General features: G+C 39.6%; 2 protein-coding genes across 2 annotated transcripts; one reads left to right on the forward strand and one right to left on the reverse strand.

The window, feature by feature from the left end:
• Window positions 1-8,080: 8,080 nt before the first annotated feature.
• gabra6b (gamma-aminobutyric acid type A receptor subunit alpha6b) lies at window positions 8,081-38,448 on the reverse strand. Its single transcript, XM_029448480.1, has 10 exons — window positions 38,112-38,448; window positions 37,836-37,960; window positions 37,375-37,442; window positions 36,069-36,289; window positions 35,360-35,442; window positions 34,672-34,815; window positions 34,238-34,390; window positions 27,208-27,485; window positions 19,340-19,596; window positions 8,081-11,875 (listed from the first exon to the last, which is right to left on the reverse strand). Exons 1-10 carry the CDS (start codon window positions 38,198-38,200, stop codon window positions 11,863-11,865), a joined length of 1,431 nt encoding a protein of 476 aa, XP_029304340.1. The 5' UTR covers window positions 38,201-38,448; the 3' UTR covers window positions 8,081-11,862.
• A 14,168-nt stretch (window positions 38,449-52,616) lies between these two features.
• On the forward strand, window positions 52,617-112,180 carry gabrb2b (gamma-aminobutyric acid type A receptor subunit beta2b). The gene is given in 11 exon segments (XM_029448251.1): window positions 52,617-52,869; window positions 53,019-53,110; window positions 53,778-53,845; window positions 78,564-78,784; window positions 89,425-89,507; window positions 101,929-102,066; window positions 104,321-104,473; window positions 106,501-106,745; window positions 107,439-107,579; window positions 108,086-108,265; window positions 108,267-112,180. Coding segments are annotated over 11 exon segments (1,572 nt in total). The 5' UTR covers window positions 52,617-52,786; the 3' UTR covers window positions 108,435-112,180.
• Window positions 112,181-144,179: the final 31,999 nt, after the last annotated feature.

Here is a 144,179-nt window from a genome sequence, read left to right on the forward strand (position 1 = left end):
ATGCAAACTTGGAGGGAAAAAAAGAAGAGAAAAAAATCAGACGAGGGAGGCATGTAGGTGAATTTCACATCATATTACATTGTATTGCTAAGTTTAATGTGTACTTTATGCTTCATATAGCCCACATAGTTACTGCATGTAAAGAAAGGGATGAGCGGTTTGCAATGGAAAAGTGGTTACCATGTCATCTCTGGTTAAAATGCTTGTGCTTCATAAAGTCACAAAGAAGTCAATAAGTACTACTCTTTATGCACATTCATTATTTATGTGTCCACGACAGCCTGTGATTCAAATTACCAGAGTGTATTTCAATAAACTGCACTACCGCTAGTGTTGTTGTACAAGAAACCTTCAGCCATCTTAAATCTGAGCTGAATCTTAAATATTAAATCTCCTCCTTTATTGGTTAATGAACTTGCTCCTCACAGTCTCAATCTGCATTTTTTATGGACTATATCAAAATGCCAAAAAAAAAATTAAATGCTAAATGCATTGATCTCAATGAAGAGTTCTAACTGCTAAGAAGGCAGGTTTCCCTGCCAATAAAACTATTTCCCCTCCTCAGTGCATGGAGCCAGGAAGCCCAGTTGATGTATTGAGATGCTTTAATGCAAAACTCATGGTACCTAATATACTGTTGGATGCTATAAATTGCTTATATAGCTGTTTATATACTGTAAGTGCTCGTCAGGTTAGAGGAAGTGACTCTATCGACTTGTTTTTCTCTTTTCTTTCGTGCAGTGCATGTTAATATGCACGTACCAATGCAAGACATCATATAACAAATGCATGCAAACCATGTTAATAGTTGACATTCTGATATATTACACACAGTTCAGCTTGTTTTTTATTTTATTCATGTTATGTGGATTAATGGCATCCACAGTACTGTATGCAGCACAGTATAATCTAGATGTTGAGGTCACACCAAGCTGCTTAATAGCACTGGTTCCTCAGTAAGTACAGATCGGCTCAACCCATCACCCCCCCCCCCCCCCCTCTCTCTCTCTCTCTCTCTCTCTCTCTCTCTCTCTCTCTCTCTCTCTCTCTCTTTCTCTCTCTCTCTCTCAACTGCTGTAATCCTCACAATGAATATGTTTTCCCTAAACTGCAGTGTCAGGAGTAACTACACTTCCCACTGAATGAGTGTGAGATATAGGTGTACCAGGTTGTGAACAGGGACAGAGTAAAACACGTCAGTGGACAGCTGAGCAACCAGCAGCACAGTTTAGTTGTGGAGTGGCTTTCTCAATAATATTTGATGCCTATCCTAAAGTAGCCATTAGCACTGTTTTGGGTGGCATTTGTAACGTCCCGTCATGTGTGTTAATGTATTTATGTTATATGTTTCATGTTTAGTTTATAGTCCATGTTTAGTCTTGTCTCATTGTTCAGTTATGTTACAGTCACTCATGTCTAGTCTTGTCATACACTGTGTGTCCTTGCACTTCCTGTTTTATTTTCTAATTACCTGTTCCTCTCGTTTCAGAGCCCTTCCTGTTTGTGAGTTTTCCCGCCTGTTTGATTGTTGCCACCTGTTCCCCATTACCTCGTGTGTGTATTAATAGTCCTCGTCGCCCTTTGTCCTGTGCCAGTTCGTCTTGTGTTTTTGCCACCAAGAGAGCCAGTGCTTTTGAATCAAGTAGCCATCATAGAATTTTGCCTTTAGTCAAGTTTAGTTTAGTTCATGTTTTTTTTGCATTTCCTTTGTTCTACGTTTTTTCCTCATATGAGTGATTTTTTGTTGTACTTGCATGTTCTTGAGTAAAGACCTTTTTACTTTTGAAACATTGTCTTGAGTCGATGCTTTTGAGTCCAACCCTTTGTGTTCATAACAGCATTAGACACATCATCAATATGATCCATCAAACTCCTTAAACCCCCCCCCTTGTCTGTTCAACCTGGCCCTCACACAGATGTTCTCAAAATGACAGGCTCTCACATGTAACGTAAAGAAGGAATGTACTTCCGTTTCCTGAGGGAGTGAAAGGAAGTTGAACCTTGGTCAACCTCACTAAGTCGTGCCGCATGGGAGACCTTTGAGTCTTGAGTTGTGGTGGGTGTCTCCACGATGTCATTTCAAGGTTCAAGTCATAACATACAGCATCCTGAGAATTCTTCAGTGTGAGTCTGTGTCTGTAAACAAGGTGTACGACACTGTTAGGATCACAGATCATCATAAATACCAAATTTGTCATTTTCTATAACCTTCAAATTGTGATATTTTGATTGTTCATTTTGACAGTGTTACAGGCACCTCTGAATTCCCAGGCATCACGAGAGGATAGTGGACTAAAAAAAGAGAAGAGATGTTTCACAGTTTTGTTATTTTGTCTCTTATGTAGTCTAAAAGAAACACGGCATCTGTAATGCCTTGATTAAATAAGGTGATTCTGATTACACTTCCGTTGGCTCGTCACCCAGGCCACAGAATTGCATCTATTAATTTCTGCTCACTGGTCATACAAACTGCAGCAACTTCATTATTAAAGTGTAGCTTTCACCACAGATACATTTGCTTCACTCTGTAACTAAATGTTATTTTGTTACCCTGATTTATGGGTTAGTTAATTGACACAGGAACTTGCCAATTTGATATATGTGAGAGAGATATGTGTGTCTCAGAGTGAGATGTATGAAACATGAAACTGCAGCGAGCACATAAAGGAAGACTTTCCTCATCTTCTCTGCGACAATGGAGTACAGTCAGTATTACAGTCTCGTGAAATAAGTGTCATAATGGGGAGAAACGCTAGAACAAGTCGGAATGTGGCATACAGTTACATCTATTCAGCGTCTGGGAAATATGGCCAGGACGAGAGTCACACGAACAAAGAAATGTGTACTCATGATGAGTAAATTGTTAGAGGAGAGCACAAGACTGAAGCAGCAGCCGAGATGTGACCTTTCACCTGCCAGCGTGGAAAACCCAGCCGTTGGTTTCCTGCCATCTTCTCTACAAGCTCAAAGTGACCTCTTGCAATAAGAAAAACTTAGTTGCTATGGTATCAAGAGGAATTTTAATGATATGCTGTTGCTATACGTAGAGACTTTTTAAAGACCAGTTTGAAGCTGTGCACTGTGTATCCATGCCTAACGGCAATAGGTTTTAACTAATGCTTTGTTTCAGATGGTGCCCAGGTGGTGGTGCATTGTGCTTTCTATGTTGTATTCATATTGCACAGAAAATCATTTAGCTATGGATACACAATGGTTAAGCCAAATGCATTTAGAACAATGTATATTCCAACACAGGTTTTATTGCTAAGTGTTTCATAAAAAACTGGAATTTTAAGGATTTTGCACTTGGATCAAATGCAAACAGCGTCTACATTTGTTCAGTGATTGTTTTGTTCCTTTGATACCTGATTGACAGATGTAAACACACTTTTTTTTGCTCTCAGAGTCGTAAATCAGCACACACACAGACGATACCAACAGTGGAACACAGTCTCTGAAGCATCTCTGAAGTCCAGTGAGGGTAAATGTCCATAACATCTGTTTGGGAATCATATAGTCAGAGGTGTTCTGTATACTATAACTTCAGATCTTGTAGTAAGGGTCATGCTTAAAAGTGAATAGCTTTTTAAAAAAAATCACACTGAAAAAATTGCAATTAAGCCGTTCTTACTTTCAACTGTTGTATCAGACTAGACTAGTTCAAAGAGAACAACGGAAACATGATCTCAGTGTAATCCTTTCAGAGATAGTTTTTTTGATCTTACATTAAAATGCTCATTGAAGCTCCTCATCTGCCCAGTATGATGTTTCCGTTCCGAGAGCGCGAGGAGCGCTGGAGTATATATCGAAGGAGGTCGTTCGTCACTGATTCTGTGGTTATTTTTAACCGTCCCTCGTGTGCGGGTCTAATCAGAACAGGATGTTCCTCATCAAATTAACCAGGAATATATGTTCATGAAATGAGACTGGGTCTGCATATATACCCTACCATGATGTAGCTGACTAAGGTCAATTAGACAGGAGGGTTACTGGGGCTAAATACAGAGCGGAGTTGAGTTTCGCAATTTCACTACTAATGGCTCAGAATCAGAGGTTAAGCTCATTAGTTACTTCGTAATGGGACAATAACCCACAGACAAAGTCATTTGATATAATGAAAAACATATGCACTTTTTTATTGAAAACAAAGAAAATGGTAAACATTTGTAATCTCCACCCTTCACAATCTTCCAAGTAAATGATCTAAATCAAAAGTTTAACCGTCAACACTAGAGTTCAAACATTTTGTCATAGATTTGAAGTAATTCATGTGATCATAGTATACAATATCTATTCTTTAACCAAAGAAACTGTTCAGGGAAAGCATGAATTCTTGCTAAGTGTGACTTTTAAACTCAGATCTGCAAACATTAAATTAGAAAATATTGTCTAAATGTTGATATTACGATATACATGTTAAACAATATATAACCGTTCTTAAAATACAAAATAAGATGATACAATATGACTCTTAATGTGCTTATTCTTGTGTCGATGAATGCCCCTCTGCACTGCCTGAGTGTACTGCACATTTTATTTGTGTCACAGGGGTGAACTGTTGTGCCATTATATCATGAAAAATTCATGAAAAAGATTAGATTATTCTATTACAACAATCTTTGCATTTTAGATCTATAGTATGCATGACAGTTACAGTAATGAATTTTGCCAAACCACGCTCAAAGTATTAAGTATGGTTACATTTATGTCATGTTGTTTCTGTTGTACTTCCTAACAGATGTCCCCTCCGCTGATGTATAAGCAGAGTTTTCTTTCTGTAGTACCCTAAGATCAGTAAAGTTGCCATGTTTGGGACGTAAACAGGTAAAACAGAGTGTTGTTGAGAACAAACTCTCCCTGTTTAACATTATTTTGTAAGTTGACAGTCAGAAAGTAGCTCCAGCTGTGATGAGGCATCTTCAGATCTCATTTCCATTTTAAACAGTGACACATTGCATAAGGATTCTTCTCCTCGCGTCGATTAAAGACAGACTGAATAAGGACCCTAACTGGATCATCGCTCTGCCGTGCATCCTATTGTTCCATATATTCAACAGCTGAAATATAAAATGCCTGGTGGTAGTTCCATTCAAGATGCTCCATATCAAATGAAGCCTCCTGAGCATTGTTTCATGTACCTCTAAGCAGTAAATAGAATTGGAGATCTGTGTGCATGACGCCACATTACATTCTTCACAGGAAAAGGAGATGGAACGAAATGAAATGAGATTCAGCCGGCACCTCCGCACAAACCACCACCGCTAGTGTTTCCGTGGCTCTTTGACACAGGGAGAGACAGAAAGAGAGAGACAGAGTATGTTTCCCATCTGTGGGGCACTCGGCGTTCCGGGTTATTGGCTGGTTTGCGTCGTCGTGTTTCTCCTCCAGCGCCAGCTTGGCATGTCAGGCACGAGAGAGCGGGAGTTCTGCTTGTGTGCCCCTTTTTATTTATTCATCTTTTATCCGTATCTCCTATCGCCATCACTCTTTCTACCTATTACATATCACTCCCTCTGGTTCCATCCGCTATTCACTTCTCAGTTTATTTCTGACTATCATCTCTATTCTCCATCTTTGCATCTTTCCTCTCTGCCCCCCTCCCTCTCTCTCTCTCTCTCCCTCCTTCTGTCTCTCTATCTTCTTCTCTCCTGGGTTGACAGTGTGGAAAGTTGATGAATCAGACTGCATGTGACAGTCTGGCATTTGAGTGAATGTGATGTGGTTAATATGGTGCCTGCTGACAGCGCTGTGGAAATCGTTCACAGCGGAGGAGCACTGAGACACAGCTAGACTTTGGCCCAGCTGCCCTCACTCACTCTGCTGCTAGTATGTCAGCGTAGGTGGGGTATGTGTTTACTTATGCGTGTGTGCGTATTTGTGTGTGTGTATGAACAGTTTTTCCTACGGGTCAAAGGTCAAGAGAATAAACTGCCTTACTTTTTTTCTGCCCACACGTATCATCCATCCTCTATCAGTTATTCCTACAAGAGTTCACTTCCCATGAGAGTGAATAAGCCAATAAGCTTCACTGGATGAATTCTAGTGATACTCACATTCACCTCTAGTCATGGGATGCGGCTTACAGGAAACAGCAGTAGGTGCTCCCAAAACTCATGTTACATAATGAATGGCTTACTGTGAATGAGATCATTTCTAAACTTTGTTACTTTGATTGGGTTTCTTTCTTAAAGCTTAAACTGTGTTTACCGCAGAAAATAATTTGCAAAAACACTCATGGTCTTCATCTCTCTTCCTCAAGCTCTAACTAAAACTGATATCTGGTTTAGTGTGACACACACCTTAAATTGATATTTGTTTTGCCTTTCTTGCTTCGGGTACACTAGAATTTGTCATAAAAAAAAAGGAAAAAGGTTTTGATTCTCTACAATATTCTCATTTATTTCAATCATTTGAGGAACAAATGTCTATTTAAAAATAGTGATTTTTTATTTTTGTAATATATTTTTCATGCCATTTTATGCCTTTATTATAGATTTGACAGTGGATCAATGACAGGAAAGGATGGGGAATAAATGTAACCCGACCCAAGCTGAACCCGAACCAGGGATATCGTGTTTCATGTTTTGCACTTTAAACCTCTTTAGGCTACCAGGGTGCCCCTTTGAGCCAATCTACTTCAAAATCTTAGAAAACAGCTTCTTGATACATTATTCAGCTGTGTGACCTTTGTATTATTGTTGAGATGTGAATGTTTGTCAGTTTTTGCATTATAAATAAATCTGTGGGACGTGAATCTGTACATATTTGTGCATGCATGAGCATCTGTGTTGCATCCTAACATATGCACACACACCAAGATATTTCTACATGTCAGTCTTTGTGTGTGCGTGTGTGTGTGTGTGTGTGTAGTTACTGTGTGCACTCAAACTGTGATATTCTCTGTGCGCGTGTAAAAACATATGGTGAGTCAGTGTGTAGGAGTCGTGCGCCAGTGTGTCTGTGGGAGGAGGGAGAGTGGATAGGTAGTGATGGAGAGGAGAGAGGATTCAGGTTATGCACCAATAGGTGGCACTCTACCCTTTTTTGATTGGCTACGGTGACTTAGACTAAAACAGGTCTAAAAGCTCATGCGGCTGCATCTGAAATAAACCGGAAGTTGGATGATAAAAACGTCCATTTTTATCCCAGGCCTCTGGTTATTCCTGACTGCCGGCTGCTCTTAGTGTGTAGAGGAATGAAAGCGGAGTGAGAGGAGCGTGTGACTCGGGGGTGGGGGTGTATTTACACCACTCTAGGTGGATGAATGGAGATTTAACACTGCCGGGGTTTTGAGCACTTTGCTTTAGGGCTAAATGCATGCCTTTATGTCTGTCATTAAGGGTTTTAAGTAAAGAACTAAGAAGAAAACAAAGAAATATCGACTGACTGGTTAGAGAATTGGAAATGCACTCCACGTTTGTGTGTACGTGGTTATAAATAGCTGCATAAACATGATTGTTTGTGTGTATGTGTTTGCAATACAAAGTGTCACTGAATGCCAACCAGCACTCAGTATCATGCACTGTAGTAGCATGTCCAGACTGAATTATATAAATGTGTGAGTCACTGACCAAAACCACATCCCTACAGTTCTCTCACGTCATCTCATATAACGTCATTATGCTACAATCATTGGGAGCGGTAAAGGAATCCAATTTAGTGAACAGTAGCAATCATGTGTGAAATGAAAATCATTGGATTTATACTGTGTGATAAAAAAGTAACAAATGGAGCCGGTTAGATTAACCATTGATGAAAACTGTTTCTCACAATACATGTCATATAATGACATTTTAGGCACTAATGTTAAGAAAATGCCAAAGAAGAGATATAGATGTTGCATCGTCACAAAGTCTCACAACAAAGATTACATTTCCAAAATCACACAATGAGCAGAGCATTAATACTTTAAAATACTGTATCGTCACTGCACAGTAGCAGTTTATAAAGAAGTGGAAGAGAGAAATAAATATATATATATATATATATATATATATATATATATATATATATATATATATTTATATATATATATACATAATCTGGCTTTATTGAACATAGTAATATACAATCCTGTGGGAAAAGTGAGTAGGAGTTAATTTATTAACAGGGGGACAAGAGACCTGAATATGCAAATATCATTTAGTTGCAATATAAACTGGCCTTCCTGATGACAATAAAAACAAAAGGAGAGCGATGTGTACAAGGAGCACATGTGGATGAACTAAACTGCTAAAAATACAAAAGTTTGTGGTCCGTCATTCAAAAGAGTACAAATAGTTAATGTAGTGCAGCTGATCATCAAGCAGGGTCATACAGTTGGAATACAAATAGCAACCTACGGAAAAACTGAATCATATTCACAAAATATACACATAAAATAAGAATGTAGAGCATTCATTGTCTTCTAAATTGTGTCCACAATTTCTAGGCAAATGACAGTGTAAAAAAAAAGAAAAGAAAAAGAAGAGATTAATGCTGGCCTGAAAGAAAGAATCAATAAAGCCCATGCCTGTGGAATTAAAAATACTGACTGCAGGGCAGTGCATGGCCACCATCACAATAGCGATGTAATTCTATATTCTATGCAGTCACAACCTTCTACATTCAACAACCCTAACAAGCACATTAAGGGTCGGAGGTCATGCATGTGCGTTTCTCATGTGGTGCGATAGAGCTGAGTAGCTAGGCCGGGGTCAGAGGGCAGATCGATCGGGTCACTGATAAAAGCAAACGAGCTCAATCATAAATATAAAAAAAAAAGCTGCTCACACATCCATACACACCCTCTCTCTGCAGCTTGTTTCTGTTTGACCATTCGACTGAAGTTAATTCTGCAGAAACACACTCAGTCCTCGCTGGAGGTGAGAGGTCGTTGGTGTTCTGAGGCTCCATCGGGGGTTGAGCCAGCAGTTCTGTAGCAGTCCAAGTTCACTGGCAGTCACGTTTCCCCACAATAGAGCCTGACACGCAGGGCAATGGGGACTGAAATGCCCCGTCTCATCAGCCTCTGCCTCAAAGACAGAGGAGCGGAGGGTGATGAATGACGTAGAGAAAGAGGGAGGATACAAAGACAGTTCATACAGTCTGACAACACGGTTCTTCTAGTCCTCTGGTGTACGTGGGGAAAGAAAGAAAAACATGCGACAACAGGCCTTAAAATAAACAAATCATTTGCACCCCACAGTTCCACGTCATTTCAATGTCAACTGAGCAAAGATTTAAAGTACACACATGAGTCCAAACCGAGCACATCAAATGTTCATGCCCGAGTTTGCATCCTGTCACAAGTTAACCTTTTTATGTTTTAGCAGCCTGACCCTAACCCTGCCTCACTCATACCATAGTTGCCATGCAGAGATATTATATAACTTAAAAACCCTTGGCACTGGATGTATCCCAGGTTTTGCAGAATTGTCCAATTTTGCTGTTCTTGTCTGGATATATTTGCTTGTTTGTAACCAGTTAATGAAAGGATATTTCAGAATATGGTATTAAGCAATGGATCCCTTGGGGGGGAGAGGGGGGGTTCCAACCAGAGTCTATATTGCATTGCATATTTGTATTCTATAAAAACTATGTTTATGATGCAAAGTTTTAATCATGCATTATTTATTTATTATATCAGTATTGTTGAACTGAGCTTCTACCATGCGGGTCTGTTCACAAATGAAAGGGCTTAGAAGAAATACACATGGTTACAGCAAATTAAAAACTGGAATAAACTGAATATTAAAGGACCAGTAAATGTTGTTGCTTCTTGTTCAATAACTTCTATAGTTAGGGAGCTCAGTATGTGCAAGACTGAATAAAGAACACACGGGCAATTTACACCAATTGTACATCTTTTTTAACATTACGTCTGTGTGTGAAAATCTACGAAACAACCAAAAGGAAGTGTACAGTGTTCAAGACTTAGTTTAATCTTTTGCCACCGTGTGCTGGTTTTTCTATTTCAAAAGGTGCCTGTGTTAATAAGAGACACCTTTTAATAAGAACATCCTCAAGGATGATGGATGTCATGAGGAAGCAAACACACATCAGCTTATATTTAGAAACCACATGGCTTTTACATGTCACAATCTCTACTTAATTGGAAACTGTGCTTAATCATATGCAAATCCACACAAGTGGATTATTAATGAATATGTTTTGGCATTTCGTATAATTGATGATGATAGGTTTAGGTTTCTATTTATGTTGCTTTTTTATGAAATGAAAACCGGATGAAGAAGGACACAAATAATTGACAACCAGTGTAGGAAAACCTTTTTACCTTCAATTAAAACCACTACAATAAATAGAAACAATAAAAAAGAAAATGATTACAATGTTACACATAAATGCTTAAATCCTCTCTGGGAAAAGATTGGTTGTTGCCAGGATACAGGTTACTGTATGATATGCTCGGGAGTATATATGCAGAGGTGGGTTGACTGTATGTAATATTTCTTCCCACACTTTACATTCATTGTTTCACTAAAGTGTCTTGCATGTAACAAACTTTAACTTGAACATTTGTTTTACTAACACTTTTGCAGTGTCCTCCTCACTTGTTCCTGTAGGCATGTCCTGTGTGTTTCTGTAAAATAAATGATCCCAGATGGATCACAGCTTTGAGCTGAAACAAGTTATTTCATGATAGTTATTCAATCATGCACTGATGTTTCAAATTATAATTTTCTATAGATAACCAGGTTGTAGCGTACGCACATCCAAAAAGCTTTTACAGGCTCTGGATCAAAAAATCAAACGAAGGTAAGAATCAGACAAAAGATCTGCACATTGTATTAAAAGCTCCCGGCAATCACGTTTGACAATGCCTGAAGAAGATCTCTGATGGATCGAAACGTTGCACAATTAAAATGTAGGAGCTTTTAATACACTCTGCAGATCTATTGTTCTGTCTATAGGAAATCCAGGACATCCTGTCATTGTGGAAATCATGGAAAGTAAGTGTAAGTGAGTGGCATGTGTGCATGTTTTTAGTGTCTGTATTTTTTTAATGCATGCACGTTTCTCCGTCTGTATGTGCATGTGACAGTGTATATTCAACCAGGCCAATGCATCCGTGGAACACACCATAAAGACCCTTTGAAGATTTTTGCCTCACAGTCTTTGTACTCCATCAGCAGAGGGAAATTAAGCCAATGAATCAAAAACATAGCGAGTGTTGTCAGGAATGGAAAGAAGAGCTGCGAGTTCAGTCAGTCACGCTGGATCCAGTCAGGACAACGAGTACGCTCGTTCCCGCAAGTGTGTTCAAAATATCACGGTAGGGAATGTGTCATTTCAAAACACAGAATGCAAATTACTATCATGTGTGGAACTGCATGCGCGTTGCACGCATGCAGGAAGAGAAACATACAACAAAGTAGTGGTTCTGTCTCTGGTTCTGCAGCCTAGCTAGCTTAGCCGATCTACTCAGGCAGGGTGAACAGGATGGACACTGGAAAAGTGTCATAACTTTTTTAAATGTTATATCAGGGATGAGAAATTAATAAATAAAAGATACAGAGAGAGAGAGGTGTAGTACCTGCTTGAAATGTGTCCAGAGCCTCGGGCCCACAGGCTCTGAGCTCCCGGGTCATGTTGGCAACAGGAGCTGGTACATCTGCTCTCAAAACACTCAGTTTCCAAGGGAGTACTTAAACTAAATACAATGCACTGAGGTGGCATAAACGAGTGCTTGGCAAGTGTCTGTCATCTACTTATTGTGTGTGTGTGTGTGTGTGTGTGTGTGTGTGTGTGTGTGTGTGTGTGTGCGTGTGTGTGTGTGTGTGTGTGTGTGTGTGTGTTTTCCCGTGCAAGTGTATGAAAGTAAGTGTACGTTTGTGATTTCCAGGAAGACGAACTTGTGGCTTAAACGGTGTCCCTGCAAGACAGAGAGAAGATACAGAAAGGTAGAATTAGTGTAAGAAATGTATGTGTATGTGTTAAAGAGAGACAGGGAGAGAAAGAGTGGCAACCTGGTATGCTGCCTGGAGTAAATAAAGGTTTATATCATATTCAAACATACAGATATATGCATACACCTCCACACACACCTACTCCATTTCACATGCGTCCACATCTGCTCGCACAACACACATTGGTATGATGTAACAGCATGCTCCAGTTCAGTCTCGCTATGAAGGTTGGCATCCATTCCAGGTTGAATTTAAAATTTGAATTTATTCAGTCCCTCGCTGCCAATGTTGTTCACAAAGACCTTGTGAAACTCGTCTAGGAACCTCTGCCAGGTAGTTCACACCTCCACCTCCTCCGCCTGATGTGTTAAAGCAGGAGACACTTTTGACAGCACTGAGAGCCATTTTCAGCCAGAGAACGTATAAGGGAGCTGGCAAAACATTCCAACTTTCTGTGTCGGGTTGGTAAGTATGTAGGTGAGGAAGCATTTTGGGGAAATAATATGTACGGTCCATGTGCTTTAAAAAGGCAAGCATGGGGATATAATTCCGTTTAATTGAATTGAATTTGCAAACTAGAAAACAATTTTCGAGGATGTGTTGTGTTGATATGTTTAGCTCTGAGTGGTGTGAATGTTTCAGCTGAATAATAGATAGCTTGGCCATATGCTAAATAGAATCCATATTGTATATATTATTTATGTAGCCATACATCAAGTGAAATATTTTAGCACTAGCACATTTGATTGGTACAAATTAGTTTGCTGGATTAAAAGTCACCGTCTTAAAAAAGCTTTAATTCACATGTGTGTGTGTCAATGTCAATATATTAATGTATAGAATGTTAGAGATGCTTATAAAAGTCTCAAAAATCATGCAGTGCAAATCAACAAGTGAGGGAAGAGGTTTAGTCTTAGTTGACCAAAACAAATGTAATTTTATACCTTTTTAATATTTGGATTAAAACTCATTTGAAATCGATGTAATTGAGCATTTTATTACCACATTGGAACAGCCATCTTTCAGTTTGATGCTGCTACACATAAGCAATAATGCAACAAGGTCTCCGGCATGTATATGAAAATATTACACGACAGTAAGGAGAGGAATAACCTGACAGAAAGTGCTTACATATATTTATTAAAAGGTGTTCAAATCATTAACCTTTTGTCTGTAGTCAAGCGTGGTTACATTGTGTCACCATTGAGAGCTAAAGATATGATATGTAACAATTCCACATTAAAATATCTAAAAACTAGACGTTTATGATATATTTAGTTGAGTTGTGTACTTACATGTTTCAACAGTTTTCAAACCTAGAGATATTTGTAATTTTATTTGATCAAGGTAAGCGTTTGTTTCATTTCCTCTTTAGTTTTTTATCCAGATTTAGGCTACATGTTTACAAAACGCATTTTAGATTAGTTTAAAAACCTCTCTAACAATGAACAAGGAATCCTAACTGGGAGAAATTGACTGCAATGACGGCATTAGTGATAAATAAAACAACTCCCATGGTCTCCCGACATCGCCTCAACCATCAACTCTGTTAATATATTCATTGAGAGAGCCTTGACATAAGCCTTGAGAGGCTTCATTTAATTGATCTCACTATACAGCATGTACTGACTTTAACCACTGTTTTCTGCCACATTATAATATCTTTAAAACCCACTCAGGAACACGTCATTTCTGTGGCCATTGTGTAAATGTTTAAAAGTGTGTATTGTATGCACTAGACACTCTTTACCGTTGACAGGCTTTCCAATATCAGTAGCTTTTACTTTTATGTAAGAAAACACCACACTAGAGAGTAATAACTCCTAAATGTATCCAGTGAAATGAGCAAGCAGTGTTTAGCGTCTGGCCCTAGGGTGCACTGACAGGTCATACTACTGCTGACAGGCTCATATTGGTTCTTGCAGTAACTGAACTTGTGACCTTTTGGTGATGGGACCATTTCTCTATCGATGAGGCTACCCTGCTGCATTGACTGCATTTGCCAAAGTAACCAGATGGCCAATATGCATTTACAGTCGGTAAAGAAGACACATCCGAACAGTCCTACAGAGAAGAGATCGCTCTTTGCTCTGAATTGAGTGGATGATTAACGCTAGAGTAGATGAGGTAGAGGGACACCACTCTGCACAGCCTGTTGGGCTGTCCTGCTTTATCAAAGAGAAAGCAGAGTACAGGCGGATCACCATGGGGGGAGAGAGAGAGAGAGAGAGAGAGAGAGAGAGAGAGCTCAGGGGAGTGGGACAGGGAGGGGGCAGTAGAGAGAGGGAGATAATTATCTCATGAGGAATTGTACATTTTCACATTTCTATGCTTGAGCGGGCACTCAGACGTCCATATGAATACAGGTAGGTGTGTGAGAAATGCGTGCCTGCAGACACACGCAAACTAGGTGACAAAGGCGGATGTAGCAATTCCCACAAGGCCGCGGAGAGAAATATGATAGATAGGGGATCGCTGTTTATATCGGTCTTCTTCGCTCCCTGTCTGAGTGGCCTGTAATTGAATGATCATTACACCAAAGTTATGGCTACGGTCCCACAGTCGAAAATAGGAATTGAGTTGGAAACAGCATTTAGTGGTTTTGATTTATGAGCAACAATGGGGAAGTTGTTTTTCAAGCCTGGCACTCTGACGGGCAATAAAGAGGGGCAAGGCTTATCGCCTGCTGTAACCACTCTGACATACATATACCAGTCAGCCAGCCAGCCTGCAACCAGTCAGCCAACCAGCTGGGGCCCTTCATGGAAGGAAGTGTTTTCAGCAAATTTGTTTCCTTCATGTCCCGCCCTGAATGGTGCTATTCATTAAAATAGCCTCCAGTCGGTATGCACTGCTGCCATGGCACATTTATACACTTGTTCGCTTGTGTCCTCACAGAAGCAGCCACGCACACAAATCCACCTGCACACACACACACACACACACACACACACACACACACACACACTTGCACAAACAGATACTCTTTTCTTCTGGTCCATCTCATCTTTGCAGGAGGGCCTTCTCTAATAAAAGCAGAGCTACACAAAGAGAGAAAGAGGTCTGTGGCGTGCACTGCTCTGTGCTTTCAGTTGGGGCCACTGGAGCTGGATATTTATTTCTCTGGAGTGAAAAGGACTGCCCTCTTTCAATTTAATGGACGTGATGCTTGGATTAAGGTGGATCTAACTCAGAATTACGGGGTCGCTAGTGTGGGTGGTGCAGAATAAAAATAGCTATGAAATGTAAAGTGTTAATTATGAACGTGTGTAGCATTGTGCTGTGTACTCTAGCTGTGGCCCAGATCTCTGAGCAGGAATGATTTTATTTTCCCCAGAGCTGGTGTCTACAAAAGCTCTGTAGAGATTCACAGTTCAGATCAATTATTGAAATATTAACTCTAGTTTACACCTAGTCACTGAAATGCATCTCCATTAGCCAGATCTAATTTTCCTGGGCCTTATGCAACTCCCTCACCAATGCAGATCACTGTTACAATATGTTACGCTTTCTGTAATTTATGTTATGTTTCGATTGTGACTGGAAGATCTCTGGCTAGTTTCAGTGTTATGTGGTCAATGAAGGTTAACATTTCTGTATTTGTTTTGTGGTGGACCTGTTAAAATAAAGTAACAACAGGAGTTATAGTTGTCGGGATCATATTACTCCTGTATTAGCTGCACTGCACTGGCTCCCAGTAAAATACAGAATATAATTCAAAATCCTTCTCCTGACTTACAAACTAATTAATGGTCAGGCTCCAGCATATCTTAAAGATCTCATAGTATCTTATAAACCAACTAGAGCATTACGCTCCCAGACTGCAGGGTTACTTGTGGTTCCTAGAGTCTCTAAGAGTACAATGGGAGCCAGAGCCTTCAGCTATCAAGCTCCTCTCCAGTGGAACCAGCTTCCAGTTTGTGTTCGGGAGGCAGACACCCTCTCCACATTTAAGAGCAGGCTAAAGACTTTCCTTTTTGATAAAGCTTATAGTTAGGGCTGGCTCAGGTTTGCCCTGGATCAGCCCCTAGTTATGCTGCTATAGGCTTAGACTGCCGGGGGACACCTCCCTGCTCTCCTCCTTCTCTTCCTCTCTCTTCCCCTCCCTCTCCCCTCTTCTCCCTCTCTATCTGTATGCATTTATGTAAATGTATGTTACTAACACAGCCTCCGGGGCATCATCCCCAAAGTTTCTGTGTCTCTCATGTGACAGGTTGCCACTGATAAAGTTCACGTCAGGATCAGGAATCGTGGCTGCGCCTGCTGCCCTGGTCCTGCTGGACAAATGTTGTATTTGTACTATGTTGTTTATCCTGTACTCACGACATCTATTGCACGTCTGTCCGTCCTGGGAGAGGGATCCCTCCTCAGTTGCTCTCCCTGAGGTTTCTTCCATTTTTCCCCCTTTAATTGTGGGGCTTCTTTTAGGAAGTTTTTCCTTGTGCGATGTGAGGGTCTAAGGACAGAGGGTGTCGTAACCTGTACAGTCTGTAAAGCACACTGAGACAAATGTATAATTTGTGATATTGGGCTATATAAATAAATGTGATTTGATTTGATTTGATTTGTTGGATTTCCTGGCTTGTTGGAATGCAGTCATTTTGTGAGTTAAAATGAACTCAAGTGTAAATTCTACCACACCATCTGCAGCAACTGTGTGTGATACATTGTATCCATGTTAGACATCCTGATTTTCTATAGTTAGAATGATGCAACCACAATCAATCCCAGTGACAACCTGTGGTTGTACTTGTTCTTTGCCCTGGCTGGTCAGCTATAGGTTCAAACACCACTGGGATTTACAGTTTTCAGCCCCGGGGCTCAGTGTTGTATCACCTTCTCGTTCCTTTCATCACTCACTTGCTCAGTCATACACTTGAATACATGGAGACATTCATATGTTAGCTATACTATACAGAAACACACATGCACTATGCACTAACTATATTGAATGTTATTTCCTTATTTATAATTCCTGTTTATTCCCAGGCCCTGCAGGCCAGCGCTCTGCTGCTTGCATGAAGTTTGTCAGGATCGGCTTCTCGCTTACACTCCCTATCAATTAATAGAAACGACAGTGCCACTAAGAGGGTTAGTCACACAGAGCTATCCCGATGCCTGCCAACACTGTCATGTCATCTGACTTGTCTCCGCTCAGGCCTCAGGGCTATTCCCTTTTTAGAGAAAGAGCACGGCAGGGAATAAAAGGAGCTGAACCCAAACAGTTCAAAAGCCCCTGAGTTGGGAGTGGTGAAGCGCTTCGATAGCGTGCACAACCATGCATCTGTTTAAAGCATGTGGTTGAGACAAATCAAACGCACAAACTTGCATACACACACGTGCATCATAAACAGAGCTTTCTCCTTCAACTAGCATAATCCTCCACTCATCACTCTGTCAAAGTGTCAAACCATAAAGGATCCATAGATGTGATGTATGAGAGCAACATACATCTCTTGATGTCATCAAAACTCAGCAGCATGCTTTAATCCGTTGACAGACATATTGCTTTGGCTATAACAAAGGCATGAAGACTTCTGTGCGTAGCTACAACTGTGAGTCATATATGTCTCAGTTTATCACGTGCATTTAATAGACACCACTTGCAAAAATGACATTAATGTGCCTTTGAGCCATCACAATTCAGCCTGTCAATGGCATGGTGTTTTGATTTAAACACCAGACATCACAGATGTAATGTACCAAAATGGTTGCACACATACTGTACAATAATGGGCAGTATGGTATGGGTTTGATAGCATTTTATTTTCACTATCTTTAAATATTATCTACTTGTATACTAGTAGGCTACATTTTTACAATATACTCCTCCTTGAGGACACACATTTCTTTTTATAATTCTGGCGTTTAGTGTATGTTTTCTTGCCATCATTTGGGCTGTAGTTCACTGTGTATGGAAAACACAGACACCTACAGGCTATGAGTACTGCAGCCCGTTGGCATTGTACAGTGCTAGTAATGACAAATGCACAACCTGCCAGTGATTGCCTGGTGGTCTTGTATTGCAATTAAACTAAACTACTGTATTAAGCCTGTGACCAACTCTTCAACTCTGCCATATGGTGATTAATTAGAGCTGAAAGTGTAAAAGCTTTGTGTGGCTGCTGAATCTGAATATGCATTATCAGGCTGGCAAAGAAAAAACATATATTGCAAACAGATACATACTGTAAATTCCCATACTTATACCCATCACACATACACACACACACACACACACATAAACACACAAAAGAAAACACTATAGATAACTGCATCATACAACCTGTGAGATTCACATATTATGTGACTTGTTTTGTGGGTATATTGGAAGTTCTGTGCACTGAACCATGTGGTGTGCTGTAAAATATGGCTTTAAATATGTATTATTGAATCTACACATACATTATAATCAATTATACACAGTGTGGGCTGTGGCTTTTTTTGCTCAAAAGTACAAACTACAATATCATTCATACACTGATTACCTACTGTATTGCTACCTCTCTGTAGAAATGAATATATTCAGTAATAGGAAACATTATAAGATCCAACAACTTTGATATGTTTAAAGAGGTGAAAGGTCCGGCTGGCTGTCTTGAACTTGTTCACATGTCATTTAGAAATAATGCGTTATAACCAGTGTGCGAAATACAAGGAGTCTCGGGGGGTCGGAGCCTCAACAAGAGGTTTCTGTAAAAATATTTCAAAAAATGTATGTGTCACTAAAATGTGTTTTGTAAATGAACAATATCCTGCATTATTCATTATTCAAATTACAAAACATGGATTCATAAAAATAAATGCAGACTTGTTTTTGTGGTATTTCCTTTTACTGTATATTGTCATTAGATACCCCGTTGTTTCTGGTAAGGTCTTCTTCCATGGGGGGCGCTGTTGCAAATGGTTATTAATGTAACTTTTGTGCAGTTTAGAAAATCTTGTGCAGTGGATTTCTTTTCTGCTTCCACAATATGGGTTTATGTGACACAACATTGTGGGTCTCCGTCTTACGTTTAGACAAAGAAGCAAGTGTGCTGTGTGGATTCTGTTGCAGGGCATTGTAGTGGCGTGGTTGTTTAGTTGTGTGAGTGACCTCATTGTTAAAGATATTAGCAGTGATGTGTGTGCAAAGCATATATAGAATAGTTAATCGCCTTTGCATGCATGAACTATTGTATATTTTGCATATTGAGTATGTGTAAGACTTCAGCATAACACTGCAGCACTATGTACGGGAGACCTCCAGATTGTCACTTGGTATTTCGCACAGTGGTTATAACCAACCTATTTAATATACACACAAGTACACAACGTGCGGGTATGTTTCGCAGTAGCCTGGTTGAAGGTTGATCAAGATTTATCCGAAACAGGTAATTTTCAGTGAGGAGGTGCTGGAATTATTCGTAAAAACCATGCCATCCGTTCACCTTGACATCTCCATCGTGTCCTTAGTGAGATAGACGATCCAGTAGACCAGGTTGAAGGCGCCAAATGAAAGTGGAAAGAGGATGCGAGAGTATTTGTCGATGATGCTGGTGCCTGTCAGAATGTTGTTGTCTGGTACAGCTGAACCCTGCTGCAGGAAGGCTTGGGCATTGACAGGTGGGTTGGGATATGTTTTGGCAGGGCGGTCAAACAGCGGGGCAGAGTTCATCCTCTTCTTCAGCACATTGCTGGCATCCAACTTCAAGAGGCAACAAGGAAATATATAGAATTTGTTAGAGGATATTGACATAAAAGAGAATATTGCATAATGTAATATGTGGGTATTAATAATGAAACTGGTGCTGTGCTTTTCCCATCAGGTTAAAAAGTCATCGTATGTGCAAAGCATGCTAATACTAATTATACATGTAAAAAGGATAACTTGTTATAATGGAATTTATATCAACATATTACACAGAGAATAAAAAACGAAATCGTGAAATATTCATCCTGATGTTAGTGCCATATTTGCACAGCTGTGAGTTGAGTACCAATGAGTACCACATGTAATTAAGCTTAACAAAAGGAAATCAATGATGTTTTGTCTTTTGATTTGATGTGATTTTAATCAACCCGTTCCATGAAGATTGATACAGTTGTGGGAGGCAAACTAAACATATTAAACAAAAGAGGCTCGCAATATATTGACACATGGTTATCGCTACGCCTCATCAACTTTCAGCAAACCAGTGTGAACTCAGCACATGCTCACTGCTCCAATAGTTGTAAATCAGTGGCAGTGTGTTTACAGAGAGAAAGGGAGAATGCATCTGGGCAACGGGTCAAAGTACACTGTGTTGCCTGTAGAGTCAGAGAGACCGAAATAGCACAAACAGTCCTTGATGGATCAAGATAGAACCCAACAGTGGCTCCATTCATTTATTATGGAAATAAGCATAAGCAAAAGAAATAACAAGCATAAGAAAGAAACATCATAATGAAATATTTAGCATCTTTTCCCATGGAGACCTTATGATTGCAAGACTGTATGTTTATAGTGACATACGATGCTTACATGTTTTCTCCTTTTTCACACAGATTTCATACTCAACCACATTGTTTTTTATGCAAGTTCAGTACCATATCCAACATCCAAGAGTGTTTGTGTTTGAATAACTGTTTTAGGAAGGCTTATTCAGTTCTCAGTGGAGGTTTTTTCCAGACCTCACTCTTGGAGCAAAAACTGAACTTGCGAGATTTAGGTTGGATTTGTGAGGCTACAGGATTACATGCTCCTCTACAGGTTGAGAAACTATCAAACTGTTACAATCCTCTGGCTGAGGGGAACACTTTCAAAACTGTATTCTGGCAAAACTCAAAACAAAAACTACATTTAGAGTTATGCCTTTCAAATGCACTTGTTTCACCCACTAGTATATGTACAATTAACAACTGTTGTCGTACTATGACTTTGTCCGGATGCTCGTCTCCAAAACAACCTTATCATTCATTGTTTGGCAGCTATACTCAGATGTACAATTCATGACTATTCACACAGCTGATTAGATTAAATTGAGCCAACTCGTCATTCCAATTCTGTATGAAGGTCTGATGTCATGAGCATACCCATTAAAACATGAACCAGAGAAGAAGAAACAAGTTAAAGTTCTAAGAATAGAGGGTGTTGTATGTTGTAAATTACATGATGTTGCTTAGGGTTGACTACATATTATAGTGAGAAATTGAGCTGCAATGATTAGTAGATGGACAGAAAAATAATCACCAACTATTTTGATAGACAATTAATCGTTGAAGCAATTTATCCTGGAAAAATGGCAGAAAATTCTGTTTTCAGCCACTCAAATATGGTATTTTCTTGCCCTTCTAAGCTTTTTATCATATTATTTTGGACTGAAGAAACAAGACATTTAAAGACATCACCTCGGACTGGGACGGACATTTTTCACTATTTTCTGGCATTTTATAGACCAAGTAATGAATCGAGAAAATACTGAGAAACTAATTATCTTTGGTCTGAAACAAATACAGAATAACTTTCCTCCACCTTGATAAATCATAAAACTGTAATCATGTTATCACTAAAACACAAGATCATCTTTCACTGTGGTTTAATACTAAATGTTGCCAAGTACTAAGTGCGACAGAGAGAGAGAGAGAGAGAGAGAGAGAGAGAGAGAGAGAGAGAGAGAGAGAGAGAGAGAGAGAGAGAGAGAGAGAGAGAGAGAGAGAGAGAGCGAGAGAGAGATTCTTCAGGCTTCATTAGTGTGAGACCTTTCTTAGAGGGACTGAAATCTAGTTCAACCAGTAAAAACAATACTATCAGCATTTCACTCTTGACAGAGGCAAGACTTAAAATGTAATACGGTACTACGGCAGGTAGAAGAAGTAATAAATACCAACAGATTGTGATTTGTAAAAGTCTACAGCGAGATTTAGCGGGGAGGGGCTTTGAGAAGGAGTGGAACCTGACGCTCTAACAGCTGTTCATCCCGACGTTAAGCTTAATCATCACTCGATTGCAAAGTGTGCCACTAACTGTGAGTTTGGTACGCCTCCTCCTGTTGAATAACTGCTCATTTTTTACGGTCAATGGATTTATACTGAGACAGGAATTTGATCTTGAAGGTCAATTTGTTTTCTGTTGTAACTGGTTGATGTCAAAAACTCCAATAACACCAGGCTGCAGCTTCAAATGTCAGCTCCCTATCACGGCGATGCTTCCTTTTGAGGTAAAAGATCATGCAGTGAGTACATGTTGCGGGCTTGGCCTGTGTGTGTGTGTGTGTGTGTGTGTGTGTGTGTGTGTGTGTGTGTGTATGTGTGTGTGTGTGTGTGTGTGTGTGGGGGGCGTACTGTAGGTTTGCGCAGCTGATCCGATACACAAGCTATTTTTGATAATGACAACAGGCTGGCTGGGCGTCTTTCTGGTCAAATCCCAGAGAGATCAGCCCTTCTTCTCTTTATCCACTGTTCTAGATTTCAACAGACCCACCAAGGCAGGGGTGGGGAACTGCGAGACCTTTTGATCCGGCCTTCGAGGTAATTTGTAAAACGCACGCAAAAAAAATCCACTTGCAAAAAAAACTAGACGCCAATATTTTAAATGGGCGACTGATTGTTTTTCCTGGCCAAGGTTAGGGTCTTTGAACACAACACGAGCGGAACGTGTCATCACGTTGTCACGTCATCTCAAAAAACTTACATTTTAAACGAGACTGTCGTTGACATCAGTGAATGCAGCGTGGCGAGTGTAAAACAGAGAAAGGTGGATGCAGAATGTCGCACTTTCCAGGAGAAATGGACGGACGATGATTTCTTTGTGGAAGTAAAAGGCCAGTGTGTCTAGTTTGTGTTGACGTACTTGCGGTGATGAAAAATAATCATGAGCGTCATTACTGCACGAAACATGCCGAACTGCACGAGCTGAAAGGACGAGTGCGTTTGGATAAAGTTAACGCTCTTCGGTGGAGTTTGGCCCAACAAGCAGCTCTCTCCAGAGCGTAACATACAAACATGGACAGATAGAGAGGTAGACCACCACACCAAGAACCGACTGTTCCACCACTGCTGTGCAATTATCACTGCCATTTACAATACTCACTTTATTTTCTATCAACCACTTGGTACTTATATTATTTTTTAAATTATATTTAATTATTGTGTACTGCCTTTTTACTTCATATGTTCTTTTGCCTGACAAGATACATTTTGCACAGCATAAAAGAAAGGTGAAATGAATGGGCCTGCGTCTTAAAAAGGTTTTGCAGAGGCTATGAGTTCAATAATTAGTGTGGCCCTCGAAAGGATGTTATAAAAAAGAAAAATGGCCCTTGATAGGAAAAAGGTTCCCCACCCCTGCACTAAGGGATGTATGGATGTTGTTTGGGTGTGGGTATTAATGTGCATGGGTGGGTAGGAGCTAAGTGTGTTTCATAGTGTATGTGTAGGTGTGCGTGTGAAATAAGGTTACTCTAACTGTGCACTACCGATACGGCATGGGAGTAAGTGCATGGAGGTTCATCTATGCGGGTGTTGTGTGGGTGTGTGGATTATTATTATTATTACTCAGTGGTGGAGATGTATATATGTATATAAATGTATTAATGTTTATGAAGCATTCAGTATCCTGAATACAGCTATAGTGCTCTTTTTTCATTGTTTAGGTTCAGAAAGTAAGAAAATAAAATGTGGTTAACTCAAATCATCAGCTACAAATACGGATGGAATGGAAAAGTGACATGCAAGAAAAGAAACTTCAAAATACTTTTTTGACTTCCAAAGTCGTCCATCTATAGTGTATCTCTATAGTGTATCACTAATCACCTAGACACTCCTTGTTCTCTACTAGCACACAAAAGGGCACACATGTATAAGTACATGAGCAAGTGGTTGACATATTACCCTTTCCTGCTGATTGCAGAGGTTAATAATGCAAATGTGTACTGCATGCAAGCTATAACACACAAAGAAGAAGATGACGATGAAGTCAAATGCCGGCATTTATCTCGGTGATTTCCGATTTCTATTATGAAAGGAGTCTATACTGTGTGATGTCTCACACATTTCCACTAATCTACTGTACAGCTGTACAGTGTACAATACACACAATGTATTGCAGGAAACCCTGAATGTAAACAACACAACTCCACAGGTAACTTCAGGTACAGTATGTGCAATCTCCGGTTGTCAAAAATGCTTTCCTGAGCTAGGAAAAATTATAACACTCAGGACTAATTATCAGGACACCGGGACGCCAGGACAAATGCTTGAAAATCAAACCTGTCCCGATTTAATCAGGACCTCTCGTCATCCCAGCAGTGATCACCAATTCTGTGATTGCCAGCACATGTGGCTCGGCCTATAAATAAAGGTCCCTTCTGTCTCTCTCTCTCGCTCTCCTCTTCTTCCTCCCACCAATATTTTATTTTCTGTTTATTTCCTTCACCACATACTTCACCACCTACTCACACATGCCACTGACAATGCATGCAGCACAAGACTGAAAACACCCCCTTTCCCTTTGTATTTACAGTTATATATCTGACTCATTAAATGTAAAACATTTAACCTATGTCACAATGAGGTGTCCATTCCTGTTATGCCTTTACCTGCCAGTCATAACAGGTCATAGTTTGTAAAATCGTGACTGCAGGATGGTTATTTCGATTCCCAATGATACACCATTGTGTTTTTTCCCTTTTCTCTGTTTAATGAAGAGTCTTTCCTCCTACATATTTGCTGAAAGCAGTCATTTTCCATGATGCATCTCTCCCACTCTCTCTTTCTCTCAGTGTAACTCTCTCTCACACATGCACAAACAACACAAATACAAACTACACAGGCCCCCCACATCCATCTCTCCATCTTGCTCCACAAAAATGGCTTTCTCAGCCCCCACTCCGCTTCATTGTGGTGGCTGCCCTCCTTCTTGTGAGCCTGCAGTGATCTGCTGGATATTCCCTTAATCTATGGCTCTTACATAATCTGCAGCAACATCGTTCACAGAGCCACTGGCTGTCTCCTCGTGTCACTCTGTGGTTATCACACAGTTACAGGGCAGAATAGAGGACTGGATAAGAGAGGGATGGACGGATGATAGATACTGTAGATGGATGGATGGATGGATAAGACATGATTGTATAGAGTGATGAGTGAATTGTATGGATGTGGGGGGAATAATGTGCTGCAGATTACATGTGCGCATATTTACGCGCCTGTATATGGGTTTGAGTGTGTGCTGCAGATTATGTGTGGACGTGTGCCCTTGTGTGGGACTGTGAGGACAAGCGTGGATAAAGTAGAGATTGTGGACATGAAATTCAAGCAAAAATAAAGGGAAAGAGGCAAAAGAGAGATGGTCGATAAATCTGTGTGCGCTTAAGAGAGTGTGTGTAGAGGGTTCACATGAAGAGCACAGTAGGGGGCTGGAGGAGAGGCAGGAAAAGAGGGAAAATATTACATGTTGGTGCAGTTTTGTGTGCGTGTTTGAGGGGGGAGAAAGGACAGAGGGATGGATGAGATGTATGTGAGAGTATGACTTTCTCTGTGAGGATGAAGCAGAGATTGTGTGCATTGTTTACTTTGCACATGCTGCATGTGTGACTGCAAATAAGCCCAAATAAGCCAAACGGTGAACAGGAGAACAAATATATTGTGTACACTTGAAGTGTGAAAGTTGAAATTATACATGAGCGATATAAAAAGAATATAAACCATCTAAAACAGGCAGAACCAAACACAATTTCATACAACACTCTCCTGAGGCATCAGTGCTGTGCGGAAGCGTAGAACCACGGAAACAGCCGGTTATAACCTGCACCACACTTACCAGTAAAACCAATCGGCCTCAGAGCCACAGACCAGTCTCATCCATCCAAAAATTTGACAAACACCTTAAAGAAGAGTGCAGTTCACAATGGAGAGAAGAAAACTAATCACCCAGCAGCAATCCCTCAACAAAGACATGTCTAAAAATAAGAAATAAATGTGAACGGAAGCAAAATCTTAACAAAATGGAGAGTTAACAACAATGAACCTGAGATCGAAAGAAGTTGCTATGTGAAATGATGAAAGAAATCAGAGGAATTTAACGCTTACCACTGCCACCCTAACACTGAAAATGATTTCCCCTGCGTGTGTCCAAAATATAAAAAAAGAGATAAATATCATAAACGTTTGGCAAAAAGCTATTCCACGCTTTATGATAAAAGACTTTTCCAGTGCGGCTCAATTTGTTCCCTCCTGCCACAAGGCAAGACAGACTGATAATAAGTAACCTGTCAACATATCTGCCTTAAACAACCTCCACAGTAAGTACATGCATGATGTCTACAATTATACACGTATGATGAAAGATTAAATGTATACATATTCTTATTTGGGTTAACACCTTTGCACCCCATCTTCCTCGAGTCATAGCTCAGTCTAATTAGATTGAATAACAAGTCCTATCCGTGGTGACAGTGCAAATAGGAACTAATTTTAGCGAGTGCAACATGACCTTTCATGGTGCAAATTAAATGGAAATGGAAACAAACATGATTTAGCTTGGTAAACCGATCCACATAAAAAAACAATCTGTTCTCTGTTCATTTGCTGGGAATTAACTCATTTTGATGTGCAAAGCTACAGCTGATACTAAATCATTACTTTCTGCATGTGCTTCACTGAATCGTAATGTACAGTCAGTGGTACGTCATTGACTAAAAGTGTTGTAGGTCAGCTAATGTTACAAGAACTGGACTCGATATGCCTTTTCTAATTATGCCATTTTATGTCGGGATGTTTTTTCCGAAACAATAATAGACTAAATGCATGTTTGACAAAGTCCAATAAAGGAGAACGGCTCTGAAAATGAGGACTGACCTTCCAATGACAAACTTTCAGCAAATGGAGTTATAAGCCCTGCGGAGAGTTATGTTATTTAGCAGCTCAGTTTAGATTTGTGAGAAAAAAGACAGAAGTGTGGTGGAGCCAGTGGAGTGGTTTGATGAAGAGATGTAGAGGCATGTAATGAGGCCAAGTGAAGCCCTCTTCCTTTCCTGTGACTGCAGCATCAGCTCTGATCATCATTTATCACAGCGACTTGTAAGTTCTGTATCTGTACACAGCATCAGTAATCCTACCGCCACAGTATTCCTACTTTATATCCTACTGCTGTGTGTAACCTACATGTATAGGTCGACAGTGACACTGAAGAATAGTCTTAATCATTGTTCTCGGATCAGTACAGCCCAAATTTTCATATGTGTCAATCCCACCTGCCATCCCTGTGGAGGATGGACACTAGTAACATTTACATTCAACATGCACGCAACAGAATATACTGAACACTTCTGAGTAGACTTACTGAGGAAAGATCTCCGTCAATCCCCGTAGCTGCAGTCGGAGTGGCAGCTGCAACTGCCGCCTCATGAGCCGCCACTTTCATGGCTGCTGCCTTCCTCAGCTCCCGGTTTGCCTGCAGGGTGGAGAAGTAGTTGACGGCCGCAAACTCAATCAGAGCGGAGAAGACAAAGGCAAAGCAAACGGCAATGAACCAGTCCATGGCTGTGGCGTAAGAAACTTTGGGGAGGGAGTGGCGGGCGCTGATACTGAGTGTAGTCATGGTCAGGACCGTGGTGATACCTGTATGCAGGGAGGAGACAGATGTTAGGAATTTCACATTTTATCTTGATAGTCTTTATACTCTTTTTTACTATGTTGGTATACCGTGGCAGAATGTTCGATTAAACTTTTTCTGTCTGATACTTTAAAGAATTGTCGGTCATTTAAAAAAAAATAAAACACTTTCATTCGCTTCATTGCAGAGAGTTAGATGATAAGATCAATATCACCTCATGTCTGTGAGTCTAGCCAGGAGGCAGTTAGCCTAGCTTTGGATAAAAACTGGTAGCACTGGGAAAAAAGCTTTTTTTTCAAGTTTCAAAAATATGCCTACGAACATCTGCAAAGTTTGCTAATAAATGATTATGTCTGGTTTGTTAAATCCGCACACAAACAGACAAGACTATGAGAACTCACTTTGCTCTTCCGTTGTTAGCCAAAAAAATAGTAATGTGAGCTTCATTGGTGCTAGTATTCATACTTTAAATTTTGATTTTGGACGGAGGCTAGGTGTTTTTCCTTGCTTACAATCTTAATGCTAAGCTAAAGCTAACCGTCATCTGGCTGTAGCTTCGTACTTAACTCTAGCTCTGATGCAGGTACCTTTTGTTTTTGCCACTGTTATTATCATACTTCCTATGAGGAAATATGCCTTCCCATGCATGGAGATAAACAAAACTTTGCACATAGGTTCAGTCCTATGCCAAACTTCCTCAACTGGTATTGTGGGCTAATAGGCCTGTGAATGGCGTTACATATGCCTAAAGATAGCAGGAAATAGGAAGTCCATCACTCATTAACATCAAACTAATTAAACATATCTCCTCCCACATTTGTTGACACCAAACGTTCTACACTGCATCAGACTGTCCTCCACAAACTATCCATCCAGATATTTAAGATATCAAAAATGTAAGCCACATTGCGTGAAACTGTTTTACAGCTACTGCAAATTATCGCTTAAAAATCTCCACAAATTTCAGAATTTCTCTCAAAAACTACATTTCTGACAGTATTTTTTAATTCTATCCTTATGTGAGCTATTGCAGTCAATGGAAATAATACATCATTAAACTTTAATCTTTGTAAAAACATCTATGTTGTATGAAGTACACAAATTCTTAGAATTGTGTCTTGATAACTGAATTCTTGAATCTTTTTTAAATCTGCCTCTTCATTCACCACCGGTGATTGCCTGAGTCATAGTGTGAAGCCACCTATTGTTTCTCACTTGGCAGGTAGCTCAACAAGATCATTGATTGGTGTTGAAGGTTGTGAGTTAAAGATCCTGGTGATACAGAACAAACAGGATAATGTCTACTCAGGCTTTGTGCTGTGTGAATAAGAGACACATGCCATCAAAGATATGTTTTTTTTCTTCTTCCTCCTCCTCCTAGCCTGTTTTTCAGCAACTATAATTGTGTCTATAATCTTCTAGTCCAATTGTTGTTGTTTTTCCATTTGGTGACCCCTCTCTAACGGGGAGAAAAATGTCAAATCGACAGGATCTTTAATAATTCAGGAGATAATTATTATAAACAGTCTAGTGAAATATGGCACAAACCTGCACAAAATAAGCAGGTGTACATAATACATGGATGCACAGTGGTTATTTAGCATGTACTTTACTCTCGATGCTCCCAGACTGCAGGGTTACTTGTGGTTCCTAGAGTCTCTAAGAGCACAATGGGAGCCAAACCCTTCAGCTATCAAGCTCCTCTCCAGTGGAACCAGGTTCCAGTTTGTGTTCGGGAGGCAGACACACTCTCCACATTTAAGAGCCTGCTTAAGACTTTCCTTTTTGATAAAGCTTATAGTTAGGGCTGGCTCAGGCTTGCCTTGGATCATCCCCTAGTTATGCTGCTATAGGCTTAGACTCCCGGGGGACACCTCCCTGCTCCCCTCCTTCTCTTCCTCTCTCCTCCCTTCCCTCTTCCCTCTCCTCCCTCTATCTGTATGCATTTATGTAAATGTATGTTACTTACTCATCATCCGGGGTATCACCCCTGGAGTTTCTGTATCTCTCATGTGGCAGGTTGCCACCATTAAAGTTCACATATGGATCATGAATCGTGGCTGCCCCTGCTGCCCCTGCTGCCCCTGCTGCCCTGGTCCTGCCTGACACCGGGAAGCCTTTTTGACATTATCATGGATTCATCGATACTTTCTCTTTTTTAATCACAACATAATTTCTGTCGAATGGATGTTGTATTTGTACTATGTTGTTTATGCTGTACACACAACATCTATTGCACCTCTGTCCGTCCTGGGAGAGGGATCCCTCCTCAGTTGCTCTCCCTGAGGTTTCTTCCATTTTTCCCCCTGTGTGTGTGTACTGTATGTAGCTTTTTATTTTCTTGTTTCTTAGAAACCATTATAGGACTCAATGTCAATCAAGACTTTTGTGAGACTGACCAGTCAACAGATGGCGAGGAAGAGGCCCCTGAGGAAGAGGTCCCTGGGGAAGAGGTAAGGGTGGTAACTTGCTCTGGTATTCATCCTCCCAGGACAGAGGAGTCAGAGTGAGAGTGGAAAACATTGTAAGGATGACGCCATGGCCAACACAGTTTGCAACATCTCGTGTGGATGACATCAAGTCCAGCTACCAACTCTTTTTACCAAAGTGTTTGGGACACATGGAGAGCATTGGATCAGGTAGACCTCCAAGCCTACATAGATCTGTTAATTCTAGCAGGAGTTTATCGATCAAACAAGCGAATGACAGTGGTTGGTGTTCCACAACATCCTGGATGTGTCTGCATGCAATGCAAATGTGGTGTGGACAGCAATCAACCCAACCTGGAAGCTGGGGAAATGTTTCAAGAGGAGACTCTTCCTGGCAGAGCTTGGGCAAGCTTTGGTGACTCTTCCCTGCACACCAGCCTCTACCAGTCTGGTTAGGAGTCTGCAAGCCCCAGCCACGGCCCTGGCCGTTCTCCCCCAACAACGACAGGGGCAGAAAAGGAAGAGATGCAAGCTCTGTGCCTCTAGATACAATAAAACAAGCCTTACATGCTACAAATGTGATGCTTACGTTTGCAAGGCACACTCCGACATGATGGTAAACTGCCACTGTGTGTGTGTGAACACACACACACACACACACACACACACACACACACACACACACACACACACACACTAGTTGATACATTGTTTAAAGTTTAAAAGGGTGTTAAATAAAATTTGGTGATGATTAATGATTTTTGTGTTGATGTAAGAGCTGTTAAAACAGACTGGTCAAATTTGACTGGGAACTATTCAACTATGTTAGCAAAATATAACATCTGGCAAATAACTTCTGTGATTGGTTCAGCATCGCAGAGATGATAGCAGTTGAAGCACTCGTGGCTTCAGAATTTATCAGACCCAAATGCTTCAGAAATGATTCAATGCTACTTCCTAGCGTAGTTTGAGCATGTACCATGTTGCATCATTGACACGCAGGTCTTACATCGATCAACACTATGATAAAGAGATTTTCTGAAGACTCAATTTGGTGCGCTAAAGATGCGCTTTACATGACACTGCATTCTTTCTCACAGTGCCAATTATAACCTCTTCTTAAATGGGTTAAATTTGAGTTTTCATGTCTACTCTTTCATTGAAATACCGTGGCCTGCACGACCTAATATCATAAAAAAAACTGAAGCCTTGCATTAAGTGTTCTGTGTTGATAAAGCTAATAATATGATGGTACAGATAATGGAGAGAAGCGAAAAGCTACATTTTACAAGATGAATGTGTTAAAATTGATAATTTCTCAAACTTTAAACAAGCATTTACACAACAAAAAATGAAATTGATATTGAAATGTATCACGTATTATTCCCTTGAACAGGAGGGTGTCAAAATAAAAATGTTGTTTCTTGTATAGAAAATAGAAAAATTCAATTTAACACAATAATGAAAAAATAATTGTACTGTGTACACAATTGATTTTCCCGAGGATTATCTTTGACACATGGCAGCAGCTCTGTCTGATGGCATATTACTGGAATGTCAGGCCATGTGGCATTTCAGTCCAGTAAGCTTTACTAAAAAGTCACTTCAGCGGATGCTAATCTGGTCATAAGCAGACTAACACGTGCCCCCTCTCTGGCACACCAATTGGAGACACCAGATATCTGTAAACATTCTCGAGAAAGCCATCCAGTAAGATGACCCAGACAGAAACCACAAAGCATTTGCTAATATTTGTTTATCTGTTAATAATGATCTCACATTACAAGCTACGGGTGAGATGACCGATGTGTGTGAAAGAAGAAAAAGAAAAGTATGTATCAATGGTTAGGTAGGAGAGTGAAAGCTACGGGGTTTTTGATATATTTCTTAGAAGTACAATAGGCTTTTCAAAGCCTGTCAAATGTTATTTTTAACTTCTGGCCATGGCGCCAGATTGATGCACAGAAGGCAAAGATTACTTTGAGCACAGCCTCAAAGTATATACAACTAAGAAAAAACACGGTATAGCCATTCATAAATACTCGGGGATTCATGATAGTTTGAAATGAACACAGCATGTCCATGGCAGGTGCATTTTAGAGTCTCTTTTGAAGTGTCAAACTATCAAAACACAACAACAAAAGTAGATGTCAAGTGCAATGTTGCCTCCAAAAAAAGGCTCTTAATCACTAGAAAGGGATTTTCCAAAGTCTTGCCCAGATTCCAACCTTATTAAGTCAGATAAAGATGCTGACAATGAAAATCTCTTTCATGGCCCATTAACAAAGTACATATCTAATTCACTTTCATCAAGCTAAAGCAAGCAGGGAAAAGGGGCCATTGAACACTGCCGTCCATGCTTTTAGCAAATGCGTGATGTAGTTGTGCACATTTCATTAGCAACATGGGAACTTATGGGGGAATTAATGCATATAATAATGTCTCAATAGCATTTTCTACAAACCACTTGAGCAGTGAAAGCTAACAGCTCTCAAACAGCGAGCCAACATTGACTGTCTAAGGCTCAAGCACAAGTTAAATGATTGCAAAGGGGAGGAGGAACATGGGAAGAAAGCCTGTCAGGGTAGGAGGGAGAGGAAACAGAAAGAAAGAAAGAAAGAAAAAGTGTAGGAGGGAGGGGGATGACGTATAAAGACAGGATAGAAATGAAATGCTTGGGGCATTTATGTGTTTTTTCTGAAAAAAAAAGTAAGGTACAAATTAGGCCACACTCAATTAAGTCTGTGAGACTTGTGCTCAAGGGACTTTCAGCTCTTAGAGAGGTTGTTGACAATCCAGCACACGGCATACTATGACTTAATGCACTGACGGGGTGGAGCGTATCCATGTAGCAGTTTGTATTCTCTGCTCTACTCCCTCACTTTTAAACTTCTATCTCACATGCACCATCGACAGCATTAATGAAACACACTCAGATGATGGCTTTTTGTGAAAAAATCGTCCTTTATACCCACGAAAAATATGCAACTACATCCTGTAACTTCAGGAGCACCAAGAGCTCATAAGCAGGGCACTTTCATTAGGAAACATAAGTTTTTCCTTTTGTCATATCAAAATCCCAAAACATATATATGTTCAACCTCTTCAAAAAATAAAAGCTCCTTTTTAACAACAGCCAATCCAGAGAATGAGCTGCTTTTCTTTTTATCCTATACCCAATACTGAGTGAAATAGAAACAGCAGGACGATTGAGGTTAATGAGTTGCCACAGATGTGCTTTCCGCATGGGGCTTCAACTTCCACACTAACAGTAATGATTGGGATCTATTCTCTGTGCGCAGGCTCGTTTGAGTGCTGGCTCGCTTCCAAAGACAAGCCAGACTACAGAACCATAATCTACAAGGGCCAGCAGTGTTACTCTGTTCAGTGGCAGCTTGTTGAAAATTAATTTAAGGGGGAATTGAATTAAAAAGAAGAGGAATTTCTACACACTTTCCCCATGTTTTTCCTCTTTGCTTTGTCTCTGTCTCTTTGTCCCTCTCATTCCTCTCTGTCTCACTTTCTCTGTCTCTCTTCAGTGTCTCTTACCCTCTCTGTTCCCGAGGCTAGAGCTTGGTGGCAACTGTAGCGTAATGTAATGTGACCAAGCGGAACCTGTGAGTGCTCGGAGAAGGGCCAAGTAAACATCCTCCCTCTCTCGTCCCTTTGCATGAGCAATTTTGAAAAGGATTAATGCCAATTAATTGAGCTCCACCACAGTGAAGGAGGAATAGAGATAATGAAGAAAGGTTCAAACATATTTTGATGACTGTGTCTGTCTTTGTTCTCTTGCGGAAGGTTATAAGGACCACTCTGTGCAGTTCTAACCAATCAGATCGCATTAAAAAAGAGAAAAGTATACTTGCTTAAAGTTTGCAGAGCAAGACTCACACTGGGGTCGAGCAGTGGGTGGTAAGTCGATATATTTTCACTTGATTTTTAGATACTTGAAGAAAATAAGTTTTGACTTTAGAGATATGAAAACTTGATATAAACGCTATATAAATAATATACAATATATAAAAGACTCATCAGAACACAAGAAGTACGCCATACTGGAGGATGGATAAGAGGTACAGATTTAGAAATTCCTTACTGACTTGTTCTCTGTGAATTGACGTTATTTACATTTTTCACCAAATTATAGTCCTCTTTAAGTGATCGCAATCATGCAATATAACAACTGCCTTTTCTAAGAAAAATGCTGCATTATTCGCAAGCCATTATATTGCAATTGTTGGCAGCTAAAATGAGAATGGTGTTGAGTTTATCCAAAGGGATTGGAATGGGATTTATACAGCATATGAATAAACTTAAAGAAATCTTACCAAACACAGTCCGAGCAGGAACAGATTCCTTGTTAATCCAGAAAGAGACTTGGGCCAGGATGACAGTCATAATACAGGGAATGTAAGTCTGAATCAGGAAGAAGCCCATTTTCCTTTGCAGGTGGAAGTGGACTGTCATGATGACATATTCACCTGAGAAAGTAAACACCAAAGACAGCTGGGTTTCTATTGGTGACGCATCAGTAATTCAAAGACACACACGTAGTAGTTTTAAAGTGTTTCTTGCATACATGTCATTTGTCATCATAATTGTATCTTTTGAAGATGCATTGGTTTAAAATAAAAAGCTCTACTGTATGAGATATGACGTAACCTCAGCGAAACCTCTGCAAAAAAAAAAAAAATGTGACACTTTACATCAAAAGTCAACACCCAACACGATTCTGAGCACATTTCTAAGAATCTCTTCTCACCTGTGTTGGACTTTAGCCTCTCGCTCGACACTGTCTGACCGATGAGGTCGTACTGCAGCAAACTGGATGATTCCTGTGGCACCTCCACGGAGGACAGAGGACCTTTCTTCCAAGTGTACACAATCTCACTGATGGGGTAAGCATCTAGACGGGGTGGATGAAGAACTTTGTTAAAACTTAGACTTTCACAATGTCATTAGGGATTCATTTAGGAGACAAAGTGCAAATAAACGTTCTCACTTTGAGACGATGACAGACGCAAGAGACAAACATGTTTACTGCTGCAGGGTTTCTGGCTTTCAAAACTGACCTGATTGTCTGCATTCTCAAAAATATTAAATCAAACAAATTGGCATATGAAACAGCTGAACAATGAACTGAATCATTGTCCTTGAGCCAAAAAAAGAAAAAAAGCAGCAATCTCTGGTGTAGCTGCTGATACAAAATGATGGGAGTTACACATAGCTTTTAGAGTTTCATTTCATAAACATTTATTTCTAGGCCTGGTCTTCTAAACACTTTATTTTACAGAGGTATAGATTTGTTTGTGTTCCCCAAATGTACTTGCATGAGACATTTCAAATTGAAATCTTTTGAATATATGCTGTCAGTTACTCAGTGACAGAGTGATCATTTCAGAGTGACACCATCTGTCATACCAGTGAGGCTTAACAAAAAACAAACTCACAACTCCCAAACTTGAGCGGGCAGGCATGGCCGTCCATCGGGAAGTTCATCAGACGCATGGGACACTCTGCATTTATAGTTAATCTGTCAGAATAGAGAAGAGTTGAAAGGACTTTTTGATTTATATTTGAAACACTCTTACTTGCAGTAATGACTACTGTTTTTAAGATGGATTCAGTTATTGCGGTGCCATGCTGTGCAAAAAAAAGACAAAGCAATATTTGATGTGCAGTGGATGCATGAAATCTGGAGACATTCGTCGGTAATGATTTTGAATTACGACAATATATCATATCCCGGAGAGAAACATTTAGCTGTACCTCTCCCAAAGGTAAGTAACGACACAAGCTAACAATACAGATTAAATAAAGCGCTTGAATTTAACCATTCAGGGTTTTTAAAGTAAAGTTGATCCACTTAAACAATCTTATAATGTTTAAAGAAATCTGTTTTTGTGCCATTAGTAACTCAATGGGGATTTTTTTTTTCATGCTACATTGGAACAAAGCCGGAGTCATGTTTGTTTGAATTTCTTTCCAGGCCTGTTTTCAGTATCAGATGGCACGTATCTTGTTTTTTTGGAATGGCACTCTTAAATTCTTTTCATGTCTGTGCATATTCTTGGATGCTTGTTTATTTGATTTGCTTTCCAGGTCTGTGCTCTATTCCGGTCTTGGCTTGGTTTGGAGCTCACTGTCCAGCACTGTTACCTCATGGTGTAGAGGATAGTTCCGTTCTGCATGATGCGGAACAGCTTGTTGGGGGTGGTCATGTTGTGAGAGATGGACCTCTTGCCATTCCGGAAAAAGGTGTCGGGCGTCCAGATCTTGCTGACCATCAGGTTGTTGAGCCGCAGGATCTCAATGGGGCCCTCGAATTTCAGCCGTTCGTCGATCCATGTTTGACGGAAGAACACGTCCATGGTGTATTCCTGGGTGGAGTTTAAAGTGTGGGTTAAGGATTTATTTACTACTATGGCTACTACTACCAATCCTACTGCTGGTGCTGTTCCTGCTCCTGCCACTAATATCTCCACTACCCCCGGAGAGAATGGCAGATGGGTTTGTGAGCCATGGTTTTTGTTGGACCTGCTGGATAGAGTACTGGCAATGTAGTCAGTTGTTGTTGGTTTGTTTTCATTTCTGGACTACTCTACATTTGCTGCCAGTACTAATGAAATTAATAACATAGATTTGCACCTATTTATAAATTTTACAATCAAGTCATTATATTGTTGTTTCTTTAAAGCGAGTTGAAATAGGATTTTTAGATGTTTCTTTATCATGTATATTCAATTCCTTCAAATTATCACGCAACTCAAAACAGATACCAAGACATAAAACAACATTTGTCCACACATAATGTTAAATGGTCATCTTAACGTTTATGGTATTTCCTATGTACTGCCAGGTATGGAAATAAAGTGAATTCATTGATATCACCTGTATACAGTTTATTTTATCCAGAGAGTCAACATTAAGTCTAGGATGCTCTTAGATCAAATGGATGCTCTTGTTGACCTGAATAGCCTTTTACATGCATCTCTATAGAACTGCCAACAGTATATCACATGGCAATTCAAGTGGGCTTTAGATGCAGTGAAAGCCTAAAGCCTCAACAGTGTAGAGCACAGCAGACACACAGCGCTCAGCCTATCCCATGACAGGAGTAGCAAACCTATTCCGTCCCAACATCAGCCACATCTCTCTCTCACTCCCTCTCTCAGATGGGGTGGGGGGGGGGGGGGGGGGGGGGATTGTCAACCAGATTAAAATTCTAAGCTCCACTAATGACATCCTGCCCAAATGCTGGAATAATGAAGGCTAGGCTAGGAGAGCCATGACTAGATGCTATATTCACAGAATTACCGTGGAAACTGTACATATTCTCTTGTGTGTTCATACATTGACATGGACTTTGTTAACAGGTGATGAAACATATGGATGTGATTGACAGTCAGTGAAGTAGCCTGTGCACCCTGTATCTGTGTTTCAGCAATCAGCATGATTTACATACCATCTCAACATCTGAAACAGGTCCAAAGCTGGTGACAAAGATGTCAGTTTTGACCTCTGTAACTGGACCTACAGCAGAAGGATAAGTAGTTGCTTTGACACAGACAAAAACAACAACTTTGTATCATACGTTTGAATGTTTTTACAACATGTAATGCAGTGAAATGTAAAGTTATATTTAATGTATAGTCTATGCATAGAGCAAAATGGCCAGTGAAAATAAGAACATAACATAGAATTGATTCTAAATTGATTCTCAGTTTCAGGTTGTTAAGTGGTAATTCTGTCATGATTATATAAAATAAAACAAATTGTATTTTTTAACTATTACAGGACAAAAGCTCATTCAAAATGAGGCACACACAACTACTGGAGTATAACTTTATCGATAAAGGAACATTGATCCAATAATATATGAGCCAATATCGTATAAAATACAATATGAAACGGTCATTAGCATACCTCCAAATCCGGGTCGTAGCCTGTTGTCATAGCCATCCAGTAATCTATCCAATATGCGCGTGATGTTATCCAAATAGATACTGGTATCAGCGGGCTGATTTCCCCAAACACTGCTTACACTGTAACTAAAGTACATATGCACTAATGAAATATTATTCCAACAGATAATAAAACAGTTGAAAATAAAGAGTTTCTCAAATGCACATCCATCCACAGTATCTGGTTCCCGTGCGTAAAAGTCGGAGAACATGCAGAGAAAAGAGTTGCCATACTCACCAAGACAGAAATAAGCAAGTTAAAATGAAAGCCATGCCTCGCAAACACCCCACAACTAGAAATCCCTGGTCAACTTTTAAAATCAGCATATTCCATCATTTAAAATCATGATTAAACGCGGGTCAGGTCTTCTTTTAGTTGTGAACCGTGCGAGGATATCGCGCCAGTCCAGCACGACTTCCCCTCTAGTGCGGTTGCGCCCGCCTCAGAATCGCTCAGTTAGAAAAACCTGAAGAGTTTTTAAGAGAGTGAAGAGGAGGGACGAGGGGGGCATTAACATTAACCGAACAAGGCATTTTATAAGACATATACTCTGGTATAAAATGCAACTTGGATATTTAGAAAATGTTTCTGTTTGATGGAGATAATGACGGATACTGTGGCTATGAGTAAGGAGGTTGAGGAGAAAAGAGCGATGGAGAGAAACACAGAGAGAGAGGGAGGGAGGGAGAAGTAGAGGAAGAGAGCCTTCACAAATACAGTACTATCATATCAATGGACAGTATACACAGTGACCTTTCCAATGCAGTAAAAAAATGCAATATAATTTTTTATTAAATATAATTCAGCTTTTGTTACCCCTGTGTGTGTCTCTCTGTGTGTGTGTGTGTGTGTGTGTGTGTGTGTGTGTGTGTATGTGTGTGTGTGTGTGTGTGTGTGTGTGTGTGTGTGTGTGTGTGTGTTTCAAACCACAAGCTTGGCCATGCAAAGAAAGGAAATTGCCACCAGAGAGAAAGCAGATGAACTGTGATTCATATAGTAGTTGGGTGATTGAGTAGAGTAGGTGGTAGATACATTTAGTGCAACTACAAACTCACACTATCCATAGATCGAGAGCTATTGGAAAACACCACACAGTGTCAGCTATTCTTTCAGCTCTGAAACATGAGTTTATTCCTGTTGCAAAAAACAAAATTACATCATATTTACTGGTGCTCAGCAGAGTTGAGCTTTCGGTGGCAGATCTAGTAGTGTGCACAACCATCAACTGATGAGATATGGCACAATATTATGAACAAGTAAGCGTTAAGTATAACCATTGCAATAAACTTTACTTAATTTAACCTGACCCTTAGAATAAAATAAACCCAATTCCTCTAATAGAGAAAAAGATAATCAAAGATTCAATGTTTTCTAATGATGTCTTTACTACATTGTTTTACAACTGATCAATGAGTTTAGAATAAATCATTTGAGCCCATTACTTTTTTATTATGAGTGGTATCATTGTCACTTATCAATAATTCACGTGAGGTAGAAAAATATAGTATATTATTCTGACGGCATTAACATGTGGAGACTGATTACGCAACATAATCCTTCAACTCTGGTCTCTTTGTACTCAAAACACAAGTTATATAATGATCTCAAAATATGATTTAAATCATATGCAGACAACAGTGGATCACTTTCAGATCAAGGGCATCCAGAGTAAGTCCTTTCAAAGATTAAACATTACCGATGGAACGATTTCCTCTAAGTTTGAACTGAGCACCTCTGGAGAGCACCGGTAGATATAGCTGAAAGGTTCAGTAGGATTTCAAGTTTACATAACATAACTGGAATTATCATTTCCATTGATTCCAAACAGAGAGTGTATATATATATATATATATATATATATATATATATATATATATATATATATATATATATATATAAACAGCTTATTGTGGTGCAAGAAGTTGTTTGGTATGGTGTGTTGTTCAGGGACACGTGTAACCTCGCCGGGTGTACTGGGGGAACCGTAGAGGTTTTCTTTCTCAGTGTCCACTGCAAACCACCATCTTGAGAGTTGTAGCGATCGAAGAAAAAGCAGTAGGAGTAGAATTAGCAGAATAGCAGTATAAATAGCAGACATACTAGCACTAGTAAGCTAGTAAAAGCAGCAGCAGTAGTCATATACTTATACATACTGGAGTAGTAACAGTTCTGTTTCTCTGTTAGCTTGCTGGTAGACAAAGTAATCTGACCCTAATGCTGTGATCAACTTGATCTTATCCGTGAGGTCAGCTCATCTGACCAACCACAGCGCAGCGACCATGAAAGGCTCCTGACCTGATTCCTTTTGCAGGCAGTAGATGAGGCTGTGGGTGAGCCCGGACAAAGAGCGAACTTATTCTCTTCGTCATTTGGTGTGAATGCGCTTAGCATGCTGTGCAATGGCATCTAACATCACAAGCGAGCAGAGACCTACGTGTTTAGTGTACACACATACACATGCTCACAGCCTCTGCCCTTTAATCCCCCCCTCTATAGCTGTTATCTCTCATATCATGCACTGGACACACCCACGCAGTCATTAATAATCTCTGCTTTTTAGGCATGTCTCCTCTTACAATTACACAGGGTATTTGCAAATACATAGAACGGTACTATACTGAATTCATGCATTCAATGCATACTGAGAGGGGTAGGCAGCCACCCAGTATTCTTTAGATTAGAGATGGTCTAAATCAGTATACTATATGTGTGTTGATGGAATATAGCACTGAATAGCTAGATGCATCTTGTGAATGGCTGGAAGACTGACGGACTTAGAGACAGCTATTAAAATGTCTTCCTGACTGGATCACTGTCTTCCTGGACTTGAAGCAAGTGTGCTCCGTCAGGCACCGAGCCAAACATAAGTGCTTCAGAGTAGAGAAGCAGATGGTAATACAGGATAAATTGGGAGCTGTATAAATGCAGATCATTATATAAAACAGATATTAATCCTACTAACTGAAAGTCAATATAGATGATAGTCAGCTCAGGTGAATCATTTGACCAGTCTTATTGATTATCGTGCCAACATCTTCTGACAGCTCATTCTCTATTCCATCTGGCCCCATTCATACCTCTCTGAAATTGGTCATTAGGTTTTTAAAGCCCATGTCAAGCGAACAATGTTAAATAATAGGAGGTCATTATATCTAATAGAAAATATTTCCACAAAATATAATCACTGAACCATTCATTAGACTTAAGTGTGAATTAAGATGAAAAAACCTCAGTGATTATGATGGATTGCAATTAGGTATGCTTCATTCCTTGAGAACAATACACCTCATTTGCCAGGGTGGGTAGCAATTCAATTATGTCAGTTTAGGGAAATACAATTACTTCGGGAAGATAAGGAGACATACTTCCAAATCCAACGTGTTTTGAAGAAGAGAAAAGCCTTCAGTAGGAGTTTGTTAATTAGTTCATTATTCAACAAAATAGGATTTAATTAAACATGCCATGATATGTACTCTGTAGTTGAGTCCCCACAACACGTGAGCTTCGTGCAGAGCGAGCACATTATTGAGAGAAACTTTCAAAAGATCGCTGACCTTTTGAAGGAAGAGGAGCTCTCAGATGGCAGAATTAGAAAGCTTTTTCTTTTTTTTTGTTAAGCTGTTTGTTCAGCGCCAGTCATTTGAGGTTTTTCTGTGCACAGACTGACGCTGACATACACAAAGGCATGCCGTGAGGAAAAGGGAAAAAGCTGGAGAAAAAGATGAAAAGAAAGTAGAGAAAGAGAAGAAAGAAAAAAAACTCTTTCTGCTGAAGATCTGAATATTCTGAATGCCTCCATGTACTTTCAGCAACATGGACGGTTCCACTTATTATTATTACACTGAAGTACCACGCACAATAAAAAAACTCAAAGTCACTACTGACATACTAGAACACCGTGGCTCACAGTAGCTCTTACACGCTACGGCACTTCATTGCTTGTTATCACCCCCCCAAAAATAAAGTGTATTGTCTAAACTCATTTCTGGACACACCACACACTGTGCTTCTATAAATAAGCAATGGCTCCCACGTGAGATGGACCCACTGTACTTCATGAGCCTCACCATGTGGTATCTATGGTAACCACTTACAATAGGAGAAGCTCAGCATGTGTCGTGGAATGTGTGTGTGTGCGTGTGTGTGTGTGTGTGTGGAGGGGGTATTTCTGGACTATTAAGAAGTACATTTGTTCACAAGAACAGAATGGTGATTCTCATTGTAAGTGTAGGGTAAATGTTAGAAGTACTGTTGAGGTTAGTGTACGAGTTGAGATTCAGTCTGTGTGAGGGTTTAGAGAAGAATTACATTTGGGATATTGTTTTAGAGAAGAGGGTTAGGTTAGTGGGAGAGCGTTTGGAGGTAGGGGTTAAAGAATGTTGATGATGATACTCACTTACGTGTTTATTGGTTATGTATCGTGCACGCTACGTGCATGGGTTAGTGGTTTCATGAACATTTCTTTAATCGCTTCTTCGTCAGTGAAGACCTACGTTTAATTCAGTGGTTTGAAAACTTTCGGACTCACTTTGGGAATCGCCTTTTAACCCTCGCCCATAGCCACACACATCCACAACAGCTCACATAGACCTCAGACATGATGAGCTGCACCACCTCCACTAGATTCAACGCTGGGAATTTTTTTTTCCACTGCAGTTTCCATGGAGACCAAACCATATCATAGAAAGATAGAATAAATGTTGATTTTAAGAAAACAGTTGTCCTCACTGCCTCGGTTGACCTGGCAGCCAAAAGCTTTACAATGAACTGCTGCCAATAGCCCGCAGTACAGAGAGAGGGAAGAAAGGCTGTAATAAACACAGCAAGTCAATTCAATAAACTTTATTGCCTCAAGGTTTGTATTCGCTATTGAAATGTAAATGTTATGCATATAATAATTGATCTTTTCTCCAAATGAATTCAGCACAACACTCGGGAGGCATCTTTCTGTAAATGCACAACATGTGCCAGCGCAGACACAAACGCTACAAATGTATATATTAAAGTATATATATATGTATATACGTATAAATATGTCAGTATTTATAGTTTGAACATGTACACTACATATGAACACATGCACGGATGATATGTTACCATTTGTATGGTAAGCAATTCATTGTAACAGCAAGAAGATTTGTGAAGAAAACTTTATTTTCTTACTGCCTCAGCTGACCTGTAAACTGCAGAGGAAAAAAAGAACGACAAAGAAAAGGCAGAGAAACTTTAGTAGCATAAAACTTAGCCAACAGCCCCCAGTGAAATACACAAAACCCAAGTTAAAATGAACAATGACAATGTACTTTTTACAGCTTATATTATATATATATCCATCCATCCATCGTCTACCGCTTATCCGGGATCGGGTCGCGGGGGAACCCCAATCTTCCCTTCTCCGGGCCACATCCTCCAGCTCCGACTGGGGGATCCTGAGGCGTTCCCAGGCCAGTAAAGAGATATAATCTCTCCACCGAGTCCTGGGTCTTCCCCGGGGTCTCCTCCCAGCTGGACGTGCCTGGAACACCTCCCTAGGGAGGCTCCCAGGTGGCATCCTTACTAGATGCCTAGAACCACCTCAACTGGCTCCTTTCAACGTAAAGGAGCAGCGGCTCTACTCTGAGTCTCTCACGGATGGCTGAGCTTCTCACCCTATCTCTAAGGGAGACGCCAGCCACCCGTCTGAGAAAACCCATTTCGGCCGCTTGTACCCGTGATCTCGTTCTTTCGGTCATGACCCAGCCTTCATGGCCATATGTGAGGGTAGGAACGAAGATCGACCGGTATATTGAGAGCTTTGCCTTCTGGCTCAGCTTTCTTTTCGTCACAACGGTGCGGTAAAGTGACTGTAATACCGCCCCCGCTGCTCCGATTCTCCGGCCAATCTCTCGCTCCATCGTCCCTTCACTCACGAACAAGACCCCGAGGTACTTGAACTCCTTAAGCTTGGATTGCCTTAGTAGGCAATCCACCGGTTTCCTGCTGAGAGCCATGGCCTCAAATTTAGAGGTGCTGATCCTCATCCCAACCGCTGCACACTCGGCTGCGAACCAATCCAGTGACTGTTGAAGGTCACAGACCGATGTTGCCATAAGGACCACATCATCTGCAAAGAGCAGTGATGAGATCCTCAGGTCACTGAACTGCAACCCCTCCACGACTACGCCTCGATATCCTATCCATGAAAATCACAAACAGGATTGGTGATAAAGCGCAGCCCTGGCGGAGGCCAACATTCACTGGAAACGAGTCCGACTTACTGCCGAGTATCCGGACACAACTCTCGCTTTGGGCGTACAGGGATTGGATGGCCCTCAAAAGTGACCCCCTCACCTCAGACTCCCGCAGCACCTCCCACAGTATCACCCGGGGGACCCGGTCATATGCCTTCTCCAGATCCACAAAATACATGTATGATGGGCGTACTCCCAGGCCCCCTCCAGGATCCTTGCAAGAGTAAAGAGTTGGTCTGTTGTTCCACGATCAGGACGGAATCCGCATTGTTCCTCTTCAATCAGAGGTTCGACTACCGGCCGAACCCTCCTTTCCAGTACCTTGGAGTAGACTTTACCAGGGAGGCTGAGAAGTGTGATACCCCTGTAGTTGGCATACACTCTCTGGTCCCCCTTTTTAAATAGGGGAACCACCACCCCGGTCTGCCAACCCCTAGGCACTGTCCCAGAATTCCACGCAATGTTGACGAGGCGTGTCAACCAAGACACCCAAAGCCTTCAGCATTTCTGGACGGATCTCATCAATCCCTGCGGCTTTGCCACTGTGGAGTTGTTTGACTACCTCAGTGACTTCCATCAGGGAAATTGACGATGATCCCCCATCAGCTTCCAGCTCTGCCTCTACCATAGAGGGCGTGTTAGTCGGATTCAGGAGTTCCTCAAAGTGCTCCTTCCACCGGCCGATAACCTTCTCAGTTGAAGTCAGCAAGGTCCCACCCTTTCTGTACACAGCTTTGATGGTTCCTCGCTTCCCCCTCCTGAGGATGGTTTTCCAGAAGCACCAGAAGCTCCAGAAGTCCTTCTCCATAGCTTCTCCGAACTTCTCCCACACCTGCCGCCCTTCTAGTCCTTCGATACCCTGCAACTGTTTCCGGTGTTCTCCCGGATAACATAACCCGGAAGGACTCCTTCTTCAGTCGGACGGCTTCCCTGACCACCGGGGTCCACCACGGTGTTCGAGGTTTTGAACATCGCCCACTCAGGTTCAATGCCCCCAACCTCCACAGGGATGTCTGAAAAGCTCCGCCGGAGGTGTGAGTTAAAGATCCCCAGGACAGGGCTTCCTCCAGACGTTCCCAGTTCACCCGCACTACCCGTTTGGGTTTACCAGGTCTGTCCAGAGTCTTCCCCCACCCCTTGATCCAACTCACCACCAGATGGTGATCAGTCGAAAGCTCCGCCCCACTTCACCCGAGTGTCCAAAACATGCGGCCTCAGATCAGATGATACGATTACAAAATCGATCATTGACCTTTGGCCTAGGGTGCTCTGGTACCACGTGCACTTATGAACATCCTTATGTTCGAACATGGTGTTTGTTATGGCCATTCCATGACTAGCACAGAAGTCCAACAACAAACGACCGTTCGGGTTTAGATCAGGGAGGCCCTTCCTCCCAATCACACCTCTCCAGGTGTCTCCATCGTTTCCCACGTGTGCGTTGAAGTCTCCCAGCAAGACTACGAAGTCCCCTACTGGAGCCCCCTGCAAGGCTCCATTCAGGGTCTCCAAGAAGGCCGAATACTCAGAACTGCGGTTTGGGGCATAGGCACAAACAACAGTCAGAGTTTTCCCCCCCATAACCCGAAGGCGTAGGGAGGCAACCCTCTCGTCCACTGGGGTAAACTCTAACGTAGCGGCGCTCAGCTGGGGGCTAGTGAGTATCCCCACCCCGGCCCGACGCCTCACACCTTGGGAAACTCCAGAGAAGAATATATGTATATATATATATATATACATATATAAGTAGTTAATTTATTTTCCATATATAAACTTTTAATATAGGTTTGTACTGGTTGTAAAAGCATTGGTGTGTATGTGTACACATTTGTGTTTGAAATAGAAACATATTGTTGTGTGTAGCCAGTACATTTCTATTTCATTTTTGGGGTAAAAAGCTTATTTAAACTTTTTTCTCATTTTCTGAAACACTTTTGCCTTGCTCGGAAATATTAAGTACAATTACCTCATGAATATAAAATGTGTAGTATTAAACTGTATTTGTGCTGAAAAATGTCGTCGCTCACAAAAAAAACAATTTGAGTATTTATCTGTCAAAAATAAAGAAACTCATAACGACTGAATCCCTGCCACCAAAATAATAGTTAATGACATTTACTAAACAAAGCCTTCTGGAATAATCACTTCACAAAAACTTCCTTTCTCTGAAGTCTGAAACCTAAACTAAAAGCTAATGAGGCTAACACAAGGTGCACTCACACACACACACACACACACACACACACACACACACACACACACACACACACACATACATGCTAAATGTGTTGTTTTACAAGTACAAATCATTCAGCTGAGGCTAAATGTGTAACATGCATATGATATTCCTCCTTCAGCAGATGTAAGAATAGAGAGTTAGTATTCAGTCTCTATGGTTACCACTTGTAGTTATGGAGAAATAATCAATGTCACGTTAAAGTCAGCGAGCCTGCAGAGGTGGTACTTGGCCAACTTTTCAGAACTGCGCTTTCTGACGGATTTGATCCGATTAAGCTTGACCTGGTCAAAACAGCTGGTAGTCTGTCGAGGTTTCAATTTATTCGCCTAAATAAATGCAGGGAGTTGTTAACTTTAAGAAAAATAAATCACAAAGAAAACCTTTTATTCAATAATTATAATTACTTGATAGTGCACCATTGGACTGCTTGTTGGGTTTATACTTGAAGAGAGAGAATTGAACTAAATTTCCAGTAAATGGTTTAAGAATAAGTCTCAGTGTTGTCCTATCTAGATTGTATGCATTCTCCTTTATTTGAATAGCTGATATGTTAATTGTTGGCCTCACTGTGTCACAGAAGCTCTTGATCTTTGTAATCTGCAGGTGGCATGGTGAAACGGCAACACTAGAGACCAACCGCTGTGTTATCATCCTGTGTCATCATCGAAATCATCACTTCTGACGCCAAGACACCAAAAGAGGGGCTTTTGGCAGAGGCCCTCAAATAATCCTATCCATCCCTCCTTCCATCACTCTCTCCATCTTTCCACTCGTTCCAACTGTGGCTAAAGCTGACACTCACCCTGGACTCCTGTCAGCAGTTCTGGCAGTGATAGCCAACGTCTGTCAGGGGGCAAAGTGAAAGGCTGAGAGAGAAATGAAGAGACAGAGTGGGCGAAGGTAGGCAAGGACTCAGCCAACTATCTGCTGTTTTGGTGGTAACTAAGACGGGGAAGGACACCGCAACCTTGAGAAGGTAGCAGGTGGCGCCTCCTCTGGTGGAGGGAGGGTAATGAGGCATAAAGGTTGGCTGATGGACTCCGTTTGTCCTGCTTATCTACAGGTCGAAACCACTATGCCAGGGACAGGTGGAGATCCAACAGTGGTGCCAGGGCTTGCATGGAAACCCTGCAGTCCAGAACACATCCAGGCGCATTCGGAGGCTATATTATTGTTGGGCTGTTTTGCCTACAGTTACCACGAGTAGTGATGGACGGAGCGTAACCATTATAGGTAGCATGGTGGTGGTCTTTGGTTCTATGAGGTTTGGAAAGTTATGAACATAATTGCCAGTGAAATTGTCAGATCCTCACAGCCTGGATGCAGAATAGTTCTGTTTTTCTTTTTTATATGTTTAATTTGTACACAAAAATAACAACAACAGCAATTTATTTTTTAATATTGTACAAAAATATGTAGGATTTGAAAACAAGTTTTCAGGAGCTATACTTGGTTTGGGAGTTAATGTCAACCGTTGAGAGTTTTCTCCACGATAGACACGTCATTAACACGACATTTGAATTGTGAGACGCTCATACTCTACTTGAGCACCGTACTTGCATTTTATGCTACTTCATACTTGTAGTCACAAGTGTAGTTTATTCACAAATTAGGAATTGACATCTAAGTTTATAGAACACACTGCATTGTTAGTCCCAGAGTTACATAGACAGAGGATCTATATATTTCTTGCACGACTTCATGACTGTCAGTATGTGGTTAAGTGTATTTCTGTCCAGGCAAAAATGCCTTGAGAAAAAAGTAAATGAATGAATAAAATCAATCATTTTGAAGTCAGCTATAATTACACTACACCATGCTGGTCGTCAGATTTTAGTTTCTGAATTATTTTTGTGTCTCACAGACTTAAATCCCCATCCTGCAAATAATTAGAAGGCCATCATTTAAATATGGCTTCCATAAGCCTCTAATAGAGCTCTCCTGCTGAGTTAAGGAGCGCTAATCAGCAATGTCAATGCTGTAATTGCACTACACCTAAAAGAGAAATACAGAAAGGTATTTTAATTACAGAGAAAGGCAAAGTGCAATTTTCATCACTGGCTGGCAAATTGTGTTTGATTATACTATGAATGTAAGTTAACCATCATTTTTTGAATCCTACATCCGACCTTAAATGCCCATTCAGGATTTATTTTTAAGCAAAATAGATACATACACACACAAACACATGCCTCTACATGCAGGACTTGTTTTTATATGTGTATTGTATCTCCACACTGGTGATAGACACAGCTATGACAGTAAGTGGGTGAAATGATGCTTCCTTATTTTGGCCATGTGCTTTGGCATATTGCCGCTCCATCTCTGTGGGGCTGGATGGATATCAGACAGCCGATCTAAGGGAGGTGTTACCTGCTGAGAGCAGACCAGGTGCAAACTCCACAGTAAGACCACAAGCTGTAGAGGTTGATTAAGCTCTGCATACCTGCATGCCTTACCCACCCGCCCTCTGCATATGGCTGAAATGTGTAAATAAATGAAAGCTGATTGCATTGGCTTTATTAGTTTGCAAATATTTGGCAAGGTTTTACAACAGCTTTAGCAAGGTTTAATTGAGGAAACATTCATAAATGAGACATGTGGTGGGTAGAGATAGAATTATAGCCTCACAACTTGGATGGATGAACTTATAAATATATATATAATATGAATCGGTTCATTTAATGAAATTACTTTTTACTTTTCTTTTTATAAAGATATAAAAACACAGAAGAAGAACAACGTTTCCCAAATCTTAAAGCACTATACAACTAATAGGTGGCACAATCCTTATTAAAGCATTCAATTAACTTTAAATGTTACACAAGTATGTAGTATGTGTGTCTGTTTACTTCTATTACTCACAATCTGGGGACAAAAGTGTTTCCAAAATCACAATGTTGGGACTACGGAATGTGTGTGTATGTGTGTGTGTGGTTATATATGTGTGAAGAGCTTTTGACATGAAATGTTATGCCCAACTAAACACTGTGTGACACCGTGAGCCAATATTTGAGGGTTTTCTTCATGTTGGTTATTTATTGCAAAATAAAAAGTCAATGTCATGGCCGACAATGGACTGAGATATGTTATCTGTGCACTCAGGCAAAGAGTCTCTCTCACACACACACGCACACACACACACACATAGGTAGAGCGAGAGAGACAGAGAGTTTACAAGCTTCTTACCTTCACATGCACATTTTCCATCATCATCAAACAGACTATTTTACTGACATAAAACTAACACAAAAGCCTTTTTTCAGACACTGTGGAAATACTTTTTTATTCATCAGCACACAACAACCTGAACGTTGCACTGGCTGAAATGCATGGTATTTTACTAAGGGGCTCAGAAAAGCAGTCATTATATTTCCTCTTAGTGCAAAGATGCAGAAAGACGTAGATAGAGAGAAAAGAGCAGAGCGAGAGCCCTTTTGGAAATGTTAAACAATTCAGTAAATCAGGCATTAAAAACCACGTAGCAGGTCAACATATTTCTTTGCTTGCCACAGTGCCAGTTTCAAAGGGATGTGAACATCCACCCACTGACATTGAAGGGTTACAATACCATTTTTTTTTACACTCACAATATTGTGATTGGTGAAGCGCTCTATGGTTCCACCATCTGTTCGCCCTCTGATGCATATTAGTGAGCTATGAGATGCAGGCTAAAAGAGGTCACGATATGTAAAGCCTTAATGGATAGTAATCATGTCCTTCAAGTGCCACAAAACCAAACTTTGTACATAAAACAGATTGAATTGCTTGTCATGAGAGTCACTAAAATGTGTGCATTCATGAACAACAAGAACTTGGAGTTTGATTCATTTTTAGTTGATTATATAATCTGTAAACATGGGGGAAGACCATTAGGAAAAGATGTACCGAATGTCAAAAAAGCTATCTATGGTGCTGATTTTTCCTGCATGCCCTGGAGCAGACACGGCCACTTTCTCAGGAACACACAAGACTTCTCGCTGTTCCTGCCAGTGGCCAGACAACCAGGTAGCGTCACAGCCAGTCACCACACAAACTGTGGTTAACAGTATCATCCTGTGTGCACACTGTATTAAATATCTGCTGTCTCTACGCAGCGCTGTATTACAAAACCATGGCGGTGTATACAAGAGATATCTTATTGTTCAGTTTAGAGGGATGGCAAACTTAAAAGATTGATTAACTAATTACCACTAACTAAAATAAATACATGGGCATCGATCTCTAGTTATCGGGACAAATGGCAACACAATGGATAAAACTTATCTGCAGTGGTTTGTAATTAGCAAAATAGGAGGAAAAAGAAGAGAAAAAGTAATCACTATATAAAAGGTACTTAAGCGCTCAAATCATTTAATCACAATCACAATAACTAGCCCTTCTACATAGATGGGACAAATTAGGTTCAATGCCAATTGTTAGCTACAAAAAGAGGTCTAACATTAAGTACTTTGATATGTGAGTACTCTGTACCAGAGACAAACTGCGTTGCCCAGAGAGTAACACATTTGCATGTCCGTCCTTAGATTAATAAATCAGTGCATTTGAATGAATGAAGCTATTGGAAAAAACTTATTATGACCTATTTTAATCCCTAACCAATGCACTGCTGCATATTGTGTTGCTACCTCTCTGACAATGCAACACAATGCTAGGTAATAACATTTAATATACTATAAATACATTTCACATATATTTTATTGGATTGTTGACACATGGGAGCTTATAAAGTGAATTCAAAGTAAAAAATGCTGCTGCCAAACTAATTATTGTCCCTCAACCCTTTCATATAAACCCCTGTAGATAGATTACCAACTTCTTATATGGAGCTGGAAATAAAATATTGATTATTACCCAATTCAAGCTTCGTTTTATTTGACATTTGAATTACTCACATTTTACAACGCCCCCTTCAGGTCAAATAGGGTGGAGAATTGTGTTAGTTTTTTTGTCTTACACATCAATACAATCTCAACATGATTATGGACAGTTGTTTTTTCTTGTGCTTTTACAGTTCAGTACACATGGCATCTTCCTGGTAGGATCACTACTGTTCCCCTCCTCTCTCAGGCAGTATAGAGCTCCTGTAGGACTCCTACTCAGGGCTCACTGCTCCAGCATCCGCCTCTGGATTCCCACCATATCCATGACGATTCATGTCAGAGTTTACGCAGTGGCGCACATCCTGCTTACCATTGCGTAGAGCCACACGCGTGCATGGCTGCGGGATGTGCTGAGTATAGGCTTCAGTGCATAGTGCTCTGCGCCATGCATTCCGCATCCAACCCCGAGGCACTGCATTGCCACCGCGCCGTTTAGAGTATTAAGCCACGCTTCTCGTTTTCGTCAGAGGCCCGAGTGCTTGGAGATCGATGCGTGAGCAACTGTTGGTGCAGGGAAGCATTTATAGCACGGAACTCCCCTTTTGTGTGGAGAGAAAGCGATAGTGAGAAGGGAGCACATTTAGCACAATGGACAGAGTTAGAGAGAGGGGGTGACTGAATTCACACATTTCAGCACCATAGACAGAGTCACCAACTGATAGTGAGGGTTTTTTTGTGTTTCTTTTTTTTTATGGCAGGAGTGAGCAAACTGTGAATATGTTCGGTTCCCTCCACTTCCCCACGGGACCTGCCTGACAGTGGCCTACTCATAAAAAACTAGAGGGTACAACAACAGTTTATCTCCCTTGTTCGGCATCATGCCTAACAAGGAAGATCACACCCACGCACGGGGGGGTGATGTCACAGAGTAATATCAGTATTTGTGCAACAACACAAAACGGATGCAGAAGTATAGTCTATTAATAGACAATACGAAATGTATCAGCCTCAGTACAGTCTCACATTTGCATTCCACTTAATGAAGAGTAAGTTTAGGTTGGTCTTTAGCTTGAAAACGCATTGATTCATAAAACGAAAGTGAAGTTGATTGCTCTCTGTGGAACTGCTCTGCTTCACACTCAAGAAGTCACATACATTTAGACTAACATCTATCCAGTCCAGACTTCAGCAGGGAGCCCCCAGGCAGCTCTGGTGGGGCAGCGGGGTTAAGTGCCTTGCTCAGGGACAGCTAGATGAGTTAGCAGACGTCTAAATAACGAACGGAGAGAGACAACCCCACCCACATTTTCCACATCGCCCCCGTGGTTTCGAACCGCCAACTTTCCCGTCGCGTTCACCGCTTCTAACACAGCCACACTTGGGTGTAAAGAAACCAGGGAGACCCTCATGTGCCCCTGAGTAACTTGTATTCTTGGTTCTCCTTTAAATTTCCTCCGTGGCTAGGGTACTACATCTGCCACTACCATCAGCAGCAGCAGCGCTGCTTCTTGATGTTGTGGTCGGAAATACGCATGCGCCCGGCATTGGAATTACTGCACTGGCAAGAATAAGTTGGACCTCGTCTGTCTTCACCAAAAGAAAAATAGACATAACATAAGTATGGCAGTGTTCAGAATAAGAAGAATGAGGTGTTTTTGCGTCTGGCTGTTCCCTCTCGTAGTGACCGTGATGTGCGCCCAAAGGTAAGTGAGAGGGTCGGAGGATGCTCCACTCGTTTTTTCTAAGTGTGCCTGTGTTACAGACGGCATGGAAAATACTTGGACACTTTAAGGTCCAAGAATGTCTCGTATTTAAACCTGCTGTGCACCTTTTCTCTCTTTTTCTTCCATAGTGCCGGTGCCAATAGTAATATGTCGTTGGTTAAAGAAACGGTGGATAGACTGTTGAAAGGTTATGATATACGATTGAGGCCAGATTTCGGAGGTAAATGAACTCGTATTATCACCAACTCTGTTCGAGTTTGCGCCTTGTCAGTCCGTATAATAGAACAGTGTTTTAATGGCCACTGTAATCACCGATCAATCAATTATATTTGCAATTCCGGAAAGTGAAATAGACATTTCTTATCTGCTTTTTCACAGTCTATGATATATGATATGATACAGTCGAGGCAAAATGTGTCAAAACAACCCACAGTAGCGACATGATATGAAAACACATGAGTGTTGGGAAGAAGGATGAATGTGGACGATAAAATACACCACCCTATTTAATTGAATGAAAAATCACTACAGTAAAAAGGGTGTCTGTCAACTCCCAGTGCACGTATGTTGGAATTTTAAACAAATAGATGCCCTTTATTGTTTATATCCATGTTTCAACACAGGTGTTCACTGCGACGGAAAAATGTTTAGGGCTAGGTAATTTAATGTCAACAACTTTTAGGGGAATTACCAGCACTTTAACCGCAGCTCAGCGAGTCTGATCCCACCCGAAATGAACACTGTAAACTATTATCCGGCTGACAACAGCTAAATTCACAAAAGTGTTATATATGTTTTCATCACGTAAACATTGTGTCAGTGAATCATACAGGCTGCACCTGATGTACAATGTCTCTGTTGCCCACCGTTGTTTTGATCTGTCCTAGGTCCTCCGGTTGGAGTGGGAATGAACATAGACATAGCCAGCATAGACATGGTATCAGAAGTCAATATGGTAAGTAGGCCTTTATCACCTCTACTTTGACAATGGATGACTATTATGGACTAATGATCCCTGCTAAGCATAAGCATAGAAGGGGGAATACCCTTACAAACCAACGGGGAAACCCCCTCTTAATGCAGGTCTGTGTAAATGTGTCTTTCCCCCCCATCACTCCCATCGACTTGTGATTTTTGAGAACTCAAAGGCAATGGTCGTTTTGTTTGGGTTTGATGACATGAATTCAACCTCATTTGTTTGTGTCGTTTTTAATTTCTTGACATATATGGTGGCTTTGTTGTTGGTTTTATAAGCTGTTTGCTGATTCATTTGATAAGCAGGCACACAGCCATGGATCACTACCTTCACAAAATCAATGATTTTGTGAAATTAAAGTTCAATCCAATCCCCACTTGTCTTATAAGGAACAGTTATAGTATAACCAAGTCTCAACCCTGGTCATTTTTAAAATTCATGTATGTGTTGCTTTATGATAAATGTTTAAAATGTGTCTGTTATGGCTGGTTTATAATGCTTAACTAGAATAGTGACAGTGAAAGAACTTGAGAGCTGTGGATATGAGAAGTGGAGATTAAGTTTTGCTTCATACAAGTGCACCTCCTAGTGATGAGATGTTAGAACTGCACCTCAGTTTACACAGAAACTCAAGGCTGCATTTTATCATCATGGAAGGTCACTTTTGACACTTATGATACAGTTGACGAGGTGAGCAAAAATGGATATTTATGGTATAATATGCATGGGGTCCATTTTTTTTCTTTTCTTTTCTAACATTGTTTTTTTTTTTCTGTGGTTGACCTCTACTGTTTTCATTTACAACTTCTTTACATTTTGCACAGTTACGTCTTGCTGTTGCAGTTGTTTTGGTGTTGCTCGCTGCGAAATGAGTCATGTTGTGATCTCAGGGAATGGTTACATGCCGGAATATTTTTGGCAGCAGCACCCAAAGGCTGTTGCCCATGTGATTATCTTTGAGCTCTTGTAGACTATGCAGATGTGTAGAGATGAGATGAGAGAACAGATGATGCCATGTCTATTTGCATGTACTTACCAAATGCAGGTCTACAGAGCCCTCCACAGGGACCTTGAATCCTTAATTAAAGGCATGTTTCCACTGTGTTACCAATGCAAGAGGTTGAAAGCTGCCTTACGTTGTGTTTGTGCACGTGTGTGCATGTGAAAGAGTGCCTGCAAGCACAGTATGTATATTGTGAGTGTGGAAAAGAGATGCATTTCGAGGAATCAAAATACCAAAGTATTATGTAATATGTTATTTGTATCTGCATCCGGTATAAAATGCATTTCATCATAAGTATTTATAGCTTTTATTTCTCTTGTTGTGTTAAATGCCCTCAAAGTTGTGTATAGGCAACAAAGAAATGTTTATATTATGGGAATTTCCTTTTTAGATAGCATGGAGCAGAGAATAGGAATCCAATAGACAGTGAGGAAAGAGGGTATAAGCAAGGTGTGTAGCCATGGTGTTCCCAGTATATGATATAAATTATATATATATATATATATATATATATATATATATATATATATATATATATATATATATATATATATATATATATCCTACAGCTGCACCAACAGTGTGTTGTGATTTGTTTACTACATTCTCTACTGCTATCATCTTCTCTGGGCTGCAACTTTTAGGAAAAAAAACCTAGTATAAAGTAAAGTATATCCCAGCTTCATTACTCCTACCCAGAAGTGCGTCAGGGCCGGGGTTTATATTCACACACACCCACACATATGGCCAAACAAAAAAAGAATCCCACTCTCCATCCAAACACACAAAGCCAGTGCCGCACAGCTTCTTTGATCATCCCATTCCTTTTTCAGTTTTGGCCCACTAAACAACCTCTAATGTGAAAGGAGAGTCATTACCACCTGACCCATTGGAGTTCCATGAATAGTAGAGGCCACATGTGATGTGTAATGGTTTCGGCATCTTTGATCTGCTCCCCTTCCTATAAATGTAACCACTTTTCAGGATACCAGCTGGTGTAGAAGCACTTTCTTTTCTTCCATTTCCTCTCCCCCATCTGGCTCTCTGTCTGCCACTTATTTTGGTGCGGGGATAGAACCACCCTCTGTACTTTCTTTACAGAGCAGACGAGAAACGGGGTTGAGGATAATGGAGAGATGTATGTCACCGAGGGATGTTTCTAACAGTGTCCTATTAGCCATTATGTCACAGCAGGACGCTTTGGTGTGTATTAACAATATATTCTTCTATGACCCACCACTGCTCTCTGTTGAAGGCCTCACATTAGAAGCAGAGACACAAATGGGTGATAACATAGTGCATGTATTTGATTTTTCCAGAGGGGCCATTAAAATAAGGAATTGCAAAGAGGTTTGTCTTAAACCATCTGTTTTAGCACTTTGTTTCCAACGTCACAGAGCAGAAACCCATTTAGAAACAACACAAGCCTCTAGCTCACTTTAGATGAGTCACCAAACTAAGTATGCAAGCTTTAGAGCGTGAGTGGCCCAGAGGACATGAAGTCCTCTCCATTATTTGTCACGTAAGCAATTCTGATGTCCAAATGTACAACCTGGACTTCAAAGCATGCACCTTACAACAAAACCCCATCTAAGTGAAAGACAAGCCTGTGGAACAAGGTAACAACCAATGACTGTTTAGATGTTCTTGGGCCAAAACTTTGCACCAACAGCTAGCTTTATTGAGTCATATATATACATATACATAAAGTACATTCAACTACATTACATGTCACTTACGCCCAGAGCCAGAGATGTTCTGAAGAGGCTGTGGCTGGTGTTCATTACACACCCATGAAAGGTCACTTCCTGGGTGTCAGGGCCAAAGTCGAAAGCCTTCGAGGGAGAAGAGGGAAATGATATGATTGTCTAAGAGTCAAAATTGTCACCTCTGTATGTGCGTGGCAGAGGGAGAGACAGAGATAGATAGGAGAGAGACAGAGCTCTGGCATTAACAAGTTAACATGTGGAGAGCCAGAAGCAGTGCTGGTGTTGGGGAGAAGGTCATGTACCTAGTGCTGCTGATGGTTCATTCTGCATGACTCAGAAGTGGACATACAGAGACGGACACACACTGAATACCAATGTCATGTTAGACATTCAACCCAAGGCAAGTGGCTTGGCGAGCATTAGTTCATGCACCAGCCATAGAAAGAATAGGATACACGTTCAGCAGGCGTGTAGAGGAGCTGCTTGATTTCTTTCTTTTCCCTTCTTCCCTGCAATTCTCTTTTGTGCACTGCCATTTAATTCTCAATATTTGCTTTTGGTTGAGCTCCAGAGCACTTGAATCCTAAGCCAACAGTTTTCACAGGGGAAGAAATACTCCTGTCTGAGGATGGACTAAAGTTCTTATCCTCCTCCAAAAGGGAGAAATACCATTATTGATGCACATAAAGGTCAAGAGGGGCTTATTGATTGTTGGAGAAAGACTCTGAAACTCAGAGCCCCCCGTGTTTGTACCCAGTTATTTCCAGATCTCAGCAGAAGATGTCTCTTATGAGATGTTTGCCTTAAATGCATCAAATCACACTGACAACTACGCCTATACTATATATATCATGCACATCATTATACAGTTACATTATAATGCATATTGTCTGGAAGGCAAGAGAGCATTGCTTGCTATGTGATAATAAAAGGAAAGGAAGATGGGGAAGCACTTATGTGGCATTGCATATTATTATTATTATTATTTAATATTATTATTATTTAGTATTTATGATTATTAATTGTACTAGTACTGTTGTTAAACATTATTATTATTATTATTATTTAATATTATTATTATTATTATTATTATTATTATTTAGTATTTATTATTATTAATTGTACTATTACTGTTGTTAAATATTATTATTATTATTATTATTATTATTATTATTATTATTATTATTATTATTATTATTATTATTATTATTATTATTATTATTATTATAGTAGTGTTTAGATCTATTTCACAGTGGCCTTCAAAAGTCTATTGCTGATGTGGGAATAATTGTAAATTGATGACCCTGACAATGCTGACTTGAATCCGACCCTAATCAGCTCACTGTAATGTTAATGATGCTAATAAATAAATAGATGATATAGTTCATCTTTGAAGATAATGAACGCAACGTTTTCTTATCGTCTCTTTTGTCACGGCACACACACTTTTGTCTGTCCGGGTTTCACCAAAATTCTTCACAAGGGTTGATCACTGCAGTCCTTGTCAGTACTCAAATGATCTCCAACTCCTGCTCTATGATGGTTGCATAGTAACTGATGGGAGTGTACAAGCAATGTGTGAAGATTCACACACTGAGACGCATTCTAATTGTGGAGAGAAATAAATACGCTCAAACTTTTTTTCCTCTTGCGCAATGATCTGTCAAACTATTAAAACTATCTCCACATTCAAACAATATAATGAAATGGGATTGACCTCAGTACCCAGATATAATCCTGGGTGATGAAGCATGTAGACAAGCACAGTTTGAGATATTATTGGTATCCATAAAGCTGTAGATGGTTGGTTTGGGTATTGTGAATCACAAATACTTTGGAAATGTGCAATGGTTAATCATACCACTCCAATTCATGAGTTGGCTGTAAAAGGTAATTACAGAACTCAAAACTGCTACATTAAACATTTTAGTTACTGAAGACATTTGGAGTGACCCGTGCAGTGTCTCCTTTCTTACCCACAGTCTATATTAAGCCTGCTACCATACAGGGCACACATGAACATACTTGTACACTTAGAACGTCTCTAGTGAGGATGTACGCTCACTCTCTTTCTCTCATGTACATACACACATTCTCAAATCCTAATCCCTCGCCGTTCTCCACTCAGGCTTCCTCATAAACTGGTATGTTAACTTAGCCTCCAGGAAAGTAGCTGCTCGAATTACGTAAGAGACAGAGCAGAGACAAACTTGACCAGAGTTCAGCAAGGATTTGGCGTGGTGTTGTAATGGAGAGAGCTGGAGCGAACATAATGCATGAAGAAAGCCAGGCTCTAATGATAACTGTATTGATTTATTTTTACTGCTTAGGATAGATGATACATTGGTTTGACTCAAAAGACAGCCCCGACTCATCCTCGAGCTCCTCTTCCAAGACAATTTCATTTAAAGTAAAGGGGGCTTGAATAGGATTTTAAATAATATTAACAGTTCATTTACGGTGCAGTTGACTAAAGAAGGGATCTCATTGCATATTAAATAATGTGGAAAGTTAAAGTTAGGAGGGAAGAAAACAATCAACAATGTATACATTAAAAACACATTTTTAAGATTTGGATAAGGATATCTTTCCTGTCAGCAGTGTAAACATATCACTGAGATCACTATGCTGACTCAGGGTTGTAAAACAGCAGGAATCACTCAATTAGGACAAACACAAGAACAATCTCACAATCTCAGAGGTGGAGAGTGGATGCAAGCATGAATACGGATAACTTTTACCAAATGTTGACAACACTTTTAAACTTAAAGCAGTTTCCGATTTGGACAGCAGAGCGACCTGAAAACACAATTTATTATCACCTACCGAAGATGAAATATGCGTTAGCAAACAGTTGCCTAATTACACATTCAGTTGACACAAAGCAACATTAGCATTCACTGTGTGTCCTGTTTCTGGACACCCAATTAATGTAAATCCAATATTTACTCCTGTTTTTGAATTCATCAAGTCCTGAGGGAAATGTCTGCGTCTTTAGCTGTTAAATGCTCCACTATGTTCACCAGTGAATCACCAACTGTGTCTGGGTAGATGGTGTCCGGTGGGTTTACCAGAGCTGTTTAGCTCAACCCAGTTGTGTGCTGCTGCTGGAAACAGGGTAGTTGACTAGCATTGAAACTGAACCAGAACAATACAAGTGGGCGATAAAAACAAAATAATGAGCTTGTTTGGCTGAGGGAAAGTGAAGTGAAGAGTTTGGTGATAATTCTCTGGAGTGTGATTCTCGCCTAGGATGCGAGAGGTCCAGGGTTCAAATCCCGGACGAGCCCCAAGAGGAACTGAGCCATTAGTGGCTGTTTAGCTTGTGTTGGATGGAGCGGTCTTGTGATCTCACAGTTAGGCTTCTAAACAGAACCTGACCTAACCCCGAGTTGCTCCAGGGGGGGGGGATTGTCTCTGTAGTTAGTTCACTGTAAGTCCCTCTGGATGATTGAGGCTGCTAAGTAACATGTAATGTAAAAAGTCACAATATGCAGACATGTCATACATGTAATGAGTCCAGTTTGAATGCATTGAAGATATCATTGCTAACAAGTGTATACTGTATAGATCGTGAGAATGGAAGCTCCCTTTCAGACAATTAGGAACCATCCCTCATTATATGGTGATTCATAAATGTCATACAGTAGTAGTAGAGTTGTTTGCAGAGATTTGACCAAACAAGTATCTCTAACTCCAGCTGCACAGCAGAACAAATATCAAGTCTGATACACCACTTGTTCACTCATGCCACTAGTATTTGTAGGGAACATTTCTTTTTTTGACCGTCTATTTTAGTCCTTTATTTATTAGGCATTGATGCACAACGGCCCTTAGGTGTTACAACTATTTTCAGCCCCACTTACTGTGTGGTTACTGTAATTTTCTGTTTCATTTTTTAAACCCCTTTCATTAAGCCACGTTCTTCCCTCCCGAATAGATTGGCAACAACCAAAAAAAAACAAACATGAAACATACACAGAAGCTGTATAAATTACATAGGAATGTAATAAAAAAGATACAGCAAGCTTGTGCAGAGAAAAGTCACAAGGGATGTTGGATGGAGTGAATGGATGAGTTCTGTGAGTGGAGAGCTGAAACAACCCAGGCCCCAACTTGCATTATTCATGCTGGTCGGTTTAGATACATGTGCCTCCCAAAAGAGTTTTAGTAATCCATTTAGATTACACTGTGTGCCACTTGAATGCAGTAAAATGGAAGACATTAAGTGGATTGTTTGTATACTGGAAAAAGGATGTGTATGTCACCAGTGACAATACATAACATATGCACAGGTGTTTACTCATTAGCAGAAACAATTACCTCATTGTAAGTGATGATGACGGAAGTGGTGGCTGTGTTGCAGTGATGGTGGTGATCATGATGATAAAATAAGGAAATAAAGGAAATGTTTCATATGGAGGATGAGGAATAAGCAAAATCAAAATAGGATACATACTGTATATGTAAAAGCAGCAACAAAACTGCATTTTTTAAGCCCTCCATCGTATGAGAGGAGCTGGATGTTAGGTCAATGTTAGCTCCTGTCTCTGCCAGATGCTAATAAGTTCAGCTAGCAACATGCATTGCTCTTAGCATGGACATAACCAGAAGACTTGGAATTTTGTTGTGTGAAATTCAATTTTCCCATTGACTTGGATGTCAGTTCAACATTTTAAAATGCGAATACAAGAATTGGAACCAGACATTCGAGAGTTAATTAACTTTTGATTTGCTCAATAGACAGGCTAACAGTTGGAACCAATGTTAATAAGATATGGCAAAGAAATCCAAAATACTGAGGGAGGCAGTCAAACAAAAGGCCGGCAGATGGCCATGTATAAACAGATACAGACAGAGAAAACAGAACAGTAAGGCAAGAAGACAACATTGAAAATCTGGCATAGGCTAACTGAGTTATCCTCCATACACTGGGGCTAAGTGCAGATAAAGTGAGACTGGGTGAGCAGGTGACTGAGATAGGTGTCGAGCACTACTGGGAAAACTCAAGAGCAACAGCTGGTGGGCAGATGAAGAATGGCACGAGGTTAGAAGAAAATAGGGAGTAGTGAGGAGGACCTAGAGGCAGAGGAGCGAGGAGAGGTAGATGGAGCAGCTGTCGGCATGACAAGATTACCTCAGGTTTTTGTGCAGTCGAAATTTCATAAGCTGTGTGTACAAAGATGTCCGGGAGAATGGTGACTGAAGTGTTAGGCAGCCTGTAGTTCTGTTCTCACTGCAGATATCTCTTTAAATGTCATCAGTAGTCTGCACAACAGGTTTCTGCAGTTTCCCAAACTTTGGCTTTTCATTAGGTGAACACTCTTTAAATGTACCTTCCTCCATCCTCCAGTATAGTACTATAAGGCCTTGCAACATTCGCTTTCTCACATTTTCATTTTCTTTTGGATTGTGCTCATTGTTTGCTTTGCTTCTCAGACTCTTTATCGCCAACGCTTTATCTATGTATCTATCGACATTCAGTTATTTATGATCCTCTGGCTTTTTCTATCTGGTGCCACCAGCAGCAGGGAGTCATTTGTATGTATCCAGCAACTTTGGCTAAGAGTGAAATATCTCCACAGCATATGGGATGGATTGGCAGAAAATATGATGCTGATGTTCATTGTCCCAACAGGATGAATTGTAATAACTTTATTGATGCTGTCATTCTTTTTTTTTTATATCTAGCACCGTCTTTGGTTTACGATCAAATACCTGCAAAACTAATGGCACTCCAATTAGTCTAAGATGAACTTTGTGCTTAGTGGTAATTAGCAAGATGTAGCGTGCAGAAAGATGCCACTAATATAGTGGCAAACATGATCTGCTGTCATTTCACTCAAAGCACCATTCAGCCTAAATATAGCCTCATTGAGCCACCAGCGTGGCTTAATTCTGCACCCATATGGGTATAGACCCAATTTAGAATGACAATGTGGGGGAAAAGCTCTTTTATGGTTGTATGCTCACCCCTAAGTTGTGTAGAAAAAGCCTTCTCAGTTCTTTTTTTTTTTGCAAAACAAGCTCTGTATAACTTTTAAAGCTCACTCCATTAAGCTATACTAAGAACCCCGCGGCAACACTTTTGTGGTATGTGAAGTTATCCTTCATGTGTTTGATCAGGATCATCTGAGCACCATATTACTGCTTTTTTCAAATTTGGACATCTTTTGATCATAGTACGCATCACCAGTACACTAATGGCAGTACACACACACACACAGTCATAAATAAAGTAACAAAGATGTACTACTGAAGTCGTTATTAATGGTACAGACACTGCTTATTGTACAATTAATAACGCAGCTCTAAATGTCAGGCGAAGGAATGTGTGTAATCAATTCCCCCAGGTCAAACAAGCTCACTACTTAGGTGTCTGATTCATTGTTGCCTGTGACAGTGAATGATTGGGTGGATGTTTAGCTATCAGACATGCAGCTGTAGGTCTAACTGTTAAACAGCAGCATCTTGTTTTCTTGTCGCTAGGCAGAGCGTGGGGAATTGACACCATATTGCCATTTTGCCATTCGCTCATTGCAGGGCAATAATTTCCACACCTGTCCTGTTTCAAGCTGGTGTTACACTCCATCCCTCTGCTTCTCCCGCTCACTCTGGTGTCTCTCTCACTTATGCTTTCACTTTGCCTGTTTGATAATGATACAAGGCTGGGGACCTGCTGCGGGGGGATTAGACAGAGTTACAAATCGAAGTGGGTTAATCGGCTGGCCTACCGTTTCAGGAAGCCTTTCTCACTTCACTAGCCCCGCTGCTCTATTTGTTTGTGTTAGTCGTCAGGTAACTTTGCCACTTCCGTAGTTATTTTTACCCATATTTTCCTTAACCTAACCAAGTAGTTTTGTTGCTTAAACCTAAACAAGTTGGTTCCAGTGAAGACAGAAGTTTATTTTGAAATACTGTAGGAGATAATGTCGTGTCGGTGGACAATCGTACGAGAACTAAGGAATAACTTTTTGGAAGATATCATAAGAATCATTGTAAGAGGATATGTTGGGCGATAACCTACCTTATTATTTTGTTATTTTATTTATTGGTTTATTTTTTTTATCAAAACCACCTGTAAACACATTTCCTTATTATCAAAGAAGCATTTATTTATTATTGAAGAGGTATTTCTTCAGTATTATTAAGGAGGCTTTCTTTTTTCTGTGAAGGCACTTTTCTTTGTTCAGGCTACCAGTCCAGGAAGCATCTCTCAGTTCACCTGCCCCACTGCTCTGTTTGTTTGTGTGCTATTGCTCAAACTCAGTTTTGTTTTTTTGTTGCTGTAGTGAAAACATTATCATTCATAGACATACCACATCTTCGCTAACATATTAACAATGACAACTCAAGATACTGTAATTCAGAATGTTTCTAAATCTTAGGGTCAAATTCAATAGCCAGCAGTTATTCACACATGGAAGACTTAGCATAACAACACAAATAAAATAGCGGCAAACCATAAGGGGTGGAACAAATTGACGCAAAGATATGTCCATGCCAGCTGAAAAATGTTCAATTTAAGTGAAACATGGGTACGTATCCTGGGGCTTCATGAATCAGCTTCATAAATGTAAAGGCACAAAAGTAGCTGAACAAAATTATTAAACGCCTTAAGCTAAAACATCAATGTCTATGTAAACACAGCATCATTTTCATTGTTGATGGTGGTGTTATATATTCACTGACAGCTATTTGGCTTTAACACGTGTTGAGTGGAGTGTTTCTCTGTCATAGAGCTGATATGGCTCAGGGCCAGCTGCTTACTTATGTATTAAAAGTGTTGCATTATCACTGACACTCACAGTTTGCTGTGCACACTAACACCAAGGATGAGAACTGGAAAGTTCAGTATGTCATTGTGTCATTGTAGGTGTGTGTCTTTGAAGATACAAAAAGATATATATAGAGATTGTAGTCAACCCAGAAAGACTCCTTATGCATGCATTAATTAGCTTAATAGAAATGACATGCAGTACGGAGAGATCAGTGAGGGTCAGGGACAGAGGAATGAAGAAAGGGTCAAGGATGAGGAAGTGAATAAGGTGTCGACTTTCTTTCCTTTTAACCTCAGCAACAATTGAGACACAATTGATGAGTTCAACTGCTGTTATCTGTTTCTGTTTCACAAACTCCAAAGCACATTTCAACATTCTACCACTGCTGCGTTGAGTGAGTAAGCAACTGCTTGGTGTTGTGTTGGGGATAACACTCATCATTGTGTGGGACCTATTTTTAGATTGTTAATCAAGGTAACATGTTCAGACTGACACACTCAGTATGATATCCCATAAAGTGTGAGTAGAGTGAGATTGCTTCATTTTGACTCATCCACCCGCAGTGACCTAACAGAGGTCGAAATCAGGTGTGCGTGACATAAGTGTGTGAGTGTGTGTGTGTGTGTGAGTGTGTGTGCGCAGTTATGTGTGTTTGGTTCAGTGTTTGTTGTCAAACATTGAAATAATATCTCAACTCCAGGATCTAGCATAGGGGTGTAATGCAGAGCGACTATCTCTATGTTTGTTGTGTTTATTTAAAAAATAATTCTGTATTGAAATAAAATATATAAAAATAAATGTAAATGTTTGTCGTCCATCGAGTTACAAAATCGGACTATATTGCATATTTTTTCATAAAAAAAACAGAAGCTGCAATGAAAGGAAGCCGACAGAAATATAGTTGGTATGAACTGATTATTATAATAAATGAGAGTTATTGACAAAGAAATGTGACATAATGGGGACATATTTCATAATCACAAATAAAGGATGGAGGTTGTGCATGTTTTTGGGAGGAGGCCAAGATAATATGAATTTGGTTTGAAAGGTTTTTGAATGAAAGAAATATGAATTAATTCAATAATAATAATAGAATAATAAGAATACAATTTAAGAGGTTCCCTAACTTCAGTTTGAAATCTTCCAGGCTTCAATACAGGTTCATGGGGTGAAAATAACATTAACTTTATCCTGCACTACACAAACAAATATCAAAACTATCTAAACCTCCATGTTTTTTAAAAACTTTTATTTTTTATTTTTATTTTTATTTTTATTTTTATTTTTATTTTTATTTTTATTTTTATTTTTATTTTTATTTTTATTTTTATTTTTATTTTTATTTTTATTTTATTTTTATTTTTATTTTTATTTTTATTTATTTTTAATTTTATTTATTTTTTGTTTTTTGTTTGTCTTTGTTTTTTTGTTTGTTTTTTTGTTTGCACTGTACGGACAACAGTCACTTCTGGATTCTTGAAACTGCTGAAGGACCAGTAGCAAGGATAATGGAGAGTTGCTCCATTGGGTCTCAGCTGGGAGAACTCTTGACATGTTGTTCTGTTTCCTTTTGTCAGACAACTGTACGGGCATTAAACAATGATTTGATAAATGCCACCTGTTCACACAGGATAATAATATTATTTGTTCTGCTGCTCTGAGAGTCTTTTATCAAATCACTGATTGATACACATGTAGTCACCAACAGCATACGTATTTGTCAATGACAACTCCTGTTTTGGCTAAAGATGCAACTGCATAGAAGTACGAGTGCAATGAAATCATAATGTAATACTTTTGGATTTCTAGTTTCCCCATTTATATGTGACAAAGAGAAAATGGTGCACTTTGTATTTAATGTACTTTACATTTAATGAGGTGTGTCTTTCTTACAAACTGAATAGATTTACTCACATGGTTATGCTGCTGTGTAAATGTGTCATCAAAGCCTTATAATTGGTCTTGTAGGTCACTGCGGTTTATCTCGTGTCTGGCACTATCACACAGATTTCACAGTGCGTGGAACAACTGTCAGTTGTAAATTGAGCACAAAAGTCAATCCTGCTTTATCACAGCTTGTCAAAAATAAAATAAGTTGTAAATGGCCAAACAGGACAGACGGCAGGTGTGGATTGTTTTTCACAGCAGCTGAACATGACACCGAAAGCTGATAATGGGTTAGTGTCGAGAGGGATAATGCAGAAGCGATGTGATATGTTTGCCATCGCTTCACTTTTTTCAGTTGTCTTTATTTTTACTTATATATTATATACCGTTGATTAAAACTAATCTGAACAATAACAAATCATTGTCTTCACATCCTTGTTGCTCAGGGTTTCAGGTTGGAGCTCCCTTTATGTAGTTCCCTCTGTCTTTTGATTCCAGGAAGTGGTACAGGAGGGAAAATGAAGCCAAGAGCAAGTGATGCTGTTTTCTTTTATGGTATTAAAGGAAGTTGTACATACGCATCCATGCTAAAGATTAAGCCTGAAACTGTCTACCATCTTTTTTTAAAATGTATTATTCAGCCTTATATTGTCAGCTGTGAGTATGAACAAAACAAAAAACCTTCATGAGGGGTTAGCCAGGCATGTAAGTGTTTTAAAATGCTTTCCTTATGGATAATGTAATTGCTCTCACTCATGGAGATCGCATGCAAGCATTTATGTTCATCCTTTTTGCATTTGTGTATGTGGTTATATTCTGTGCACTGATGCTCTTAGGATTCCCTAAGTGTGTTCTACATGTCTGTAGCATTGCAGCGCTGAGTGTGTGTTTGCTTGATAAGTAGTGGGAGAGCTCGCCAGGAAAAGGCAGGAGGAAGGAGTTGACTCTTATGTTTTATCACCCTCACTTCTTCGGTGGAGTAGCATATTTTACATGTATACACGGAACAATGCAGTGTACTTTTTCTGTCTGCCCTCTATTTGATTCATTTAAAACTTCAAACAAAACATTACAAAAATGACATTTTGTGAAAATACTGTAAGCCATTTGTAAATGTAGATTTAAAATAAATTGCTATTTTTTACAAGTGGTACTGAAATAAATAAAAACAAGTCTTTAATCTTTAACTCTCCAGTTTAAGAGGTCAGTAAGGGTGAGATGAGGAGAGGAACAACGTCCTGGAAAAACAAATAACATTGTAAGGATTAGTGTTGACCACGATGCATGTGCGGGTTTGTGTGAGATGCACTTTCATTCCAGAGTACTGTGGGAAATAAGACTTTGTGTTGCTCACATCAAGTTAATATTAACTATCATTATGCATTGTTGCATGTATGAAACCGCATTTCAAATACTTAGTTCAAGGTTTTAACATGCAAAGTCTTTAAGCAAAAGTCTAAAAATAGTATGTTCGTCATGCAAATAAAAGGGCTAATGGTATTGAAATAAACATGTTTTATATATGTTATATTTACCTGTACACCTTCATCAGTTGTTACGGTTCAATCTACCAATGACCCTTCTGCCACGACCCTGATAGAGCGAGGTGAATGCAATTTCATTTATGGTGTTTAAAGAGCTGAAAAGTGACATTTGAAAAACTCAGTAAATGTCAAATGTCTCGGGTTCTCTGAATATTCGTTAGACCTCCATGTTAACTTTTTTCATTAGGACTATTTCTTCCATGGGAAAAGTCTAACTTTTTTCATGGTATATTTTTTCATGGTATATTTTGCCCGTATCCAGCACTGACTGTGTCACACTCAGCACCTTTATCTCAGCTCTGTGTTCGGCCATTTACATTTGGATGATCATTTCCTTATAAAAATTATTCATTCTTCACTGAAGTCTACTGTTTAATAGGTACGCACACACACACACACACACACACACATGCACACACACACACGCACACACACGCACACGCGCTTTCTGAAGCTGGCACCTTCCTAAAGCACCCCTGCGTCTCTTGTAGGTCAGTCCAACTGTGAGGAGATATTGCTTCTTCAAGGGTGTCCTTGCTCAAGGAGATACTGTATGCAGGCCATCACATCTGGACTCACACAACTCTGTACATGGAGAAATAAAAAAGACTCAGAGACACGCACGCACAAACTGGATTTGTTTAGATATGGGTTGATAACCAGTGTTCTGTACTCACTTAGGCTCTATACTCGCCATCGATCCACATATGTCTTTATATTGCATTATCTCACTGTTGACAATGTGAAGATGTGGTGTGTGCTTCTTTGTACTCTGTATGAATAGCAATCAGTTTCTTCCTCAGTTCCCTAGACTTCCATAATGCATGAGATGTGGGACTACTCTAGGGGATCAGTGTATTTGTATGTGCATTGTGTATGTAGTTTAGCTTTAGACTGCTGTCTAAAGCTTTAGCAGCACCAGAGAGGCAGACATTTGTGTAAGTTTGTAGTAAAACAACTACACATCATTAGCTGCACAATGACTTTCACACACACACACACACACACACACACACACACACACACACACACACACATACACACACACACACACACACACACACACACACACACACAGTATTGCTCCCATGCCGCCCAAATCCACACACAAACATAATCTCTTCAAGCAGGAGAAGCAGTAAGTGGGACGAATGACGTGCACAGTCACAGACTCATTTCTTCTCCCATCTCTTTGGCCAGCTAACCTTCCATCTTTGAATGGTAGCTGAGAGTGAAACCTCCATCTACGTCCCCCCCTGTCTTCTAGTGGAATTCAAAAACCACCCTAATAATTTTTGCGTCCTGCTCCGCCCCGTCTTCTCTTCCCCATCACCTCTCACCACCTACCGCACATCGCTCCAAATTGCCACTCCACTCTACTCCTCTCCGGGGGACACAAAAGGGTCTGCAGATGCTCCAATCGACTCTACAGTAATAAATTGTATGTAGTCAGTTAAGCTGCACGACTGCCAACTGGCAAAGCGGCGAACCTCTGCTTTGGGAAAGCTCTGAAAAAAAGAAAGGTTCCTCTAAATTTGATTCACCTTCAGCAGCGAGCTTTCTTGAAAGCAATGTCCAGGCCAGAGTAAATGATGAAAGAGTACTGAAGGAAAACAAGGATATAGAGCCTGGAGAGAAAGAGAGGTAAGAGACACGCAGAGAAAGAGAGAGGAGCAGTGAGATGGAACGGGAGGTTAGACAAAGTACAGGTAAAGAAGAGTCTGGCCATTATTGAAATCTGTCATAGTTTACGCAAAAAGGTGAACCGGCTCTAGGAGCTTTGGTCAGAGTAACGTCGTTATGCAAATTCAAACATATCTTTCATAGTATTTTAGTTATAGCAATATTTTATTCTTATATCAATTTGATATATCTTTAGGTTTTTCTTTAAGCTGTCAGTCTGCCTGTTGGTTTAAAATATATCAACATTATTTATTATGGAATAAACACACCAAGTGAAACCCCCGCAGCAGCCCCTCTATGCTTTCCTGTTGCAGATTTACTACATGCAGTGCACAAGCTGTTCCAGATACAGAGCTGAATACTAAAGACTCAATACACAGATCTCCAGAGACTGAGGAATATATGTCACTCAGCTCTATGGGGATAGGCATGTTTATTATTAGGCCTCTTTGGAAATGCTGTGCCCTATGCCAGGTTCCTCATACCCTGTCGCTAATGGCATGAGAACCGTATGAGACAGGAAATTGAAAGCCACTTGTTGTTAGAGGGTTTTTTTGAGGAACTGAAGTAGGCGGATGATAGAGTGCGGTATGGACATATGGCTGAGTGGTGGAGGGATCACATTTCCTCCGCAGTACAAAGAGAGGAGGAGAGGAGAGAGGAAGGCAGACACAGAGAGGATAGAGGTAGAGTAGGATTCAGAGGTCGGCTGCTTTAGGATTCACTGCCACTCTTCAAGGTCAGTGCACTATAGAAATAATTTAAAGCAACATATACTCTTTAAAGATCAAGATCAAAGTCACATGACAATCACACGGTTTGTCAATAGTTGCAACATATCCAGTCCATGCTCTTTTGCCAGTCAATCATGTGGTTGTCTGGGTGTCCTTTTACCTGGTTGCAAAATATACCAATTTTGGAAATGAACTCTCCAAAGCCTTATGTCGGTGAGATTTGAGGAGGAGATATTCAAATCTGAATCCTTTTAACGGGCCCTTCAGAACCCATAAAGCACCTCAGAGGCTGATCCAACACCTGTCTTGTTCTCTAGACGGCTCCCTCCGCTGTGTCTGTTTAGCGGTAATGATCTAAGCCATTCACACTCACCACCAGTGTGTTCCCGCTTCCCTATTTTTTTTTCTCTACCCCATGCAGATAGATGCAACAGGAGCTCCACTGAGATTGAGAGGGATAGATGGAGAGGGAATATAGGAGAGAGAAGAAAGCTTTAGGGAGAAGTAGAAGGAAGCAAATTCCTATAAAGGATGAGGGGAAAATGGGAGATGAAATAAAAAAAATAACATGAAAGAGAGGAAAAAAGGGGAATGGATGGGGCAGATGAGAGAGGGGATACAAGAGGGGAGAGAGAAAGTAGCAGGCAGAGAGGTCATTGCTGGTGCTGAAATCAGAGGCTGGAAGTGAAGAGCTGTGAGAATAAAAGCAATTTGCATCACTGCTCCACTGAGCCTTCCAGAGCCTTTCATTTACCCCCCTCTGAACCCCCCCTCCCTTGCAGCAAACTCACCACACCATTCCAAACTGGCTTCAAGTGTAATGGGAAGAAAGAGATATACTATATATAACCAGTGCTTACTATTTAGTCATCCTCATTCTGATTCCTCTGTCTTTTCTCTCTCCCTGTAGAATTAAGCCTCCATTATCCTTCCTCCATCCTCATCATCTGCCCATCAGACCCCATCAGACCCCACCGCTCCCCAACTTTTCTGAATCTCTGTTATTCTGCTTTTCTCAGTCAGTCCATCACTTTCTTTCTTCCTCCTCCTCCTCGACATTATCATCCACCTCATACTCCTTTGTTGTCTGTTCACTTTTTACTTTACCAAAGGACTACCTCCCAAGATAAATAACAAATTCACTCGTTTGTTCGAAGGCTTATGTTTATGTTTAGTTAAAGGACCTCTAGTGCCCCTGTAAATTATGAACCCTGCCTCTCAGGAGTGGGATAACGTTGTTACAGAATTGCAAAACGACATAAGGAGGAGGATCGGGTGGATAGATTTGTTTAACCCAATCTACGTTTTTCTCTAACTTTAAACCTCCAATAAATATTTATTTTGGCCACTGGGGGGCAGCGTAAACAAGCTGTGAACCCAATATAGATAAATGATCACGTTTTAGGTTGGTAAACTTCACTTGAACCGTTGTTTATCTACTCATCCAACAAAACATCCAGCAACATTAGCATTCAAGTAGCGTCGTATTTCTGGCCACGAGGTCAAAGTAAGGCCAATATTTGCTCTCTGTTTTTGGTCTGCTCTACTGTTACTCTTGAGGGAAATATCTGGTTCTTCAGCAGCTACATGCTCCACTATGTTCACCAGCTAGTTGCTAAGTTTGTCTGTCTTCCTTTTGTGTTGGGCATGTTGCTAACATTGAGTATTCAACGTTTTAAATCAGTGAAAACAGCCTGCTGTGGCTGAAAACGCTACAGGATGAGAATAGTGAAAGTGAACCAAAATGGTAAAGTCGCAGATCTCAAAACCAAAACAATTCTGCTCATCACTACAAAGCAACCCCTTTCACTTTACTCATAGTGATGTTATCCATTGTTACTATAATTATATTGATTGTTGGCCCTTTAATCAAGCCATGTTTTGCCTAAACCTAACCAAACATTAACCATAGCTATAGCAGATCAGATCATGCTAATATGTGGTTGTTTTAAAACACATTATTTTAGTTTGTTAAAAGTCCCATCTCCAGTGACAGTTATACTTATCAATTACAAGACAAAAACAAAGTTGGAACAATTAATACAGACACAAAGTAGGGTATATGGGAGGTCTTGAATAGTCCAACAAAATAGATCTAATTCTTCATGCTTATCTCAGCCCAGGAGAAGCCATGAGGTGCGGGGGTGGATATGAGATGTGAGGAGTTAGTCGACAGGGTAGCTTGGAGGAGGAGTGCGGTTGACGAGTTCAGAGTCGGCATCTGGAGCATCTTTTATGTTTTGATATCCAATTGTTTTTTTGTTTACAAGTTTATACTGATCGCAGCTGATCTAGTCAGAAGATAAATAACACAAATAAGATGGATTTGTCTTTGTTTTTCTAAAATACTGAGAAAATAATGCTCTACATAGAGGCTGAGACAGCTATAGGGTGTTCATATTCAAGGCCAATGTATGGGCACAGACAAGTATTGACAAGCATGTGACTTTAACTAATTTGAGCAATGTGAGATGGTTACTTACTAACACTTTTGGCATTCATGAGTCTCCCTGGCAGTCAAATCATATCAGACTCAAACTGTTATATGCATGGTATGAAATGCCAATATGACATTTTGCACAATTTGACTGCCTGAAGGGCTGACTGACCAAGCATATACTGTATAAATATAGCATTGTCTGAAAACTTTGCTTCACTCTGAGGAATCTGCCCCAACAGTGACTATGTGCTATAAAATGTGAACTTTCAGTAATGCAACACAAAGTTGAAGTTTGCAAGCAGTACTTTTTTGGGACTTTTTTGGGACTATCTATAGTCCCAAAAAGTCCACATGCTCTAGCATGTGGGCGGGGCCTTCACACAGATTATGTGTTCAATCACGAAAACATAGAGCTCCAGGGAGGAACACGAGGTCATCCGTGCCACACAGATCAGGTGATCACTAGTTGAATCCTCAAATGCCAATTCACCCATTCACATAATTGATACATCTTGCCTCTATTCATCTATTTGCATGGCAAACTGAAATTCACCACTAACAAGCTCAGTTTTCACCTGGTATTTGTTGAAGCTAACACAATCACTATCTCATGGTGATTTGTGGCTTGTAGTGTAAAACAGCTTTGAGTGGTTGGAAGATTCTAAAGGCTCGATATGAATTGAAGTCCATTTAACATGGTTACAGTTACAGAGTACGATTTCAAAGTTTGGTTTTCCAACAGAACACACACCGTGCTAGACTGCTTAAAGGAGCATTTTTTAGTTTTCATTCATGTTCCAAAATCTGAAACTATCAGTGTAAATATCAGTAACAGGCTTACATTCCAACCACACTGCTTTCATATCAGAAAGGCCTCTGCTCATTATGACTAATTGAGGCTTTTCACCCGTTTGTGGCTTGGGGTAAGATGACTCTTTGATGATGAGGTCAGAATTTCAATATGAGTTGGCAAATAATTGTAGGCCGTTCCATTAACCTCTCACTTGCTCAGATAGCTACAAGCTACTGCATAGTGCTGATGACAGCGCCTGTCTCAGTGTACAGTTTACGCTGGCAGTGGGTCAGGTGAGCGGAGTCAGCACACCGAAAAGAGATGATCTTACAGCACCAGATTCTCCCCCGGCAGTGGACTGCAACCTTGCAGGCATTTAGATGATGGTGTAGCTGTTGTGCAGCAGTATTAACTTTATTTTATACAGCTGTTCTACACAAAGGATAGACCTTTTTGTGTTTTTTTCAGAACTGTACTGTTCATTGTTCTTGTCACTTCTATCAGCTATACTTGTGAATTGAAATGCTTTAGAACAGAAAATAAGTAGCATTTGTGAACAGAATTGATCACTGACAGTTGATTAATTGACTGACTGACTTTAGCACGATCTGTGAGAAATGTATTAAACAATAAGAATCTTCAAAATGAGGAAAGAATTAACACAGTAGGAGGCGTGCTGTGGAACTGAATCTTAGTTATTAGTTTTAATGGATTCTCAGATTCTGTAGTGGCTTCGAGTGTGAGAATATAATGATCACTTTGTATTGTCCTTTCCATGGCAGCACAGCGTATTCTGTACTCCTAAATCCAACATCATTCTTCCTGCATCACTCTGTCTTTTCTCTCCCTCACTCTCTCCAACATAGTTTATGTACTGATGCTCATTATGACTGCTGTTATGACAGCCTCCCTTACATGTACACAGCCGCTGCAGTTCTTGTGGTGATTTACAACCTCCTCCTCCTCCTCCCACAGAGAGAGAAAGAGAAGGGACACACTACGGCTGTCTTTGACGATAGCTTTATGTTCACAGTAAACTAGTCAAAGTGGCACCTCCACAGAGAACGTCCCACAAAGCAAACCGCAACTTCCACAAGTAGATAGTCCTGCAATAACAGGCTCTCAGGGACGACAATGGAATCATTCGCTCAATGATTACACACACATCGTACAGCACCTTCTTACTAGTCGTGGCTGTCTTCTCACAGTTACTTAAGGATATCTCAGATTCAAAAAGTAGACTCTGTGGTAGGGAGAGTTGTGCATATGTCAGAATCGCTGAGGGGTTTTTATAAATGATGCCTATTATGAGTGCTGGGGCTGGCAAGTGATGTCACACAAGATCATGGCCCTTGTTATCTAATCCCTGCTGCTATATATTGCATCATGTATTACATATTGCATCCACAGTGCCAGGTGAAAATCACAGCTGCATTGTTTTCTTCTATCCCAGTTCAATTCAGGCTGTCGTCCCTGATACACGACACAAACACACAGATACTGAATAGACGAAATGCATTGACACACACACACACACGCAGGGGAAAGACATATTGTTAAGCTGCAGGTATCTTTTTTTATGTAGTATATAGAAGAGATGTAGAGAGAGTACAGATGTCATTGTCAGTGTCCACATTTCTAACAAGACAGTTTGTTGTGTTTTGTGTGTGACATTCACAGCCTTTCCCATTTTCTCGATGTGTGCCTCCTCGTGTCCTTGCTCCTTGATCCTCCGGCTTGTGACTCGGAAATCGATCTCAGCGCTCCAGCTGAAGGACATCCACATTCCTAAACTGTATCCCGAGGAGGCTTTCCAGTGTGTCTTTTGGGGGGAGTGTTTTTTGGCACCAAATGTTTAAAAGAGAGATGATACACAGCTGGAATAGTCTCAACCATGGCGGCGCTCTACAAACGTAACTGTTCCTTTTGGATTCGCGAGTTGTAGTTATTTAAGATGATCAAATGTTCTGCCTTCCTGCGTTCCTTAATGACTGTTCACCTTGATATTACTACTGTAATTGTGACATGATGTTTACAAGTGCAAACAGCTGCTAACGTCCCGCCGGAAAGCAAAACTGGGCAGCTGTGTATATTACATATATACATCCCTTTATTTGTGTATTCATAGTAGGCTACTGTTCATGCAAACATTTGTAGTGGCTCACACAGTAAACTACATCAGGCTATACTTTATATTATGTGTGTGTGTTCAAAAAAAACACATTTTGAATTTAATTAAAAGTAAATATAGGCGTATAAGTTGTCATGAACACTGCAATGCTTATCTGCCAGAAATCATAAAATCCAGCATTATAGCAAAACAATGGACAGCGGACGCCGCTGTGCCCCGCGTCATATTTAATTGATCGCTTTAAAACGACGGCTGCGAGGAAAAGATGTCTCATTTAATTAAATGCCTCGAATCTTCTCTCCTCGTGTCTGTCAAGGTGCGGTTAAAAGGAGGACCCAAACGCAGTACACACAGGTCGATAGTGATATCAAAAAAAGCGAGCTTTAGTGAACAATTGCTGACTACAAAAAGAAAAAGAAATAAAACAGGTATAAAAAGAAAAGAAAAGAAAAAGTGAGGGTAGCAGGCTAAAATAAAAAGGAACAGAATAAACCAGGATGGCAGGATGACACGCGAGGATAAACACAGAAGGTGTGACTCTTTCTCGCCTCCTCCGTCCTCATCTCCCGTGGGTGATAAGACACGAGGAGGGGAGGCGAGGGAAGGAATTGAGGATGTACATACTGGGTACGTTTGAAGCCTCTCCGATGATTCATATATCACTGTAAACCTTCCTGTTTGATGGTGATGGTGTGTATTGATTAGTGCAGCGGTGGTAGTTTAGGAGGTCTAGGTGGAAGCAAGCATCTCTTCAGCTACATGTGCACAGCGTGCCCGAAAGAGTGTGGGCTGTTACATAACCACCGACCGACCAGGGATAGAAGAGTTGGGAGGGCAGCACGTGCAACCAAGGCTCTGTGCAAATGTAAATCCACCCGGATATTAGACCTTTACAGTTATGTAGTCTATGGCCGACAAGTTATTCTTTTTCCATGTTTTTATGTAGAAGCTGCCTCATTTCTGTGGCAATAATCCAACATCTCATCTCTCTACATACTTCTACAGATGTTTTTCTTCACACACACATTGTTTTCAGCGTTTATCTTATATATGTGGATACAAGTCTCATTGATCCCATACAGTTTTTTAAGCAAGGATTTACTGAAATCATTCGATTCCCATTCCAAGCCCAATTCTAGTGCTGCACTCTGGAATTGCCACTACACTATTCATGTCTTTTGAAAAACTCAATTCTCAAACTCGTGTTTGTCAGCACCCCAAGCCAAATAAGGAACAGACAAGAACAACATGACAAAACCTATTTAAGTCAAACAAGGGCTGTACGGAAAAAAAGCTGCTCCTGTTTTCCTGACTCCATCCAGTCAATATCCAAGCCTGCGGTTCCCAAGGTGCTGTGGGATGTCAGATCTGTAGCCGACGGGCATATTCAAAATTGCCTCTTCAGCCTCTTTGCCACGAAGTAGATGTGCCAGTCTTGACAAAAAGTTCCCTGAGACAGCAAGTTTATTTAACTTAGTTTCTCATGGATGATTGGTAGGCTTCTTACTTCAGTGAGCTACACGAGCATCCGACTGCTGGCTTCACTGTTTTATCGTGTCCTAGATTTAGCACCAGGACTTTTTTACTGCGAGTTATCAAACTTCCTCTATTTGTTTATACATTATTAACTTATTGAATGTGTTTCTGGTTTTGTGTGTGAGTGCCATCATAATAAGAAGAAAATGTGTCCCTGTGTGTATATTCTGAATTTCATCACAGTCAATGCTTTGACTGCTTTGACTTTGAATTGTAAGAATTTTGTGTCAATATGGAGTTTTTGGTTTCTTTGTTTTTTTCAACATGATGTATTCTTGAAGTAAAAAACATGCATTTCCTTTCTCAACTTTTTTTTAAATCGTTAACATTATTATGTGCAAGTGAGCCGTCTTCCTTTTCTCCATTTTTTGCCACTGTGTCGCTGCTAACTGTTAAACAGCAGGATTGCATGAAACCGTAAGCAGGAATGTGCATTGCATCACCTGCATGCACATGCACGTAGGTGTGCAACCTTGAGCTACAAAGAATACTGAAATATACTCAAAATGTTGCTCTATAGCACAGCTAGTGGTGAAAACATCCACATGGTAACTCTAAGTGTCCAAATCAAGTAAATATACACAAGCTTGCCTCAGTAACACCGTTGCACAGACAAGCTTCTTCTTCATCCTATCCATGCATATGATGAAGACAAACATGCATATTATGTCCAACACACTTTGATGCCTGACTCTGCTATGTAAAGCAGACATGTACAGTCCCTCAAAGGCTATGCGCTGTCTGCGCGCTACTTAATGTGATGCGAGAAAACGAACAGAAGGAAATTGGTGAATTTGTTATGCAAGTACAACATAGTGAGCTCATTTCACAAGCAATACTTAATCCTGGAAAGACAGCTACTGTCAAAGCAAATAGAGCATATAGGATATATTTTCTAAAACAGATTTTTGAGGTCGCTTGGAGGTTATTTTAATTTTTCTGGAACGTGTGGTCTCTCTATCTCTCTCCTCTTTGTGTCTATGTATGTAACATACACTCAAACACACACAATAAACCTAACATGCAAGGCACACACATCTTTTTTTTGCCATATATTAACTGACCCAAACACACATCAAATCCTAACCATCTGTCTCTCTTCTCCTCTCTGACACATACACACTCTTTCACACTGTGTGTCTAAACCTCATGTTTCTATGAAAAAAGGAATTCCCCATTGCGTTGTACTGAGAGTTATTTGGCCTGTACCCCTACTGTTCCATTTGCTTTTAAGTGAACTTCATCCAATATTGAAGCCTAGTCTGGTTTAATCTGCAGTGGAAAAGTATTACAGAGCAGCTGTTTAAAATGTTCTTTTTTTTATCCTCTATTTCATCCACCTCTCTTCCTCTCACCCCGGCACCCCCCCCCCCCCCCCATTTCATCTGTCTTCTTCCCTTCTGATTTTCTGTCTCTTTTCCTTCCTCCCCCTCTCTGTCCTCCTTTGCACTTTCAGGACTACACATTGACGATGTACTTCCAGCAGGCCTGGCGAGACAAACGGCTGTCCTACTCTGAGATCCCTCTCAACCTGACCTTAGATAACCGGGTGGCTGATCAGCTCTGGGTCCCCGACACCTACTTCCTCAACGACAAGAAATCGTTCGTCCACGGTGTCACAGTGAAAAATAGAATGATCCGACTGCACCCGGACGGTACCGTACTGTACGGCCTAAGGTGAGATTTAATCTCTTAAAATAACACTTTTGACTGCTCAACAAGACCAATGTGTTAACGGTTTACATGTGCAAATAAACAGAAAAATACACAATATCTCCCACATGCTGGACGAGTACGGCACCAGAGAATGACAGACTACGCTGCACAAAGTGTAGTAATCTCCATCTCATGTTGTCAAACTCTTTTGTCAGTGAGCTTCTTTTTTTTTTATCAAACAAGCAACCTGGGAAAAAGAAATCTAACTTCTACCAACTTTAATACAACAATGAGTCAATGATTGCTGCATCGTTCTCAGTCAGTAATTGGCTCATTAGAGCCAGATGAAGAGAACTACTGATGTGAGATGCAATATTGCCCCTGGGCGGATATCAGCACGTTGATGTAGGGACCGACTTGTGTCCTTATTTACAGGACGTGTGCACATCGTCGACTAAAGGCTTCTGTAACACTAAATTCAAGTATCTGCCTAATTTACATCGCCACTAAAACGCATGTAAAGTTAGACTTTCTGTTACAGCAAACATATCTTCTCTGTAAATTGCATTCATGTTAGAGAAATAAATCAGAACCTGAAATAACAAAAGAACCTGAGAATAAGGATATATATTGTTTGGCTTCATGAATTTCCCCTCTATCTTTGTATTAACCAGTGGGAATGCTTTAATGCTATATTCCCAGATGGACCACTTATTTTTACACAACCAATCAAATTGTTTGTATGAAGAAGTAACTTCATAATTCTATCACAGGCAGACTGTCGAACTGACTAACAGCTATACAGCAGCCTGCTGCAGAAAGGCCTTTAAACAACAACTCACATTGTCTTCTCTGTCAATGTTTCCTTCTTAACTTTCAAACACCTGTCTTGTGTTTTTTTTTCCAGGGAGCAGTGCACTGCTGCTATAATGTCAGTTTGCAGTATAGGATTAGCTGGTCAGCTGAAACACCTTAGATAGCTTAAAAACATCACCGCAAATGTCATTTGGGTCAGTTTAGCAGCTGGCGTGACCCTCACTATTCAATACCTCTGATAACAAAACACTGTCTGGCCCTGGCTTGTGAGCTAAACGGCTTCCAGCACAAGTTGGTTTCTTTTTTTTCTCTCTGCTTCCCTGTCATTGCTCAATCATATGCACTGACATGCCCCGTCAGAGGCTGAGAGGAAAAGGAACATTTGATATTCCCTCACAGACCTCTTTTCTTCATCTAATAATTCAAAGCTGTTAACAATGACTTGAACACACTGGAATCCCTATTTCTGAATTCTATTGGACTTTAAATGAAATCTTTGTCAGGTGATTGAAACATCCATTCATCTTAGTAATGTGTTTCCTGCCAGAGAACAATTGAACAGCATATGATTGTAATTGTTATATTTCTTCTCAAAAATGATGTGATGGATGAGTGTCTCACACAATGACAGTGAGTGTGTTGACACATTCAAAGACTGGAGTACTACTTACACAAAACATCAGGTTCTTCGGGGAGACCACTTGGTCTGGTATTCTGAATATTGCCTTTAGCTGAGACTTGCATGTTTTGATATGTTAATATGTCCCATTTTTTATTTCTATTTTTACCAGTTGGCAGAAACAAAACCCCTATTGTGTAATATCCATTGAATTACCTATTCCACTGATTGGCAACCTCTCAAAGTTAACATGATTACAGTGCACTTCTCACACCTCACTGATGTATCATCAGTTCATTTTTTGCTAACAATCCTCTGATGCCCAAACTATAAAATGTTATTGAAAACCATTACATCTTAATGGTCATCATGGCAGCATACTGACACTGCTGTGGGTGAGTGAAATCAAATATAAATAAAGAGATAATGAGACAACGAAGGAGAGAGAGAGGTGTTAAGGAGAAGATTAGAAAGAAATCTCTTTGGTCTACTTCATCAATGTTGTCTGTCTCCATTATTCACCCCATGCCCTGTTACAGTGTTCAGCATGTTGTAATGTGCTCAGGTTTCTCAGACAAGGTTTTCATTATGTCTCTTTAACGGCCTTCATGTCAAAGAAACGTCTCTGCCAAGGTTTGATGGAAGCAATGTGTTACAGTCCAAGTGGTTTTGATTCTGAACACTTGGCAACACCGGTGGACATAGTTGCTGGATATGGTGGGTGTTGTAGTAACAGCAATATTAGAGTAGAAGGGCAGGAGCAATCAGAATCTTTAGAGATGGGAAAAAAGCAGGAGATAAAGAAAGAGACAAGTATTAAGGAGAGGCACAGAATCCTACGTGCAGCTACTTGCCCTCTGAACATTACATTCCTTGGCCTAAAATCAGGATCTCTATCACATTGTACTTTTTTTTACGAAGCAAGAGCTAAGGCCTTGAGTTATATAAATAAAGAAAAAGAAAAAGCCTGTCTGATACTGAATATATTCGTGAATGTACCCACTTGAGGATTGTTCTGCCAAACAAAGGCACAGTAATTAGATCCTTTATTGAAAGGGACAAGGGACATGGTGTCCAATTATGCCATAGCATTCACACGAGCAAATTGAATTGGAATTTGATTTTTTTGGAATTATTTTGTCCGCTCTAATACATTGTATTGGCTTATTAAATAAGAAACCCCCAGGTAAAAAACAAATCCTACTGTCACATTTACAGTTGCTTTACTGACATGGCCATTCTTCCTGGATCATAAAGTAGGTTTAAAGTCATTTGCAGGCACTTCATTTGAGGAAAAAGTAAAAAAAATAAACATTACACATCAGATTCCTATGCACGGTAAACACAGCATCAAGTAAAGTGCTTGACGGCGTTTGAAGTCATTTGATGATGTCGTTAAAAAAATATATATCTTTTGAGGTTTATTGCAATGTGGGAATAAAGACAATTTCAACATAAAATCCTGACACCATGGACATATTGTACCGTTAATACTGTCAGTCCCCGAGGAAATCAGTGGCATTTAATACCGTAGCAACTTCTGCTTTCGGCATTGAAGTGCTTCTCTGTTACATCAGGAAATGTGCCTATTTGCCTGGAACATCAAAAGTAAACAAAAGCATACCCAAGAAAGATAGAGATATACAATTGTGAGGGTCAGATTATGCTGGAATACAGCTCAAATAGTGCAAATCAACCCTGCGTCAGGCTATTTGACTTACAATGGTATAACCTACAGTATCAACCCAACCACTGAATCCAATATGCAAATGAAACATCCATAATCACTTGGAATATGGGGTTGCACATTTGTCACGCACTAGGACACAATGTCAGTGCAAATATTACTTTGGATGAAGTGGGATTAAATTGAAACTGGGAAAATAACTCCATCACCCTTGACACTCAATATCATGTAAGTAGGATGACCAGATTTTTTACAAATCCTAAATTGGGTCATGGGATCTTGTGCATGTCAGAGAGCACACAAATCCAAACAGCACAAGCAGATACAGCATATTACTGCACCCTGAAAGCCGAATACAAATGATGTAGTTGTTTAATTTATTATTCCAAATAAATTAGATTAGAATACTTAACACTTTAATGGTTCCTGAGATGAACATTGGGTTATTGTAGAAGCCAGTAGTCAAACCATACACCAACAAAGATCCACTATGAATAATAATAGGAGTTATGCAAATTATAATTCCTATACGCTGACATAATACAACTATAAATAACAATGGATGAAAATATTACTAATATTTTGTTCTCAACATTTTTGGAACAGCTTGACGTCTTGGGAAATACACATAACCACAATTTGTGTTTTTTACAAGGAGTTACGCACTGGGACTATTTCTAGGCGAACGACAGCCAGTCGTGGTGACTTCCCAGAGTCACAGTCGTCACTGTGAGGTTGCCAGGCAACCAGCGGAGAAACCAGCATAGAAGTGATCTGCGGACGGACAAAGAGTTATTCATCAAAAAATGTTGCAGCATGTAACTCGACCTAAAGCAAGCGCGGGCTGAGTGGCTAATGTGACGACAAGCTACCTTTTAGAAAATGTGAAACTGTTACGGTGTGGTAAAGGTGAGGACCCAAATGCAGCAGGCACACGATGATCTTAATCGACAGAGAGCTTTATTTACAAAAGCTTACAAAAACACAAAGTAATAAATAAGACGAGGTAGCACACCATATAACATGAATGTACAAACTCGCAAGGAACACTGGGGGAAGACAGGGATATATAGACAGACACTAATCACCAGAACAAGACACAGCTGGGAGAGAAAAACACAAGGACAGGAAGTAATCTAGACATGACACAAGAGGGAGTGAAACTTCAAAATAAAACAGGAAACAGAAAACCAATATCATAACAGAAACAATATCTTTCTACTTTCTGTGAAGGCAGTGGCGGGCCATGCATTTCACACCTAGGCCTTCAGTGATGTCCTACACAGTCCTACCTGAATTATTCCACCTCTTAATACCATCATTATGACGCCATGGCTCTAGAAACTATACATTTAGACAGAAACGCAGTATAACCGGGCATTGCATCACCCTAACAACAGAGTTATATTAATATTTACGAAACATTTAGTTGTAAATAGCAGGCATTCTCAGCAGTACAATGTGCAGTACCTCTCAGAGGCTGTGAGCCGGGGGTACCGCTCGTAGTTAGTGATTTGAAAGTGGTGGACAAACCCTTTTCCCAGCTGTGATAGGCTCGCTAGCGTCGGGGTTGGCCGTTCTCTTCTCACGATGTCTATCTTTTCTTGAAAAGTTTGTCTTGAAAATGGCGTTGTAATTATATCTGCGACCACATTGATCTCTTCTCCTCCTTCAGCCATTGTGGGTTGAAAAAACAGCTTGTAGAAATCTACACAAATTAGCTCGTTCAAAGTTTGCTAGCTCTGCATAGCTCTGCCTCTCAATAGTGCGTATCCAATCAAAAGATGTGGACGTGCTGACGTTAGCGTACGCCTGCTAGCTGGCCCCGGTGTCCCCAACTCGAAATCTGATTGGTCAACGCCATAGTTTGGTCTCCGTTCACTTTAAGCGACAGGCGCCCGCACTGTTGATTCTGAAGGCCTCAGGGCAGATTTCTTGGACCCTGGCAACACATCATGGCTGAAATATGATTGGATAAAAGCTCTAACATAAAGACCAGACCTCCAAATCTAGATCTGAGGCTGGAAGCAGCGCAACCAAGAGGAAAGCTATGAAATGAAGAGAATAGACTATGGGGAATAATTTAATACATATTTGTGGAAAAAATATATCAAAATTAGATTTATATTCTAGTGATGTTTAGGCCAGCAGAGAAGGCCTTGCTGGCCCTGACGCCCCACCACTGTGTGACGGTTTAACAAAGTATAAGTTGTTACAGAGACAGAAATGTTACTTCCATAAAGCAACTCGAGACTAGACCTACTAAATATTGATTTTTCAACTCAAATAAATCACGTCACGATTTCTTTTGATCATCCGACTCTAAAGGCTGTAATTGTGTTTGCCGATCATTACAAGGTGAGCAAGATAAGAAAAAAAGACGTGTCTCTACAATCACATCTCCTGACCTGTGGCTCATAGTAATCCGTGCATCACGGTTAATAGATAATTTGTCACAGAAATGCAAAATACATACTCTAATGAGGAAATAGTGTCCACATTATCTGCAAACACAAACAGCGAGACACATTGTTGAGGATGAGAATCTTTTCGTTGAGGCTCTTTATTGGAAATGTAATTGGATGCAGCAAATCCATAGATGCTGATAATAGAGAAAGCAACGCACAGATAATGTACAAACAGCTGATGAATATTCACACACACACACACACACACACACACACACACACACACACACACACACACACATACTCACTGTATTTGCCATAGAATTAACAATTCATCGCAGGAATTCATTATGGTGGCTAACAGGCAAACAGCACCAACCCTTTTATTGTGGGCTGACATGCAATCATGTGCACACATCTGTTGCCATGCAAGCTAAAGTTTTTTCTTTTTGTTTCACAAAACTTGCATTTCAAGGGCATTATTTTACCTGTGAAGAACAACAGAAAATGACTCCAGGAAGTATAGAAACAAAAGCAAAAGCAAATCATAACAAGCAACAAAGTGCCTCTCAGTGTTTCTCAGGCAGGGTAGGCTTGAGATGGCACATCTAAAGAAGGGTCTTGCCTTTGTTCTTTATCGAGGTTATTTGCTGCAGGATAGGCATTATTAGTCTTTGTTGAATTGACTAGCGTGAGCACATTGAGAGTGTGGGAACAAAAAGCTTTTCTGACAAGTGAGGAGATACATTGGCACAAGTACTATCTGAATGTATTAATCAATATCAGGTTTCCTAAACATTTACGGTAAATGCCAAACATAATTGTATGCCTTCCAACATTAAATAGCATTATTTTTTGTTGAACATCTAATTAATGTTGCAGCATCCAAGTGATTTGATCCCGTGGTCGTCGTACTCCCTATGTTTTGTTGGGAGGCTGTAGGTGGGAACCAGCTGGCTGCGCAGGATGAATGCTGTATCTCTAAAAGTCTAATAATGCAGCTCTGGCATGCGGCGCATTTTGTGTCTCTTAATGAAACTCGTAGACGTATACAGGTAATAAAAAAAGAGATATTCAGATCCTTTATGAAAGTAAAAGTGGCTGTACCGCAATGTCAGGAATAATACTTTAAAAGTTATAGGGAAATAAAAGGGAATGTGAGCTGGGATTCGAGACAGACATATAATATATATTATATTTATATAATATAAATATAGCTGTCAAATAACTATATAATAGACAAACGTAGAAATACAAGTAAAATACCAGCATGTCAAGAATGCACTGGTACACGGCAGCATTATTAGATTTTTCTTGAAAATACAAATAACAACATTCGCAATCAACACTATTATAGACTCGGACGAGGATCAACACTTAGTACAAGAAATGACTAAATATATAAGCTACTGTAACTAAATATAAACAGAGGATTTAGTGTTAACTTACTCTTTTACTACAGTACTTGAGCAAATACACTTTCCACTAAGCATGTCTGTTCCGAGTATGTTACCAGTCAACACGTTTACTTGGCCTGAATCCCGATGACTGTTGGAAACCCTTAAGGCTACTTGGCCATGATTTGACCTCACAAGTTTGATAAATCCAGGAACAGAGTCTTCGAGCACAATCTGGTAAATATGGAGGGTCACTGCAGGTGATGTAACATATGGGGCTCAGTTGGGGCGGTTGGCCGTGTCCTCAGGCAGAAACCCAGCAAGCAAGGACTATACTGCGACAGAGCGAGAAATGCGACTGTGCATCATTTAACGGAGGAGACAAGCGGGAAAGTATGTGAGGGTAAATGTGATAGCTACAAACACAATCAGGCACTTGCATACAAACAAACACGTCCACGGAGTGACAGCGAGACGCACGGGAGCACGACTGTACACACAACCCCACACAAACACAAGCAGCATGACCTCTACCTTTTCCCACAGTGTCTTTTTTAAAGCCAGCTAGGGGCTCTTGCTCTCAGTTCTACACCGCTGACTCCATTTTGAGACAGAGATCAAAAAGTTTCCAGAAAGTAACTGGTAATTTACTCCTTGGTTAAACACTTTGAAGCCACAGCCCCATCACCAGCAGCAAATCCAACAGAGAGAGATAAACGCTGACAAAGACAGGGGACAAGAAAGAAAGAAAAAGGGAATCCATCTAAACCTCTTCGGCTCAAACAACCTTCCCATGTCACTCTGGGGGGTGGAAACCCCTGAGGTGTGTAATATGAAACAGCATGTTAATGTGAGAACTCTTCCCTTTTAACTTCTTTATTGCTTTTAAAAGCCTCTGTTATGATAGTCCCCTCACCTGTCTCACCTGACATCCTCTGTCCTCAAAGTTTCTCTCATCTCCTCTTTTTTTCATTATTTCACTCGTGTGGTCTCTTTTGCTTTGCTGCCTTCGCTCCATGTGGAGATTTACAGAGCCACAAGTCATCATACCTAAACAAGTAAATTGGCTGTTTTTCAGTAAAAACTACTTAGGATCGATGGAGTTGTTGAGCAATCAGCCAGGGGACATTCATTATTTTAACTGCAGGAGGTTGCTTGTTTAGGAAAACATAAACATATTTTTTAAAGGCCTTTTTTTGACCAAAATCATTATTTTTTTCCTTTTTTTAGGAGCCTTAGTGGCCACCCACTGTAAACTGTATGTTGCAAACATATAATTCAGATTCTTCTTTATTTGTTCACTCTCCTAAAGTAACACCAGCTAAACTTTGTTTTTGATACAGGTTTGGTCAGCATCAGCTGAACCTTGCAGCTGTATTCTTGGATCGGTTTCTACAGACCGTCCTTGAAAGTTAGAAGATAATATACAATATTATTGGTGAAATGCAGTACTCCTTTAAACAAAAACTAAAGATTATGGTTTGACCTCAAAATGACTGAGTATACTATAAGGATTGTGTTATATTAGGTATGTGTGGTCGCACCTGTTTGCCATATGGTGCCTGTGGTGAGCTCAGCTGCTTAGACAACAGACGCACATGATTTACAGATAGAATGGGAAGCCTGACCACAACTGCTTTGTGAAAGTATTGCTGCGTCATCACTTCAAAAGTTTGCTCACAGATATTGTCCAATATGCAGTTGCGTAAATCTTAGATTGCTTGGATTTTCGAAAAACAACATAGGTTATGAGATGCAACAAAAAGGGCATTGCAGTTGCTGTTGGTCTGAATAACGGAATAGAGACAGAGAGAGAGAGAGAGAGAGAGAGAGAGAGAGTGCGCACACACACACACACACACACACACACACACACACACACACACACACGGGTGATTATCTCTACTGTGTAACACAGAGGATTGGACTCAAGATGAGCCTCTCCTCTGGCACAAATTTATCTATGTTGTCAGGTGTGCCTAGACGATTACCCACCATGCTGTGCTGCTCTGTGGCAACTCCCTCAGTGGGAGTCAAGTTCTCACACAAGACTAGAGCCAGGAAAAGAATGGCAGCCTATTTACTCACTGACTCGTCCTTATGTCCGCTTCACAAAGTCTGATAGACAACATAACCTTATCTATTGACTTATGGTTGGCTGTTGTTAATATCCCTTATTATCCATCCCTGTCTATTTGTTTGGATAGAGATTGGAAGACTCAATGCTATTATGCTGACATATATAGACACAATGTGATATGGGTAGTAAAGCAGAAGGCTATGGTTCCTTAGCTACTACTGTTTGCAGCACTTACCATGCTGAAACGTTTCTTTTTGAATAGTAGATTATATTTATGAACATTGATTCCATAAATAATCCAGATTTGAACTGTCATGTTTCATTTTCAGTTCCTTTCTTTCAGTCTATATATGTGGTTTAAAAATGCATCATACATTAGAGTGGGATTTCAAGTAGAATTATAAAGAATGTGGTATTGTCTTTGGTTCTCTTGCAGTTATATGTTTGAAGCAGCTCTTTGAATAAACACAGGCTCAGTGACAAATAATTCAAACAATGGTGAAATTAATACAATAGTTATTAAATCAAATAATCAATGTGTTTGGCATTTTAATGAGCTGGCTCATTTGGCTGCTGCTCATTTGACAGAAAGTCAAAGTTTGAGTTCAACTCGTGAAGACTTTTTCTTACTAAAATAGAAAAGATAGAAAAATAATAAATACTCAAATAATAGTAAATAAATCAACTCTGAGTTGTTTTCATGCTAAATAAACATTCATCACCGTAATGTACTGAAATGATGTTTACCATTAGCTAGTTTGATGACATGTTTTTGTGTCAAGCTTGTATTCTGCCAGCACCTAATATACTCTTCCCTTTCAAGTGACAATTCAGGGGTTAAGAACTTAAAACATGAAAAACGCTTTGATTCTAAGTGGAGACAAACATAAAAAAATCCTCCCACGATCTCTTCTATTGTTGTTTATTCATACAACTTTTCACACTCAACAAAAAATGTTAACAAAGCAAAGCACTGTCAGTCAAATCGACAGAGGGAGGGATGGACATGTGCGGCAAAAACTCCCACATACTCAAATAAAGCTTTTTGACGTGTGCATGTTTAGGACCAAATAGCTTGATACAAGCAATAATGTTGATTTGTAAAGTATTTAGGATGGCTTCAGTTTGTATAACATTCCCTTCCATCCGATATATTTCATGACAACATGCACGAGTCAGAGTACAAACGCTATCACTGTTATCTCTGGCCTATTACTGCCACCGCTTTCACACAGAGGTTGATCCCTCCTGTGACTTCCATCTCAGGTGTGGCCTGACAGAGGTCCCGCGGGATTATCCAAACAATGCTAAAACTGGGACACAAGGATTAACTTTGGCCCTGTAATCCCCGGTGGACTTCCCACCCCTGCTGCCAACACCTCTCAAACTCTTAAAACCTCCTGCATTCACCGGCAGGAGGTTTTTGAAGATTTTGCGTCTTTAGTTACTCATGGTTAAGTGGATGATAAATACTCACCAGTATTCTGTGAGATGTATTTATAAGTGCTTTGGTGAATGAAGTTCACATATAACATTTGATTCATGACTCTGTGAAGACGATAACCTAACCTGTTCGCCTACAACATCCAGTTTGCTGTCTTGGAAATTGTCCCACAATGCCGTGAATTGAACATATTGTGTCATGTGTTTTCAGGATCACGACCACGGCTGCTTGTATGATGGACCTGAGAAGGTATCCACTGGATGAGCAAAACTGCACACTCGAGATAGAGAGTTGTGAGTAATTCCTCCCTTTATTCACTCATTCTTTTCTTCCGTTGTTAATTGTTGTATTGCTATACATTTAAATCTTGTGTCTGTACCCTTATACACTCACCTGCATTGCCTCGGCTTTTTTCAGTCAGCTGTCAGGAGCTATGTGCGACTGCGCCCGCACTGGGTGTCGACAAATCGTGTTCCGCTGTAGTACAAAGATTTACTGAGAATTTCAATATTTTTAACATAATCCTTCCCATCCAATTTCAAGTGTTCCCTTGATAAAAGAACAGGCATTATTTCCTTCCTAAATATAACCTCAGCCGGGTTTCCTCTTCTAGGAAGAACATATTGTATCAGTTCAGATAAATGTAAAGAGTTGTTTTTATTGCACAACAATTGGTTCCAAAAGAAAGATGTTTTCCAACTACACTACTATGGCACAGTGGAGATGTTGACAGTTTAGGTGAAATCGTTTTTATAAGCCATCTTGTACACCAGATAGCTTTTTAATCAAATGAGCTAATGGTCATAACTCAGCGAGTGCCTCTACCCTCACTGCATCAGCAGACTACTTTGTGTAATGTGCACCGTCCGTGCTGCTGAAGTGATAAAGTAGAGCTATTGCTAATGCTGCCCAGAGCTCAAAGCTGCAGCCCGGTTTCAAATGACAACAATTTATGAGCAGTACTTCACAAGGGGTGTCCTAGGGTAGGTGTGGCACCTCTACGGCTCCTACCATTTAACCACAGCATACCAAGTGTTAAGGTTTAAACTCATCCAAGGACCTTGGCTGTATCTTCATTGTGCATTTCAGTTTGTCCATGCTCAGCTTGTAACTACAGTGGAAGGAGTCTCTGTCTGTATGTATGCATGTCTGTCCTTTTTTCGACAACCATTCATCCGATCGACTTCACACTTGCCGGGTGTATTGATGATGACCCAAGGCAGTGCAGTGTTGAGTGTGAAGTGGTTTGGATGAGCGGTTTTCCCGAGAAAGCTGCAAGCAGCAATACCGGAGGTCAAGCAATCGGCTTAACAGGCACTTCAATAGTTTCCTCAATAAATAACGGAAACGGATTTTCAAATGGTATTGTAAGTGAATCCGAAAAAGGCCGGTTCACACTTCTTTTCTTTATGCTATTCTTACTGCTGTAAGTGCCAAATACCCTTCCTGCTTAGTTTCTGGCACATTAGAGAGGGATGGAAGTCATGGTGAGGGTTTAGAGGTGTCATTATCATTCATCTACCGTCACAGGGAAAATAAATGAATAAGATGAACTTGCTCAAGCTTAGTCACAACAACTCAGCTGGATAACAGTAAATGCGTCTGAATGTAACTACATTCAGACGCATTTACTGTTATCCATGTAGAGATGGTTAAAGAGTGTTACACTCCATTGTGCAAGTGAGCTGGAAGGTCTACAGCTGGTGCTGTTGGACAAAAGGAAATAGAGCGTAAGGAGCAAAAGAGGCTATATAAGAGTTTATTAAAGTCAGGATTGCACAATAGAGTTTGAAAGTAAAGTTTAGCAGTGGCCTGATACTATGTACACTCTCCATTACATGTGAGCATAAGACCTCAAACTTTCTGTACGCAAGACTAAGGATGCACACAGCTCCATAGCCAGTTAACATCATGTGCTGTACCCAGAGACAAGGGTCAGGTAATGGACTAGAATATGTTTTGCTTGGTGGATGATGTGCACATAAACCAGCTGTACCAACTGGTTGGTTGATATCAAATGCTGAATTAAAACATGCATTATGTCCTCAATAGAGACAATCGAGGACATTTGGGCTTGAGATATGTACTGTTGTGCCAACAGAGAGTGTATTGAAATCAAGGTATGACAGATTAGTGTGAAAGAGATGTGGAATAGGATGAGAGACATTCCTTTGTAAGCTGTTTGGCCGAATAGTTGAAGGGAAGCAGGAGGGGGAAAATCAATGTGGCAACAAGGTGACCTCAAGGCAGGCTTCCCCCTCTCCTTTTACTGATGACAGTATAGTTGGCATCACAGCTCCTTATCGAATCTAAACTGTCCATGAAAGATACCATATCACGGAAACTCTGCCAGTGACCTCACTCGCTTATCTTTAAACCCCTAGTGAACCTGGAATTTGAGATGACTGTCACCAATGACCTGCTGACATCACAGGCATGAGGATGTCCCTCAGGTGTCTAGAATAAGACTTTCAACATGGATTAACAAATAATAATTGGCTGGCTGTGGCTCAGGAGGCAGATTGTTCGTTTACAGGTTGGAAGATCAGCGGTTCAATTCCCAGCCCCTGCAGTCAGCATGTCAAAGTAGTCCTTGGGCAAGATACTGAGCTCCCAATTGCTCCTGATGGCCAACAGTGTGTGTGAATGGTTATCACTACTGATGAGCTTGTATGGTAGCCACAGACTCTGTATGAATGTGTGTGAATGGGTGAATGCTGACATGTGTTGTAAAGTGAGATATGTAAAGATTGGAAAAGTGCTATATAAAAGCAGACCTGTATTACTTTCTGTTTCGTTCTATATGGAGAAGCCTCTGGTGATAATATTGTTGTATTATTTCTCTAAAGATTTCTGTTTGAGGCTGTCAGCATGCTGGAAAGTGTCAGGAATACCTGGATAATGGATGAACACATAGACACAGACTAGGGATCTTCCCAAATCCAAAAAGGATATATTGGAAGAGCACAAATAATATGTCTAAAACAAATATTTCAAATATTATATTATGTTTAATACATTAAAAATAGCTGACATTAACTATATGTGGAAGAATTTAAATCTTGTATGCCTTTAATAAGATTGTGTATTGCTTGTAACTGCAAATGTAACCTCGTACTATGCAGTGTCCATTTAAAGTACTTGTTTGAACATGGTTCAGGGAATTATGGTAGGCAAGTTTAGGGGAGACAGAGAGAGACATAGGCTGTTTATAAATGAGTGTTCCTCACAACATAAGCATCAGCAGCCCGAGCACATATCCTTCTCTTTTAATTTGGTGACAGGCTTAAGGTTTGATACTCACTGGCTGGGGAGTAGTAACTGCAGCCGTGTGTAGCTGTGTGTATGTGTGCATGCATAGATGTGGGTGCTTATGTGTGTGTAGAGTCTATGTGTGCACATCACAGGCACTTGAAACTGTGTGCCAGTCAGATGAGAATTTGAGAACAAAACGCAGACACACGCTCGCTCTTTTGTTTCATCTGAGTCCCGGGCTCAGCATGAAGGGGACCTCTGCTGGTTTGGACTTTCTTATATCCAGTGTTGCCGAAGACTTGTGTCATCTAGTTGGACGCTTTAGTTTTATGCAGCTGTGCTCTTTCTCCTCTTTAATCCCTTGAGTGTTTTGTTTTTACACTATCCTGGTCTTGACTTGATTCCCCCCTCCCACACACACACAGACACACACACACACACACACACACACACACACACACAGACCCACCCTCCCTTCTCTTCTTCTGCAGTATCATTTCAGGATCTGCTCTTCTTCTACTGGCTTGTTTCCAGTCAGTTCGATTGCTCCAATGTCTCGTAATATCCTCGAGTTTGAGCCACCGAGTGATGCCTGTGATTTAATTAGCTTAGACAGGTTAAATATATCGTCCAAAAAACGTTTATGGATCATGCTTTCATCCTTTCATGCTGACCTTTTCTAATTATTTTTAGGAAAAAGTTAAATTGCTGACCCTGGTTTAATTACCAACTTTTAATCAGGCAATAACAAGCTGTTTCAGTACAGTAGTTGCTGTATCAGCACGGTTATTTTGTGCAAAGAGAGATAGAGCCACCATATTGTTTTCAATTCTACAAGAACATTATCATCGTCAAGTTACCGTGCCAACAAAAATCTCAATGGAGAATTAATAATTTTGAAATTTGTCTTGTTTCTCAAATTACTTCTGTCACTTGTTGAAAAAAAGGATAAATCAAGAAATATTACAAACAAATCTGGGGCCACACTGGATATTACAGCCAGTAATAAAGCAACATTAAATGTATTTGTTTCCATTGTTAACTGCACTGTTCAATATATACACAAGTCTTTGCAATTCCCCTTTGTAACCTTGTTACCATTTTATTCTCATCTATTATTTGCTGTCCCATCAGGACTTGATGCATGGACAAAGCTTGTGTCCAATATGCTCATCATTCGTAACGCGTTTGACCTGGTTCACGTCCAAGGATGGAAGGGAAAAATAGAAAACCTCATGCTTACTGTATAGTGTCGGGGATGGAGAGCAGCAGATGATTCATTATGGATAGCCCGGGGACTTTCCCATCCTCCCTGTGACAAATGGTTTTGGTGAATTTACAAATTGCTTACATTTTGTTTTACAACTTTTTCAAGATGAAAAAATGGATAGAAAGAGAACTAGAAGAACTTACTCAAGTAAAATAACTATTTGGCTTCTCATGAGACATTTTACTCAAGTACAAGGATAATTAATTGTGTACATTTTACCTAAATGTACTAGAAACAAGTAAAGTTTAAATACACAGAGTAAACATTACTGCTTACATTTTAAAAAGAGTGAGGGGGGTTATATGATAGACCTATTCAATAAAAGCACATTTAGGCTACAACATATAGTACATGTGAAATGTGTAGCCTATACATGACACCACAGAGTCCTAATGTCCAAATACATTCCTTTCCTATTGGCACTGCAGCCTGTGCATACAACTGATAATCACTTATAGCCAACAGCTACATTCCTCAGTGTAACTTCACTATAATTAACCAGAGAAGAGGACATTCAGACAATTAAACCAAAATTATGACAATAAAGCTATGGACACCACGGCGGGAGCAACACGCATCATTACACTACAAACATGAAATAATCTGCTGGTTTAACTTCAGACTAAAACATCACCCAGGCAGCTAACAAAGAGATGTAAAGACAATATACATTTAAACAACAAAATGGCTACAGGATCTAAAAACACACATTGAATCAGAAAGAGAGCGTGCATAGGTTTTGAGCAACGTGTCGGCTAGTGCACACACATGCACACAACGTTACGTTTCCTAGCAATGTTGACATTCACATCAGTTTTCAAAAACATTTGGAGCTGAAAGAGGCTCTGCAGTCACAACTGTGACAGAGATTAACAAGTCAAATGCAGCCTTTCTGCTGTTTGGCTGTTATCTCTGTCACACACCTCACTAAAAGTTCCTGGGCAAATGAAGAAGACACTGCAGGAGGATCATGCAGCTGTTGCTCACGCTTGAAGACCACATCGATGGCGCATTATGAGTCATTCAGAGAGAATTACAGTGCATTTACAATACTTTATGACAACACTCATAAACACACATAGTGCTTTCTGATGCACTACATAAAACATTATAGATGTGATTTATAATGAATTATAAGTGTCTTATGGATGCTCTTGACTAGTTATAAACTAGAGGTTGACTGATTGGCCTTATAGTACCATAAACTATCATTGTATGTTGTAACAATGCATGTTTCATCATAATGTTTCATTGTTAGTGGTAAGAAAAGCGTAATGTATTTTCTTTCATTTAAAATAATCTAAGCAGCATAAGTGATTAGTATGCATGAAAACGCATTACACTTTTACATACTATATATAAGCGCCATCATTCGGGTCACTTAGCGTGCTCTCTGGGTGTTGCATTAATCCAGTGATTAAGGCAACCTTGTTGTATTTACGCCAAGGTACTATAATCCTAATCTAATGTCCTGCATCATATAAGGACAAACTCATCTGGCTCACATAGTATAGATCGCAAAGACCCGTCGGATGCACTGTTATGGTTGCTGTGCCCAATTCTCAGCCTGCTTATTATTACTGGCCCTTTCCGTTGTGTCCCCGAACTTATTAAAATGCCCACTCTGCTTCTGATTGAGTGTAAATGACTCATTTTCATTGCGTTATCCCAATTATGTTACTCCTAAGCAGATCCTGATGACTTCTGGCATATTATCATATTCAAATGTTGCTGCAACTAACCTCCATTCTAGCGAGCCATCAGTATCGCAAACAAATGAACAGCATACACATTCAAACAATCCTCTTGTTAAATGCCACTTGGTAACTAGGCACAGCCACTGCAGACCCTGTTGCATCTGTGTGCTGGTCATTTGATCCATCTGTAAAAATCAGAACACAATATATAGTGCCTATAACTATAGGACTTCATAACAAAACACACTGCAGTTGCTGTCTGACTGTTTTTAATTAGGCAAGATACACCTGGCTTTACTACCCCACTACGTCAATCTCACCTACAGTAGCATACGCGTTGGGTTTATAACCTCCCAAGCCCTGTCACCCGACATGTGTTTTGTTACTACATGCTCAGCATCTTTTATAATGCATGTGTAATCCAGGACTTCAACTAGCGTAGCAAGCCCCACAAGGTTTTACCTCAGTGCAAGGTAATATGTATTATTTAAAAGAGTTAACCCTCCTGATGTTCTGGGTCACTGCTACAGTAATGCAGTTTGCAATGCACATTATATATACGTTGCTCTGCAGTAGTCCTACCTTCACAGGAAAAGATGTATCATCGACATCACAAGTGGAGCAGCTGTGCACCTTTTCAATAAATCATAACAACAGTATGGGTCACTCAGTCGTTACACACTGAATACTACACACAAGCATTTTTTATCTTGATTAGCGGCTTTAGCTTTAGCATTTGTGTGACTGCAGGTGGCTCTTCAGGACACACACATTGGGAATATAAGTGCTTTGGAAAAGCTTTGAGAGTTCACATCTTCACAAGTGAATGCACAAACAGATAAATACATCCCTGTTTAGTTCTGTATACACTGAGAGGTGAGTCAGAGGCACATTACTACTGTTATTGTACACAGTTGCTGTGCACTCACAATGAAACTCTCATTTCATTAGTGCATCTCTACCAAGTAATAGGTATATTTTCTCCACCAGCGATCCACATCATATGGACAGAGGCACTTTCACAGTCTATCACTCTGTTGCTATCTTTGCCTATCGGAGCCCATTTTTAGAAACCGCACGCACACACTCTCTGGGGTGTGAATGGTTTCTCTACACTTGGGCTTGCATGGGCTTATTTATCCATCTTATCTTTAGATGTTCTGTCCCTGTCCAGGCATGCTGTCAGCTGCAGCTTGCTGTGTACTGCAAAAGTTGCGAAGACATTTTTAATTGGACACCAGGAATAACATTAAAGTCGCTTTGAACTGTGTGGAATCAAAAATTCATCTGAGACATATTTAAGAGTGGAGTAGCCTTCTGAGCTCACAGGGAAGAGCGAGATGCAGGCAGTTGCTCCGAGGGTTTGATTTGACGTGCCCAGTTGTGTGTGAGGATGTTTTTGTGTGTCCATGCAAGCGCGCGTGTCTTTATGTGTTCATGCAGGTTTGCCTGTGTCTGTGGACAGAATACTATATATTAATTATGCATTAAGTTAACATGCATTTCATCCTAAAAGAACTGTGGTAAAAGCGTGGTTTCCCAAACCATACATTGTAAATGCAGCAGGCTGGTGACGCAGAACTGTGTGGGTTTCCAATTGACATCATGTATCATAGGTTTCATCATTTACACACACACCCCCAGACTTTTTGTGTGCTGCAGGGATTAATCTAAAGGTGCAGCATCCAAAAATACTCAATACCATTCATGGTGGGTAAATTAGATTTGACATTTGTTGTGACGTCTTTTGATTTTAAGGGGCTGTTCTACATTGACGTTTGTCAACACTGTAATCGTAAAAAAAAAAAGCTATTCTCATTATAGATGTGAAGAAAACCATGCGAAGGGATTGTTTAGATTGTTGTTAGTGCTTCTGTGTGGCTTTTAAAAAATGTATGTTACAATGACAATGGTGTTTATTGGAAACTCTGCGCCATTTTCTACGTTTTATGAACGCTATATGATGTTTCACAGCACCATTTAGAAGGTGGAAAAAAAAACCTTTGTTATCCATGACTATGTTTTGCCCAGAGCAATATCAAAGCCAGTGTTTTATCTCCCTCCAAAATCCGTCTTTGCCCATTAAAACAAATCAACTGAGACATTATTTCATAAGCTTGATAAAAAGGCCTGGAGTCAGATTTGGTCAGGGAGATATGCCAGAGTCCCAGTTAAATAGCTTTAGTATTGTATTGCTATCTCCTCTGATGCTATCATGAACAATTTCATTTATTTTTGGCCTGCCAACGCTCCCAGACTCTGGAATGCATGAGAGAAGCTTTTGTGCTAGCGTAAAATACATATTGTCACTCCCATAGTTTTTTTTCTACTGAAGGGGTGAGTTTACCTCTCATGCCATTGAGGAATCAGGAAGCTAATTTCCTTTTTTTCTCATGTCATTGTTAATAGATATACAGTAGACTAACTCTTTCTTCTCTGTCATGCAGATCATGTCTTTTTTTTTTTCTCTTTCTCTTTTTTTTTGTCACTCACTCTAATTTATTTCAGTTAATTTCATGCAATGGGAATTAGGACAAGCTATCTGTGCCAACCACTGTGACATAATAACTTTAGTATGAAACCGAGGTAACGCAAAGTTGCAAAGTCAGCCTCAGTGATGTAGAAGCAATGGAGTTAAGTGGATTGGGTAGCTGGGCAATCAAACATACCGGGTCGGACCAAATAATTGACTATGATGTATGTACGGTTTTGACAAAGGCATTCCACTTCTCTTTACAGAGAAGTGTGTACACACCGCTGGATACGTTGCAAAGTGCATTACACCCCATGATACAACAATGTTACATTATGTATACAATTTGCTTTTCTATGCTACGCTTGAATAACTTCTCCTGAGGTGCCAGAGGAAAGGCCATGGGGTCATCAATATCAAAATGTGTTATCCTTGAGATTGTGCATCTCTATCTGCCTACTAGATCTTGAGATGTATAATTGGAAGAGTTAACATTTTGGCATGAGCTGCTGCAAAACAGAAAGGTTTCACCCTCTAGGGAGAATAATTAGTACTTGCGCCAAGTAGGTTATGTTTTCAGTTTGGGTTGTTTTGTTTTGTTTTGCAGCAGGATTATGGAAAAACAACAAGCCCAATGTTCATGAAACTTAGTAGAAGGGTGTAGCATGGGACAAGTTAGAGCTCATTACATTTTGGATCGGATCCGAATCACGGGGCAGGTACACACCTCACCTCACTCATGGAAACGGCCTTGGTCTCACAGTGCCTCTCTAGTTGTAAATCTAAGGGCAATCTCCCTTACGTTTTTAAAATATCCTGTGTTTGGCCCTGGTGGTGACATAAGAGGAAAGATCACCTATAGATGAGCTTCCATCCTCTGGGGACGATCCCCTGGGACTGAACACATTGACTCAAATTCAAATTGTGAATCTCCAGCAGAGGATGTTGTTCAGTCACGGTTTTATCACTTAAGAAATGTATCCAAAATTAAGTTATTTCTGTCTGCCCATGACCTAACCTGCCTTTATTTCATCCCATCTCAACTAATATAATTTCCTTAGACTCTGCACTTAGTACAGAAGCACTTTATCGTTTCAAAATGCAGCTGACAAGCGTTTTACTGGAACGGAGAGAAGAGAACACATTGATCTCATTTTTTCCATCCTTCCTTTGGCTACTAATTTCCTTTGGAATACATTTTGAGAATTGTATTGATCCCTTCTTGTCTGAGGTGGTGATGATGTCCTATGACTACCCATATGAATATACTGTACATGAATGTTTTGGAAATACATCATTTGTGAGAAACAAAAAGGGAGAGTATATCTAAAGGCAGTGAGCATCCAACTCCACCTTCGTCAAGAGGACCAAGAGATGTCAGAGTGTGAGGGGTTTTTGAAAGCAGCCACTGAGAAGTCAGCGTTAATAATTCAGAGCAACTAAATAGGTCACACAAGTATTAATTAAGCAGCGCAGGGTGTGTGTGTGTGTGTGTGTGTGTGTGTGTGTGTGTGTGTGTGTGTGTGTGTGTGTGTGTGTGTGTGTGTGTGGGGGAGAAGATGAAGGAAGATAGAGTGAAAGATAGATGGACACATAATAGTAGTTATGACAGAGAAATAACGCAGAGGAGGACGGAGAGGAGTGTAATCAAACGGAACAAAAGTGGTGGGAGAAAGGGAGATAAAAGTGGAACAAGTTAGAGAAGAAGGGTGAGTGGAAAAAAAGGAGACAAGACCAGAGGAGGAAGAGGAGAAAAGAAAAGGAGGTGTCGTGTAACGGTCTATGATGTATGCACTTAATCAGTGAAACAGCGTTGGAGTTCCCTCTGAATTGGTCTGGCTGTCATTGATCATCAAGCGCGGTCACGTCATCACCGCCATCCTAAACTCACACACATGCTGTATATACCCGTGCAAATCACCAGTGTAATTCACTTCCTAGCTGCTCACACACTGGTGCAAAAAGAGAGTCAACTTCCACGCATGCAATCAAAGGGAATAAGAATAATCGCTCAGGCAAATTCTACTAACATACATGTAAGTCCCCAATCTCCTGCTGTTACTTTAATGCAAAACTACACATGCACACTGCGAGCAACTTAACTGTTTGTTTTTTTTAAATCAGTTTTATGATGTAGTCCTACAATATTCAGTTGTTTGTCTTGAGGCAGCTAAAGTGTATTGCCAGCCGTGGCCTCTTGCCTCTCAGTTGAGCAAGTTTACACTTTGATACACTCATCGTGATGAGCTGTCAGAACTCTTAGACAATGTAGCGCTGCTATGTAGAAAAATAAAGCAATCTATCTGTGTTGCACTATACAATTGAGCTCTGTGTCTGTGTTCTCAACCCTTTCGTAGCCCTAAAGAATGCCAATACGGGAAAGCAATGATGCCAATAAAGTTTTAAAACAAGCTTGTCTGCTGCACATGTGGCTTTTGTTATTGTGATGACTGCTGCGGCGTAGGGAGGCCTCAAAACTATTTAAAGAGACATTCAAACACGCACACGCAGGGTCACACGGTGACGATACCTTTGTTATATATTATTTGGCAAATTGCTGTTTTAATCGAGTTTCACATAGTTTTTGTGAAACTTTCTAAAGAAGTGCACTAACCCCAGCTGTCTCCTGTCTCTTCTCGTCTCCTCATCTCTTTCCTCTCCTCTCTCTGAGACCAATACTCTTATGCCCTGAAGTCAGCAGACATGTCAACTGTACCAGAGCAGACAGTAGGCAGTGGATTATGCAAGAGCCACGTTTCATGGTCTAATGAAACATTTCTACTTTTCTACTTGCCTTTTTTTTTTTTCCAACAGCACTTGTCTTTAGCTATAACTACAGAGTACCATTTTACTCAATCATTTATTGCTACTGCCCACTAGCCGCCTTGCTGTCCATGTCTCCACTGATTGGGCCAAAATGAGAGCAAACGAGCGAGTAACTTTGGTTCAGATTAATATTAATGGACCTGCTTCTTCCCTTAACAGATTTTACTGGGTTTTAGAGATGAAAATGGATTCAAAGCCTGGTTATTTAATCATTCTTGCTCTTGGTATTTAATAATTGAGTTGCTCGTGGGACAAAACATAATAAAGTCGACTCATATATATTTAGTCACATATACAGTATAGGGGTTTCTGTCAGCCACTATATGGAATGCCTTATGTTTAACATCATTTCATAAATTATTGTTTTAACAGGCTTTTCCATAATTCAGTTATTGTCAAGAATACAGTACCAGGGTTAGGGTTAGGGTTAGAATGCATCTTGCTTCTGGGTACCTTTAGACGATGATGTTGAGGAACTGTTGTGGAGATGCTCAGTGGCTCACTTTGGTTGTACTGAGCAGCTGAATGTGTGTAACTCTGTGAGTACTTGATGAAATAAGATGAAATAAATCACATTTATCACAGCCTTTCCAATGTTAGGCCATGCTCAACTTTCACACATGACGGGTCAAGTAGAGTCAAGAGCACACGAGTGGATCATTTTCAATTTACAATAATAATAAAAATAATAAATAGAAATTCAGACGGGTACTTCAAAAAGTGTCAAAGCGCAAAACAAGATATTTGAGCTACCCGCATTAACTGAATAATTCCAGTGACACAGAGTTGCTACTTGACAGTGCCATGGCAACTGACTTCCATCCACTCTCACCAGTCTAGTCAAAATGTAGCACTGTTTGCTCTTTACATACAATAGGCAAGCAATTGGGTGTATAAGCGATCAGAAGTCAGTAAGTCGTAGTAGCAAACAGGCACATGTATCCATACTGTAAATGCATATACATAAATAATGACGTAGGATATAAGAGACATCCTTTACTTACGGATAACCTAGTTTAAGTCAGTTAACCAATGAATGTGTCTGCTGTCAGCAGAATGTACAATGGAGACAAACCTAGTCATGCAAAATGATTAATTAATTGGAATGTACGGGATCCAGATGGGACATGATCGTGAACATATATACTGTACAGACCATTAACAATCTGCCTGTGCTCTGTACCCTATCTCAGATGGCTACACTACAGATGACATTGAGTTCTACTGGCGAGGAGGAAACAAGGCTGTGACAGGGGTGGACAGGATCGAACTGCCCCAGTTCGACATTGTGGATCATAATCTAATCTCCAAGAACGTCGTCTTCTCCACAGGTAAGGGTAACAACATGTGTGTATCATAGTTTAATGTACAGGGTTGAGCACAAAACCAGCAACACCGGTACAACATACAGTAATACAATTCAATATTATTAGCCTTGAACTAAATTTTATCTTGATATGTTAAATATTAGAACACACGGACACACTTAACTGTTATTACTTTGCCTTTATTTCCATTTATTCTGTTTTTCTTATGGTTAAATCATTTCATTATCATTATATTGCTGCAAAGAAGGACATATGGCAGTTCATAAAGATTGACTCTTTTCACAGTTTGCACTTATTGATATGAAAAACAGCTTTCCACTTCCATTTCCAGAAATGCAAAATGTTATGTAAATGAACACACATACAAAACTTCGAATGAAGTGCCGTCCTGGGAGATGGAAGACACTCTGACTTATTTAACAGCTATAAACAAAAAGAATGCTATCTGATACAATGAAATATTCATCTCTTCTGCATTTTTATATTCACAAATTTGTCATGCAAGCAAGCAATTGTCAGCGGGACAGCGGTTTTGCTGAATACAGTTTCTGGGCACTGTACAGAATGGCAGCAGAACACTAATGCAATAAGAACAAAGAGACTCCACCAATGAGAGAGCTTGTCTTGTCTACAGGGGTCACACGTTCCACGCAACCCTATTAATAACATAATGCTTTCTGATGAATGCACAATGTTTGTATGCCTCTGTGAGTGCTTCTTATTTACCCAAGTGTGTCTATGCAGTGTGCCGGATTCCATTGTCGTATACAGAGATACAGTATGGTAGATGGGGGATTCCCTTTTAACCCGCCGGGAGGGAGTGACCTGGGGGTCACCCAGAGATGCCGACATCAGCACAAGTGTATGGGCATTTACCCGATACAAGTGTCATGTCCAAGGATAGGCAATGTCATTGTTGCCCTTATGAATAATACATATTCACTGGTGTACCTCCGTCTTGTCATTTCCTACCCATGCTGCTTTTCATAAAGAATTAATTCACGGATTCTCTCAGCTGCTCATGCAAACATGAGCTCAATGAAATAGCAGATCTAAGTGGTGACATTCCATGAAGAGCTGAAGCTGGTGGGTTGTTGGGTGCTTTCATTAAAAAGACTTAATCTTCCTCCTTCGCCCCTCTTCTATTTCTGCCTGACTCTCCACTAGACTTTATATTGCTGTGTATTTTAGCTCCGTGGTGCGTTTCCTCATGCAGCTCCAACCAAAATACAGCCAATACCCTACGGGGAGAAATGTGTGTGCTGATACAATTTGCCCTTACCAAAACCCCAGCTGTGGGCTTATTTCAAATAGAGCAGGATAGGCAAAAATAAGAGGATCCTCAACAGACGGACCATCAAACCTCTTGCAATATTGAGTTTAAACACAGGCAGTGGAGAGCAGGTAATTCTGGAGAGCGCTGATGCTTCAGTTCGGCGGACACAGCAAATACAGCCTTTTATTGAGTTGCTCCTGCAATGGACACCCATGGATGAGAGAAGATTGTTGCTAAAAGAGCATTGGAAGAAGAACTGCTGAAGGAGCACAGTCTACATTTTAGGATACCCTCACAACAACGCTAATAATAAATCAGTTGTAAGGCAGCGTGCTGAACATTCACTGGTTCGCTCTTCTGAAATGTAAAGTTCTTTCTATTTGGTTGTTTGGAGAACATGTTAGTTTAGGGCCCAGAGAAAGTAGGATGAAGATTTTTTTACCTTTTGTTTTTGTTTGTAGAGTAAAGAGATTAATGGACTGGATTAACCCGCACAATATTGTCATGTTAATCAATATTAAATAAAGTATTTGTTAATTTCAATGGTTTCTGGGAGACGCTTCTCACCAGAAGACCTTTTGATTGCCATTTTAAAACAACATATGGCTGCTTTCAGTAGAAAATAAGATGCAACATGATGTTATTATCCTGAACTGGAAAAAGAAAAAGAATATTAGACCACGTTATATGTAAACCTAGAATTAACTAGCATTCTTACCCCATCTCCTACCAAAACTAACAACAAGTAAGATTAAGCGATTTAGTCACTGTTTTCTGACAAATAACCTATTTTATTGTCTGAACTTATGCTCAGGTCATAGGGCATCCCAACACATGTACACTGTAAGGGAGAGTTATCTCTGTGTTTTCTGATTGTGCCATTTTAAAGTCATGGAGACCCGGCAGCTGTGGCAAATATCCTGGAAATCCGTCACCTAACACCGCTTTCTGTTTGCTTTTCTTCCCTTCCCCTCTCTGCAGGATCTTACCCTCGTCTGTCCCTAAGTTTTAAGCTGAAGAGAAACATCGGGTACTTCATCCTGCAGACATACATGCCTTCTATACTTATCACCATCCTCTCCTGGGTCTCCTTCTGGATCAACTATGACGCCTCTGCTGCCAGAGTGGCTCTAGGTGAGGCCTGCAAAGCAAATATAGACGGATCGTCAGACATTGGGGTGGGCACTTAAAAGAAGATTGCACTGGTACTGAAATTGACTGACACAGGGAAAGCTACACATATATATTAATTTAGTGTTATCCCCCCCCCCCCCCCCCACCCTATTTTACCTCATAACAGTCATATAATTCAGTTGAAGGGCAAATAGAGACAAGAAACCTTTGGGGGGTGACAAGTTAACGGGGAAACAAAGATTTACAACATATGTCACACTAAGTCAGGCAAACCTAAAAATTGCATATACTGACAAAGATTTAGGGTTTGTAAAAAACCTGTTTGACCTGTGTACTGTATCAAACACAACGTCTGAGCTGCAAGACTTTCCAGTGGTGTGAAGGCCTTGGGTATTATTTTAAGGAATCACATTCATACAGGTCTTCAAATTGTATCTTACACTTTTACCTTTATAAATGCTTCATACATTCTAGTCATGATCATTACACAGTGAATAAAGAATAGCACTGTACTGATCCACAACTACACTTTGTTTCACTTCTTTTACACTCACTGTGGGTGTTAACAGGGTCAAATATCCATCCCAGTGCAACAAATGTTGCTCTAACCCACAGACGTATTATGATGGATGACCAGTTTGATTTGTTTCCACTCTGATTCCAGAGCCTCTGGGCTTTTCTGGAAGTCACAATTCCTCCCCCCCCCCCCCCCCCCATCCGTCATCCTCGATTATGTAAACCCTGTGTAGCCTGTGAGTTTTGTATCGAGCTTCTAGCTTACTCTGTGTTTATCGGAAGCTCCCTGTCTTCTTTTCACCCAACTATCCATCCACCCAGCTTCATCCATCCTTCTACCCATCCCTCGATTTAGTCGACAAGGCAATTTCGCTGATTGACGACTGAGCTGCATTTAGTGATCCAGGGGGAAGGCATGCATGGGATTTAATGAAAAAAAAGGTAATGCTCCATAATGGAGGCGGGTCAGCAGAGTTGGGAAATGTAAGGTCACCCCCCTATCTACACTAGATTCAGGCACCACTTTACTCTGACCTGGTTACAGGCATTAAAATGGACCTGTAATGGCTGAATCACATGGCCACTGTGCTGCAGGACTCCTTTGTTGTTATTGTTAAGCTTCTGCATCAACAGCTTGGGAAATTTGCCTGAATCCTATTTTGAGCGGTGGTCACCTGACAGCTTTGTGACAGCTTTAAAATAATTTTGTAATTGTTTACTGACACCTTAAATAATTGTGCTTTGTGTGCTTTCACAGTAGAATATACAGGTGCTTGAGGAGGATGTGTGAGCACTATAGGAGCTGAGAACGCAATTATTTAATCACGCAAGGGACATCATATTTAAGCTTAAGAATCAGGCCTCTCATGTCATTTTTTAAAATTCCTACATATAGATAATGACATAAACATGAACTATTGTAAGCACATTACATCCAAGAGGCAGTGCTTTGCTAAAACGAGTTTGAAATTAAATCATTACCAGTGTTTCCATGTCACTCATAATAAGCAGAAACTTAACACATTGATATGCACAATCTGACAGTAACTATCCCCACAGCTCGCTGGTGAGGTCTGTCTACAACTTTTCTCAGAAGGAATTCTCCGCTAATGAACAAGACCAAGGTTGACATTTGAATTTCAAATCGCTGCAGCGCTTCAGGTGCACGTCTTTGGCCTCGTCTTCCGATGTATGGTTTGAAGTCATGGGGGTAAAGCACCTCGGGTTCATTGATCCTGGCAGGATTAATCAAGCACAGACACTAAAAAGTCTTGCAGTCGGAAGGATTCAATCTGTCACACATTCAGTCAAGAACAGTAGAGCTTTAGGTCATTGTTGCTATCGATGTAACAAAAAGAAAAGAAGTAAATGTGTGAGTGCATTACATCATGACGGCATACTTTCAACTGCTGAAAAAGTTTGTAAAGCAATTTTCCTTTTTTAACATTGATTGATTCATACTGTTTCTGTTATTATAATATAATGTAATAAATATGGTCTTTCTCCTCCAGGTATTACCACGGTGCTCACCATGACTACCATTAACACCCACCTGAGAGAAACCCTCCCCAAAATCCCCTATGTCAAGGCTATAGACATGTACCTCATGGGCTGCTTCGTCTTCGTCTTCCTGGCTCTGTTGGAGTATGCGCTGGTGAACTACATCTTCTTCGGACGGGGCCCTCAACGTCAGAAAAGAGCAGCTGAGAAACTTACTACAGCTAACAACGAAAAGATGAGGATGGATCCAAACAAGGTACCTTATGTTTGTCGACTTGCATTTCCCCAAATTCCGAATATTCTTCCTAAAAAAATGCCTCCATGTATGCAAAAGAAAACAGCACAAACTCTAGATGAGCTTCCACATTCTCACATTGTCAAGTGAAAGCAGTTTTCTTTTGCTCTAGATTCACAGAATGACATCTTTTCTTTACTTTGCAGTGAAATCTTGACTTAATTATTTATAAAGCTGTCTTTGGAGCTCCGAATAATTACTAGCAAAGAAAAGAAATGTCACCACTTCAAATGGAGGGTTGACCTAATGTTTCCAGTCTTCACTGTGCCAAGGGAAGCCATCCTAATAAGCTTGTACTAGCCCTGTTTCAAATCCAAATGAGAAATGTTGCCAGCTGAAACCGAGGGAAAGGAGGTCTCTGAGCCACTTGGCTCCTTGTCTTGATAGGAGGAGTTGCTTCACTTTCCCAGACTTCGCTCCCAGCTGACATGAACCAAATGGCTGCACATGGAGGAGCTGATATTAGTTGAATACAAAAGAGTGGCTATACTGAGCGGGAAAAAAATGGTTGCATTAATATCCTGAAGGCAAATGAGGAACGTTTTTTTATCTTTCGATAACACTGCTTTATTCTGCGCTGCGGTTCATGTCGACACACATTTTAATTTACTTTTCAGTCGCTCAAGTAATCATGGTGATTCTGTTTGCTTGCAGTGGTTGGTGGGTAATGTAGTTGGCAGAGATGATACTCTGTATGCAAGAATGAAACAAAGGGATCTTGATGGTCACGACTCGATGTGGGAACCAATCTTTGTGGATGACGGAGCAATTGGACTTGGCGATCAAAGGAATAAGGTACTGCAAAAAAACCTATTTCAAAAATGTCAAACTGTGTTGAACTGCTGCTATTGATTTACATTTAGACTTTATTTGGCCACAGCAGAAAAGGAAAAGCCTTAGCATTTATTTGGAGTTGTGTTTTTGGCCATCTCAGAAAAAAAACACAACTTAAAATAAATTGCCCACTTGGTGAATATATATATATATATATATATATATATATATATATATATATATATATATATATATATATATATATATATAGTCCAATATTTGTACAAGTTGATCTTCACTAACTCCTGATGGAAATATTCCATTCTGTCACTAGCTAGTTGCTAACTTAGTTCGTCTGCTTTTTGGTGCTGGGCAGGTAAAAACAAGATGATGAATATGCTAAATGCCTTTTTGCATTACACGTAATCATTATACCCAGAGTTAATTAATAAATCCTGAAGAATATATTCTCATGGAAAAAATGTTGCATGAAATCACTACAATAGACAAACTTGACTCTTTTCCAGATGGACCCACATGAAAACATCCTTCTGGGCACCTTGGACATCAAGAACGACATGGGCGTTACAGAGCTGGCGCTGGGTCTCAATGACCCACGAAATACTATGCTGACATACGACAGCTCAACTCTACAGTACCGCAAAGCAGGGCTTGCCAGGCACAACTTTGGCCGAAACACGCTGGAGTGTCCACATGACTCAAAAGAAGAGCCGACTACGGAGGCGTGCTTCACAGCTAAAGATCACCATCCCAGACTTGACGGACGTAAACTCTATTGACAAATGGTCAAGGGTGATCTTCCCAACTGTCTTCTCCTTCTTCAACATTGTTTACTGGCTTTACTATGTCAATTAAAAGAAACAAAGGACATCAGTGAGGGCAAGAACAAACAGTAAAATATGTTGCTCATTTGTTGTTTGTATCTGGTTTGTTTCATTTTTATGTGATCTTGTAAAACTGGACTGAATTACTATATTCAGGTCTGGATCCATCATATCTTGGAATACCACGTTTGCTGGCTAACACGTGAAAACCTTATAGGAAAGAGATTACAAACATATAAGGTGCCTGTTCCCAAGCAATTGTTTAAATTTTACATATTTGTGAGTTGTATATCTTGACATTTTTTTTAAGTGTTTGTTTGCATAGTTTTTTTTTAATGTTTTTTTTATGTTGGATTGCAGCATACACAATTCATTGCCAAAATATCATATCAGTCAGATACAAATTTACAAGATGACATATTTAAAATGACCGTTTACTTTCACTGAAACTACTTAAAAAGTGCTGAAGCAAGTTCAGGTCATCAGGGTTTTCTAAGATCATGTATATCAATGTACTCAAATTCATTTCTTACTAATATTATAAGGGTCTGAAGTTCACAATTTACAATATCACGTAGTGTGAAAGAAATTTCAGATCAACCTTTTTCTACTTTAATATACTGGCAGCCCTATATCATTTACTTCTAAGCATTTCCTCAGTTCATAAACCATTTTAATAGGGCGGCATTAAGTAATATCAACTAAAAACATTCCAAAACTTCCAGGTCTTAACTCAGATTGCACTCAAGAAGCCTGTTGAAGGTCAAAAATGGTATAATGTAAAAAAGCATATAGCTAATACAGTCAATTTGTATTGTCATTAGTGTGTTGTGTCCACTGTGTCTGTTGGAAGAGAGTGAAGAACAAAAAGGGACAGAATACATATATAAATATGTCTTTAGCCAAATTACTTTACTTTATATATTATTATAATTATAATATTGGACTTCACCCCAAAGTGCATATACACAGTGCAGATGTCTTTGAGGATGACTGTGTGGTTTAGTCTTTAACTGTATATGTAAATATCACCTGTATACCTTTTATTATATGAATATGACCAAAAGAAATCCCTCTTTAGCTCTCTGTTCTCCCTTTCTTGGATACATATTTACAACACTGATAAAAAACAACTAGTTCACAACTGCTGAAAAGGCACTTTTTTGATAATTTGTTGATGGTTCGAGAGGAACACAGATGGAAAAGCTAAAAGGACTCAATTGGTCCACAGAAAGACCAGAATGCAAAAAAAAGAAAAAGCACAAAAAACGTTCAAATATCAGCTTTTTACACCATTCTTTCAATCTCATTTTTATATGCAGATGATTTTCCCTTTTGTTGCCAATAACTTCATTTATTGCATCCGCCTCCCAAACTTGAATATTATAGTTACCGTCGGTTTAAAACCTATTAGTCATGAAATGTTTCCAGATTGAAAATGGGTTGATGATCACAGAGCTCAAAAGCCGTAAATCCAAAATGAACGTATAACAGATAGTTTCAGATTATTTACTCGTGATGCTGTCCTTTTGACCGTATGTTCGCAAAGTCGGTTTTATAAAAGATTTTGCACACAGGTTGTTAAAAGCCATAGAGGCTGTATGGTAGTTCTTCTAATACCTGGGTGCTTAGGGGGGTGGGGGGGGGGGGGGCTGTTTTAGGAGGAACTTTATTAATATGACTACGATCACACTTTATGTTTCAGTTAAGGTTAAAATGTAGAAATACAACTAGGGCTGCAATACACAAAAGTGTCATCTCCCTCTCCCAATAGATTCGCACCACTGTCTGTATGAATGAATTCTGCCGTTTGGCCCCTTTTTCCGCATACAAGTACCAAATCATTCATCAACGGAGAGAAGATAACTCCACATATCTTTCAAAGTCACACTGAAATGATAGCAACTACAGCCTTTATCTACTTTGTCTCACGTGCTTATTTCAAGTTCACCGAAAACAACAAAGATCTAACTCTAACTAAGGATTTGTCCTGGTATGCCATTCATTCTGATTGTGAAGGTGTGAGTGCACACTGAAACATTATTATTCAAATTGTTTACTTAAGATGTAGCCACATACCGTAATGTCTCACTGCATGCTCTGTACAGTACTAACTCCTTTATATTCTGTTTTTGCTCACTTTCTCCTTTCTCGCTGAATTGTTTCATTTCATTTGTGCTTTTTTCTTTTGTGTTTAACTCGCTTCACAAATGAGCATTCATAAGTCTGTAATTACAATTTATAATAAGTACGTCTGATTGGTGTTTCAAATATTGATGATGTTATTAAGAATATTTACATTTTTTCTAAAAAGCATTTACGTAACAGTTAGAACCGTTTTAAGAATGACACAATGATGCACTTTCACAAGCACTGCCCAGTAACTGAAATGTAAACTTTGATTGAACAGTGCAATTAGTTCTAACTGACAATAACCTCACTGGTGTTTACTCGCTATTCATCAAAATGAACCATTTTAACATTGTGTTGATCTCGGTATTGAAAACTGCGCATCGTGTGTAAACTATAATGTTTTGTTTTGACAGTTTTTTAATAGTTCTGGTGATTACGTCAAACACAATTCTTCTCATTTTTCTTGTTTTTTAATGTTTGTTCATTTTGTAAGTATGTTTAAAAAGTACACATGTGAAGGGATCTAGATAGATTATCTACTAAAGACCTGATTATTGGCATTGTACATTTTTCTATAGATAAGAATGAGTTGAACTCAAATTTGGGATCATGTCTCAAAAAACATATTTAAATAAGTATGTATATATATATCAGATAGTATATTATTAATCCTAAATTTGGAACATATTATTCCTGTAAATAAATACCTATGAGCTTTCAACAGAAAGGACAAAAAGGACATTTTCAATATAATTTGTAATGTTAAGAGAATGCAAAGGCTGATGTGAAACAATGTAAATAGTATATTTTGCAGTGTCACTTGATCACTTTTTGATTTTTTTTGCTCTATTGGTTTTGCCAAAATGTAACATATATTCATGAATGTAGTTGATATTCTTTTGCAGCATGTATTTGCTGTGATGTGTCAGCAAAAGTATTACAATTTCTTGTACCAATGATCAGCTAAATACAGCGTAATGTACACCACCTTTTCAAACACACACATACACACACACACACACGCACACACTCACACACTCTCACACACAAAGGGTCAAGTGATAAAGAGGCTAGCAATGCCTTTGTATTAGCCCCGAAAGCCAACCATCTCAGGTCAGCACAATTCACACTACTAACAACATTACAACCACAAACTACACTTTCCAACTCAAGAATTGGACTTAAGGAAAAGTACCTTAATGAGCTTGTTCCAGATGTAATTTGCTTTCTGTTTAACACAAGTCCAATAATACTGCATCCGGTACACATTTACAGTACTAACAGTACACAGGTACCCTTTTTCACGATTGGCAAAATCTAAACACCTTCAAAATATTTTAAAAGCCATTAAGGTACTCAATCCACCTCAGCCATAGACATGTCTCAACCTACCCAAAATAAATATATTTCTTAATTTTCAGAAAAATACTGTATGTGTGTATGACATGGTGTATTTGAGTGTGAGAGTGTGTAGTGGATGTATGTTGGCCAGGCTGCGATGTGTTTCCAAAGCACACCGGCAACTGGCAAGAAAGGTCTGCTTCATAAGTTCTACACTTTGGATATGTGTTTGTACTTCACAGCGCTTTTTTGTTTCATATATTTTTATACTTCTATACTCCTGTGTAAAAAAAGAAAAAAAAAGACAACTGCAAACACTGTTGTTTGGCAAAACCTTGTAAATCCAATTTTGGCAATTTTCACATTTATACTATAAATAATGATTACATTATCCTCTAGGGATTCTGAAAACGTAATGGCATATATGCTTACAAAATCCTGTCCTGGTCCCTTGTATAAAGTTGAAAAAATACATGATGGTACATGGTTTGAAAATTGCTTTTTTTTCTCTTTATTCCTGGAAAGTTAAGGTTTTTTGGGAATGCAAAGTTTTCATCTGACAGCAGAGTCTTCTCTGGGGACAGACTGACATCCTAAAAGCCTAAATGACACATCTTGGTGACAGTGTATGTTTGCACACACTCACAGAAGAAGCCTTAGCCTCCTGCTACCCTGGACTTCTCTCCGGCGGGGCATCAATCCTTCCCTCTCAACACCCTCCACCTTGAAAAATCCTTGTATGTGCCACTCACGAGAACATTCCCAGAAACCCAGAGCTGTACCCTTCGCAAAGATGAGCCCTGTAAAAGTCAGTGTCTGTCTTTACTATGAAAAACCTAATGAATACATTGTCAATAAATATTGTATACAGTTCTAAATCTGTGTGTTTATTCTTGCACCAAATTGGAGGAAGAGAAGACTTGGACTACAGGAAATGATCATGTTTGATGGATGAGACCAGTTCGACCAGAGCCATGCTAACAACTAATGCGTTATCATGCTTGAAAAACCTCAAATAACACATTTAACTGGTGTAAATCCAAAGTCTTAGGCGACATCTACTTGTTACTCATGTTGTACCACTGGTCACCATTCAAACTAAAGCCGCCCGGTCTCATTTCCAAGGCGTCAAATAGCAACATTTAGTCATAGCACAAGGCACATTTAGCATCTGTGTTAGATTCACCAGAAGTAACTACAACGTAAACCAATCTGAGGTAATATTAGACGCTCAGAAAAAGTGCTCTGGGTGTGTGGGGAGGTTACGTAAGTTATTGAAACCCTTTCACCCGGGCTGTTCCTGTCCCGTGTGAAACCAAATTAAATATCTTATTTTAACCCAAACCACAATTTCTTTCCTAAACCTAACCAAGTGTTTATGTTTGAATTCACAGTGTGAATACTGTGAGTGTAGGGCAGTGTTGGTTAGAAAGTGACACCAAGAGGTCCTTACTGTTTGAGAAATGTGTCCAACAAGCTGTTGTAGACTTATAATGTTTTCTTTAAGTCAACGATACTTTAAAAAATGAAATGGGGAAACACGTTGTGCTATGGTACAGATCATAGTACACTCTTTTTAAAGAAGGCAGTGCACTCTTATGGATTTAATGCTGATGAACAAAGTTGGTTTGATTTCCTAATAACTCTTTTCCAAAGCTTAGTACCTTCAAGGTCACTTCTAGACTTGCTGGCAATGAATGGCTAAACTTTCCAAACCACTGCTCATGGCTTTTTCAAGGCTTCACATCACATAGATCAGTATTACACAATCAATTGTTGAGGGGTAATAAGGTTTATATGGTGCTGAGCATCTGAGACTACTGCTTGACTATTGTGATCTCAGCACATTCCTAACACTCTGCATGGGAACAGTTCAAGCAAATACAAACCTGTTCTGCTCTTAATGATTTAGGGGGCGGCTGTCACACAACACTTACACTCTCACAAGTTGATCTTTATTTAATGGATGGAATGGAAATGGAGGATCCTCTTTCTATTGTCAAACGTGTACAGTGCACACAGTGACTCTGCATTTAACCCACCCTAGTATTAGGAGCAGTGGGCAGCTATTATAGCAGGATATACTGCCTTGCTCAAGGACACTTTGGCAGTCATTGGAAGGCGAACTGCCACCTCTCTAAGTACGAGAACCAGCGACGGAGCTACTCTCGCCCATTTAGCTGAACTTTTTGAGCTAAGTACCGTACATAATCCTCTCATCTGGCCGAAAGTAAATCAGAGGCAGCTCATGCCTCCCTGCCACACATTCATTTCAGGCTTTTCTGTGCTGGACCATCGGGCCTCTCCCATTGGCTGTCGATGTCTCCAGTCCTCCAGGAGATTTATTTATATTACATAAAATGCTTTAATTCATTATTTCTTATTATCACAGAGTTTCTAAAGACATATTTTATTTCTAAGACATCATAACATGTGCGCTCTACACGAGGAAGCAGTACAAAAGCAGTACCTTATGGAAAATAGGAAAGTAAAAAGAAGTTTTATCATTGCAAATTCCAGCGCTCTGGAGTTCATCAAGGCTGATCATATTTGTTTTGATGCAGTATTTGTTTTATAATTGGTCAAAATGACCTTACTCCAGGTATTAAGCCCTGTGTAAACAATGAATCATTTAAAAATCAAGTGTTGCCATTGGGTTAGGTACAGTACAGCAAATGTGACTACAACCAAAGGCTACCTGTGCAGAAGAGTACTGTCAAAGGAGAAGTGTGATTTGATTAGATTTTTTTCAGAACAAACAGTGTAATCAAGGCCACTGTATACGAACATGAACATTTACTATAGCAATTCAGAGAGTGTATCCTCGGCCATATGAGGTCTTTTTAAAATGTTACTTAAAGTTTTCTTAGAATACCACATCATTTCTTCAATAGCAGTTGTAGTGACGTCTGTCTTAGTATTAAAACGGACAAACATTAGACCAATAACTGAAACGTGATATTGTCAATAAACCAGCTATGGATCAGTATTCCACGACCAGATACGTGGACCAGATACGTGTTACTCATGCTAAGACATTCTCTCTCCTAGTCATGTAGACATGATCAAATATTCCCAGTATGACAAAGGGGAATGCATCATCACCATAAATTAACGGTTTGGTCCTGAAAAAGTGCCATCTGTTACAGGCACCCTGGTTTTCTTGTTGTGGTTCATAGCTGTTAATGAGAGAATGTGGTTTCTGGAAGACAGCTGTCACTACGGACTGCTGATATGAAGCAGTAAAATATCTGACAGAATTCTGCCTCTGAAGAAAAGTGGATGAATGAGATGCCACAAAAAAAAAAGTAAAAAAAACTGCAGTGCCTTTGGGCAAAGCACTGAAACGGTCCAAAGTTCCAGTGGAAGCTGTTTGTTGGCAGAAATGTTACCTTCTCCAGTTTATAATGTGCTTGTTCAGAATGCATATGTTGCACAGTGTAAGCCAGCTTAATCAAAAGAATCTGCATCCCATGGCAACAAAGATCCTTTCAAATTTGCATGGCCTTTTTCCTACGAGCGCAGCGTGATGCTGAATTTGAAACCGAGCCACGGTGGTGTAGAAATAGAGCTCTGGTGGCTCTGGATAGGACATGAGTCATGACACAGAACTGTAGGCAGGCCTGGCACTACAACAAAGACATTAGAGTCAGATGCAAAATGCTTCAATTCATTTTGCACCCACAACACCCTTTTTGGTCATCACCCACAGCCTGTGTGTGTGTGTGTGTGTGTGTGTGTGTGTGTGTGTGTGTGTGTGTGTGTGTGTGTGTGTGTGTGTGTGTGCATAACCCATGTCGTCTTTTTACTAAATAATCCAGTGTTTCAGATTAAACTAACAAAGGGAAGAAGTGTTTGTTCAGCCAAGATATCATACCAGCTTTGTTGTGGAAGGTGATTCACCTATGAGGGATACTTGATATATAAGCAGGAGATGCACGGAAATGTGCTCCAGTGTGTGTGTGTGTGTGTGTGTGTGTGTGTGTGTGTGTGTGTGCCCACATAATAGTTTAATTATAATAATTTCCACTTTTGTAAAAATACCTGTTGTGAATCAGCTTGTTGTTTTATAAAAACTATATAATAAATACTATGACTTCTGTATTACATTTGTATGACATATTATAGTTATATTTTTTTAATTACTTTTTATGGCATATGGCATACCATACTATGACATTTATTTTGGTATACTATAATATGAATTGTTATGGTATCTTAATGGCATATCATGTACATACTATTATGACTTGTTTATGGCATACTTTACTATCACTTGTTTTATTGGAAGTTTATTTTCTTTGACAAACCATGCTATCACTTTTATGAGATATTAAGATTGTTTAATACATTTAAATAAGATACTACACTATGATTTTTTCTTACATATTATATAACATCTTTTCAATAATATAACTAACAATATTATGACTTTTATGTAATTCTTGCGACTTTTTAAAATATTAAATATAAATAAATAATAAATAATTCATAGTATAGTAGCTATACAATGACTCACACATAAGACACTTTGCCTACAACCTTTGTTACTGCTTTTGTAGTTGTTGTATTTTCTATACTTGTATTCCTTTATGTCTGTGCTTTTACCTGCTGCCTGACTACAGATGAACAATAGTCTTATGGCTAACTCTTGCATATTTTAATAAATGTTATTAATATGCAGAGTTTCTGCCAAATAAAGACATAATCTAAACTTAAAATGCATGTGTCTCTCTTACGACACGCTACAGTATATATATATGAATAGAATAGTAAATATACTATGTTTTATGACATATTATACTATAAAATTGTTCTATTGCATTCTTCACTGACATTAGACAGCATAGTCAAGTGGACTGATGTCATGAACATCACTCTAAAGCAGAGAATGGAGAGCATTTTCAAAATGCAAATCCACCTCCTAGATAGTTGCACCAACCATCTAATAATTGTGAATTTAAAAACAGTAATTTGACTCTAAAAATAACAGCTGTATTTGTTTATATAATCAAATTGTCTCAGTGACTCAGTGTCTCTTATCTAACCATTTTATCCCAGTTTTAAAAAATAGACCTATTTTACTTCTTCAAAAGCACCAGAGCAGATTAATAACACTGATTTATTTTGTTATTAAATTATCTGTTGGAAGTGATGTCCAAAGTTTAACATTTTGATGACGGGGCAATACTTTTGTTTTCATTGGATCACAAACTGTGGTCCTGAATAACTACATTTCCACATTACGCATGATAAATACGACTGTATAATTGTCACATTACCATACTGTACATCATCGAGCCACCCAACAAAAAAGATTGGCTGGTCCAATACATCTCTCCACTGTATTTATCTTATTCAATTTTGTGACTAATGTATTATTTTCATTTTGTTTCAAGCCAGCAAAGTCAAGTTAAAAAAACAAGGACCGTTATTGCTATGGCAAACGTCAAATGGTGTTTAGTGAGCAATACATTTGTGTGTGTGCCATGACACCTACAGTATGTCTTTTTACAGACACAAGCATAGCAGCACTAGTAATTGGAAATTGCTTCACACCCCCGAACAGACAAACCTTGCTTTTCTTCAACTGCAAATACAGGTAAATTATATCAGATTGAATAATGAAAGAAAGAAACGCACCAGATTTCTTACAGAATGATCAGTTACGTCATCAGTGCATGGAGCTTTCTCCGTTGTTAAATGGTGACCTGAGTGTGGAACATCGGTCACATGATAACAGGTGGTCATGTTTGGGAGGGGGATCATAAACTCTGTCTCTGTTCAACTATAGTCATGTGATCGGCCTCCTGGTCTGAGGCGTTACAGTCAATGCTGTGTTTGATATCGGTCGAGTGCTGTAACGATCTTGACTTTGGTTTGTCTACAAAAGCTATTGAGCTGAGCGGAACAGTTTTTCTCTCGGCAAGGCAGCGCGAGGTTGACAGATGTAGGCTTTACTTTTGTAATTTGTTAATTTCTTTTCTCATTTTACGATTCTTCAAGAAACATTTTTTAATTTCTCTGTCTCAGCCTTCCTCTGTTTGTGTGTCCCTAGTTAATTAGGAGGAATATATGTTAATGGGACACTGCTAGCAGACTAATTAAGATTTTGATTAGAGCGAAGATACTGTCAGCCAGTCCCAATTTGTGTGCCTGTGTGCCTGTGTGCCTGTGCGATTGTGTGCGCTTGTGTGTGTGTGTCTTGCTGCTGGCTCGCTTGTCGAGGAAATCACCCCAGCTCTAACATGCACTGGATGAAGAGATTCCACAATGTACTGTGTCTGTTTGTTCTCTGGTTAGAAAATGAAGCTAACACTGGCAAATTAGCATTTTATTAAAAAAATTAAAAATATTTATTCAGCAAGAGTTGGATGTATTGAGTAGGACTTGTAATCAGAGTGCAAACTCCTTATTTGAGCTTGCAGAAGAGCACGGGCTGAATTTAAGTCAGGTACACATTGACCTAACAAATAATGTTTCTGTCTGTGTGTGTGTGTGTGTGTTGTGTGTGTGTGTCTTTCTCTGTATGTGTTTTTGCCACTTTGTTGTGTTACATGGTGTCACTTTGAACCTTGATGCTACAGTGTTCAGACATGCTATGTGTCTTCCTGCTGGAATACAATCCACAGTTCTTCCCTCGTGTTGTTCATCCCCCATAGCAACAGTGTATTGACAAGAGCCAAAAAAAGAGTCATATTAACAATTCCTTTTGTCTGTCTCCGTTCCCTCTCCCTATCAGTGTCTCTTCATGTGACTCACACTCTCTTCCCCCTCTATGTATTTCTCTTCAACACTTCATCGTCCTCTTTCAGCTTTCTTGTTTCATCACATTGTTTTCTACTTTCTAATGGATCTTTTTCATTTCTCTATCTACACAGCATTGCCCACATGCTGTGCTACGTGCATCTCCAAGTTGAAGCCATAATCCAGCATGTGTATGTTGTAAAGAAAGAGTGATGCTCTTCTGGTGCAGGGAGCTCCTTTTCTTTGCAGAGAAAAGGAGTCACTATGTGCCTTCCCAAATGACTCGCTCATGAAGTATGCACGCCGTGATTGATGTGAGCATTGATGTATGCACCAAAGAGTGAACATACTGAGCTTCACATAAGCATTGAATAAGGAATGAGGCATCCATGTAGGATGTAGCAGTGTGAGATTGCACTGTATGATGTGCTGTGTGGATATAAATCATCGTTTGAAGTTAGATTTATGTCTGTCAAAGATTGAAATGCTTTGCTTCGACATTTTGGATGGTTATGTGCGCAAGTTGGAGCATTTTACAGTTGTTTGAAAAGGTTAGGGCCAAATTATAAGAAATTACAGTACATACAACAGACTGTAATGTACAAACTGTACAGTGCAAAGTAGGCACCAGGGCTATTAAACATCTAGCAAAGGATTCATGTTGTAACAAGCAGTTCTTGGGGCTTTCACTACTGAATTAAACCAGCATGTTGTGATGAAGTCTTGCAATACTGTTGAGCCCAGCAGGCAACATGCGTGTAAAATGTTTGCTAAATTAGTTATTTGTACCCTACAAAAGGAGATGTAATGTGTTTTGCATAACAGCAAGGGGAATGAAATGTATACACACATGCATACATAGTACAGTAACAAGCATACAAGAATACAAATGTTATTTAATTAAACTCCACAGCACACAACTAACCAGATGAACAAGAGAAATGTGTTGTTTTTCACCTCAACTTATCTAATACACTTATTTAAATTCATGTTTACAAAGTTATTGCAGCAGTAGGAAGTGACGCTACATATAATTGCTAATTCAACACTTTTCCCCACTCAAAGTAAAACACTTGTATAGTAAATGTCAGGGGAATTATTGCAGTTGTTCCCATGACAAATAATGAAATGCTGTTGCTCTTTGTAAATACTCGAGAGTCTTTCAGAGCAGCACAAGCTCAACATGTACATTTAAATTGTTGGCGTACATACATTTGACACAAAGAAATGACAAGAGGACACTTGCTCTGAAAAGTATGTCAACAAAAAGTAGAATAAATGCGACCTTTTAAAAAAAGACACTGATCCTTGCCTTACATTAACGCAATACAGGCATTCGTATGCAGAGGCATGCAGCACCGTTTGAAAAACCGGCTGCATTAGAGGAAATACATTATCAGAGGCTGAGGTGGGGGGGGGGGGGGGGGGGGGTGCCATTAGTCATGAGCCATCAGAGCATACCTTTTTCCTACCCTTTAAAAAGTGCACCAAAACGCTTTGACAGTTTGGTGGATGAAAGACAACAATTTAGTGCAGACCTGCCATAACTGCTGATGTCCTTGTGTGGGAGGTGCAGAATTTCAATGAGTGGAGATAAAACACCTCACATTTGTTTTGCCTGGAAGGAGAAAACACATTTGCTAAATGCATCTCTCTAGTCCTAGAACAAGCAGAGCCCATTGTAAGAAACTGTTCAGTACTTCTAGGGCCAAAAGCCAAAAACAACATTTGTAATAAGGGAGAAAGAGTAATAAAAAAAGACGCTGACATGTCCCGTCCTTCTCCTGCTGGGGTGTCTGGTTGTGTTGTTCTAATTATTATAATGGCGATTATCACATTATTACATTATATGTTGATACTAGTGATAATATTATTATATAATTATGGTATTTTGTTGTTATATTGTTGTATTATTGTATTATTATTACATTGATACTGCTGTTACATTGTACCACCAACACTGTCATTTTCTCAACTCATTACTCCACACACCAACCTGAACTAAACATTAATAAATAATTATCACTGCGTCTCATCCAAAAATACATACACGCACGCACACACACACACACACACACACACACACACACACACACACACACACACACACACACACACACACACACACACACACAATCACATTACCCACAAATACCGTACACAGCCTAATCTTATATTGTACAAACACAGATGCTTCATTACAGGACACAAGGGCTCAGTTCAGACAACGAGAGCTGAGCCTTGTTCTGGAGGGTCCTAAAGGGACATATTTTCATCTCAGTTTGATTTTATATTGTTGAAATGATAGTTACACTTAAAACTGAAAGTAAAACTTCAGAAGAGATCATTAAGAGCAAATCCCAGTATGTGTTGCCATCACAATTCCAATACACTGCTTGATGATTATTGACACAATCACTAAAGCATCTCACTGCAAAGTGGCCAAAAATACAAGGAGAGGTGAGAAAAAACAAGAACAGCAATCTCACACACTGAGGCTTCAAGGAAACATTTTCCATCGGGACGCTAGAAACCTCCCACCGTCTATTCTCTCATCATTATAAACCCTCTTCAGAATTCCACTCAGGAAACAGGGTTAACGTCGTGCTGTCTGTCACCGGGTGGCCGTCGCAGCCATTTGAAATCCTCAGATCACAACCACGCCGCTCATCTCTTCTTTCTCGCTTCTTCTCTTCTTCTGGCAGTAGAATCCTCAATAAATAAAGAAAGAAAGTCTTCTCATGGACCTTAATACCAATATGAATTTCAACACGGGTAAGCTGATCTAGAAACAGGCCATGTTCCACATGATAGATGCACCTATTTGGTTTATTCTCTTATGAGTGGATACCAGTTAGCCAAGCCAAATGCCTATTTATCAACCTAGAGCCAGGAGGACTAGAGGGCAAAGCACACACACACACACACACACACACGACATGTGCACCTGCATACAAACACACAAGATGATTTTTCCAGTTCCCCATTTCCACTGTTTACATGAAGCATGTGACCTCATTTGCTGTTTTAATCATGCACATTAATCACGTGCCCTTTGATGTTAAACAGTCATAGTCCAAGCATAAATGTAACAGCATGCGTATATTATATACAATATGTGCTGCCTAAACACTCATTTACATAAACACTGTGATTATTGTACTGTAAATGCCCTTATTCTGTCTAATCTTGTAATAATTGTTATGTTTTTGCTGTGCAGCACTTTGCTTCACAAGCTGCAATTCTTCAAAAAAGGTGCTATATAAATAAAGCTATTATTATTATTATTATTATTATTATTATTATTATTATTATTATTATTATTATTACCAATTGTTTCTCAGAGTTTATGTAAATAGGTCACTCCTGATGAAGCAGAGGTGCATAAAGAGTAAAAGAGTTAAATGTTCACTAATGAAGGTTTCCATTAATGTAACAATGATAACGATGGAATGAAATGTAAATGACATGTTTGAAGTTCAAAGCTTTCAAAAAATGACCTTATCTCTGTGATTCATCATTTATATATATATATATATATATATATATATATATATATATATATATATGGCCTGGACTAATTATTATTGGGGCTAAACCTACATTTTCAGGGTCAAGGAACCCAGTAGGGCTAATTATAGCATTGTAGAGGTAATTAAGGTCGGCTACCTGGAATTCTGAAGAGAACATTTTATTATTATTAGTTTCTTGCCAAAGTTGCTTCACACAAATACTGTAGAAACTGTAAACAAAACACCTTTTATCGCCTGCCCCTTTCTCACAATAAATCAATAACATACAGTAAGTATTAATAATAATAATAATAATAATAATAATAATAAAAACCAAAGTGCTTCACAGCAATGTGTACAGAATTATACAGAATAAGAGCATTTACAGTACAATAATCACAGTGATGATGTAAATGTGAAATAGCATTAAAAATAGCATTAAAAATAGCATTAAAAATAGTATTAAATAGCAGAATATTAAAGAATTAGATGGTCTGCCAGTTCAATCAATAAGTTAACACTTGCACAACCTGATCCAAACACAAACAGTATCTGCACATTTATACGCAATAATCTTGTCTCTTTAAATAACTAACAAACTCTTAAATTGAAAATAATCACCCCCCCCCTCCCCCAACTTAATGAAGGAAACTGTCATTTCCCCTTGAATCCGCCTTATTTACCATTCTCATTGTTCTTTCCTGTAGAGCACATCATGGATTCATATTAGTTGATTATGTGTTTCCTCACACTCCACACAGTAATCTTTATATAAACTGAAAGGTTTCCAAGAGAGTGTATGGTCTATGATTACACCCACTAATTATCCGTATAACATTAAAACATGAGCATTAACCACATACACAAAATCAAAACACACACACACACACACACACACACACACACACACACACACACACACACACACACACAGAGTCGATACGATGGTCCAGATTGTTTCTCACAGCATCTGCTAAATTCACCCGCCCCACATACATAAGCGCACCCATATTTTCCTCAGCTTATGCCAGCAAAAGCCATTGGCAAGCTGAAGGAACTATATGATGCATTAGGAATACCTGCTGGTGTGTTTTATACACCAATAACTGGCATATATTCAGGCAAACCATTGTGTGCATGACAACTGATTATATTGACATGGTAAGTCATATTATGTTTTCAGTACAAAGTGGATGTTTGCAGACTTCAATTTAAAATTGCCTGAATATGTTAAAATCTTTATAATCATTGAGACGTAGAGACGTAACCAAAATCTTATTCAGCCAAGTGCCACATTTCACTTTGGTTTGGTTGATCAAAATACATCAAAGGCTCTAAAAATGATACAGGTATGAGCAGATATTTATATATACAGAAAAGATATTTGTTTGTATCTGTGTGTCCTTTTTTTATAGCTCTTGAACATAATTGAAAGATGAAGCGTAAACAGCATTCACTTTTTTTCCCTTTCATTTCGGTAAATTGGCTCGAGTCTAAAAAGCAGACATCTAACCATTGACGTTAATGATCTGCTCTTTTATTATGAATGCAGGGAAAAAAGAAAATACATACGCATCACATATATAGTACTCTGTTGCTGCCAAGTGAAGGAACATGTTCATAAAGTCTAATATATATAAAAAGCAAAAGTAGCTAAACTATTGTAGACTTTCTGACAAAGTACATTAAAACATTTCATTGTTTGTTTTATTGTTTTGCAGCACTATAATCTTTATATAAGATTTATATATACAGTCAATACCTGTATTTGTTTACAGATGTTTTTGGGCAGGTTAGAAAACAAAATGATGTGTTGTCTGTGAAATATGCATTAAGACATCTTACTGCTTGTTGCGTTGTAGTTTCATTATTGGAATGCAAACATCAAATGTATATTTTGTGCACATCTAGGCCACAAATTAACTTAGCAACACGTTATACACTTTTATAGGATACGCAGAATAAGTGCACTTCACAAAATGCAATATAAGCCAGTATATCAGAAACCCCCTAAAACACTGTTTACGCCTCTCTGCTACTTGTTGAAGACATGATGTGTTTGTCTGTCTCTGCAGTCGGACCACAACAACTGAAGTTAACCTGTCTTTCATCGGTACACATGTGAAAGATTGAGATTTTGATTAGTCGACAGTCTTCATAATAAAACGCCATGCGTGTGAGCAGTGATGATGGAGAGGTTGCATAATGCATACAGAAATCAGTTGCCGTCAAATTGACTTTCACTGCACACTCAGTATGTTTATCCTGCTCCACTGTGGACACATGACGGATTGGGGTTACCGCAACAACAATGCTAAAACATTCTGGGTGCTTGATGATTATCATCACTGTAAACGTACTGTGGTAATTCATTGTCCTGACATTCATGGGGCAGTTTGAATCAGACGTTTAGTGCAAATGCTCAGATAATAGTGTACCGCACCAATATCTGCAATCACAGACTCACAGATGGAAAATCAGTAAATGCTCTCGGCCCCAAAAAAAAAAAACATGTCCCAAAGATAGCGCAGACGGAAAATTGCATATAACCTTCCAAACCCCCCCCCCCCCCCCTCCCCCTCTCTGGCTCTGCTTTGTGAAACAGACGTCAGTGACACTATCATCATGTACAGTATACAGTATAAAAAGCCCATGGATTACTGAGAGGATGAGGTCATCATTCTACATGACCTCCACTTCCTGTGAGTAGCATGTGTAGAGGAAGAGAGGCGCTGTGAAAGCCACATCGTGGGCTGCGTATGCCAGGTGGATCCCACAGGGTGCCCTTGCTGTGCACAAATGTTGTATAATTACGTGTTAATCTGCCCGGGTGGATAGGAAAGACAGGCGGAGGATGAAGTTGAACCTAACCTGTCTATCTGTCAAAGCCATGAAAACTGCACATTAGCCACATTTGCATTAAATTATGAGGCTGAAGATGTCCGAAATAGCTCCATTTCCACGCATATGTGTGCCAGACGGCCTCATTTATACACGATCATAAAAAGGGACATTCGTTATTGAAAAGACAGAAGAACACAATTTTGTGGCTTTTGGAACTCTTTAATGAATAACAATTAACATCTTAACCAAGGCGTTTTGTTAAGCTGCACTTATAAATACATCTTTAGAATAGAGTATAGTCCTTCTAAGCCAGCTGGGAATAAAAATGTGTTCAGTTCTTTGTTTGCAGTATGCAAGCTTTGTGAGTTCAGTTGTGCGAACAAATTGGCTTGAATAGGATCATCGACAAATATAGACATCACACACACATGCATTCTTGTTTGCCCCTAATCTTTACGAAGCGTTTGATGCCATGTATTGAACACACCAGCAAGTCTATAATTATAAAATCCTTTTACTGCAGAAATATATTTCAATAATTTCGGCGTTCTGTGCCTCTGATTGATTCCTTTTCGGAGGCATCTAGGAAAAGAAAACACTTGTGTGGGAGAACTGATGCACTATTTCTTCACATTAGCAAAGATTTCATATGAAGGCATGATAAATAAAGCACAGTGCAGACAAATGGATTTATGTTCATTTACTTTTTTTGGTAAGGGAATATGAAATATTTCTGAGTTGGATTTATTTTCTCATACAAACAACCACTCAAAAGACAAAATACATATTCATACAATATAAGCATGAGAGTCTGTGAGACTTTTTTCTTTTTTCTGACAAAGGAGGACAGTGTTTATCATTGTAACCGTGACATTTGAACCAGAATGAGATGAATGTGGCGAGGACAGACACCATGATTGTTGAGTAAAGCTAAAGCAACAGCTCCTGTGGCAGGTTGGACTTCCTGAGCTGGAATAACAAGTACATCCTCCGCCCGGCCTTTTCTTATGATGGTCTTCAGGTCCTGGAACATTGTTATTCCCAGAAAGCTGAAGGTTTCCACAGCAGACACAAAAAGCTCTTGAGTTTGATAAGAGGGGACATTTTTTGAGGGTGCTCCGCCTCTTCGCGAAGGAGCAAGCTACCAACTTTACAGAATGACCTCTTATATACCAACGGGGGAGTGTTTGATCCTAAAGATTGATTTTCAGTCCTTTTTAGACACATTTATTGTTTTAATGAACAAGCTGGTTGTGGGGTGTTCATTCGACTATATATATACAGTGAAGTGGGAAATACAGAGGGTGACTTTGTGGCACAGCATGTCACATCCGTTTAGCCCTTGTGTTGTGTTCCAAAGCTGTTTCTGTCCCTTGTGTACGCCGGTCAATTTTGACCCACGATTTAACTCAGTCCAAAACACTCAGCTATAATGACTATCATCCAATATTGTTTTGTTGTATATTGTATAACATAACTAACTTATTATGCATTTATAGCCATACGATCCTGTTGTAATTGTATTTGCACAGCTGGGACTTTTTATTTTTAGAGAGACCTTCAGAATTGGCTAAAATGGTCAAAATCATTTTTTATAGTGTTTATATAGCTGTTGTGGAGGATATCATGGAGGCTTGTTCCAATAAATAACACTTCATGGTAGTTATTGTGTAGTTCTAACTTGAAACGGGTCACGGCAGACCCGAACACAACATAAAGGTTATGAAAAGCAATTTGCATTGAGACAGAAATGAAATACAAACAAAAAGTGCTTTAATCATGAGTCCTTAATGTAACTGAACATTCACTTCTTGCACCCATAGTAAACAGATATTTGATGAAAGTAAAGGACGTCTCTGTCACATTTTACACACACTTTGTAGCGGTAACTCTGCATAAAATGGATCTAGAAAGCAAATACTTCAATGGTCAAAAAATAGGCCACATTCCAGATGCCAGTGACAGTTGTATGTTCCTTTAACACTGCAGCACAGACACTCTATTATTAAAACCGTTCATACATGCATTGATGTGAACATGTACCAGTATATTGCTTTCATTTAATTTATTTTATGTTGTGGAGATTTGTTTTTGCATAATGCATGGCAGCCTATCAGAACTTGATTGAAATACAATTGAAATTAAAGCATATGATGTGAGATGTGGAACCGTTCATATTGCAGCAGTATGCCAGTTCCTGTCAGTCTGCCAGCATGCGTGTTATTAATGTTACTTCTCGCCTTATCTAATATAATTTCCATGCACATTCACATACTGTAGTGATGACTGAACGCAGGCTGTATCACTTTGACAACGTGTTGTTGGTTCGGACATGAAACCCGATTTGCTTCGCTGTTGAGATTTCTTTCATTAGTTTTAGATTTGATGCTTTAACTCCCTCTGGCTGTATTTTGATTTCCATGATGTTATTGGAGGTGTCGTGTTTCCTTCTACTACTGCACGGACATGACACATAACAGATGCAACATGCCATCTCTTCATCAAATCGACACGGCCGCATTTTGCAGCACTTCCATCTCCAAGATGAATAAGCAATGCAGTGGGGTAATCAAACATATTGCAATGCTGACACCTCATCAGACTTAGGGAGTCATGCACTTTCTAAGCAGCCTTGAATGGAAAGCGAAAAATAAAACACCAATCACTGTATCTATTAGATGGTTTGGAAGAATATCAATCCTTTCAAAGCGAAAGCAATTAATCTTGGTCTTCTTCTTCTTCTTCTTCTTCTTCACCCTCTTTTCCTTTTTGAGTAAAGTGCTCCAGCGTAAGGAATCATCCATTATCACAGAGAAACATTCTTATCTGCATGCGATGATTAACAGACACAGTGACCTTTCCTGCACCACGTCTTGTAAATAAATCAGATCATTTTAAATCTGCTGCTGACATTTTCCTTTTAAAGAGTCTTTAATTGTGTTTTGTCGATATTATTATATGAAGTCACTGAAGACAGTAATAAGATAAATGTGTACTGTGTACTGTGCGTGCAAAATACAGGTATGTCAAATAAAGTATTTTCATAATAATAATACAACAAGACTAAATCTACAGCCATTATAGTGGCTCTACGAGGCTGTACCATGATCACACTCTTAGTTTAGCGTGTTACCATGCTAACACTTTCAGATTGGCACTAAACACAAAGTACAAGTACAGCTGAGACTGATGGGAACATCTTCAGCATTGCAGGTATTTGGTCATATATTTGGTCAAATAAATACAATTTTGCCAAAATATATCCTTCATATTAATAATAATAATTATAGTATTATGTACAATTATGTATTTTTCCAAGTTTGCTCCCCTATTTTAAAACTTAACCAGGCGCCCCACGGTGAAGAGCATAGATCTTTCTAATCCGATGTTTTAAGGAAAAATATGTCTAACATCAGGAGTGTATTTAAAAAATGCTACCCCGTAAACACAAATTAGCAAAAAGAAAGAAAAGGTGATGGTTCATAAGGCCAAAGAGAGGTTGAGTGGGTCAATGTACGCCTCAAGAATAGCGCAGGGAAATGTCCTTAGCTTTCTGAAAAGGTAGCACCGCTGCATTAGAATTATAATCAAAGGATTTACTGGTGATCATGAATGTCCGTACAGTAAATGTCATAGCAACCCATCAGATAGTTGAGATATTTCACACCAGGGATTAAAACACTATTCTCAGCCTTGTCCTTATCCCCCACGAACTCAATGTATGGATGGGATCCCCACATCTTACTTCACATATCCTTTTTGTTATTTTTGTCATTTTATCGTCAGAATTCTGGTCAATTCTAAAAAAAAGTCAAAATAAATGTCAAATGTTCAACCTTAATGCAAAACGATGATTTTAGGCGACACAATTAGTGCTCAATGAATGAGAAGCCCGTAACCTGAATGTTTTTTTACAATGACTTTGCTAATAAGAAAGGGTGAGGAGAGAGAAAAATAATCAACAACTGATTTGTTTGAGGTGAAGCTTAGCGAATCCAAGTATTTGGTCAACCTCGTTGTCAGAATCACTTGCACCAGAGCGCCCAAATGATTCGTAAAACTGTGAGTACTGATACAGCTGCCAAATTAGTTTTATCTCACAATGTCTACAGTGTGAATATTTCCACTAAGCTCTGAAATTCCAGTAACTACCCACCGCCACCCAGTGCATGCTGATTGTCTTGCTGACTGTCACGAGGTAAGTGTGGTCTATAGGCTGTGCATGCATAGTTATGTGACAAATGATGTGAATGTTAATGGGCTTCGCATCCCCCACAGCATCTAGCCTCGTGTTTGTGTGCTCTCTGATTAAACCATGTGGCTGTGCAAGATGAGTCATTCACTCGGTCAGTTAGCCAGCCCCTCTTGGCTGCTCCTGATGGCCATTTGGTTACTGGATGCCTGGCCATTTAACTGGCCAATGCTGCAATGGCGCCACGGCACAGACGGATCCTGCTGAGTGCCTCCTCTTAGCTCATCAGTGGCAACAGTCTCACTTCAGTATTCACTCTCAGCATGGCTGCCTCCATTATTGGGGGTTTTGATTATTGGTTATTGCCTATATATATGGTTTCTCCGGCCTTAGCCAGATGGAGTTCATGCTGCAGTGAATAAGTTGGTCTGGGTCACGTAGACATCATCATCTGGCAGGAACACTACAATCATTCTCATTGCAGTTTATTTGTATTTGCATAGAAACATTTGCTATATAAAGCTTATTGAATGATTTTTCTATGAATCTGATAATAGCCTAAAAATAACACATGAACAGAGTATTTGACTAAAATGTAACAATATAAATGTCCCCGTTGTGGGACTAATAAAGGTTTTCTGATTCTGATAAACCATGTCCCCCTCAAGAAGCTTGTACCACACAAGCAAAATGTGCTTATGGATTACAAACTAAACAAGTAACGCAAGGATTAACCTGCTTCTAGACTGTCTAGCTATACTGGAACAAGCACAACAGTATCAGCCTCCTATCAGTGTCAGACAGATGGTGATGGAGGCTGGTGATCTAGACGTTGGACCTTCATATGGATCCGCGTGTTGGAAAATGGCAAAGCACCAGGATTGATCTGATAAAGCTCTGGGATTTAGCAGCCCAATAGATTATAGGAGAAATAATTAGGGCTAAAAAGGACAGAGACAAGGAGTGCATGATATGGCTTAGTGTAAGACAGATGTTTACAATATGATGAGGATTGTATCTTTCTGTGGCTGCAGTCCAAAGAGACAGTCAAGTTAGATTTTCTTTGCACATTAGAGATCATTATTTTTGCACCAAAAAAAAATTCTCTATCTCTTAAGCTGATTTCGGCTATCTATTTTAGGCTGTCTACGATACATTATCGTTATAATTTAGTTCTACAATTTACTCTCAAAGTATTTTGTTTTGGCGTTAAGCTATAGTTTCAGTGACAATTGTTTGTGTGACATACAGTAATATGATTACATTACATTTAGCATACACTCTTATGCACTCTAGAGTGACTTACAGTTACTTACAATGGTGGCACTGAACTCACAACCACCTGGTGTTGTGTGTCATTTTCCACAAGTGTAAAATATAAAAGGAATAATTGTTGAATTATATTTAGCTGCCCTCAGTTTCAGGCTCTTGGTATTGTGCATGCTGGCTCAGTCACACTGTCATGACTTACTGGGACATTGTTAATGTTATTAGTTACCCCTGCTTTTCCTGCTATGACAAGTAAAAATGTCAGCCGTGAAAAAGGCCTAGACCCAGAAGGTTGGTGCAGAGGCAAAGGTTTACGTGGTCTGTGTTCAGACAGGAGGTTAACAGATAGGTAGTCTAGTGAAAATAAACTGGGAGCAGACAGGCAAGAAACAAGGGCTGGAATTTAGTGCAGTCAGACCAGATATTACAGGCCAAACGTGTGTGCTGGGGCACAAAGCAGACGGGAAATAGGGTAAGGCAGTATGGCTCGAGGCCGAACAACAGCAGTCCACAATGCCGTAAATTATACAGCTTCTTAATAAACACTTCATTGTCATTACACTCCGGCGCCGTCCTTGCACTGAAGCAGGAGCCTTTATTCTCCGGTGCTTGTATTTTTAATAATGACAGGTCAATCCCACCGCTTCTCTGGAACTATCTGCATATAAGAGAGCCTCATAATTTCACATGTCAAAATTCAATCAGACTGAAGTCAAAAGACAAGGTCAATTTGCACCTGGAAACAAATACACCTAATCCTGCGCTTTGAGCATGACAGACGTTGTGGCAAATGAGTAAAGCCGAAAGGGCAGGTATATATGGGGAGTTTCTGATTAAGGGGAATGAGAGGTAGGTGCTAATGAGGACTGTCAGTAAAAGCTGGGGACAGAAAGGCAGCGTGTGAGATGATAAGGAAAGCTAGAACTGGCATATATGGACAGAATAAGAACAAACCAAGATGGGCCCAGAAAAGGATTTTTAGTCTGCTTATATTAATATGAAAGTGTATTGGATATCAGAATAACATATTTCAGTCTAAAACTGAGATTGTCTTTCCAAACCCATATCAGCTGAACCTTGAAAAAATGTAAGGCTATCTTCATCTTCATGTTTTTTCTTCAAATAACTATCCCAAAACCCATTAAAATGATGTCCTGTATAGAAAAAGAAGATGAAACAAGACCACATGCCAAGAGCTTTAAATAAACCATCAGCCATTTAATGGCTTATTTCAATGCAACACGATAGCAGAACATAGCACAATATTGTGGTGATTATGCGAATGTATATGAATACTATAACATATAGTATATATATATATATATATATAGACTATTAAAACTCAACTCAAGCTCCCCCATGGACACTTTCCAACACATTTACCATCTCAATCTTGAACATTTCAAACATAATGAACTGATTAAAAGGACCAAATATGACCCGTTCACACGTCAAATGAATGAGTAATTCAAAGTTCTCTAAACTATCATGAAACGATACAGACAAACCACAAATATGCACATTTGATTGGGGATTAATGTGACATTGAAGGACAGCTTAGATAACATAGATGACATCCTTTTACAAATTCACAGATTCTGAAATCATCATTGGAGGAGATTCTAACAACAGATGAGTAACAATAAGTGTCAGGAAATTGCAATCCCCTGAGACAATACAACATTATATGGAGGAGTTTGAGTTGGCAGCAGTTGGCGTATCAATAATCCAACAGTGAATCACTGTTGGTAATTTTCAACGCTACAGTACATCACTCATTCTGCCGCAGTGACTTGGAGTTTTTCCTTATCCAAATTGAAGGTCTATAAACAGAGGGTGTCTGTATATGGGGCTATATGTTTTTTTTATTAACTAGTAATTCAATTATGCAGAACTGTGATGGCGGCACCTGCTGCCACACAGCTGATTTAAAGGACGGTAATCCTCTCGCACACATTTACACTTAAATGTTCCTTTTCTCCTCATTGAGTTTGTTGACCTTTTGACCTCATGCACATTGTAAATACATCAGCAAACAGATCAATTATGACACAGCTTTTGTTTTTCACAAAGTTTGTTAAGTATTGTTGGAAGTACATTTAGTGTATTCATTTAGTTAACTTCTGTAGAGTCACACTTTAGTTTGCCGTTTGATAAGTTCGCCTTAAGTCATTCTAATTTCTAAGAAAAGATGCACACCAAAAGGGCATCGCCTGCCAAGTATATATATATATATCCACATTGCTATGTTATTCAACATTTATTTTGTCATATATAATATGTTACAGTGCCAGTGTCCTACTTATTGCAGCAAGAGGCTTCTCTTTTATTCGCAATCAAGGCTCAGAACTGGAATATCCATCACAGCAATGCTGTTATCAGCCTTTTCCTCAGTGACAGCATAACATCTCCTATTGAAGGCAGCTCTGACAGCGTGCATTTGGAACAGATGCAGATCCAGACACAATACAGAACATATAAGCATTGCATTTAAGTCTTTCATGTGCCCCAAAACATGAGATATAAGAGGATACAGTGTTTCCGCCTTGACTCATCTTGCAATTTCAGTGCCTAGATTAAATTGTAAAAACTATGTTGGCAATATTGTGTTTGTTCTTTGGGGGTGTCATGGGAGTCTGATATAAGAAGTCGGGAGGAAATCTTTCAACAAGACGTCTTACACGGATTAATCCCTCATGTGGATTGTCAAAAAATTGAATCAGAGCCCACATTTATTGGTTAGCACTATTGAAATATTTCTAAAGCATTTAAAATGCAAAGGAACCATAGTGGCAGTTCTCCGAGGGCTGAGGTGGGGAACTACTAAAGGGATCTATTCACAATGACAGCATAACACTTCCTGTAAGCATGTAACAGCAAATATGTAAAGGATCTCCTCGTTTATACACAAGAGAACCAAAAGAGAAAACATTGTTTTTTATTACTCAAATAGAGACAAAACTTCAGATTTTTTTTTGTGTACTCAGGCAGAGTGACTTTTACCAACATTATTATTATTAGTATTATTATTATTATTATTATTATTATTTTCTCCTGCCAGTCATGTTAGATGGCATGCAAAAAGCCACATGTGCTTTGAACTGTACTTTGTTTTGTGTTGTGTCTCTGCTTCAGGAGAAATGAACCTGATGAATGACTGCACAGTACAAGCAAAAGGTTGAAGTGAATGATTGATAAACCACTTAATTCAGTCAATTTGAATTTCATTGAATGAAGTGGCACATTTTGTGATTCTTTCTGACCAGCCCTGATGAAAAGAAAATGGTTTCAGAACAAATCAGGCCTGGCCTAATTTGCTATTGTCACAAGGCTTTATGTAACGAGAGGTGACCTTCAGCTTCCTACACTCTCATCTCTCATTGAGTTCCTAATTTCTCCCACTATAGATAACCAGTCATTTGATAACTGCTAAACACAGACTCCTGTGACCAGGCTTAATCTATTGGGTAGTCTGGGAAATAAAACACGTCTTTGCACGGTCACAGCGGTCATCGGCACAATTTGCATTGCTTGAAAAAAATGAAGATGTCACTGCTGGAGTGCCTCTCACACGTCAAAAGAAACTGAGTTTAAATTATTCTAACCTTAATTAGATTTGCCCCACAGCACTATCTCCCTGACTTCACTAGCAAATCTTTCTCTATCTTACAATTGGAATATTCCATTATTTCTTCCCATCACTGATGCTTTTCTTTTAGAGACAATGAAATGTAACATTGACGTTTTTATTTAAGTTATGTATGTTTTCACATTCAGAGACTTACTCACACTGTGCTGCTTATTTCTATGTTTATAGAGTTGGGACATGTTTTTTGGCTCAGAGTGAGCGCTCCTTGGTTTGTTGGTTTGCTGGGGGCGTGTCAGAGTGAGCGCTCTCTACTTTGCAAGGATCTTTGTAAACAGAGCACGGAGATCAACACGTGGAGCAGAGACACCATGTAAACTGTGTTCGTGTCTGTGATGCTTGAGCCTTGGAGACTATTTGTCTGTGAGTTATTCATGTGCAATTTGGATGTGTTATGTGCAGAATGTTTGAAGTTTGTAACTTTTGGTCTGAAGCTAGTTTAATGTGTGCTAATTTAGCTAATGGCGATCTGTGCTATTTCTAGCTCATAGCTAATTATTTTAATAGTAGTATGTGTGTCGTTTGTACAGTGCTACATGTATGTTATGTAAAGCCTGCATACTTACATGTGTTTTATTTCTGAATTGTTAGTTTTACAAAACTAAAAGAAGAACAGTAAAGTCAAGAAAGCAAACCTTGCATCTTTATTGGAGGACTTTTGAATGTTAGCTAACTGTCTAGCTACGCATAGGGATACGCGCTGTAAGGGCAGAACACACACACTGTGTTGTTGCAACCTTTATTAAAAACATTTCACTTGGTCTCAAACAACGTGAAAACACCACAAGGAAAACTATGCACACCTCAAAGTATAGAAACATCAGATTAAAAGTTCATATTTTCACTCACTTATACAAATGTTTGTGGTGTAGGAACACAACACATCCCAGTAATTAACTTGTTTTAGTATACATATATTTCAGAGAAAAGGAAGGGACAAAAACATGGATCAGCATGGCTTGGATTTATCCTCAAGGGACAAATTAGCCAATATATAAAAGCCAATTTAGAAGCTAATTATTAAATGTAACCCACTACTGTGTCGTGGTGGGGGGACGATTTAAGAGACAATGCAACCGTATAGAAAAAAAAGAAACATGTCCTAGAGACAGTTTAATTAATGTACATGTGATGGGAAATTCATAAATCTCTCAAAAAAAAACAACTAACTTTGATTCATTAGTGAGCTCCATTCTTTTGCAGTAATTGGATTGTTTTAGCCAATGGGGAAAGGTTTCCTACATCATTAAGAGAGAGTTATACACACAGTAACAAACCGCTGAAGTGAAATGAGATGTTTTTTTTTATATTCAGCATCATATATCATCCTACAGCTACTTGATCAATCCAAACATCATGAAAGAATGCATCCAAATTGTGTGGATTATTATCAGAATGAGGTAGTTAGGAAAGTGAAACCAGGCAGTCTCTTACTAATGCATTTATTTATGAACACCAATTAAATACCTGCATCAGTATAATCACCTAAGCTGGAACACAGCCAATGATGCCGTGGTCTATTTCCCATCATCCTCCAGCATTGCGTTGACATCTCATCAACATGCAGCTGTCTGCACAAACATGTGTGCAGAGTGCTATTTTGGTATGCATGTAAAGATGCATGCCATGTTACAGACTCTTTAAACATATAACTGTTTCACACAACAATGTGCTTTATTTTGAAAATCCAAAAGCAGACATCATCAAAACTGATCCCTAAATAGCTGATTGAAACTACTTCAAAATGTTTTAAATCAGTTAAAATCAATTTATATTTATATTATTTATATATCTCGGATCAGAGGGTTGAAAATAAGAATAACTAAAAAAAAAGCCTAAAAATATCACAAGTGGAAAATCCCTATACACTGCAGTCCTTCTTAAACTAAACCGGAGTATATAAACTCCCCACATTTTACTCTCCAAAACCAAACTGATTTAAACCTCTCTTAAAAAAAGTTGTGTGATAGTGAACTTGGCTCCTGCACAGTTTACAAAGTATGAAATATGAAACTAATTGAAGTGGAGCTTCAAAGTCCCAAGAAATGTACTATATATTTTTTGGGGTGGACATATTACATCATATCTGGCATGATAACATTGATACACCCAAAAAAAGTAATTCTACAAAGTATAACTAAAATGTTTTTCAGAAAACTCTGGCAAGTGCATAAATGAGATCCGTTTCAAGGTAATATTCACAGCATGGCATGGAATTGAGCATGCCAAATGTATCGTGTTAACTTGATCTCATGTGTACACTGTTGTAAAAACCTGAACATTCTGCTACACCTCCTCCCTGCCTTTATGGACCGCAAGTCCCTCAAGCAATTTGCAGATATGAATACTGACAGTGCTCTGGGCAGCAGGTTGGTATAGCATGTTGAAACCCCGCCCATCAGCTCGAGGCTGGGGCTTCCTCATCCCCAAGTCAGTAAAAGTACACCCTGTTGATAAGTCCTTTTAGCAAGACACGGAATATCCACCAGCCACAAAAAAAAATATTTTTCAGTAGTTGCCCTGCTTTCTGATCTCCTTGTTTGATGGGAGTAACATTTGAATCTTTAATATTTCTAGGGACACAGAGCCCTGCTGGTTTTTATTCTTCTCATCCAATTAAGGGCAAAAGTACACCTGACATTGATGTATGCAATTAACAGCAAACAACATTTTCTCTAGGTTCCTTGTTAATGTCATGTCGGGTCTACTGTAAAAAGAAGTCGCCATTTGAGACAAATCTCCCACATGACAGACTACAACCTCATAAATGGAATCACCATCTCTAATATAAGAGCAGGAGGGCCTGACAGGGAGTAAATACAACCAGATCTCAGCCGTTGTGTTCAGTTAAGATCTGCCTTTGCCTTTGGAAACTGGACATTTCCATTCAGTGTCAGAAGAGGACTCAAAGTGTCACTTGACATTGACAATGTGTTAAATGCTCACCCCCAGCGTACAGGAGTGTTGTATGTTTAATTTCTTACGTTTGTAAGATAAGATATACTGTGTTTGGCACAGTAGGTCTGTGACACTTATATGAAACATATGTATTCATATAACTCTGATGTATCCATGAGTTTAGTTGTAATTTCTATTGCAGTTTGGGAATGAATGACTGGATATAATAAAGGCTTTCCCAATGTCCTCCTGTTGCTGATCCTCATTTAAATGACTGAATTGCAGTACTGTACCACTGATTTACTGTAAACCAGATATGAAAGATAATGAATGTTCAGTATTTTATTATTAGCCTGCGTAGCAATTTATCCTCATGAGTTATATGACACACAATTGTAATGCAAAAACAGACAGACAGACACTTTTTAGCTATCATTAATTTCATTTGTATTTAGGAGGCGTAATTTTTGTCACACGATAACAATTTGACTTGCATATGTAATCTAGTGTGCTGTTAAAAAGGCAACAGCTGGCCATGAAACCCAATTATCAAACAAACTGCTGTTACCTGATTTCCAGTTCAAAAGAAAATTCTTGTCCTGTTGCCAGAGGAATGTGTAGAAGCTTGGCCCAACTTCCTGTCTAGTCTGAATAATGCTGATGAAAAAACAAAAGAAGTGAATGTTACATTTTCCAAGGGTAGCTTGGCTTTCTACTCGTAGCATTGTTTGATGCAACTGGTAGATGTGTAAATTTATTCCGCATGTTTTTTTTTTGTGTGTGTGTGTGTGTGTATTTGTGCGTGTATGTTTGCTCATGCAAGTTGGCTGTCTTGCTTCTGTGTAAAGCCCTTTCCCAGAATGGAAAGGTCCCCAGGCATCCTGTCAATTTGACAAGTATTCCTCAGTCTCTTTGTGTGTTTGTGTGAGTGGGTTGTATGTGTGTGTAAGTGTGTTCATTGGTATGCTGTGGCTTTAGGTGAGCAACCTCCCAAAGGGGCCACAACACCTGAATCCAAACATTTACGCCTCTCCACTCTGCTTCCACACTGACAGACGGCTTTTCCCCACATCTTCCTACAAAGCACATCCACCGCTCTGTTTGTGTGTTATTTGCCTTTTTATTTATGCACTGCTATTTTAACCGAATTTGCAGTGAGCGTAGGTGGGTGTAGTGTGAGGGGCCCATGACCTCAATATGCCTTTAGTATTCGGGGCGAGTTAGAGACTGTATTGACGTACCAAGTTTTGGACTTACAAATTGTACTTTAAAAAGGAGGGATTGGAGCTAAATGAACAATTTCCATTTGTTTTTGTGAGTATTTTCTTTTTACAAATGTTTTAGTAAAGTGCATGTGCCTTTTGTTATTCATTAAATTTTCAAGTCCCATGGTGCCAGCCATTGAAAGTCAACACAAATTGATAAGCACTGCACTATGTCTAGTTACACATCTGCAGGGGTGCATATCATTTCCAGTCACATGCTCCTCTTTAACTTCACTGAGATGGAATCAATGGCCCTGCTCATTATTTCAGCCTTAGATCTGTTAAGACTGGAGCCAATTTGTTTTATGCTCTAATGTGTTTTTATACCTGTTTCAAATCACTTGACTCTTGCTTCAGACAAAAGGCTTCCATCACTCTTGAATACAAACAATTTCTATACAATTCATGCAACAATCACATTATGTTGCACAAACAAAGACCACTCTTATTTCATCATGATGGCCTACAATGAGGGAGGTGGAGAGAAAGCAGAAAAAGGGTTTTGGGGGAGACCTTACAGTAATCAATCAATTTTAATATCTCATTATTAATATTTTAATAATAACCAGGTATGTGTTTCGTCCAGTCACACAGTCATATTGACATCTCTTATGATAATTGAGATATTCAAATTCTAAGGTTTGGTGTGTTCCGAATTGTTGCACAGGTGACATTTTGTTTAATGTAATTAGATCCTCCTATCAATCACTGTCAAAGAAGAAATAAAAAGGAACCTGCACTGCTCGTCACACGTTTGTCAGCACAGCGTGTGCATAAATGCCACACGTGCTTAGAAAAACAAACACTGTGAAGGTGCACAGAGTCATGTATTTTCAACATACATGCAGTAACACACAGAAACCGACACACATGCAGCGCAGAGTTCCGTTTGAGCAGTTCTTATTTCACACCTGACCTGTGTTTGGACCAGTGGCAGGGTGGCTGTCAGCAGAAGAACTGCTTCACTAATTTGAATTACATTTTTTCCTCTCCTTTGTCAGTTACAGGGATGGCGAGGACATGGGGGTGAAATGAAGATGAAGAAGCAGTGCGGGAAGGAGGAAGATGAGGACGATGAGGGAGATGACATGATGATGATGATGCAAGGGCCAATTTAGTGATTTGGGGTCCCTAGGCAAAACCACTCTTGTTCCTTATTCTTATCCTTTAAGAATGATAGTATGAAGAAGGGGAGACCAAAAGTCAAAATCAGATCGTTTTTTAAGTAAAAGTATAAGCTATGCTCTAAATATTAGTAAAACTTCTCTGTTACAGGTTTAATTCCTGCTCTATGAAATGAAAATGTAAATATGCTGAAGCAATTCAACTAATTTCATACCACCATTAGAATTAAGCCAGAATTACTTGGCAAATATCTGTTGTTGGTCGATAGTGAGCCATCTCACTAGCTTATTTTAGAAAAAGACGGAGAGTCCAAAATGGAGGAAGCTATCATAGCTTATTAGCTGAGTTGAACCATTTACATTTAATCCTCCCGTCGGATTATAAACTGATTCACAGGGAGGAGCGGTTTGCAGAAAGTTAGACACGAGTAGATGAATATGGTATGAATATATCTTTTGATTAAATTGTGTGTTAATTGTTAAAGCGACCAAGCTAAAAAAGCGTGCTAGTTAGCTTGGATAACTTCCGTCCACCTTCAGTTACTTTTTATTGAAATAAATCTGCAGACTACAGTCCTGAGAATAAATGCTAGTGGGGGATGTGATTGATTAACGCTAGCATGTTACCGGCTTGCTAGCTTGTTAGCGATAAGCTAACCATTTAGCCCTGCAAGCTTAACTCAGCCTCAGTGTTGAATCTGGTATAAAATATGACATAACCTCAAGGCTCGAAAACCAGTGATTCAGCGTCCTTATAGTAGATAAGCTTCAGTGTAAAGAGGAAATATGAGCAGGAATGTCAAGGATCTAGGTATTTTTAAAGAGGTTAGAATTGGGAGAAAATATTTTTAAGGAACGGAAGAGATGAGGAGGCCTATTTGTTTGTGGCATCGGCAGGTGTGTTTGGAGCACCAGCAGGAGGTAGAGAGGGGATTTGGTTCTCTCCAGTAGCGCCAGCTGGTGCACCTGTTCCAACTCAGAACTGGTTGAAGCTCGCCCACTTACTGACACATTTATTTATGCCGAGTGAACTTGTGTTTTGGCAGGCACATACACTTGGGATAGTAAGCTACAAGTCAAGATAGTCAAAACCACTGTGTGCCTGAATAAATGTCACAAAGTAAGAGAATAGAAAATCACAAAACATCCAGACAATTTGTTGAAAATGAATCATTAGTCTGGGCTCCAAGGCAATCACAACATCATTTTGTTTTTCTTATATTCTTTCACAAAAACACAACTGTGGGGAAAGTGATTTTAATGATTTGACGTTTATAATTATAGGCCACACTTTTCTCAAAGTAATAACACGTTGTCTCAAATGTTTTGCTGCCGTTTTGGCTTTCATTGTGTATAATGTTGATTATGAAGGATTACAGAGTTATTGACAACAAAGATGCCAATCAATGTTAACTCTCATTGTTTGAGTTTTTGACTTTTAAAAGCTTAGCTTAGTACTGTTTTCTGCCTCTCCTCATCACAAACCTGACTTAGTTAACCTATGTAGGAGTGCGTTGCTGTGTAGGAGTGCTTTTATGTGTGTGTGTGTGTGTGTGTGTGTGCACATATATTTACAGATCTCACACACATGCGCTGGTGTATGTAGGGGTTTTACATATGTATGTGCCAATGTATGAGACAATTGTGATGGTTGATTACCATGCATAGCATCTGCAGTAGCTCCCCTGTGAATTGAATCAACGGTACATAAATACATTTATAGCCCTGTGTTATTATGAACATATCCAGAGTATCATTCCGAGGTCAAGCCTCTTACATAGTGTGGGCGTACCTCTGTGCTAGAAGAATGATATGTGCCTACATTGGAGCATTCATTTCAAAGCTTAAGCTTTACCATAAATCTCTGATTATATTCCAGCATAACATATTTTGGTCAGGACTACTTTTACCACATTGACCTCATGTGATTCTGTGAGGCCTGTGTTCCTGCAAATGTCTGTAATCTGTAAAGTATGAATCGGATTCTTTTTAGAACTACTTGCACTTCCTTTTCCTCTTCAAGAGCTGTTGAGGATGCATTGGAAATAATTAATGAGAGCTTTGATAGCATTTTGGGTGCAAATTCAGGGTGCTTATTTAATCACTCAGCATGGAGAAGGAGCAAGCTTAAATGTATTAACGTATAATCTTAAATTATAATGAGATAGATGGACCAGGCAGCATTTGATAAGGAACATTTTATCTTAAAACACACACTAAGCTCTTGGGGTTTATCTTTCATTCAAACTGCAGCTAGAAATGATCCTGAAGATATATTATGTCCCATATTGATAGGCCTTACGGAACAAAGGTAATCAGGGCGTATATTTCTAGCTGGCAGAAATCTTCCCATAAAAACCTTAGATTGAAAACAACCCTGCAGTATATCAGCCTATCAAGCTCAAGATCATATCAATTGCAGGAATTTACACCTACTGTATACGTCTTTATATACTTGAAAACAGAAATATGCTGTTTTTTTTCAACAAATCATAATTGGATACAGAGACAACAAGAAAACACAAAATAAATTGTTTACATTTTTACGACAAATAGTACATTTAAGAAAAAGGTTTACCAATCATCATCGAGCATTTGGAATTAAACAACATGTTTTTTTTGAGAATTGAGAATGGTGTTTGACAGAGGCATGACATTAATGCTAGCCAGGATGGTCAAAGAAATTAAATGTTATACCATCAATACAACAGAGACATCCCCCCTGCCCCTAGCTTTTATGCTAAGAAGCTTAGCAAGTAATGTCGGGGTGGATCCCATGAGAGAGGCAACAGTCGTTTGACCTGTTTACAGCTTCAGGGAATCAAGTTCAGCATCAGAGCTGGAGAGTGTTCTCGGGGAGTAAATAGTCCTCAAACAGCCTGTCAGAGGCGGAATATGACAAGCCAAAAGATGTTTTGTGAGCCATGCAGAGGAAGATTCTTGGAAAATAAAGTTTTGCTAAGGTTGTTGTGGAAATTCTGAGTTCAGGGAGAAGCCAATGTGTGACATGGTTCAATGACATACACTTAAGTGTACATCCTTATTGCAATCAGGAGAGACTTATCTGTTAGTGAACAAAAATGCATTGACATGTGCACAAGATGAGAAATGTGAATAGTCTTTAGCGATTAGACCCCATCATGATATCATGTATTTTAGGGGGAGGTGAATCCGTAAGAAGAATTAGGAAACCCCCCCCATGGAGTCTATACACTGGTGGTGATGGTGTCCGGGATGAAGAGAATGCTGAAGATCTGGATCTGATGAGGAGATGGGGAGTGGACTTTTGATGAGCTCACCCTGGGCACTGGATATGAGGAGTGGAGGTGAACGGGGTGGAGGAGGGCTGAAGCGATATCGCCTGAAATGACAGCTGACGGCAGCAGAGAGGAGAAGAGATTTAAAGTTTGATAGCAGCACCGTGATTGGCTGTTGGAGATCGTGGCAAAATCTGGTTGGTTGACTAAAAGAGTGGACGCCCACAATGAGCTGTGAGGGAGAGAATTGAAAATGAAGCATAAAGGTAGTCGTCATGATTGAACGTATGCTGAGCTTCACGTTGTTGCTTGAAGGTTTCTTCTTCTTCCCCATACAAGAATACATTCTATATATATTCATAGTGTTTCTCCTATCTTTTCTTTTCATTTCTTTCCTGTCTTCCTTTTCTCCCGTTGTCATCATTCTCCTATGTTCCAGCTCTCCACCCCACTCTAACAACATAAGAGTGCAGTGCAATGGACGTATTTAATATTCATGGTATTTTTGTTCCCTTCAAGGCATAAACAAAATACTTTTTGTCATCTTTCACACTGTATTTACTATTCCATAATCAATCCCCTTGTGCCAGGGAGGAAAGCCGCATTGTATTCAGTGTGAGTAAGACTGGCACTCATGAGCATTTGGATCACATAGCACTTAAGGGCAAAGTTGCAAATTGCACATTTCAGGTTGGATTATATTGTGTGCAAACCTAATGTTTAGCTACTGTAGCACATACGTAGCTGCTTTGGCATTTATTTATTTTTGGTGCCCAAGGCCATGCATAAGCCTCGGGGTGTTGACACTAATTCAGAAGGGTTTTCTATGTAAATTAACGACCAGTGACAAGGCATTCATAAAACTGCGGCATGCATCATTATAAGTGGTTTAGTGTTTTGGAGTTATGTGCAGTTAAATCAGGTGCTTCTCAGATCAAGGACTGGAGCACACTGACTGATTTGCAGCCTTGGGCGTCATGGCTCAGGAGGAAGAGCCGTCGTCTAGTATTCAGAAGGTTCCTGGTTAAATCCCTCGATGGGTCCTTGAGCAAAACCCCTATCCTGATGAGCAGGATGGCCTCTGCTATCAGTGTATGCGTGTGAATGTGGCAAGCACTGTGAATGTTCAACTACAAAAAGTACTATTTAAATGCAGTCCATTTTTAAGTACTGCAAACAGACCAATGTGATCTATCAGACTATATTGATGACTCATGTACTCATGTATTATATTCATTCTCAGCTGACAGAATGCTATTTCACCTTCATGTTTCACTCAAACAAAGCACATATTTATGTTAGCTTAATTAATGCGGTCAGTATAATTGCTATGCAATCAGCGTGCCTCAGCTTCAGTATTACAAGAACACATTTGTCTTGTCAATTAAGTACATTTCATCACATTATTATTTAGTCTTATTCTCATGTTCAGTTTCAAAATAAAAGTCTGGGGATTTGTTATCACATTCACACTTAAGTGGTTTAAGTGAAAGTTATGGATCGGACCAATTTGGCATTTAAGTGTGTCTCTTATGCCCAATAGAGGAG

The sequence above is a fragment of the Cottoperca gobio genome, chromosome 14 (genome assembly GCF_900634415.1).
Source record: "Cottoperca gobio chromosome 14, fCotGob3.1, whole genome shotgun sequence".
Taxonomy (NCBI): Eukaryota; Metazoa; Chordata; class Actinopteri; order Perciformes; family Bovichtidae; genus Cottoperca; species Cottoperca gobio.

Bases quoted from the DNA above. Each gene is read 5' to 3' on its own strand.
- gabra6b (XM_029448480.1), bottom strand. From the start codon at position 38,200: ATGCTGATTTTAAAAGTTGACCAGGGATTTCTAGTTGTGGGGTGTTTG. The intron at 37,961-38,111 runs GTGAGTATGGCA...TATGTACTTTAG, and splicing joins ACTTGCTTATTTCTGTCTTG to TTACAGTGTAAGCAGTGTTT. The intron at 37,443-37,835 runs GTATGCTAATGA...CTTCTGCTGTAG, and splicing joins GCTACGACCCGGATTTGGAG to GTCCAGTTACAGAGGTCAAA.